This window comes from Carcharodon carcharias, chromosome 19 (assembly GCF_017639515.1).
Source record: "Carcharodon carcharias isolate sCarCar2 chromosome 19, sCarCar2.pri, whole genome shotgun sequence".
In the NCBI taxonomy this organism is placed as follows: Eukaryota; Metazoa; Chordata; class Chondrichthyes; order Lamniformes; family Lamnidae; genus Carcharodon; species Carcharodon carcharias.
This window is the reverse complement of record NC_054485.1, coordinates 72349965-72479165: the sequence shown is the minus strand read 5'-3', so window position 1 is coordinate 72479165 and position 129201 is coordinate 72349965. Positions and strand designations below refer to the sequence as shown.

General features: G+C 50.2%; 3 protein-coding genes across 5 annotated transcripts; 2 read left to right on the top strand and 1 right to left on the bottom strand.

Annotated features, from left to right (window-relative positions):
- Positions 1–18714: 18714 nt before the first annotated feature.
- On the bottom strand, positions 18715–58953 carry LOC121291745 (zinc finger protein 271-like). 3 transcript variants are annotated; one of them, XM_041213262.1, is made up of 3 exons: positions 58784–58953; positions 37937–39306; positions 18715–19071 (listed from the first exon to the last, which is right to left on the bottom strand). In XM_041213262.1, the coding sequence occupies exons 2-3, from the start codon at positions 39030–39032 to the stop codon at positions 19058–19060; spliced, it is 1110 nt and encodes a 369-aa protein (XP_041069196.1). In that variant the 5' UTR covers positions 39033–39306; positions 58784–58953; the 3' UTR covers positions 18715–19057. The 3 variants fall into 3 exon arrangements, with proteins under 3 accessions (XP_041069196.1, XP_041069194.1, XP_041069195.1); XM_041213260.1 differs by lacking the exon at positions 18715–19071 and adding an exon at positions 22815–23141; XM_041213261.1 differs by lacking the exons at positions 18715–19071; positions 58784–58953 and adding exons at positions 22815–23141; positions 41517–41542.
- On the top strand, positions 58942–67396 carry LOC121291746 (zinc finger protein 271-like). Its single transcript, XM_041213263.1, has 2 exons — positions 58942–58980; positions 62885–67396. The coding sequence occupies exon 2, from the start codon at positions 63331–63333 to the stop codon at positions 64321–64323; it is 993 nt and encodes a 330-aa protein (XP_041069197.1). The 5' UTR covers positions 58942–58980; positions 62885–63330; the 3' UTR covers positions 64324–67396.
- Positions 67397–71459: 4063 nt separating this feature from the next.
- On the top strand, positions 71460–77236 carry LOC121291102 (zinc finger protein 239-like). The gene is made up of 2 exons (XM_041212158.1): positions 71460–71716; positions 74123–77236. The coding sequence occupies exon 2, from the start codon at positions 74576–74578 to the stop codon at positions 75365–75367; it is 792 nt and encodes a 263-aa protein (XP_041068092.1). The 5' UTR covers positions 71460–71716; positions 74123–74575; the 3' UTR covers positions 75368–77236.
- The last annotated feature ends 51965 nt before the right edge of the window (positions 77237–129201 follow it).

The window sequence follows — 129201 nt, the reverse complement described above, 5'->3', positions numbered from 1 at the left end:
ATCGCACGGTTTGACCCATCCAGTTAATGGGCCTTCATTTTGATTAAACAGAGCTTGGGTTTCATTTTGGTGACAAGTACTTATTGTGCTCGAATACAACCCAGAGAACAGGGTGCACAGGCGATGGACAGGGATGGGATTGTCTGTTTCTTAACAATGATGTTACATTGTTGTATATATTTACAGCAACAGGAGGAGGCCATTCAGCCCCTTTATCCCAGTCCCAATTTAGTTCCCCAATGGCTGATCTGCATTGAAAATCCATTTCCCTGCCTTTTGATCCTGATCTCCTAATAAATTTAGAAACATTAGAATAGGAGGAGGCCATTCAGCCCCTCAAGTCTGTTCACCATTCAATTCAATTATAGCTGATTTGTATATCAACCCATCCACCCCACTTGGCCCCCTGTTCCTTAATACCCTTCCTGACATAAATCTCTCACTCTAATTTTACATATTATCAACTTTAATTTTAAAGTAGTACCTGTGTTTGGGATGTTGGGTAAACTGAAGACAGGAGTTAAAGGAGTTCCAGTATTTGCTTGGAAAGTGGAGGTGACATTGTTCCCTGAGTGTTGGGATGGTGCACGGCTTGGGAGAAACATTGCGTTGGTTTATGTCAGTGGAAAGCCAGTGTCAGAGTGAGAAGAGGACTGAACAGGAACTGCTCAGATTGGTTGAAAAGTTGAAATGAAAGTTCCCTGACTGTCACAGAATGTGACACTGTTTAGAGAAGGAGCTTTAACATTTGTTTCTGGACTGAACTTTACTCCACTCCAGATGGGACTTGAACCCACAATTGCTGACTTAGGAAGCCAGTGCCTTATCCATTAGGCCACTGGGGATGGACAAAATGGTGTTCGGTATTGTAACTTTGACCCTTTGTCTCGATGTACTCGCTGCCAAATTTGATGCCTTTTTATGCGCCGGCCCTTTCTTTTCATCCACAACCAGATTGAATCAATTCCAAACATTCCAGTAATGAGCTGACAGGATCGGGATTTGCTTTTTGTATGTCAGTAATTAATGCTGGCAAAGTGTAGATTGTATGTGAGAAGCAATTGTCTTTCCAGAAGTTTCCTTGCTTGTCCTGTCTTGAAGTTTCAGTGATTTCCCCAACCCAGATTCCTGACTGCCTCCTTGACCTCGCTGTCTCACCCGGTCTCACTACTCTCATCGTATTAATCACAGAGAAGGCCATCTCTGATCACTTCCATGTGCTACTCAGCACCCACATCCCCCTCCCACATTCCAGCTCTACATCCTTCTGTATTTGACCCTGAAAAAACTATCCCCCAATTCACTAGCAACTGCACTCTCCAAATCCCAACTGTCTTGGCCTTTGGACCTCCGTTCACCACAACATTTCTGCAGCTCCTGATTTACTCATCCCCACCCTCACCTCCACCTGAGATGCCCGATTCCCCAATAAAACCATTCCCCTCTCTCACCCTGGCCCTTTCCCCGGGTACAGACTTCATATCCACTCCCTTAAGTCCAAGATTTGAAAGTTTATGGTGGACAACTGGTTAACTATTCACTGCCAGTGAGCATCCAGGGATAGTTTAGATGGAGCTTGACTCTGTATCTAACCCACGCTGTACCTTCTTTATGAGTGTTTGATGGGACAGAGTCAACATGGAGAAGTTATTCCATCCCCATTTTAAATGTGGAGAAATTATTCCTTCAAGTTCATATCCCAGTGTTTTTTAAATGTGATGAGGGTTTCTGCCTCTATCACCCTTTCAGACAGTGAGTTCCAGACCCTGGGTGAAAAAATTACTCCTCAACTCCCCTCTAATCCTTCCATCAATTACTTGAAATCTCTGCTCCCTGGTTATTGACCTCTCTGCTCAGGGAAATAAGATTGAAACAATCCCATCAGCTGCCTCTGCCACTTCCCTCCCTTCCACGAGCCCGCCTGGACAAAATTCCAGTAATGCTCGCTCCTGCACTAGCCCTGAGCTCACATCTTTCTCTAGTTTCTCTCCTATCTCTCCTTATGCCCTCTCTGAGCTCATCTTGTCCATGAGATCCACCCCTTGTTCCCTCGACCCTATTCTCACTAAACTGCTCATCACCCAATTTCCCCTCCTGGTCCCCATGTTAACCGATATTGTTCACAGTGCTCTCTCTTTAGATGTTAACCCTCTCTCCTTTAAATCTGCCGTTTTCACCCTCTCCTCAAAAAAAACCAACCCTTGACCCCTCCATCCTTGCAAACTACCAACCCATCTCCAACCTCCCTTTCCTCTCCAAAATCCTCTTGTGGTGTTGCCTCCCAAATCCTGGACAGGGACATGAGGTCAGACGAGAGGTTAGGGGCAGAGCGATAGGGGGCATCAGGCGACAGGCGAGAGGCTGGTAGAGAGATCTGGCAAGGGTTGAGGGATCACTCTCCAGGCAGACATAGAGTCAATCTCCAAGTCACAGCAGTTACTCCCAAAGTAGGAGCTGCCAGATTGGCCAGTCCCCCCTTTCTCGCTGACCTGTGCAGTGATCTGATTGGGTGATGTCTGCTGCTTTCTCCACTCTTCTTCAGAGCTGGCTAGAGGCTGCTGGAGAGCAAGTCAGGTAAAGCCCCCAGTGCCTGTATGTTTAGCTTACCCTCACAAGGCCCTTCCCTTCCTGACATCTACACCCAGTTCGCCCTCTGTCAATGGTGTCTCTGGCCCTCATTCCTTCCCTTCCTTACCTCTCCATGGAGTCTGCCCTTAGTTATTGGTGACTGTAGCCGCGGTTTCCCCTGTGCCAGCGAAAGAATGAAGGAGTGATCGAGGGTGTGTAAGTGAGATAGAAAGTGTGAGTGAGATAGAGAGTGTGAGTGAGTTAGTGTGTGTGAGTAAAGACAGTGAGAGTGTGTTCGCGGGTGTGGGAGAGAATGAGTGTGTGGGAAAGAGTGCATGTGTGTGTAGGTGACAGGTAGTGTGTGAGTGAGCAAGAGAACCCTGAGACCGGGAATAAACCAGACACACACAAGTCTGCTCAGTGTGGGGACACACACCAACCCCCTCCTCTTCCTCCTCCCTCCCCAAAAACCTATCCACAGACCAGGCCGGGAGAGGAGGAACATCCAGACTGAAAGGCAACTCGCTTCTGACCCCCACTTTCATATGAATTCTGCCAAGGCCAGCTCAGTGTGTGGGCCACCAGAGACAAGCACAAGGTCAATGTTAGTTAAACCCAACTCCTTAGCTCAGCCCTGGTCCTCTCCCCCTTCCCTGTGACCAGGACTCGGGACCTAGTCTGACTTTCTCTCTCTCTATCTCTCTATCTCGCTCTCTATCTCTGTCTCTCTCTCTCTCCAACTCTACTTCTTAAGTGAGAAAGCAAAAAAGATTTTATTAGTTCACCCTGCTGCTTGGCAGTTTTTAAATGGTCATTTTTACAGATTACTCATTTTTAAAAATGATCAACTTATTGCTTTGACATTGATTTTGTTTTTGCCCAGCAGGTTATTATGTTTTCTTCACATCTTAATGTATTTTGTAATTGATGTTTAATGTTGCTCCAAACCAGATCTCAGGCAGCTGCTGCTGGGGGTCTTGCTGAAGGGGAATGAGAGCCTCACAGGAATCTGATTGCTTTTTGGAGAGCTGGTGAAAGGGGTTATTTTTTGCTCCTTAGAAATGGGAGGTGTTTGGAAATGTTCAGCATGTCTGGTGGCATCTGTGTAGACAGAAAGAGGTCAGTGACTTTGTTTCTCTCTCCACAGATGCTGCCTGGCCTGCTGAGTATTTCCAGTATTTTCTGTTTATGTTTCAGATTTATAGCTTTCTGCAGTACTTTTCTCTCCTATTATATTCTCCATTCTGGGCATTTGAGTGTGGTTAGCTTCAACTTAAAATTAGAAATTATTTATCACTCAATGTAAAGTGTAATTTTTCTTGTTAGTAAAAGCCCACTTGTGTGGATGGAAATAGCACATTATTACAGGTGGATTGGTTGGTGCTAATTTATGAGGAGTTTTTTGCAATTTTTAAACTTGGAAGTGAAAGCAGGAATCATTCACCAATAGAATATGTCAGCGTTAGTTCAGATATTCTCACTGCACATGGGATTGTTGTTTGCGGTGCTTGTTAGGTCCAAGTCTTTTGGATATTGCTGTCTGGATATTGCATAGGACCAGGATCAAAGAAGTGGAGCAGGTTGCCTGGTATGAATGACCAAGTTGTGTGTAATTGTCTGACAAAGCTGTGGTTTAAGGTCTATCATACTGAAACCTGAGCTTTCCATGGGCTTTATAAATAGATGCATAGAGTACAAAAGCTAAGAGGTTTTTCTAAAGCTATATAAACAGTTTGACCCCACTGTGACTATGGTCCACAGTTCTGGGTGCCTGAAGGATGTGAGGGATGGTTAATGGGGGTGGGGGTGATGGAGATAAGAGGCCTGGAAACAGGAGAAGCACCAGGGCCTATGATTTCTCTCTGTGGCCTTGGCTGCACTTACACCACATGGCCTGCAGTAATTCAAGAAAGTGGCTCACCACCACCATCTCGAAGGCATTTAGGGATGGGCAGCAAATGCCCACATCCTGTCAAAGTATAAATAAAAACAAACTGAGGAGTCAGCCCTTTCAGCAAAGGAAGAGAGGGAGTTGGAGGAAATCATGTTTCCTTTTCCTGTTTTACAGAAGGATTGCACCGTACTACACCAGAGAATACAGAGAGGATAGACACGACAGATGGATCCTGACGATTACCCAAGGAACAACTGCACAACAGTGGGAAGACATCCAGTCCCTTCACAGCATTGCTCAACACAGAGAAGGTTGGGCAGTGAAACCATCATCTGGAAATCGATCAGGTCAGGGGAGCTTTGACATATCATCAGATCTGAAACTGGTCAGTGGTGTGGAACCTTCCATCAGAACCAAGCTTTCTGAAGGTTCAGCTGTTGGCGATCGGTCAGGGTGAGGCTGAGAAGAGTGTGAGTGGCTCCAAGTGTGTTGAGAGCTTCCATCATTCATCGAGCCTCATGAACCACTGACTCATTCCTACAGGTGAGAGGCTGTCATGTGTGAGGAGGACTCCACAGGCTCATAAGGTTTCCTAACACACAAGGTGCATTTGTTGTAGAGCTGGTAACATAGGGGCAGCTTCATGGAAGAGCAACCGTTCAAGTGTGAGGTGTGTGATCGAGCTTTCACACATCCATCGACATTCGAGAATCACCGATGCAGCCACATTGGAGAGAAGCCTTTTGAATGTGAGGTGTGTAACAAGGGCTTTGTACATTCAGGGCTGGTGAATCACCAGCCAATTCACACAGGGGAAAAACCATTCACGTGTGACGTGTGCAACAAATCCTTCTCGCAGTCATGAAAGCTGGTCCATCAGACAATCCACACAGGGGAGAAACCCTTCAAATATGAGGTTTGTGACAAAGGTTTTCCAATATCTATGAGGCCTCTGAGACACCAACGCATTCACACAGGGGAGAAACTCTTCAGATGTGAGGTGTGCGACAAATCATTCTCGAGACTGTCAAACCTCCTGCTCCATCAGAGAATCCACACAAGGGAGAAACCCTTCAATTGTGAGGTTTGTGATGAAGTTTTCTTTGACCCTCCTGGAACATCAGAGGGTTCATACGGGGAGAAACTCTTCAGGTGTGATGTTTGTGATAAAGTGGATAACCTCACATTTTTCCACATTATATTCCATCTGCCATGTTCTTGCCCACTCACTAATTCTGTCCAAATCCCCCTGTAGCTGCTTTACATCTTCCTCACAACACACATTCCCACCTAGCTTTGTATCATCCATGAACTTGGAAATATTACATTTGGTCCTCACATCCAAATCATTGATATATTTTGTGACCTGCTGGGGCCCAAGTACTGATGCTTGCTATACCCCATGAGTCACAGCCTTCCAATGTGAGAATGACCCGTTTATTCCTACTGTCTGTTTTCTGCCTGTTAGCCAATTCTTAATCCATGCCAGTATATTGCTGTCTATCCCATGTGCTTTTATTTTGCTAATCAACCTCCTGTGGGGGATTTTATAAAAAGCCTTCTGAAAATCCAATTATACTACATCCATCAACTTTCCTTTATCAATTTTGTTAGTAACATCCAACAAGTCCGTTAAACATGCTTTCCCATTCACAAATCCATGCTGACTATGCTCAATCAGATCATGATTGTCCAAGTATCCATTTATCACATCCTTTATCATAGATTCTAGCATTTTCCCTACTACCTGTAAGGCTAACAGGTATGTAGTTCCCTGTTTTGTCTCTCCCTCCCTTCTTAAATAGTGGAGTGACATTTGCTACCTTCCAATCTTCAGGAACCATTCCAGAATCTATAGAATTTTGGGAAATGATCACCAATGCATTCTCTATCTCTATAGTAACCTCTTTCAACACTCTGGGATGCAGAATTTCAGGTCCTGAGGACTTATCAACTTTCAGTCCCATTAATTTCTCCAATACAACCTTCTTACTTATACTAATTTCCTTTAACTCCTCATTCTCCCTAGCCCCTTGGATCTCTAAATCTGGGAGATTTCCTGTATCTTGCTCAGTGAAAACAGACACAAAGTAAATATTTAGCTTCTCTGCCATTTCTCTATTCCCCATTATGAATTCTCCTCATTCTGCCTGCAATAGACCCACATTTGTCTTATCCAAACGCTTCTTTTTTACATACCTATAGAAGCTTTTACAGTCCGTTTTTATGTTTTTTGCTAGATTGTATTCATATTCTACTCTCCCTTTCTTCACCAGCTTCTTGGTCTTCCTTTGATATTTTCTAAAAACCTCCCAATCCTCAGGTTTACTGCTACTTCTAGGAACTTTATAAGCCTTTTTTACAATCCCTTTATTATACTGAGGAGCTGTTATAATCCCACTTTAGCCAAGTTTGGAAATGGCCAATTGTTTACAATGTCCATAATGTGCTAAGAATTAACTCCGTTGGTTCTAGCTAATTACACACATTGTCTTAAACTTAAACAACACCTTCCTTTAAGCTATGTCTCTTATTGTGATGTCTTTACAGGAGTCTCATTCATTAAGAAAGACTCAACCATTAAGGACAGTGTATGTTCCTGATAGGGAGCGAGTCCAAGGCTTATGGCTTTTCTCTCCCAGCTGTTACAGCACTTTAATTCTCTCATAAGAAATGGAGAAATAACATAAAACGACTTCTAGTTAACTACCGATTATTAATTACTTATCCTCCAATTACCTGAGTAATTGAGGCACTTCCTTCTAACGAAATCATCTGTTGCTGGTCAGTGACTGCTTTGTAACATTGTTTTGGGTTAGTTTGTTGGAAAATGTTAACAGCAATAACATGGTTTCTTTTTCCCTTGGCGGGGGTTCTCAGCGGGGGCGGTCAGGAAGCCGACCACTGCCCACAATCAGCACCGTACCGCAATTTTACAGATCTGCCTGAAGAAGATGAAGCGCCATTTAAAAAAACTAATGAAGGAAGTAAAAATGTAATAAAACATGTCCCCTCATGTGACTGTGTCACTTGAGCAGGGCCATGTTTTTAATTCAAGTGTAAAATTTTAATATTATTTTTATTTGCTTCAGGATGAGGTTTCCTAAAAAATGAAAAGGCCGCTTGTTTGCCTGCCCGACAACCATTAGGTGAATGGACAGTGAAAAATTCAGCACAGTTGTTAACTTAATGGCCTTAATAGGTCTTTAATTGTCGGTGGGCGCATTGCTGGCTCCGGCGCCCGCCCGCTGACTGAACTTTCGCAAGAGTGCACGGTGACATCGGCAGGCTTGGCCAACGTCAATGCTATTTATTTCATGCTCAGGCGTGTCAGGCACGTGCCCACACACTGAGCAAAAAGTCCTGCCCTTGATGTTAGTATAAAATGGCCGAGTTAAATAAGGACACTAAAACTGACAAAAATGAAATATAAAACCTAGGCCAGCTTACAAATTTCCCAGAAAGTTTTCTCTGAAATGACCCTTGGATTTGAATCTGTTTTCTGGTCTCTCCCAGGAGGTAACACAGCCTTGGTTGGGCTGGAGAAGTCGATATATTTCGCTGCATTTGTGTGGGACAGACTGGATGGACCAGAGTATCTTTTCCTGTCTGTAATTTTTCATATGCTCATATGTTTTATTTCAGTGACTTAAATGTGAGAAGTTTAAGATCGGGAATTAAACATGGAAGGAAAATTAATGAACAGTGTGTGTCATCTGATTTGTACACGGATCCTAGTGAGGAACAGATGGAGGAAGGGCTGAATTCTCTAATGGGGGAATTACAGCCTGGAGATTGTCACTAGGCTCAGCTACTGACTGGGTGAAATCTCTGAACCACACACCAGGCAGGGCTCAGATACAATGCACATTCTCCACATACTCTTCATTTACCCATCATTTTGTACATTTCTATCAGATCCATTAAGCTTGTCTCATCCGGCAGTCAGCATCAACTCACGCTGCTGTCCCACCACCTGGGAATGCTGTCTCTTGGAATGTGACCATTTCAGGAAAACTCACGGCAATTCCTCCCCTACTCCCTGAGGCTCCAGGAGAGTTACATTCCAATGGAACCAAACTTCAAACTCCCTGGAATTGACAATGTTCTCTCAGGAAATGGTCACATTTCCATTGAAGACACTGGAGTGACCCCACTCTCATTTCATGTTGCCGACGTCTCTACCAGAACATGACGACTCTGTGACAAGTCGTCCCATCTTGTGTCTATCAGCCAGGCTGTCAAAACTCAGATAGCCGGGCAGTGAATGACAGAACACTGAAGTAAAGTCTTTCTTCATTTCTCAGCTTTTATTTACTGATTCCACACCAAGGACGTCAACACTTTGTCAGTCTGCTCCTACATCTGGATAGAAGACACCAGCTGTTGCTGCTTATATCCTGAAAGCTTCAATCAAATCACCAGCTGACATTCTAAACCCCTGGCAATACAGCCCGAGCTGAAAGTTTTAATCTTGTCCTATTATCTGAGGTTTCACATCCTTCCTGTCATGAAAAGATTAATGTCTATAATGTTTTTGGAAATTATTTTTAAATTGGAATTGTAGTAGGGCCTATGTCTATGTGTGTGTATGTGTGTGTGTGTGTGTGTGTGTGTGTGTGTGTGTGTGTGTGTGTCTTAATTAGATTAAAGCCAGCTAGTCTGGGTGCTTTGATGTATTGTAGTTTGAGATGTTAATTGGGTAAACAGCAAGTAGGGAGAGAAGGTTAAAAAGTGCATTTGCATTTCTTGAATAAACGATTCAAAACAATGGGTGAAATCTTGCACCTATCCAGAAGACAGAAACCACACAATGTGTTTAATTTTTTTACCCTACTAATAAAATTGGGGGAATGAAAGGGTTTATTGTTAGGAGTGGTAAAATTTAAAAACCTAGTAATACAATGGAAAATTTACATTCAAAGGGGAAGTTAGATATAAACAGAAAAGAGTTTGTGTGTGTAAGGCAGAGGCATTTAAGATCTAACCAGCCTGTAAGCCCTACAACTCTGTCTGCAAAGGAACCAATTTGCAAGGAACCTCACTCTGAATTTGTGAGGTCAAATCTGCTTTGTCTGTGTTTAAAGTCCATGAGTTATTGTTGCCTTGGTGAAGATTTACCTGGGAATTTGGGAAAATTTGGGAATTTGTTTAAATATTATTATGGTAGTAATTTGTAGACCTGTATATGTGTTTAAATTTGTTGTCAAATTAATATATGTTCAATTTAGTTTTATATTAAAAAAACTTTTGAGGCTTGGTGGTTTTATTCCTGAATTCAGAGCTGCATCTCAAACATACCAGTTGAAAATATAGGTTCTGACAATTGTTCAAGTTTCCCTCTGGGAATTAAACAACTCAGCCTTTACCAACTGCTGTGTCATAACAAATGGGGGCTGCTGGTGGGATAATATTTATAATTCCTTGATTAGTTTGGAATAGGTGAATCTTAAGGTTCCGGGTACGAGAGGCACTTCGAATTCAGGAGTTAGTGAGGTATTTTAGAAGCGATGAGACTGCAAGATGGCTTTAGCAATTGCTAGAGCCTGTCTGGGAGCAGAAAATATAACTCTGAATGGGTTACAACAAATAACCAAGGGGACAATTTTCTCCCCGTCGTGTGGGCCGGTCGGGAGCAGACGCAGGCGGACGGGCGCAGAGCTGATTAATTGGCCTGCGTTCGGCTGCGCACTGCCATTTTACTTGGGCAGGCCAATTAAGCTATCTGTATGGGCAGGGGAGGAGGGAGAGTCAGGGCCTGTGCTCTTTCACATATGTGAGTGAAAGAGCACAGAGATCTCCCTGAGGCATGAAGTGGCCTCAGGAAGATTAATTTCATCATGAGAATTTTAAATAAAGAAGATAAGAAATCATTTACACTTGTCCCCTCATGTGACAGTGTCACATGAGCTGGGATGTGTTTTTGAAATGTTCGAAAAATATTTATTTAATGAAACCTTCATGAAACCTCATCCCGCCCGTGGATGAGGTTTCATGAAAAATGTGAAGGCAACTCAGGCTCTTTGCCTGCCCGCTAACCTTAAGGTTGGACAGGCAGCCCTGTCAATATCTTGAATTGGTTTGTTAATGGCCTTAACAGGCCTTTGACAGTTCAGCAGGTGCACAGCCGACTCCGGTGTGCGCCCGCCGAACGGAAGATCGGAATGACACGTGATGACGTTGGGACGCAGGCCTGATGTCACCACATATCGTTTTACGTGTCGGCGTGCAGGGCCCACCCCCACAGGCCAAACAGAAAATTCTCCTCCAAGAGTAAGTTAACAGAGTTGGCGGATAAGTTAAAATTAGGGTTACCTGTAGGGGTGAAGAAAGCAGACATAATTAAAAGTATAGCACAGCACCTACAGTTGGAAGTACTACCTGACCAGTAGTGAGTCACAGCTGGAAATAGTGAGACTTCAGTTACAAATGAAGACGCTTGAACTTGAACAAACAAAGGAACTAAAAAAAAACGAATTAGAAGCAAAGGACAGAGAAAAGACAGTTCAAAGGGAGCAAGCAGAAAGGCAGGAGAAAGAAAGGATGCTGGAACTGGAATTTCAGGCAAGAGAGAAGGATCAAGGAAGAGAGGCAAGGGAAAGAGAGAAAGAAAGAGAAATAGAATACCTGCTTAAAAGGCTGGAAGTTAAAAAAAGAAATCTCAGGTTCTGAGGAGAGATCTAATGATGATAAAATCTTTAACCTAAAACCCAGTGTTTAAATTCATACAAACTCTTCCAAACTTTGAGGAAAAAGATGTTGAAGCATTCTTTGTTTCATTTGAGAAGGTGGCTAAACAGATGAAATGGCCGCAGGAGGACTGGACATTGTTGTTGCAGCCGAAGTTGGTAGGTAGAGCACATGAGGTAAATGCTTCGCTATCTGCAGAGGCATCGGTAAATTATGATGTGGTGAAAAAGGCAATTTTGAGTGCTTGTGAGTTGGTTCCTGAAATATAGACAGAAATTTAGGAATATAGGAAAACAGCCTGGACAAACTTATATTGAGTTTGAAAGAGTAAAACAAAGTAATTTTGACTGGTGGATATGGGCATTAAAAATAGAGACAACATATGCAGCTCTTAGGGAAGTTATTCTTTTGGAAGAATTTAAAGATTCAATCCCTTCGGTAGTGAGAACTCATGTGGAGGAACAGAGGGTTGATTCTGTAAGACAAGCAGCAGAGGTAGCTGATGATTATGAGTTAGTTCATGGAGCTAAACCTTTTTTTTGTCACCTTTTTAAATCTAAAAAGGATAGAAAGTGGGAAGGCGAAAGGAAGGTAGGTAACCGGAGAAGAGAAGGTGTAGCTGGAAATTCCCAGGAAGTTTTCTTCTCAAAATAAAAAGGAAGGTGCTGAGGGTAGGAGTGACTTTCGAAAATTGAGGTGTTTTCATTGTAATAAAGTGGGGCACACGAAGTCAGTTTGTTGGAAATTACAGGGAAAATCTGTTGGAATTATTGGGGTGCAGAAGAATTTTGGAAATAAAAGTACTGTGGATTCTGAGGTTCAGGTAAAGGAGAAACCAGTGGTTTGTGTACAGGTGAAACAGGGAGAATCAGTGATAGGCTAAAGAAGGGAAAATATATTCACAGTTTACCCAAGATTCTGAGGGGCAAGTTGCAGAAATGTTTAAAGACTTTGTGTGTGAAAGTAAAGTCTTTCCATGTGTGCAGGGTGGGGTAGGTTAAAATGTTAAAATTTTAAGAGACACAAATGCTAGTCAATCCTTACTATTGTGGGATAGTGACATTTGTTGTTCAGAGGGAGTATTACAGGAGCAGGTGATAATAAGTGGGGTTCATGGAGATGCTAAACCTATTCCATTGTGGAAGATAAGTTTAAAGAGCAAATGGAAGACAGGTGAAGTTATTGTTGGAGTGGTGGAAAAATTGCCCATTGCAAGGGTTCAATTTATTCTGGGTAATGATATAGCTGGATCACAAATGTGGATGATGCCAACGGTGGTTGAGCAGCCTTTAGAAGTGTTTTCAACAGAGGTAATACAGAAGGAACATTCTGGATTGTTTCCAGATTGTGTAATAATGAGATCAATGGCACACCGGTTGAAACAAGAAAAATAAGCGTAGGCAGTTCAAAGGTAAGAAGAAGGTGTCGAAATCCAATTAGCTGGCACTGCGTTTGATAACATTGTTCAGGAGGAAGGACTACAGGACAATTCAGCTGAAGTGTTTAACTCAAGGAGGTTAGTGGATTTACAGAAAAATGATATGCAATTAAATCAGTTATATCAGGCAGCTTACTCAGAAACAGGAGCAAATTGTATCCCAGTATGTTATTACCTTAAGGGTGATATTTTAATGAGAAAATGGAAGCCAGATCATGTCTCAGCAAATGAAAGCTGGAGGGATGTGTATCAGATTGTTATCCCATTATGGTACAGAAATGAGATTCTGAGAATTGTTCATGAAATTTCAATGGTGGGGGAGCGGGGGTGGGGGGGCACATTTAGGAAACAGGAAAACATAGGAAAAGATACAGGGGTATTTTTTGGCTGTAGGATGTAGTAAAATTCTGTGGAACATGTCACAGATGTCAGGTAACAGGGAAACCACAAGCAGTGATTAAGCCGGTGCCCTTAATCCTAATACCAGCATTTGAAGAACCTTTTACCAGGGTCACGATTGATTGTGTAGGACCCCTCCCTAAGACTAAAAACACATATTGACAATAATGGATGCGTCTACCAGGTTTCCTGAAGCTATCCCTCTAAGAAATATTACAACTAAGAAGGTTGTGGAGGAGTTAACTAAATTTTTTAACTTGATATGGTTTACCTAAGGAAATACAATCAGATCAGGGTTCAAATTTTATTTCACAACTGTTTATGGAAGTAATCAACAGTTTGGGGATACATTAGTTTAAGTCAACAGTTTAACTTACAATAGTTTAAGTCAACATGGCTGCAAGGGGATCAGGACTGGGAGCTAAATATCCAAGGATATACATCCTATCGAAAAGATAGGCAGGTTAGCAGAGGGGGTGGGGTTGCTTTGTTAGTAAGAAATGGAATTAAATCGATAGCAAGAAATGACGTAGGGTCAGATGATGTAGAATCTGTGTCGGTAGAGTTGAGGAACTGCAAGGGTACAAATACCATAATGGGAGTTATGTACAGGCCTCCGAACAGTAGTCAGGATGTGGGGCACAAGATACACCAGGAGATAGAAAAGACGTGTAAGAAAGGCAAGGTTACAGTGATCATGGGGGGTTTCAATATGCAGGTAGACTGGGAAAATCAGGTTGCTAGTGGATCCCAAGAAAAGGAATTTGTGGAATGTCTACGATATGGCTTTTTGGAGCAGCTTGTGGTGGAGCCCACTAGGGAACAGGCAATTCTAGATTTAGTGATGTGTAATGAGGCAAATTTGATAAGGGACCTTAGGAGGAAGTGACCATAATATGATAGAATTTACTCTGCAATTTGAGAGGAAAAAGCCGGAATCAGATGTAACGGTATTACAGTTGAATAAAAGCAACTACAGAGGCATGAGGGAGGAGCTGGCCAAAATTGACTGGGAGATGAGCCTAGCAGGAAAGACAGTGGAACAGCAATGGCAGGAGTTTCTGGGAGTAATTTGGGAGACACAGCAAAAATTCATCCCAAGGAAGAAGAAGCATGCTAAAGGGAGGACGAGGCAACCATGGCTGACAAGGGAAGTCAGGGACAGCATAAAAGCTAAAGAAAAAGCATACAATGCGGCGAAGAGCAGTGGGAAACGAGGGGATTGGAAAGCCTACAAAGACCAACAGAGGACAACTAAAAAAGAAATAAGGAGGGAGAAGATTAAATATGAGGGTAAACTAGCCAGTAATATAAAAGAAGATTGCAAGAGTTTTTTTAGATATATAAAAGGTAAGAGAGAGGCAAAAGTGGACATTGGGCCGCTGGAAAATGACACTGGAGAAGTAGTAATGGGGAACAAAGAAATGGCGGAGGAACTGAATAGGTACTTTGCATCAGCCTTCATGGTAGAAGACACGAGTAACATCCCCAAAGTTCAAGAGAGTCAGGGGGCAGAGGTGAGTATGGTGGCTATTACCAAGGAGAAGGTGCTAGGAAAACTGAAAGGTCTTAAGTTGGATAAATCACCTGGGCCAGGTGGATTACACCCCAGAGTTCTGAAGGAGATAGCTGAAGAGATAGTAGAGGCGTTAGTGGTGATCTTTCAGGAATCACTGGAGTCAGGGAGGGTCCCAGAGGACTGGAAAATCACTAATGTAACCCCCCTGTTTAAGAAGGGAGTGAGGCAAAAGACGGAAAATTACAGGCCGATTAGCCTGACCTTGCTCATTGGTAAAATTTTAGAGTCCATTATTAAGGATGAGATTTCAGAATATTTGGAAGTGCATGATAAAATAGGGCAAAGTCAGCATGGTTTCATCAAGGGGAGGTCATGCCTGACAAATCTGTTAGAATTCTTTGAGGAGGTAACGAGTAGGTTAGACAAAGGAGAGTCAATGGATGCTATCTACTTGGACTTCCAGAAGGCCTTTGACAAGGCGCCGCACAGGAGGCTGCTCAGTAAGATAAGAGCCCATGGTTTTAGAGGCAAGATACTAGCATGGATAGAAGATTGGCTGTCTGGCAGGAGGCAGAGAGTGAGGATAAGGGGGTCATTCTCAGGATGGCGGCCGGTGACTAGTGGAGTTCCGCAGGGGTCAGTGTTGAGACCACAACTTTTCACTTTATACATTAATGATCTAGATGAAGGAACTGAGGGCATCCTGGCTAAGTTTGCAGATGACACAAAGTTAGGTGGAGGGACAGGTAGTGTTGAAGAGGCGGGGAGATTGCAGAAGGATTTGGACAGGTTAGGAGAATGGGCGAAGAAGTGGCAGATGGAATACAACATGGGGAAGTGTGAGGTCATGCACTTTGGTAAGAAGAATAGAGGCATGGACTATTTTCTAAATGGGGAGAGAATTCAGAAACCTGGAGTGTAAAGGGACTTGGGAGTCCTAGTCCAGGATTCTCTTAAGGTTAACTTGCAGGTTGAGTCGGTAGTTAGGAAGACAAATGCAATGTTGGCATTTATTTCGAGAGGACTAGAATATAAAAGCAGGGATGTGATGCTGAGACTTTATAAGGATCTGGTCAGACCACATTTAGAATATCGTGAGCAATTTTGGGCCCCGTATCTCAGGAAGGATGTGCTGGCCCTGGAGAGGGTCCAGAGGAGGTTCACAAGAACAATCCCAGGAATGAAAGGCTTAACATATGAGGAATGTTTGAGGGCTCTGGGTCTATACTTGATGGAGTTTAGAAAGATGAGGGGGATCTGATTGAAACTTACAGAATACTGAAAGGCCTGGATAGAGTGGACATGGGGAAGATGTTTCCATTAGTAGGAGAGACTAGGACTGAGGGCACAGCCTCAGAGTAAAGGGAAGACCTTTTAGAACAAAGATGAGAAGAAACTTCTTTAGCCAGTGAGTGGTGAATCTATGGAATTCATTGCCACAGAAGGCTGTGGAGGCCAGGTCATTGAGTGTATTTAAGACCGAGATAGATGGGTTCTTGATTGGTAAGGGGATCAAAGGTTACGGGGAGAAGGCGAGAATGGGGTTGAGAAACTTATCAGCCATGATTGAATGGTGGAGCAGACTCGATGGGCCGAATGGCCTAATTTCTGCTTCTATGTCTTATGGTCTAACAGCTTATCATCCAGAGTCACAAGGAGCTTTGGAAAGATGGCATCAAACTTTAAAAACTATGATGAGAGCAAACTGTTAGGAATATCCACAGGATTCAGATACAGGAATTCCATTCTTCTTATTTGCTATTAGAGGCGCTCCTAATGCATAGACTGGTTTTAGTCCTTTTGAACTAATTTATGGTCATATGAGGTAAGGAGACCACTGAAATTGATCAATAAGAAATTGGTGGATCAAAATTCAGAAGCTATTCTCCTGGATCATGTATCAAATTTCAGGGAAAGATTGAACAGAGCATGTGAGTTGGCTAGGGAACATTTAAAGATATCACAGCAAGTGATGAAAGTGAAGGCAGGTAAGAAAGCTAAAACTCGCAGTTTTGTTTCTGGAGAGAAAGTATTACATTTGTTACCTGTACTAGGTGATTCATTAAATGCAAGGTTTAGTGGGCCTTACAGGATTGAAAATAAATTGAGTGAAGTAAATGATTTAATATATACTCCAGGTAAAGAAAGAAGCAGAGGGTGTGTCATGTAATATGCTTAAAAAGTACTTTGACAGGGAAGAGGAACAAAAAGAGGCGTTAGTGATGGTGGATGATGAGAAAGAGGTACATGTGCAACAACTCAAGCCCCAGGAGTGGAGCTGAGTTAAGCCACGAGACTGACACCTTGTGCTGCATTTTCCCGGCCCGGTGTTAGCGGGGTTGGAGATGGGGATGCTGGGAATATTGAAGGGGGGATGCACCTCAAACTGGCTCCCTAACACATTCCCGCTGTCAGGGAAATTTCCCTGGGCTAACTGGGAATCACCCCTGATTCTGCCGTTCTCTCCCTCAACAGGGAAATGAAAGCCAGCATTTGCCCATCTGCACTGCAGCAGCAGCTGTGGGAAAGATTGTCTGGGTTTCCCAGGCCAATGAATTGAATCCATGAGGTGATTGTCTTTACAGCACTGCTTGTGGGTCAGGAGGAATGATTGCTCCAGGCTCAAAAAAACTACTTTGTGTAACTGAACCCCCCACTGCCCACCCCCTCCCTCCCCCCACAATCAGTGATCTGTCTTCCTTCATCCAACCACCATCTCCTCCCCCATACACTATTTCCCTCCCCAGTCACACCTCCAGAAATCATGAACCAACTGCCCCTGCCCCAAGTATTGGGATTCATTCGCACGATCTCTGTCTCTCCCTCAGTACACCTACCTGCTCTCTCAGGCTTCAGCTTGGTGAGCTTCCCCACCTGTAAGGTCTCCATTGTGCCATACAAGTGCCTGTGGGCAAGAACACGATAGAAAATATTTCCAGATTGCTGAAAAGAGAGACATGTTGTGAAGCTTTTCATCTTACACTCAGCAGGACAAATGCAAGAATTCCAAATTTCAAATGATCACAACAATTCAAACTACAGGTGAAAAGTGTATTGATTGGTTGGCAAGTTGACTCTGATTAGCCAAGGCGTTGCCATGGAGAATGCATGGGGAATTATTGGTTCCCTAACATTCTGGATAATCCAAAAAAAGCACAAGATTTGGAAAAATTCCTTCTGTTTGCAGAGAACGGGTCCCTGTGGATGAATGTCTCTCACTTCAAGCAAGTGTAAATGAGCCACATTAAGAGCTTGACTGATTATCTTCAATTAGCTATTAGTGTAGTGTCACGGCCCCTGTCCCTTTTTCAAACTGCCTGTGATCAGTGAATTTAAAGAATAGGAATGGTGTATGTGTTTGTCTTAACCCCCTAAGTGTGTCAGCAAGAAATTGTACAACAGCAGACTTTCTTCTTAAGAAAAGGAAGATTATTGTTTATTTTTAAACAATAAAAACTAAATAATGAACATGACTTCACTCACTCACACATTCACTCACTAACACACTCTAGAAAAATTACAGGGGTAAAAGATAGTGCACTGTTACAATTTATATAAAAAAGGAAATGTTGATATGTCACTTGCCTGAAGTAACCTGATGATCAAAGTTGCAGGCCTGATAAGAGGTCTTCTTCAGTCGAGGGATCAGTTAAGGGATTTCACAAGCCGGGGTAGAAGAGATTTGTAGGAATCCCCTTGAAGGGTTGATGTTGGTTTATGGGTGTTCCTTCAATTGATGAACAGTCAGTTCTTGTGTGTGTTGATGTTCAGATAGAGAGTCATCTGCTCCTTGGTTTGTCTGCAGAATGTGTGGCTCCTTCTTACTGTGTCCTGAGATTTCGGAGACTGTGGTCAGAACGGCAATTTAATGTTTTTTTTAACTGACATTGATTCTGCTCCGATTGTTCTAGAAGCTGCTGCTTCACTCAGGCTGCCACTGTCAACAGTCACAATCCTTTCTCTTTGTGAGACAGTGAGTCTGTTCCCTGACTGGGTTCTGGAATCCACACAGCAGTGTCACCTGATGGTCAGTGGACATTTTGTGGAAACAGTGACCTTCTTTCTAACCCAATATTTGAACAGCTTTTCTGTTCAATGTCCATATTGAATAAGGTCCATATTTTAAATTATGAGTATGCCATACCTCACATGACAGTAGCTATTAGCGCACTCAGGATTGTTCAGCAAGTGCTGTTTAATCAGAATCACATCTGACAGTAAACATTTTCTTTTGGGTTTTGTAAGCCCTGGCTGGTTGAATCCAGTCTGCCTATTATGAACTGCCGAAGGAGCATGTTGTTTGATTCGATCAGCCAGTCGCTGGGATGTACCGCCTACGTACCTGGCATCACATCGACACTGAAATCCAAATTCCCAGAGTGACATCACAGTGATGGGGCGTAACCAGGTGACATCACAAAGGAGCCAGCAGCCAATCACACAGTGGCCAGGAATGATGTCACAGCAGCTTCAATGGCCAGTTTTAATGGTCAGGGAGATTGCGTCCGGTCCCAGCTCTAGGCACCGGACTATTCAGCCTTGATTGTCTTCACGGTAATAACTCTGTAATTGTACCACAGAACCATAGTTTCACACATAGGCCTGGACAATGTGGCATGTTATACCTGTTAGATAGGAATACAGCTACAGCTATATCTTCATACACTAAGATGCAGTCACGTGGAAACAGTGTGCGACACTGATTACAATTAAATAGAATATAATATTAGGTTAATAGATTAATGTAATTCGATTACTTGATTATCAAACATAACTGGGTTACAGACTAATTATTAAACATGAATTTTACTACAAAGTACAGGATAGAAGTTCAGAACAGATGGTTCTAGTTTTTCTGGAACATTCTTTCCTCTTCTGTACACCCAATACTGTGAATCCCTATCCCACACACTCTCCCTCTTCCTTGTGCTGAAATCCAAACCCATCACAGCATCTCCAAGATATTTCCTGCTCACATTCACTGCTCTGAAGAAGAGTCATATGGACTTGAAACGTTAACTTTGTTTCTATCTCCACAGATGCTGCCAGACCTGCTGAGTTTTTCCTGCGTTTTCTGATTTTAATCCAAAATGTTTCCTTTTGGTTAACTTTTCTCCCACCCCAGAAGGTGCTGACTCTGACTGGGTTGAGTTTTACACTCACTGGTTACCGTCCCTCTCCTCCCCAGAAGGTGCTGATTCTGGGTTGAGTTTTACACTCACTGGTTACCATCCCTCTCCTCCCCAGGAGGTGCTGATTCTGGGTTGAGTTTTACACTCACTGGTTACCGTCCATCTCCTCCCCAGAAGGTGCTGATTCTGGGTTGAGTTTTACACTCACTGGTTACCATCCCTCTCCTCCCCAGGAGGTGCTGATTCTGGGTTGAGTTTTACACTCACTGGTTACCGTCCCTCTCCTCCCCAAAAGGTGCTGATTCTGGGTTGAGTTTTACACTCACTGGTTACTGTCCCTCTCCTCCCCAGAAGGTGCTGATTCTGGGTTGAGTTTTACACTCACTGGTTACCGTCCCTCTCCTCCCCAGAAGGTGCTGATTCTGACTGGGTTGAGTTTTACACTCACTGGTTACCGTCCCTCTCCTCCCCAGGAGGTGCTGATTCTGGCTGGGTTAAGTTGTACACTCAACAATTTTGCTTCAATATGAGACTCATGTACCCAATCTACCTGTGTGACAATAGCAACAGGAGGAGCCCCTCCAGAAATAACTCTGTTTTTCTCTCCACAGATGCCATCAGACCTGCTGAATTTTTCCAGCATTTTCTGTTTTTATTTCAGCAACAGCGAGTGTGGCTCTCAGAGGCTGAATCAGAGCTGCCTGGGGAGCATTCGCACTTCCAGCGCCTGGGGAAAATGATGGAGCAGTTTCTGGATCTCTCAGGATTTTGGGAACACCAATTGCCATTAGTCAGCTCCTGTCAGTCAGTGTGTTTTATTGCAGACTGACGGAAGATCAGCCACTTTCAATGTTAACTTTGTTTCTCTCTCCACAGATGCTGCCTAATCTGCTGAGTATTCCAATATTTCCTCTTTCATTTCAGATTTCCAGCATCCACAGTGTTTTGGTTTTGTATTTTTTGCAGGTGTAACTCTCAGAACCTAGTCTAGAAACACAGAGGGACCCATTCAGTGCTGGTTTGCACTGGGGTGGCTGTTAAATGTGGAAGTTGCTCCTTGGTCTCTGGTGTAAGTTTGCATCAGTTTGAGCTGGAGTGGCGATGGGGGTGGAGCTGCTGGTTTAACCCTGGGTGCTTTTGAGTACAGTCGGGCCCAACAACGTCTGATGTGTGATGGTCAAGGGAGGTAGATTCTAGTAGAGATTAGGTTGCTGAACAGAAATAACCCCAAAAATGAAAAGCAATGTTTTTAGGAACTACTTTTGCAGAAGCTTGTGGGAACTGGAGCCACCATAAGAATTGTGCAGAATTGGACTCTGTTTTCATTGGTAATGTGAATTATAGACAGAAACTCTTCACCTGACGGGTGTTTGACTAATACCATGGGTAATGTTGGTACTCTCCTGTCTGGGAGGACTACTATCCTGAGTATGGTGAGGTAGTGGGGATGAGTCTCTACAGATCTGAGTTCCCTCAGCCCATCATACCTCAATGTAATAAGTGTTATATGTTCACCTTACTCTTCCAAGATTCTTTTCATGTTCTGGGAAATATCTTGCATTTGGTTTATGCTGAATATTGTGTTGTTTGTCTGCTGTTTTTATCAATCTTTTGTGTAGACTTATAACTCACAATAAATCACTTTTGAGCTAATACGAACTCCCTGATTTGTCAGCTTTTGTTCCTATTCAATGAAACACTCAGAGCCTATAGTAAGAGCCCTGTACACAATTTACTAGTCAATGTCACTGTGGACTGGTATACTTTCTCCATCAAAGGGTTTATAATTTCCAGTTCACAGGAAGTGTAACATTTCCAGAGGAAACAAACACTTGCAGTTATGCATCAATTTCATGAACTCAGGCGACTGAAAGCTCTTTACAGCCAATGAAGTGCTGTGGAAGTGTGCTCACTGTTGTAATATAGGAAATGTGGCAGCCAATGTGAGCACAGCAAGATCCCACAAACAGCAATGTGATAATGAGCAGATAATCTGTTTTTCTGATGTCAATTGCAGGATCCATTTGACCAGGACATTACCCCTGCTCTTCTATGAAATAGTGTCATGGGATCTTTTCCAGTCACCTGTGAGGGAACTCGCTAAAAGATGGTACCTCTGACAGTGCAGCGCTCCCTCAGTACTGCACTGGAGTGTCAGCCTCAGTGCTCAAGTCTCTGGAGTGAGACTTGAACCCACAACCTTCTGACTCAGACAAGAGTGCTAATTAAGCCACGACTGAAAATAATTTACAGTACTTCTGTTGCATTAGATACAGTTCCTATAGGGTTAAGTAACAAGGCTGTGCACAGAATCGTTTCCACTGAAATGCTTCCCATCAGCCCGACCCCTTCCCCACCCCTGAAACTCTTCCCCTCCCCGATTCCCTTTCCCACCCACTGAAACCCTTCACCACCCGCTTCCCCACTCACTGAAACTCTTCTGTCATCTCCCGATCCCCTCCCCCATTTCCCCTCCCCTCTGCACCCACTAAACATCTTGACACTCTGTTAACCCTTTTGACACACAAAACCCCTTCCCCTGCAAATGGAACATCTGTCCCTCCCCTGAACTCCTTCCCCATCCACTGAAACCCTTCCCAAAACACTGGAACATCTCTCCACCCAATAGAATCTTTCCTCACATATGTTCACTCTTCCCCTCCTACTGAATCACTTCCCAGCCATTGAACCCTTTCCCCACCCTCTGATATCCCTTCATCCCCACCTCCCCCTCCCCCCTGCACCCCGAATTACTTTCTCAGCCCCTGAAGCAGTTCATGAGCCACTGAAATCTTTGCTCTGGCCCAGAGCCCTTGTCTGCCTGCTGAACCTCTTACCCTCCCTCTGAAACCCTTCCCCAGCCCCTGAATCAACTCCCCAGCTCCTGAACCAGTTTCCCCGTAATCTTAAACCACTTCCAGACCCTCACCTCCTTCTACACATCCCAGTATTTGAGATATATCTTGAACCGTGAATGGTCAGAGTGCTGACACTGTGGGACTCCTGTCTTATCTCAGTCCATTTCTGAATGGGTTATTTTGAACTTCGTGTTTCCCTGCACTGGCCTCCCCTTCCCATTTCCCGGAATTCCCACATCTGCTCACAGTGTCATTCTACCTTGTTTACAGACACACTGATCCTAAAGAGAAACAAGATAGGGATATGAAGCAGTGATCAATGCAGTCAGTTTTATTTCTGGTTACAGCTCATTATTCAGACAGCAGGAATACAGGGTCAGGGCTTAGGGGAGTGAAGCAATCAAACAGAGCCTGTTTCCCAGGAACGAAGGTTTCATTCAGTGAGAACATGGAGAGCTCGGGCTGTTGGCAATTCATCACGAGATCTCCAATCTTGGCTTCTTGGATCATGGCAATAAGAAGTTGTTAGCTTCATGAGTACCACGTCAGTACTTTGACAGACGGAATGACAGGTTCCTTCAAATTCTCTGCACTTGTCTTTGGGCACCGAAATTTAAAATGAAGAATGAATTGAGTGAGATATCTATACACGGAAGAAGAGAGAAAGCAATGAGAAAACATGAAGCTGAGTCTGTCATTGTTACTGTGACTGACTCTGGGACAGACATTAACCTTAATTCTTACCTAAGTAAAGAATTGGGAGCTGGAGCAGACTGGGGAGGAATTGGGAGTATTGTAGAGCATTGGTTACAGTTTGGCAGGGCTGAATGAAGCCTTTGTAGTCTTTAAAAGGTTAAATGTAAGTCTTTATTAATTAGAACAAAAATACAGTAAAGGGTTCAAGCTAGGAGCTGTCTCCATGCTTGCTTCTACACACAGCTCTGCCCAACACTACACTGACCTCTAGCTGTGGGTCATGTGTTCTCTTACATCATTGTGTGGGCGGTACTTCACTCAGTCCCCCATTTACCCTTTATGTGCCCTTTATACTACAATCTGCTTACGGCAAAGTCCCACAAATTGCCAATGACTTTTGACAGAATGGAGAGTTTCTCGTCATGTTGGTGGAGACAGTGATGTTGGTCCAGGGCACTGGGAGAACTCCCAGCGCTTCCATAATATATCAGATATTCCCTGCCCTATGAACAAGTCAACAGGGTCTCTGTTTAGTGTTTCAGCCAAAACATGACACCCCCAACAGTGCAGAACTCCCATAGTGCTGGGCTGTGTGTACTGGAGCAGGACATTAATCCCCAACAGTGCAGCACTCCTGCAGTGCTGGGCTGTGTGTACTGGAGTGGAACATCAACCCCCAACAGTGCAGCACTCCTGCAGTGCTAGGCTGTGTGTATTGGAGTGGGACATCAACCCCCAACAGTGCAGCACTCCCGCAGTGCTGGGCTGTCTGCACTGGAGTCGGGCATATCAACCCCCAACAGTGCAGCACTCCCACAGTGCTGGGCTGTGTGTACTGGAGTGGGACATCAACCCCCAACAGTGCAGCACTCCCACAGTGTTGGGCTGTGTGTACTGGAGTGGGACATCAACCCCAACAGTGCAGCACTCCCACAATGCTGGTCTATGTGTACAGGAGCGGGACATCAACCCCAACAGTGCAGCACTCCCACAGTGCTGGGCTATGTATACTGGAGTGGGACATCAAACCCCAACAGTGCAGCACTCCCACAGTGTTGGGCTGTGTGTACTGGAGTGGGACATCAACCCCAACAGTGCAGCACTCCCACAGTGCTGGTCTATGTGTACAGGAGCGGGACATCAACCCCAACAGTGCAGCACTCCCACAGTGCTGGTCTATGTGTACAGGAGCGGGACATCAACCCCAACAGAGCAACACTCCCACAGTGCTGGGCTATGTGTACAGGAGCGGGACATCAACCTCAATAGTGCAGCACTCCCACAGTGCTGGGCTATATGTATAGGAGCGGGACATCAACCTCAACAGTGCAGCACTCCCACAGTGCTGGGCTGTGTGTACTGGAGTGGGACATCAACGTCCAACAGTGCAGCATTCCCGCAGTGCTGGGCTGTGTGTACTGGAGTGGGACATCAACCCTCAACATGTGCCTCCTGCTCCCTCTGTGCCTGAGACAGAGACTGACATCAGTTACTGACAATGAATCATTTCACCTCTTCTCATATCTACTTAATCCGTCTTCTCACATCCCCATCTCTATGAAAGCTGCAGTGTTAATCCATTTAAATAAACCTGTGTGGAACCATTTTATTCTCATTTCCCCTCCCCTCATAGACTGAAAAGTTGACCTCCAATTCCCCATTCTTCACCTGGGTGACTGGACAGTGAGTGTGGGGGGAAGGGACTGACGGAGCTCCCGATCCTGTCCTCACACACAGCCCACACGCTCACTCTGCAGCAGGTAGCAGTGATCGGAAGCAGCAACTGTGAATCCACCCCCTCTGTAATACCTGGGTACTGGGGCCAAGACATATTCTTCCATCTGGGTCAATGTTCTGCCTAAAGTTCAACAACCACCATCCCCTTGACCCACTCAGATACTGACTAAACCATCAGGGCGTTTACCTGTGGAACTGGTTTACATAAAATTCTTCAATCTTTTTTATCTCACAATCACCTTTACAAAACCAATCAACTCATTACATTGAACAACAATAATAAAATAATTTAAAAATGAAACTATTTGAACAATGGCCGCTGAGAAATCAGAAAAATTTACAGAACTGTACCTATGGGGACCCGCCACCCTCCAGTAGGACTGGGCTGAGTCAGTACCAGAAGTCCAAGCACCAAGAGCAGTTCCTTCATCATCTTCAGAGGAGTTCCTCAGAGTCAGGATCAGAATGTTGGTATAGAAATGTTCTGTATCTAATCTCGGAGTGTTTGCTGCTTTTATAATCACACACACGGGGACTGTCTCTGCTTTCTGGTGATATCTTTGGAAAAAGGTGTTTCCCTTTCTGTTGCCTCCTCAGTTCCATGATTGTAACATCCAGCCAAGCACGACCTGCACAGCTGGTTTAGTGAACACTCGGAATGGGCCCCAGCAGAGCCTGCGTGGCTAGTGTTCCAGCTAATGGGATCAATTTATCTTTGTCTACCTTGTCTAAACCTGTCATAATCTTGTATCAAATCTCCCCTCAATCCCTTTTGATACAAGGAGAACAGCTTCACAAAACAAATCTTGTAACTGCAACCTCTCAAGGACCCTCATCCTTCATAAAATGGGGAGACCAGAACTGGGCGCAATATTCTATTTGTAGCCTAATCACTGCTGTGTATAGGTTGACCATAACCTAACTGCTTTTGTACTCAATACCTCTAAATATGAAGCTCAAAATCTCATATGCTTTGCAAATTACACTCTCTATATGCTGCCACTTTCAAAGATCTGTGTACATGCGTCTCCTGCTCCCTCTGTGCCTGTACACTGCTCAGAACGGTGCCATTCTGTCTCGATTCTCCTTATCGCTTCTGACAAAATGCATCACCTCACACATCCCTGTATTAAATTGTATCTGCTCCCTGTCTGTCCATTCCACTAGTCAATCTTTATCCTCTTGTCTGATCATTCCACTAGTCTATCTATATCCTCTTGTCTATCCATTCCACTAGTGGATCTCTATCCTCTTCTCTGTCCATTCCACTAGTCAATCTCTAGCCTGTCTGTCCATTCCACTAGTTTATCTCTATTCTCTTTTTTGTCTATTCCACTGGTCCATTCCTATCCTGTTACAATTGTTTTGTAACATCCTCTATATTTTCAACATCCCCAAGGTAGATTCACATGAGACCTCCTACTCATCAACCTCTCACACTGCTCCGTATATTACACTCCCGTACCCACCAACCTCTCACACTGTTCCGTACATCACACTCCCGTATTCACCAACCTCTCACACTGCTCCGTACATCACACTCCCCTATTCACCAACCTCTCACACTGCTCCGTACATCACACTCCTGTACTCACCAGATTCTCACACTGCTCCATACATCACACTCCCGTACCCACCAACCTCTCACACTGCTCCGTACATCACACTCCCGTACTCACCAACCTCTCACACTGCTCCATACATCACACTCCCGTACTCACCAACCACTCACACTGCTCCGTACATCACACTCCCGTACTCACCAACCTCTCACACTGCTCCATACATCACACTCCCGTATTCACCAACCTCTCACGCTGCTCCGTACATCACATTCCCGTATTCACCAACCTCTCACACTGCTCCGTACATCACACTCCCGTACTCACCAACCTCTCACACTGCTCCGTATATTACACTTCCATACTCACCAACCTCTCACACTGCTCCCTACCCACCAATTTCTCACACTGCCTGGTAGATCACACACGAGGTGCCGCAAGCTGCTACAGATCTGAGGAAGAAACACAGTCACTTGGTCTAAAACTTGTAGTCTCCAATTCAGATCCTGGCACAACATGTCCCAGACTGGGTGAACAGAGATGGGATCTGTAAACATTGAGTCCACTAGACTACCAATGTCAAACGCTACAAAGCACTGATGGAGCCTGACACACCCACGACAGTGAGAGAGTGAGAGAGAAAGACATTTTTAACAACAGACTGAAAAATGAGGGAGTGGGAATCTAGTGTATAAAGAGAGGAGAGAGAAAGATAGTGACAGAGAAGGTGGGGGTGGGGGAGGAAGAAAGAATGCAGAAGAGAGAGATAATAGACTCAGGAAGAAGTGGTAAAGAGTAAGGAACTGAGAGCTAGAGAGAGGAGGAGAGAGAGAGAGGCGCAGAAAGAGTGAGAGGTAATAATGTGAGAGAGAGACACAATCAGAAAGGGAGAAATTACACGTGTACAGAGATGAGAGGCCTAACTCTAATTTTAAGGGATATTCAATCTTCTGGACTCGCCCACCAGAAGCATTATCTTCTCTTTATCTAATCTGTCTATTCCTTCAACCAGCTGAAACACTTCAAAATATAGTCCCTTAACCTGCTATAGTGAAGGGGATACAAGGCTGGTCTATGCATCAATCCTCATAATTTAAATCTTTTAGCAACTCATCCAGTTTCAATAATTTATCATCTCTAAGTTTAGTGACATCCCCTCCTTAATTTTTAAATGTCTTGATATCTACTCAAGTCCACCTTGTTAGGTTACCTGGTAAAGTCAAGGAAAAATCTTTTCAGCTAGAGGGTGGTTGGAATCTGGAACACTGCCTGAGGGGGTGGTAGAGGCGAGAACCCTCACGACATTTTAAGTATTTAGATGAGCATTTGAAATGCCATAGCATATAGGACTACTGACCAAGTGCTGGAAAATGGGTTTAGAGTACAGAGATGCTTAATGGCCAGCACAGACACGATGGGCCGAAGGGCCTGTTTCTGTACTGTATAACTCTATGATTCTAAAGTCATTATCCAATATTTCTGATAGAATGCTTTCATTATTTGTGAGTGTTTTCTTGTGGATAATTTCAGTGACTCGTCTCGAAAGTATGAAATGCTCCATTTTAGCAGAAAGAAGAAAACAGAAGCATATTATCTAAATGGTGAGAGATTGCAGAGCTCTGAGGTGGAGAGGGATCTGGGTGTCCTGGTGCATGAATCACAAAAGGTTAGTATGCAAGTACAGCAAGTAATTAGGAAAGTGAATAGAATGTCATCATTTATTGTGAGGGGAGTTGAATACAAAAGTAGGGAGGTTATGCTTCAGTTGTACAGGGCACTAGTGAATCTGCATCTGGAGTACTGTGTACAGTATTGGTCACCTTATTTAAGGAAGGATGGAAATGTGTTGGAAGCAGTTCAGAGAAAGTTTACCAGACTAATACCTGGAATCGGCGCGTTGTCTTATGGAAGGGTTGGACAGGCTAGGCTTGTATCTGCTGGAGTTTAGAAGATTAAGAGGTAACTTGATTGAAATATATAAGATCCTGAGGGGTCTTGACAGGGTGGATGTGGAGAGGATGTTTCCTCTTGTGGAAGAATCTAGAACTAGGGGGTCACTGTTTAAAAATAAGGGGTCGCCCATTTAAAATAGAGGTGAGGCAAAATTTTTTTACTCAGCAGGTCGTGAGCCTTTAAAACTCTTCCTGAAAAGGTGGTGGAATATCTTAAAGGCAGAGGTGGATAGATTCTTGGTAAGTAAGGGGGTGATAAGTTATCGGTGGCAGGTGGGATGCAGATTTCTGGTTACTATCAGATCAACCATGATCTTATTAAATGATGGAGCAGGCTCAAAGGGCTGAATGGCCTATTGCTGCTCCTTGTTTGCATGATTCTTACTTACCTTTTGTTATTTATGGGTCTGTTGGATACTTTATTTTTATTTTATATTCCTTCCTAATTTAAATGTGAAGTTTCTCTTTCCCTTCCTTACTGAACTTCTTCCCTCACCTCTTGATTTTTTTGTCCTCATTCTCTCCTTTATCGTCAATGTACTTTAGTCACTGCCTTTTAAGGTCTCCCATGATTACTATCCTATCAATATTCCTCATTTCAGAGCTTTGCAGACACATTTCCCTTGAATTCCCTTCCGCTATTTGGTGCTCGGTAGAATGGCCTCTGTCGTGTTCTGTAACCTGACTGGGATCAACACTCATCACGAAACCTGTTGTTATTTAATCCCCTCACCCTCCGCCCTCTCACGGAGCTTCCCTTTTGTTCTTCCTGTCTCCCCACCCCCTGCCCCACACCCCAACCCCACCCCTTCCACTGGCTTAAAAACTCTTCCATTTCACTGTTCCTTCAGTCCTGAGCTGAGATGTTAACTCTGTTTCTCTCCACAGATGCTGCCTGACCTGCTGAGCGTGTCCACCACAGAATCATAGAATTGTTATGGGGCAGGAGGAAGCCATTCGGCCCATTATCTGTTTTTATTTTAAATTCACCTTGCTGGGAAATACTGAGGGAAAAATATTATCCAATATTTGTTCCATTTCTCCCACATTACTTGGAAGGAGGATTATTTTGAATCGTTCATTCATTCTGTCCATATTCGGAGTTACCTTTTGTTATTTATGTGCCTGAGGGATATTTCACTATTTCTTTTTATTTTATGATTTAATTTCATAAGTTTCTCTTTACTTTCCTTTTTTAAAATTCCACTACATTCTTGATTTTATTATTTTATCATTCTCTCCTTTATTTTCAATCCACTTTAGTCAATTTCTTTTACTGAATTTCAGTTTAACCCTCATCACTTTGTTCACCCATGGGGCTTCATTATTGGCCAATTGGTTCTTGTTTTATGGAATATATTCACCCTGATCTACATTGATAGCGTCTCGAAGTGTTTCCCACAACTGTTCAATTTCTTTGTTTGACGATATTTCACTCTCTCTTCTCCTTCACTGCTGCTGGGATCTCCAGCCTGGTCCATGCTCTTCACAGCTTCAGGAACCCAGACCAAAGACAACACTGACACCTGCAGCTCCAACTAGTTACCACTTAAAATCAAATCAAACTTTCAGGTTGCCAGTTTACAGTGGGAGCTTTCTGCACACAGCCTTGGGACTTAACCCCTTAGAAACTGAATTGAACGCAACAGAAATATTATAAGTTATTGTTAGTTGTGTCTTGGTTAAGCTTTCTTATCTGAGTCCAAAGGTCGTGGGTTCAAGTCTCACTCCAGAGACTTAAATACTGAGGCTGACATTCCAGTGCAGTACTGAGGGAGTGCTGCACTGTCAGAGGGGCCATCTTCAGATTAGTTAAACCAAGCGAATATAAACAATCCCATGACACTAAGTTGGAGAAGAGCAGGGGAGTTATTGCTGATGTCCTGGTCAATGCGGATCTCGCAATCAACATCACAAAAATGGATGATCTGGTCATTATCACATTGCTGGAACTGGAAATTATAAACTCATTGATGGAGAAAGTATAACTGTCCACAGTGACATTGACCAATATATTGTGTACAGGATTCTTAGTGTAAGATCCTGAGCGTTTCAGTGAATAGGGACACACCGTGCTGTCAGAACAGGTAGTTTGGAATTTTTAAAAGTTTTAAAAAGTGAATTTATTAAGAGTTATAAATCTATACAGAAGATTAATAAAACATACAAACAACACAATAATCAGCATAAACCAAACTTTGAATGAACCAAAACAACAGCATTTGAAAATGACTCAAGATCTTTCCCAGAACATGAAACGAATCTTGGAAGAGTGTAAGGTGAACATATCACACCGTTATTACACTGAGATATGATGGGCTGAGGGAACTCAGGTCTGTAGAGACTCACCCCTACTCCCTCACCATACTCAGGATAGTAGTCCTCCTAGACAGGAGAGTACAAACATTCCCCACGGTATTAGTCAAACATCCATCACCTGAAGAGGATCTGTCCATAATTCACATCACCAACTAAAGCAGGGTCTGATTCTACCCCATACCCATTCCTGAGAGCTGGCTCACTTTACTAATATACACGTATGGACACACATGCATGCATATACCTAATTCCCAGCTCTCTGCCCTTTGGCCCTCAATTCACCACAATGCTTCTGTAGTCATCAATCTAGTTTAATCACTCCTCCATATCCTTCTACACCCTTGTTCCCACAGTTACCTTTACTCTCGTTCTTTCTGGTCGATCCCCCTGCTTCTTAAGCGGTGAATATTTGAACATATCTGTACACAACTGGTTTAGCCATCCATCCCCAGATCTGACTGGACCACATCAAGAACTAGTGGTTCCTCTGCTTTCCTCTGTCGAAACTGCTCATTACTCCAGGACCATCCTGAAGAGAAAAGATAACCCACAACTTCTCCTCCCCAAAACCAACTGTGTCCTTGCGGAAGTTATGTTCCAGCTGTACAGAGCTTTGTTTAGACCCTATCTGGTGAACTGCGTTCAGTCCTGGGCACCGCATCTCAGGAAGGATATATTGGCCTTGGAGGGAGTGCAGCGTAGATTCACCAGGATGTTCCTGGGGCTAAAGGGGTTAAACTATGAGGATAGGTTGCACAGACTGAGCTTACATTCCCTTGAATGTAGAACATTAAGGGGTAACTTAGTTGAGGTGATTAAGATGACAAAACAAGTTGATGAGTAGTTAGAGAGAAGCTATTCCTCTGATGTGAAAGTCCAGAACAATAGCATTAAAATTCGAGCTGGGCTGTTCAGGGGTGATGTCAGCAAATACTTCTTCACATAAAGGGGGCTGGAAATCTGGAACTCTCTCCCCATAAGAAATTGTTTAGGCTGTGGGGTGAATTGAAAATATCAAAACTGAGAATGATAGGTTTACTGATAGACAAGGGGATTAAGGTTTACAGAGCCAAGGCAGGTAGATAAAGTTAAGATACGAATCAGCTATGATCTGATTGAATGGTGTAACAGGCTCAAGGGATTACTTCAGCTCCTACATTCCTTAAATTCCTCTTGATTGTCCTCTCCACTCTCATCTCCAAAAACAATTGGTCAGTGTCATCCTCTTCAACCTCCAGCTGAGCTTCCAATCCCAAACCCTCTCCATCACAAAGATCACCTGCTTCCACATCTGTAACATTGCCCATTTCCAACACCCCCACCTTCATCCATCTGCTGTTGAAATCCCCATCCCTGCTGTTGTTGCTTCTAGTCTAGACTAGACCATTCCAATGCTCTCCTGTCCAGCTTCCCATCTTCCACCCTCCATAAACTTCAGGTCAGCTAAAACTCTGTGGTCTCTATCCTAACTCACACATCTATCACCTCTGTGCTCGCTGACCCTCACTGGTTCCCAGTCTCCCAGTGCCTCCAATTTAAAATTCTCACTATTAGTGATTTATAATTTGGTTTAATTGTATAAATGTGGAGTGTGATCTCTACTTTTGTTCATACAGGAATCTAAGGAATGTAGGAACTGGAGTGCCTTGTGCCTGTTTGTTCATTGGCAAAACAGGAACCTTTGGATAGTAAATTTTAGAAAGTTTATGAAAGAAACAATGTTGTTAACAAAGTGAGGAGAATGATTGCAGCTTCAGCTGGTTACACAGTCTGTTCAAGTGTAAGTCAAATTCACCCTCTCAGCTCTTGGTCTCAATCTCAAACCCACTTGTGGACATTGACAGGTGGTTCACACTCTGGAGCCTCCACAATCTGACTCACAACAAAACCTCACGGAACCCTCTTTTTAACGCCTGGATGACCATCAGCCCATTTCAGAGCCAGGCTATTATTGTTCTGAGTGGCTCTAGCTGTTGCTGGGTAAACTTGATTGCCTCTTATTTACATCTTTCCACTAGAATCAATCTGGTCTCAGTATCTCAGTCAGGAATACAATGGGATAAAAACTAAAAAACTGCGGATGCTGGAAATCCAAAACAAAAACAGAATTACCTGGAAAAACTCAGCAGGTCTGGCAGCATCGGCGGAGAAGAAAAGAGTTGATGTTTCGAGTCCTCATGACCCTTCGACAGAACTTGAGTTCGAGTCCAAGAAAGAGTTGAAATATAAGCTGGTTTAAAGTGTGTGTGTGGGGGGCGGAGAGATAGAGAGACAGAGAGGTGGGGGGGGTGGTGTGGTTGTAGGGACAAACAAGCAGTGATAGAAGCAGATCATCAAAAGATGTCAACGACAATAGTACAATAGAACACATAGGTGTTAAAGTTAAAGTTGGTGATATTATCTAAACGAATGTGCTAATTAAGAATAGATGGTAGGGCACTCAAGGTATAGCTCTAGTGGGGGTTTTTTAAATTTTTTTATAATGGAAATAGGTGGGAAAAGGAAAATCTTTATAATTTATTGGAAAAAAAAGGGAAGGGGGAAACAGAAAGGGGGTGGGGATGGGGGAGGGAGCTCATGACCTAAAGTTGTTGAATTCAATATTCAGTCCGGATGGCTGTAAAGTGCCTAGTCGGAAGATGAGGTGTTGTTCCTCCAGTTTGCGTTGGGCTTCACTGGAACAATGCAGCAAGCCAAGGACAGACATGTGGGCAAGAGAGCAGGGTGGAGTGTTAAAATGGCAAGCGACAGGGAGGTTTGGGTCATTCTTGCGGACAGACCGCAGGTGTTCTGCAAAGCGGTCGCCCAGTTTACGTTTGGTCTCTCCAATGTAGAGGAGACCACATTGGGAGCAACGAATGCAGTAGACTAAGTTGGGGGAAATGCAAGTGAAATGCTGCTTCACTTGAAAGGAGTGTTTGGGTCCTTGGACGGTGAGGAGAGAGGAAGTGAAGGGGCAGGTGTTGCATCTTTTGCGTGGGAATGGGGTGGTGCCATAGGAGGGGGTTGAGGAGTAGGGGGTGATGGAGGAGTGGACCAGGGTGTCCCGGAGGGAGCGATCCCTACGGAATGCCGATAAGGGGGGTGAAGGGAAGATGTGTTTGGTGGTGGCATCATGCTGGAGTTGGCGGAAATGGCGGAGGATGATCCTTTGAATGCGGAGGCTGGTGGGGTGATAAGTGAGGACAAGGGGGACCCTATCATGTTTCTGGGAGGGAGGAGAAGGCGTGAGGGCGGATGCGCGGGAGATGGGCCGGACACGGTTGAGGGCCCTGTCAACGACCGTGGGTGGAAAACCTCGGTTAAGGAAGAAGGAGGACATGTCAGAGGAACTGTTTTTGAATGTAGCATCATCGGAACAGATGCGACGGAGGCGAAGGAACTGAGAGAATGGGATGGAGTCCTTACAGGAAGCGGGGTGTGAGGAGCTGTAGTCGAGATAGCTGTGGGAGTCGGTGGGTTTGTAATGGATATTGGTGGACAGTCTATCACCAGAGATTGAGACTGAGAGGTCAAGGAAGGGAAGTGTCAGAGATGGACCACGTGAAAATGATGGAGGGGTGGAGATTGGAAGCAAAATTAATAAATTTTTCCAAGTCCTGACGAGCGCATGAAGCAGCACCGAAGTAATCATCGATGTACCGGAGAAAGAGTTGTGGAAGGGGGCCGGAGTAGGACTGCAACAAGGAATGTTCCACATACCCCATAAAGAGACAGGCATAGCTGGGGCCCACGCAGGTACCCATAGCCACACCTTTTATTTGGAGGAAGTGAGAGGAGTTGAAGGAGAAATTGTTCAGCGTGAGAACAAGTTCAGCCAGACGGAGGAGAGTAGTGGTGGATGGGGATTGTTCGGGCCTCTGTTCGAGGAAGAAGCTAAGGGCCCTTAGACCATCCTGGTGGGGGATGGAGGTGTAGAGGGATTGGACGTCCATGGTGAAGAGGAAGCGGTTGGGGCCAGGGAACTGGAAATTGTTGATGTGACGTAAGGTGTCAGAGGAATCACGGATGTAGGTGGGAAGGGACTGGACAAGGGGAGAGAGAAGGGAGTCAAGATAACGAGAAATGAGTTCTGTGGGGCAGGAGCAAGCTGAGACGATCGGTCTACCAGGGCAGTTCTGTTTGTGGATTTTGGGTAGGAGTTAGAAGCGGGCCGTCCGAGGTTGGGCGACTATCAGGTTGGAAGCTGTGGGAGGGAGATCCCCAGAGGAGATGAGGTCAGTGACAGTCCTGGAAACAATGGCTTGATGTTCAGTGGTGGGGTCATGGTCCAGGGAGAGGTAGGAGGAAGTGTCTGCGAGTTACTGCACTCCATTCTCTCAGGGCCAACCCTGACATTGTCATCAAACCCGCTGACAAGGGTGGTACTGTTGTTGTCTGGCACACTGACCTCTACCTCGCGGAGGCTGAGCGTCAACTCGCAGACACTTCCTCCTACCTCTCCCTGGACCATGACCCCACCACTGAACATCAAGCCATTGTTTCCAGGACTGTCACTGACCTCATCTCCTCTGGGGATCTCCCTCCCACAGCTTCCAACCTGATAGTCGCCCAACCTCGGACGGCCCGCTTCTAACTCCTACCCAAAATCCACAAACAGAACTGCCCTGGTAGACCGATCGTCTCAGCTTGCTCTCAACTTGTTCTCACGCTGAACAATTTCTCCTTCAACTCCTCTCACTTCCTCCAAATAAAAGGTGTGGCTATGGGTACCTGCATGGGCCCCAGCTATGCCTGTCTCTTTATGGGGTATGTGGAACATTCCTTGTTGCAGTCCTACTCCGGCCCCCTTCCACAACTCTTTCTCCGGTACATCGATGATTACTTCGGTGCCGCTTCATGCGCTCGTCAGGACTTGGAAAAATTTATTAATTTTGCTTCCAATCTCCACCCCTCCATCACTTTCACGTGGTCCATCTCTGACACTTCCCTTCCCTTCCTTGACCTCTCAGTCTCAATCTCTGGTGATAGACTGTCCACCAATATCCATTACAAACCCACCGACTCCCACAGCTATCTCGACTACAGCTCCTCACACCCCGCTTCCTGTAAGGACTCCATCCCATTCTCTCAGTTCCTTCGCCTCCGTCGCATCTGTTCCGATGATGCTACATTCAAAAACAGTTCCTCTGACATGTCCTCCTTGTTCCTTAACCGAGGTTTTCCACCCACGGTCGTTGACAGGGCCCTCAACCGTGTCCGGCCCATCTCCCGCGCATCCGCCCTCACGCCTTCTCCTCCCTCCCAGAAACATGATAGGGTCCCCCTTGTCCTCACTTATCACCCCACCAGCCTCCGCATTCAAAGGATCATCCTCCGCCATTTCCGCCAACTCCAGCATGATGCCACCACCAAACACATCTTTCCTTCACCCCCCTTATCGGCATTCCGTAGGGATCGCTCCCTCCGGGACACCCTGGTCCACTCCTCCATCACCCCCTACTCCTCAATCCCCTCCTATGGCACCACCTCATGCCCACGCAAAAGATACAACACCTGCCCCTTCACTTCCTCTCTCCTCACCGTCCAAGGACCCAAACACTCCTTTCAAGTGAAGCAGCATTTCACTTGCATTTCCCCCAACTTAGTCTACTGCATTCGTTGCTCCCAATGTGGTCTCCGCTACATTGGAGAGACCAAACGTAAACTGGGTGACCGCTTTGCAGAACACCTGCGGTCTGTCCGCAAGAATGACCCAAACCTCCCTGTCGCTTGCCATTTTAACACTCCACCCTGCTCTCTTGCCCACATGTCTGTCCTTGGCTTGCTGCATTGTTCCAGTGAAGCCCAACGCAAACTGGAGGAACAACACCTCATCTTCCGACTAGGCACTTTACAGCCATCCGGACTGAATATTGAATTCAACAACTTTAGGTCGTGAGCTCCCTCCCCCATCCCCACCCCCTTTCTGTTTCCCCCTTCCCTTTTTTTTCCAATAAATTATAAAGATTTTCCTTTTCCCACCTATTTCCATTATAAAAAAATTTTAAAAAACCCCCACTAGAGCTATACCTTGAGTGCCCTACCATCTATTCTTAATTAGCACATTCGTTTAGATAATATCACCAACTTTAACTTTAACACCTATGTGTTCTATTGTACTATTGTCGTTGACATCTTTTGATGATCTGCTTCTATCACTGCTTGTTTGTCCCTACAACCACACCACCCCCCCCCACCTCTCTGTCTCTCTATCTCTCCGCCCCCCACACACACACTTTAAACCAGCTTATATTTCAACTCTTTCTTGGACTCGAACTCAAGTTCTGTCGAAGGGTCATGAGGACTCGAAACGTCAACTCTTTTCTTCTCCGCCGATGCTGCCAGACCTGCTGAGTTTTTCCAGGTAAGTCTGTTTTTGTTTAGGAATACAATGGGGCTGCTTCACACTGTTCCTTTATCTGATTTGGAACAACTCTCTGTTCATTCAGCCAGATTCTACAATGCCATGATGTGCTGTCCCAGGGACCTTGTTTGAATAGTTTTGGCTGAAACTGCACTTTCTCAGACACATATACATTGATTATACATTAACATATAAATGAAAATGGAATCTTTCTGATATGATTTTTGATTACGCCAAGTCATAAATTATAACTGAATGAAGGTTCACTCATTACTGTTACAAACACCTGTTCCATGACTGGCTGCGACTGAATACGGTAATTTGTTGAATAGTTAATATGGGATACAAAATGGCTTCCTGTCACGTTAGTGTTAAAATGGCTTCCTTGACTTTCTGGTTACTAAAGTGATTTTATTATAAAAACTGTGAAGTTGGACTAAAATCTAACTACTCCAGGCCGACCTACGCATGCCACACTGGAAGGGTTTGTCTCCCATGTGGGTTCACAGATGTTCCAGGAGGCCCGACATCTGTGTGAAGGCTTTACTACAGAACTCACACCGAGAGGAATTCCCCCCGCCGTGTGAGTGTATTGATCATTCAAGAGATAACTGACTTTGTGACTGTGTCACACACATCACATCTAAATGGTTTCTCACCACTTTGGACCCTCTGGTACATCAGATATCAGAGGAGTGGGTGAAAGGCTTGTCACAAACATTGCACATGAAGAGTTTGTCTCCTGTGTAAATCCTTTGGTGACCCAGGAAGGTTGAAGATGTAAGTGAAACTTCATCACAGGCCTCACACCTGAAGCTTTACTCACCTTTATGGATCCTCTGATGGAGCAGGAGTTGGGAAGTCCTCAAGAAGGATTTGTCACACATCTCACACTTTAATAGTTTCTCGTTCGTGTGAACCCTCTGATGTCTCAGGAGGCTCGAAGACGTCCTGAAAGCTTTACTGCAAACCAGACACTTGAAGAGTTTCTCCCCTGTGTGGATCTTGTGATGAAGCAGGAGGTTTGATGACCTTGAGAAACACTTGTTGCACACCTCGCATGTGAATGGTTTCTCCCCTGTGTGAATGCGTTGGTGTACGCGGAGGTGCGATGACTGTGAAAATGATTTGTCACACACCTCGCAGGTAAATGGCTTCTCCCCTGTGTGAACTCTCTGATGGAGGAGGAGTTTCGATAACTCTGAGAATGACTTATCACAAACCTCGCACGTGAAGGGTTTTTCCCCCGTGTGAATGCGTTGATGAGTGTGGAGGTTCGATGACTGCGAGAATGATTTGTCACACACCTCACACGTGAACGGTTTCTCCCCGGTGTGAATACGTTGGTGTACACGGAGTGCCGCGGAATCTAAGAACGATTTGTTGCACACCTCACACGTGAATGGCTTAGCCCCTGTATGGCCTGTCTGATGGACCAGAAGCCTTGAGAAATTTATGAAGGCTTTATCACACAGCTCACACTTGAACAACTTCTCCCCAGTGTGAATGTGCCGGTGTCGTACGAGCGTTGATGACTGCGAAAATGAACTGTCACACATCTCGCACCTGAATGGTTTCTCCCCTGTGTGAATGCGTTGGTGTCTACGGAAGGTCGATAAGTCAGAGAATGATTTATCACACACATCGCAGGTGAATGGTTTCTCCCCTGTGTGAATGCGTCGGTGTCTGCAGAGGGCGGATGAGTCCGAGAAGGATTTGTCACACACCTCACATGCGAATGGTTTCTCCCCTGTGTGAATCCTCTGGTGTGTCAGGAGACTGAAGGATTGAGCGAAAGCCATCTCACAAAACTCACACCTGAATGGTTTCTCCCCTGTGTGAATCATCTGGTGTCTCAGGAGACTTGTCGATGTCATGAAACTTTTATCACACATCTCACACTTGAAGGGTTTTTCTTCCATGTAGCTGTTCGTGTGTTAACAGTAATCGTAAATGATGCACCTTGCTTGTTAGGAGGTGTTACTATCCTATGGAGCCCTCCTCACACTTGAGCAGCCTCTCACCTGTAGGAATGAGTCAGTGGTTCATGAGGCCCAACCTTCTCTGTGTTGAGCAATGCTGTAAAGGGACTGGATGTCATCACACAGTCGTGCAGTTGTTCCTTGGAAGATGGTCAGGATCTATCTGCGGTGTCTATCCTCTCTGTATTCTCTGGTATATTACGGTACAATCCTTCTGTAAAACAGGAAAAGGAAACATGATTTCCTCCAACTCCCTCTCCTCCTTTGCTGAAGGGGCTGTCTCCTCAGTTAGAGACTGTTCCAGTGAGTGCCAGTCTGCTATTCCCCTGTGTGGGGGATCAGATGCAAGTCCTTTCTTTTCTCTCACTTGACTGTCACACACCCTCTGTTTCCAGCAGTGACACTGGATAGTGACCAGGACCAGACAAGGTGGCCACTTTCTTTCCTCCGCCCAGCCCCCCCATCTTCCCAGGCACCGTGAGGACAATGGAAAAGACAGTCGGGCGGAGTGTAAAATGGGCTATCAATTCACTATGAACTTGTATTGTGTTGGAGGACCAGTTTTACCCTTGGAGTATGTGTGTAATATATTAAAAAATACTCGGGCGAAATGTTAAAACAATGGAGATTTTAAAATGTCGCCCCATGTATCTATGTGAAGAAAATTATTTGAAGAAAACACACTGAGCAGGAAGTGCTAGAAGCTAAGGAAAATATTGCTTCAGTGTAGCTGATTGACGGGTTCTGGTTTATCCTGGGAAATTAGATACACTGCGCTCGCTCAGACTGCACATCCCAAATTCAGTGATGAGCCACAGCACTGGGTAAAACTATCAAATCCAAGCCCAGGCTTTTGGGAAAGGCAGAGGCCTTCAGGTAAAATCTTTAAAGAAGGCATTAAAAGACATTTCAATAAATGTGTCTCCAGATATAGCAGCCGAATTGCTATGGTGCTGGATTAACAATCCAGAGATTGAGAGTTCAAATCCAACCACGGAAAGTTATATGCATAGAATTACAGTGCAGAAACAGGCCATTCGGCCCAATTGGTCCATGCTGGTGTTTATTAAAATAAAAACATGAAAACTTTCAGGTTGTCCTAAAAGCCCAAATATTCTCCTTCAGGGAAGTGAACCTGCTACAACTGCCTGGTCTGGTCTACATGTGATCCAGTCCCACACAACATGGTTGACTCTGAACTACCCTCTGAAGTGGCCTCGCAAACAATGATAAACAATCACTACAAAGTCCAAAAATAAGAGGAAAATCAGATAGATCTGGACAATCTTAGCATTGTGTCAGAATAAGATTAAAGTGAGGAGAGCTGCCCCACAGACTGTTCAAGTAGCAGTGATACTCACTGAATCGTATCAGTCTGGAAACATCCCAGACTCCTCCGTCCTCTTCCCTGTGTATGTCCCAGCAGCATTGGGTATAGTTTACAGTACAGGCTAAACACTAAGAGCTGCAGGTAATAATGAGCTAAACAGCCTCCCAACCAACAGATCAGAACAAAGCTCTGTCGTCCTGTCACATCTTGTCGAGAATTGTGAACAACCAATCCAGTAACAGGACGAGTTGGCTCCATTCTCAACCATGTTGGAGTCCGGCTCATGAGTGCAGGGCACATGTTAATATATCTTCAGCTAAAAATAGTGAGTGGCTGATCAAACCCAGCCTCCTCCTGAGGTGCTGGGAGAACTCCCCTCCAGACCACTCAAATCCTCCCCACTGTCGAGAAATCTCAAGTCAGGAGTGTGATGGAATATTCACCACTCACATGGATGGGAACATCTACAACACTGAAGAGTCCGGACAGGATCAGGAACACAGTCAGTCCCCTAATCAGAGCCACTATCATGAGACTCTGCACAAGGACACCCAGATCCCTCTGCACTGAAGAGTTCTGAAGTTTCTCTCCACTGAAATAAGACGCCTTTTTATTATTCCGGCCAAAATGGATAACCTCACACTTATCCACATTAAACTCCAACTGCCAAATTTTGGCCCATTCACCTAACCTGTCCATATCCATTTGTAAATTTCTTATTTCTTCATTGCAACTTACTTTCCCACCTATTTTGGGTGTTAAAAGGTTATGAGGAGAGGGCGGAAAATTGGGCTAGGGCCGAAACGAGATCAGCCATGATCGTATTGAATGGCGGGGCAGGCTCAGGGGCTGAATTGCCTACTCCTAGTTCGTGTTCTTGTGTGTGTGACTCAATACCCACTCCCTCCACCACCAGGACACTATCCAGGGACGATACATCACAAGAATCTTCCATCACCCTGGATATTCAACCCTGAACATTAGTGTGGATATTATGGGATGTAATCTGTATAAACTCTGCTCCTTCACTCACTGGATATTTAATCCTGAACATTACATGATGTAATTATTATAAATTCTCTTCCTTCACTCACCATCTCCTCACTTGGTTTTCAATCCCTACAGGAAGTGAACCAGCTGTGGAAGAGGAGAGAATGGGTAGAGTGGGTGGGCTCTCTGATTGACGTCTCTCACAGCCAATTGGGGACAGAAAAATTAATTAATATCCCGTCCACAATGTATGTGTCAATCATACAAAACAGCCAGTCATAGACGAGAGACAGGACTTGTCCCAGACCCTGCGCCTTCGGTTCTGCGCAGGCGCTTTGGAGACGCACTCCGAACTGCATTACCCATAGTGCATGGAGCGACTGTAATGGAATCTGTCTGCAGATCAGCCCGCGGTACCCGATGGGGGTTGTAGTTCTGACGCGCGCTTGGCGTCCAGCGTTCGGGAGCTCGAATGAGAAAGCGTGAGCCCGAGTGGCTGTCACGAGGGCGGGGCTGGAATTGGAGGTGCTGCACCTGTAAATCCCAACCCAGGGCGGCGGGAACCAGGATCTCAGCCGTTTAACCCCCTTCACCCCTCCCCCCCCATCCCCCTTCTTCTCTTCACCCCCGTCTCCCCCCATCCTTCATCATCACCACCCCCCTTCATCATGGGACTTTGCCTTTGAATTGCCTGCTTATCTAATTTGTCTTGCTCTTCCCTCTGAGCCTTTGATCTCGTTACCACATAATCAGGAAACAATCCAGGATGTTCCTTCTGCAATAACTCTGTTGAAAACACTCAACTACAATAGGCACCACCTACATTTGCGATCCAGCTATATCATTAACCAGAATAAATTGAACCCCTGCAATGGGCAAATTTTCCACCACTGCAACTGTAACTTCACCTGTTATTTAAATCTACCTTCCACAACGGAATAGGTTTAGCATCTCCATGAAATTTCTCTGCTCCTCTCACCCACTCTAACCTATCTCTCTCTGAACTTACTGCACTCCGTTCTCTCAGGTCCAACCCTAACATTGTCATCAAACCCGCTGACAAGGGTGGTGCTGTTGTTGTCTGGCGCCCTGACCTCTACCTCGCAGAGGCTGAGCGTCAACTCGCAGACACTTCCTCCTACCTCTCCCTGGACCATGATCCCACCACTGAACATCAAGCCATTGTTTCCAGGACTGTCACTGACCTCATCTCCTCTGGAGATCTTCCTTCCACAGCTTCCAACCTGATAGTCGCCCAACCTCGGACGTCAACCTTCTACCTCCTACCCAAAATCCACAAACAGATCTGTCCCGGCAGACCGATCGTGTCAGCCTGTCCCTGCCTCACGGAACTCATTTTTTGCTATCTTGACTCCCTTCTCTCTCCCCTTGTCCAGTCCCTTCCCACCTACATCTGTGATTCCTCTGACACCTTACGTCACATCAACAATTTCCAGTTCCCTGGCCCCAACCACCTCCTCTTCACCATGGACGTCCAATCCCTCTACACCTCCATCCCCCACCAGGATGGTCTGGCGGCTCTCCGCTTCTTCCTCGAACAGAGGCCCGAACAATCCCCATCCACCACTACTCTCCTCCGTCTGGCTGAACTTGTTCTCACACTGAACAATTTCTCCTTTAACTCCTCTCACTTCCTCCAAATAAAAATTGTGGCTATGGGTACCTACATGGGCCCCAGTTATGCTTGTCTCTTTATGGGGTATGTGGAACATTCCTTGTTCCAGTCCTACTCCGGCCCCCTCCCCCAACTCTTTATCCAGTACATCGATGATTACTTCGATGCTGCTTCATGGTCTCGTCAGGACTTGGAAAAATTTATTAATTTTGCTTCCAATCTCCACCCCTCCATCATTTTCACATGGTCCATCTCTGACACTTCCCTTCCCTTCTTTGACCTGTCTCAATTTCTGGTGATAGACTGTCCACCAATATCCATTACAAGCCTACCGACTCCCACAGCTACCTCGACTACAGCTCCTCACTCCCTGCTTTCTGTAAGGACTCCATCCCATTCTCTTAGTTCCTTCGCCTCCGTCGCATCTGTACTGATGATGCCACTTTCAAAAACAGTTCCTCTGACATGTCCTCCTTCCTTAACCGAGGTTTTCCACCCACGGTGGTTGACAGGGCCCTCAACCGTGTCCAGCCCATCTCCAGCACATCCGCCCTCACGCCTTCTTCTCTCTCCCAGAAAGGATCCCCCTTGTCCTCACTTATCACCCCACCAGCCTCCGCATTCAAAGGATTATCGTCCACCATTTCCGCCAACTCCAGCATGATGCCACCACCAAACATATCTTCCCTTCACCCCCCCTGTCGGCCTTCCGTGGGGATCGTTCCCTCCGGGACACCCTGGTCCACTCCTCCATCACCCACTACTCCTCAACACCCTCCCACAGCACCTTCCCATGCAACCGCAGAAGATGCAACACCTGCCCCTTTAGTTCCTCTCTCCTCACCGTCCAAGGGCCCAAACACTCCTTTCAAGTGAAGCAGCATTTCACTTGCACTTCCCTCAATTTAGTCTACTGCATTCGTTGCTCCCAATGCGGTTTCCTCTACATTGGAGAGACCAAACACAGATTGGGTGACCGCTTTGCAGAACGCCTTCAGTTTGTCCGCAAGCATTGCCCAGACCTCCCTGTCGCTTGCCATTTTAACACTCCACCCTGCTCTCAAGCCCACATGTCTGTCATTGGCTTGCTGCATTGTTCCAGTGAAGCTCAACGCAAACTGGAGGAACAGCACCTCATCTTCCAACTAGGCACTTTACAGCCTTCCAGACTGAATATTGAGTTCAATAATTTTAGATCTTGAACTCTCTCCTTCATCCCCACCCCCTTTCCGTTTCTTCCCCCTCCTTTTTGTTTTTTCCAATAATTTATATCGATTTTTTCTTTTCCCACCTATTTCCATTATTTTTAAATGTATTTCCACCCATTGTTTATCTCTACCTTTTAGCCCTTTTAGTATTCCTTCACCCCATCCCCACTAGAGCTATCTGTACCTTGTCTGTCCTGCTTTCTACTCTTAATTAGCACATTCCTTTAGATAATATCACCACCTTCAACACCTCTTTGTCCTTTTTGTCTGTGACATCTTTTGGTTATCTCCACCTATTACTGGCTGCTTGTCCCAACAAACCACCCCCCCCCCACCCCCAAACCAGCTTATATTTTTCCCTTTTCCTATTTTTACTTAGTTCTGTTGAAGGGTCATGAGGACTCGAAACGTCAACTATGCTCTTCTCCACCGATGCTGCTAGACCTGCTGAGTTTTTCCAGGTATTTCTGTTTCTGTTTTTGTTATTACTTCCCGTTCCTGCAATACTCCCTTTGAACAACAAATATGACTATCCCACAACATTAAGGACAGTCTACCCCCGTGTCTCTTAAAATTTTAACATATTTACCTACTCCACCCTGTACACATGGAAAGACTTTCCCTTCACATACAAAATCTTTAAACATTTCTGCAACCTGCTCCTCAGAATTCCCTTGAGCAAACTATGAACACATTCCCACTTCTTTACCTTTCACTGATTCTCCCTGTTTTACCTGTACTGGTTTCTCCTGTGCCTGAACTTCAGAACCCACAGTACTTTTACTTCCAGAGCTTTTCTGTACCCCAACAAATCCAACAGATTTTTCCTGCAATCTCCAACATTCTGACTTTGCCCCACTTTATTACAATGAAAACACCTCAGTTTTCGAATGTCACTTCTACCTTCAGCATCTTCCTTTTTGTTCTGAGAAAAAACTTACTGGGAACTTCCAGCTACTCCTCTTCCCTGACTACCTGCCTTCCTTTCGCCTTCCTATGTTTTACCCTTTTCCAATTTGAGAGGTAAATGAAAAAACGGTTTAGCTCTATGAACTAACTCATAACCATCAGCTATCTCTGCTGCTTGTCTTGCAGAATCAACCCTCTGTTCCTCCACATGGGTTCTCACTACTGAAGGGATTGAATCTTTAAATTCTTTCAGAAGAATGACTTTCCGAAGAGCTCCATATGTTGTCCCTATTTTTAATGCCTATATCTACCAGTCAAAATTACTTTGTTTTACTCTTTCAAACTCAATATAAATTTGCCTAGGCTGTTTTCTCATTTTCCTAAATATCTGCCCGAATGCTTCAGGAACCAACTCATATGCACTCAAAGTAGCTTTTTTCACCACATCATAATTCACCGACATTTGTTCTGACAGCTAAGCATATACCTCAAGTGCCCTAACTCACAACTTAGACAGTAATAATAAGGTCCAGTTTTCCTGTGACCATTTCATCTGTTTAGCTAGCTTCTCAAATTAAATAAAGAATGCTTCAATATCTTTTTCCTCAAACTTTGGAAGAGCTTGTACAAATTTAAACATCTCCCCACTGGGTTCTACTCTGGAGATAAATCCTTCCTCACCTACTGGCATCTATTTTTAATTGCCAACATTTTCAGTTGGAATTTTCTCTCTCTTTTTCTCTTTCCTCCTTCTCTATCTTCACAATTTCTAATTCCCTTTTAAAAGCCATTTCTCTGTCCTTTGCTTCTAATTCAAGCTTTTTCATTTGTAACTGAAGTCTCACTACCTCCAGCTGTGGCTCACTAGTGTCAGGTTTCACTTCTGACTGTAGATGCTGTGCTATACTTTTAATTATATCTGATTTCCTAGCACCCTCGGTAACCCCAGTTTTAACTTATCTGCCAACTCTGTTAACTTACTTTTGGTTATTTTTCCCAACCCAATCAGAGTTATCTCTTCTATTCCCAGACAAGTCTTAGCAATTGCCAAAGCCATCTTGCAGTCTCACTACTTCTAAACTACCTCACCAACTCATGAATTCAAAATGCTTCTCGTACTCATAACCTTAAGATTCACCAATTCTAAACCATTCAAGGGATTTGAAATATTTTTATTCCAGCAAGCGCCCCCAGTTGTTATGAAACAGCCTTTCGGTAAAGATGAGTTATTTAAAAATCCCAGAGGGAAACTTTAAACAACTGTCATAACCTACAAGTTTAAGTGTTATGTTTGAAATGCAACTCTAAATTCAGGAATCAGACCGCCAGTTCTCGAGAGGTTTTATATTAAACTAAGTGACACATTTTATTAATTTACAAATATATATATATATACAAATAAATATATTCACAAATTACCACGATCATAACTTTTAACAAATTCCCAAACTAATCTCTATTAAGGCAACAGCAATACATAGACTTAACCAGACACCAGGCAAAGTATTTTCACCTTACAAATTCAAAATGAGTTTCCTATCACTTTGGTTCCTGTGGAGACAGTTGTAGGCTTACAGCTACTTCGATCTTTCATTGTCTCTGCTCTGAACGCACAAAAGTACCCTCTGATATACCTAGCATATCTCATTGAATGTAAATTCTCAATGTATCATTAGCCTCTTTGAACTCTACCTCTTTTAACAATAAAACCCCTTTCATAGTACCAATTTTATTAGTAAGATAAACATATTGCTTGGTCTCTGCTAGCAAGGTGCTAGATTTCACCCCATTTCTTGCTCTATTCAAAAGATGTATCTCTCACATCTCCAAACTATTACACATCCAGACTAGCTGGTTTTCATCCGATTAAGACACACCCACAGACTAAATCTATTTTAAAATAAAAATATTTTCCAATAATATATATATTAATAGCTTCATGACACTCCCATTTCCCTTCTTCACCCCCATCCCCCCTCTTTCACCCCCAACCCCCCTCCTTCACCCCCAACCACCCCCCCCTCACTCCCCCATCCCCCCTCCTTCACCCTCCTTTTCAGGCACCCATCAACATGGTTAAATGGATAACATGGGACTACGTTCGACATTGGTTTTCTGTGACTGGTGAGAGACTGTTTTTTCCAGACTGTGGAGTAAAAGTATAAAAGTTTGACTCTCCCAGTTTTGACTCCATCTCCCTTACTGGTGCTGAAGGGCCTGTCCTCCATTTAGACCCTGCCCCAGTTAAAATTGTAGATCTAAGGTGCTCCGCTCCATGGCCCGGTCCTCAAATCATTTCTCTCCCTCTTGAAGCTGTCTGCTTGCCATTCCTTTACTACTAGATTTCTGTTTTGTCTGGTGGTGAGGGGCATTTCTTTCTGACTCGAGGTAAAATGGGACAGATTGTAAGAGACCCTCTGTGAATCTGACATCAGGTCATCAGATGGTTACACGGGGCAGCGTGTGGATGAGAAATAGGTGGGGACTGAGGATAGACCCTTGGTCGGACTCCATAGCGATGGGGGTGGGAAGATTAACCATCACAGGAAATTCTCTGGCTACAGCTGAAGAGGCAAAAGTGGGCTAAGCGATATCAGTCCTACTCACTGGACACAAGCCCTGGGAGAAAGCAGATGGTCTGAATGATCTGTTTCTATGCTTTTAAAACTAGAATAAAAAGAAAAGATTCTGGAAATACTCAGCAGGTTAGGCAGCATTTGTGGAGAGAAACAGAGTTAATGTTTTAGCTCGAGATGAGCTTTCACTAGAAACTCGGCTGGACGTTGGGTGGCTCTTCCTATTGTCAGAGAGCACCACCCCACCCCCGGTTTTTACCAGCACTACTCTGTCTACCCTGTCTCTCTCTCACCAGCACTTGCCCACATCCCCTCATGATCTAACTGTCCCTTAGTTAATTTCCTCAGAGTTGGAGTCAACATCCAAATGACACTCCCCAAGTCACAGTGCTGCTGTCCAAGCACAGACTGACTGCCAAATTCACTCCCCTAGTCGCATTCACCGAGTAACAGAGTCACTCTCTAAGCACTGGCTCAGTCTCCCCTCCCACTATCTTCCCTGCTCCTCCTTCCCATGCCCCTTTCTCCCCCATGCCTTCTGTCTCCAGCTGCCTGGGCCTGAAGCTCTGGAATTCCCACCCTAAACCCCTCCATCTCTCTAACTCTCTTTCCTCCTGTAAGACACTCCTTAAAATCTTCCTCTTTAACCATGTTTTTGGTCATATGTATGAATATTGCTTTATGTGCCTCAGTGTCAAATATTGTTAACACTTGCAAAGCACCTTAGGATATTGAACTATGCGAAAGGTGCTATATAAATGCAAGTTGTTATTGTCTATTATTGTTGTGTAAAAAGTCAGAAAGTGAGCAGGCGTTCAGTAGGAGCAGCGTAATTCCTCTCATGGTTCACTATCCTACTGACCCTCACTGTGAAGCAGTCTCCCAGTGAGGGGGCAGCCTGATTGTAAAGGGAGATTGGGTTATAACCTTTAACTGGCAGCAGAGCAGGGTAGGAATGGCTGTACACTAGTTCAAACTCAGTGTGTTAAGAAGCACTGAAGGATGCACCTTTCAGGCTGCAGTCCCCCTCCCTGCATGGGTGGGTTGGGGGTGTGGGGTTAAGGGCAATTCCTGATCTCAGACCAGATAGAGAGGAAGGCAGAGGTGGGCAGAGAGGCAAGCGACAGAAAGGGAGCCAATGCTGCTCCTGACATGTCTATTTACTGGTTTGATGATAATCATGGAATGAGGGTCGTTACAATCCCAGCTGAGGTTACCCCTGGAGGAGCCTGATCCCAGAGTGGAACCCAGCTTGATAGATCCTAACTTTCATTTATATGTGGAGTGTGGCTTCTGAACAGAGGCACAGGGGTCAGCTGATGAACTTTTAACAAAAGAATAAAACATTTATTCAACAAGAAAATATTAACTATATTACAATACTTCTTCACCCACAACTATACCTTTACAGATGCATACAGATTTGTAAGGATAACACAACTCACAAAAGCTATATTATACTCTAATGTACACAGTAAGGACAGAGTCCACGTAAACCTATGGCACCCTGTGGTCAGACACACCACACTCTGATCTCACGTAACAGATTCCTCCTCAACCAGGTGCAATGGATCTCTCCTTAACTCCCCTTCAGACGCTTGTCACACCCTGAACCAACCAGTCTCTCTGAATTCCATCCTTTACATGAGGGTTTCCAATCTCCACTCTCCAAGACCTCATCTTGGAATCTTCTCCCAAACCGACATTTTCTCTCAGACGCCTTCCACAAGGGTTCACCTCCAGGGTTTCAAACTCTTCTTCTGATGTTCCCCTTCCCTGGGTCACCACATGTACTCAAGCTGTCTTCTTTGCACACTCTCACTGTCTCAGCTGTCAACAGTACACCACTGTTTCACATACCCATAGCAAAGAATTACAGATCTTCAGTTGTCTCTTTGAACCTTCTTGCTTCTTGCAAGCTGTCCTCACTTTAAATCTGAAACTTGTAGCCTTTCTCTCTGTCCCTCACTCTTAACTTCACTTAACAGGACCTTTTCTCAGGTTCCTGTCTTTCCTTTAACTAGAAGGTCTTCTTTGGACTTTCCCCTCTTTCACCCCCCTGGACTTTTGGGGTTTTCCTTAGCTTGGGACTGGCTATCCCTTTGCTCAGTCTCCCTCCAGCAGCTACATTCAAAAACCAGCTGAACTCCACAGCTTTCAAATCAAAACTACTGTCTTTCTTCTGTGTATCTATGGGAGGAACCTGCCTATCTGGCTGCCTGTTGCTAGACAACAGCAGTGTTCTTTCTACTCTAGTGTGTTTATTTTACTTTATAGGGGTCGTACATGTCTCACTAGAAATGCAAGCAGCCTTTTAAAGCGAAACTAAAAATCCATTTGACCTCTCTTAACACACAGGTACAGAAATACAAATCAAACTTAAGCTTTAAAGCTAAAATTCATTCCTAACACCCACAAATATAAATATAACTTACTTAAACTATCTCTATTTCCTAACAGAACTATGCTGAACTGTGAGCTTGTGGTGGAATACAATCTGCTGCTGCTGATGGCTCACTGCACCTCATGGATGCCCAGTTTTGGAATCTGTCCTTTGTCTACTTCCCTACTGATGATTAACATGTTGAAATACCCATTCATCAGGGGAGTGGCAGTTTTCCTTGAACTTGTTTGATCTGAAGCCACAAGACTCCATGGAGTCAATATTGTGACTTCCCCATCTGCCAGTGGGATGGGACATACCCAGGGATGGTGACGGAGGAGTCTGGGATGTTTCCAGATTGATACGATTCAGTGAGTATCACTGCTACTTGACCAGTCTGTGGGGCAGCTCTCCTCACTTGGGTATTCGTCCTCAGACCTTGGTAAGAGAGACTTTACAGATTTCACTGGGCTGAGATCACCTTAATCTTATTCTGACACAATGCCAGGATTGTCCAGATCTATCTGATTTTCCTCCTATAATTGGACTTTGTAGTGATTTTTTATCATCGTTTGCTTGGCTACTTCAGAGGACAGTTGTGAGTCAACCACATTGTGTGGGACTGAAGTTACACAGAGACCAGACCAGGTAGTTGTAGCAGGTTCCCTTCCCTGAAGGACAATATTTGGGATTTCAGTTCAATCGTAAAGTTTTCATGTTTTTATTTTTATACTATTTTACAAATTCCAAAATGTATTAAATTCATTTTCACAACATTAAGTGGTTGAGGTGATTAACATAGATGCCTTTAAATGGAAACTAGATAAACACATGAGTGAGAAAGGAACAGAAGGATATGCTGATAGGGTGAGATGAAGAGGGGTGAGAGGAAGCTCATGTGGAGCATTAACACCAGCATGGACCAATTGGGCCAAATGCCCTGTTTCTGCACTGTAATTCTATGTATGTAACTTTTTGTGGTTTGATTTGAACTTATAATCTTTGGGTTATTAATCTAGCACCATAGCAATTCGGCTGTCATACCTGAAAACACATTTATTGAAATGTCTTTTAATGCCTTCTTTAAAGATTTTACCTGAAGGTCTCATCCTTTCCCAAAAGCCTGGGCTTGGATTTGATAGTTTTGCCCAGTGCTGTGGCTGATAGCTGAATTTGGGATGTGCAGTCTGAGCGAGTGCAGTGTATCTAATTTCCCAGGATAAACCAGAATCCTTCAGTCAGCTACACTGAAGCAATATTTTCTTTAGCTTCTAGCACTTACTGCCCAGTGTGTTTTCTTCAAATAATTGTGGAAAACAAGGGCAGAAATTTCAAAACCTCCATTGAATTAACATTTCTCCTGGTAGTTGCCAGCACGACTTGAGCTCATAGCGAATTGATAGCCTGCTTTACATTCCGCCCGACTGTCTTTTCCATTGTCCTCACGGTGCCTGGGAAGATGGGGGGCTGGGCGAAGAAAGTATTCACATTGTCTGCTCCTGGTCACTATCCAGTGTCCCTGCTGGAAACAGAGGATGTGTGACAGTCAAGTGAGGAAAAAGAAAGGACTTGCATCTGATCCCCACACAGGGGAATAGCAGACTGGCACTCATTGCGGAACAGTGTCTAACTGAGGAGTCAGCTCTTCAGCAAAGGAGGAGAGGGAGTTTGAGGAAATCATGTTTCCTTTTCCTGTTTTACAGAAGGATTGCACCATACTACACCAGAGAATACAGAGAGGATAGACACTGCAGATAGATCCTTACCATCACCCAAGGAACAACTGCACAACTGTGGGGAGACATCCAGTCACTCACAGCAAAAAGAAAAAGTGCTGGAAAGACTCAGGAGGTCTGACAGCATCCGAGGAGATAAAGACAGAGTTAACGTTTTGAGTATGACTCTTCTTCAGAACTAAAGAGAAGTAAAAATATGGTGAAATATATACTGTTTAAGGGGGGTAGGACAGATGAAGCTGGATTGCCAGTCCCTTCACAGCATTGCTCAACACAGAGAAGGTTGGGCAGTCAAACATCATCTGGAAATTGGTTGGGTCAGGGGAGCTTTGACATATCATCAGATCTGAAACTGGTCAGTGGTGTGGAACCTTCCATCAGAACCAACCTTTCCGAAGGTTCGGCTGTGGTGATCAGTCAGGGTGAGGCTGGGAAGAAGTGTGAGTGGCTCCAAGTGTGGTGAGAGCTTCAATCATTCATTGAGTCTCATGAACTACTGACTCATTCCTACAGGTGAGAGGCTGTTCAAGTGTGAGGAGGGCTCCACAGGTTCATAAGATCTCCTAAAATGCAAGATGTATCTATTGTACAACTGTTAAATAAATACAACCACATGGAAGAGAAACCATTCAAGTGTGAGGTGTGTGGCAAAGCCTTCACCCAGTCATCAAGCCTCCTGGTCCATCAGAAAATCCACACAGGTGAGAAACCCTTCAAGTGTGAAATTTGTGAGAAGGCTTTCACGCAATCCTCTGATCTCCTGATGCACCAGAGGATTCACACAGGGGAGAGACCCTTCAAGTGTAACGTGTGTGACCGAGCGTTCACACAGTCATCGACCCTCGTGGAACACTGACGCATTCACACGAGGGAGAAACCACTCGTGTGTGAAGTGTGCGACAAATCATTCTCTTGGTCATGGACCCTCCGCCAACACCAACGCCTTCACACTGGGGAAAAACCATTTACCTGTGAGGTGTGTAAAATAGGCTTTGCGCAATTATCAGGTCTGTTATATCACCGGCGCATTCACCCAAGGGAAAATCAATTCAAACATGAGGTATGTGACCAAGAGTTAACACAGTAAACGACGCTGATGAAACACTAATGCATTCACTTGAAGTTAAAGCTGTTTAAGTGTGAAAGCTGTTCACAGATTGACATCCTGTCTGATAAACAAGACAATTCACCCAGGGGAGAAACCATTCAAACATGAGGTGTTATACCGAGCCTTCAGTCAGCGACAGCAAATCACCACACATTGGCACTAGGGAGAAGCTGTTTATGTGCGAGGTGTGTCACAAAGCCTTCACAAGCTTGTCGAAATTCCTGCTCCATCAGGGGATCCACAAAGGCGAGTAACCCTTCAATGGTGAGATTTACGATTAAGTTTTCCTGAAGACTTCAAAACTCCTGGGACATGAGTGGATCCACACTGCAGAGAAACCATTCGGGTGCGAGGTGTGTGAAAAGGTTTTCACACAGTCAGTGTATCTCCTGATCCATCAATGCACTCACACAGGGGAGAAGGCCCATCAGTGTGAATTCTGCAATCAAGCCTTCACACAATTGTCGTACCTCCTGGGATATCAGCTGAACTGCACGGGAGACAAACCCTTCCAGTGTGATGTGTGCCAGGATTGTTTCACCCACTCCTCCTCTCGCCATACACAAACGTCTCCACATGGGACAGACACCCTCCCAGAGAGAAGCCTGGCACAGCGGATTTCCTTGCTCCTCCTCCTCTCTCTCAAACAGCAACATTGTACGGGCTAAGAGCCATTACGTGTGCTCCATGTAGACACAGAGTTTCAGACAGCTGTCTGAGATTCGGCAGTGAATCATCTCTCTCTCTCAAATGTCAGTAAGCTCTCCATCCTCCAACCAGAGACACTTTGTAGATTCCACCTCATTCCCAACACACTGCCAGGTTATCCCTCTGTGGGTACTATATGGTTAACCTTTCTGACCTGCCAGTACAGCCCTGTGTAAGCAGTTAGATCAGTAACCACCTCTGTATCTCTTTCTGTTTTCAGGAATGGTGAGAATCTGTAACCTTTCAGTTGAGGTGTTATCAGATCTGAGCATCTCACCAAACCTCACCAATCCACATGAGAAGGGAGCTAATAAAAGCTGACAGGCTCTGGTAACACAGGCCGTGTACACATAAACTGCACACTGTCCAGTGTAGGACTACCACAAGTGATTGACAGACTGTAACTCTGGCATGGAGCAGTTCAATTCCTCCACGTGTTGGACGGGCAGTTTGATCCTCAGCTACAATTGGGAGAAGTGAATGGTTCCTGCACTACAATCATTGAACATGGAATGATACAGCACAGGAGGCCATTCAGGCTATCATGTGTGTGTTTGCACTCTGAAGAGAAATCCAATTAGTCTCACTCTTTCCCAAAGCCATGCAAATGTTTCCTCTTCAAGTGTTTATCCAACTCTCTTTTGAAAGTTCCTACTGAATCCTTTTCAGGCAGTGTATTCCTGACCACAATAGCTCTCTGTGTAAAAATTTCCTTATCTCACCTCTGGTCCTTTTGCTAAGTACCTTAATCTGTCCCCTTTGGTTACTGATCCTTCTGTCTCTGGAAATGGTCTCTCCTTATTTACACCAGGACTCAAAGTCATTTCTTTTTGAGGGCTCTTTTTGGGATTTTCTCAGGGGCTATATTTTGATTAGAGTGTGGCGGTGCGGCAGGGGGAGTACATATTGGCTTTCAGGGGCTCCTCCCTGGTAAAGCAAATCGAAAGATTTAATTTTAAAACCAAACTGTTTTCGATGCAGGGATTTGTAAACTCGTTCTACACGTCCATTCAAGGATATGAAAGAAATGAGAAAGTCAGTGCTGGACAGGCGGCCAAGAATCCAACAACTAAGTAGTTTTCCTTCATTTACCTTCTCACTGCGCACCCCCCCCGCCCCCGCCACACACACACACACACACACACACTACCCTCCCTCCCCACCACCCCATCGTCCTCCTCCAGTGGCTGATATTAAAGCAAACTCAAGGCCTGGAAGCTCTGACTCTTCTGGATCGACTGGACTCCCAACTTTTTTTGCACATCAAAACTTTTTATTAAAACAAGAAAGTACGCACACAATGACAGCCAATAAAAGCTTATATACAGACAGACACTTCTGTAGCAGAGACAGTTAAAGAAAAATCTAAGAGGAATAGAAAAAACTGGATTTCACCCACAATATTTTTTCTTCCTCTTATTCACAAACTAATTTATTGGACCAAATATAAAAGAGGAAGAAAGTCATGGAAAGGTTTTAACTTTTTTTTTGGTTATTGTTCTTCCAGCAGTGTGAGAGGGAGAGAGACAATGTGAGAGTGAGGGGAAGAGACAAAGAGAGTGAGGGAGTGTGAGAGGGAAGGGGAGAGAGAGAGCCCTTGAAAGCCAGGCCCAGGAGAGGAGCTTTAGAAGGAAAAATAAAAAACTTTTTATAAAAAAGGAGTTGGGAAATAAATACACAGAGAAATAAAATAAACTGTATGTGTGAAAGTGAAAAATGTTGTCTGTTTTCCACACCCTCCCTCTCCTTCTCCTCCCATCAATCTCCCTCTCCTTCCTCAGTGTCTCTCTCTCTCTCTCTCTCTCTCCCCTTCCCTCTCACTTTCCTTCACTCTCTTTCTCTCTTCCCCTTCCCTCTCACGTTCCCTCTCTCTCTCTCACACACCTACCCCGAGGCCTCCTTCTCCCGCCAATCCCCTTCTCCTTCCTCAGTCTCTCTCTCTCTCTCTCTCCTTTCCCTCCACATTCCTTCTCTCTCTCTCTCTCTCCTCTTCCCTCTCACATTCCTTCACTCTCTTTCTCTCTTCCCCTCCCTCTCACATTCTCTCTCTCCCTGTCACACTCCCTCTCTCTCAGGGGAGGTGGTGGTATTGTCACTGGACCAATATCCCAGAGACTCAGGGTAATGCTCTGGCAATCTGGGTTCAAATCCCATCATGGTAGATGGTGGAATTTGAAATCAATAAAAATCTGGATTTACAAGTCTGATGATGACCATGAAACCATTGCCGATTGTTGTAAAAACCCAACTGGTTCACTAATGTCCTTTAGGGAAGGAAATCTGCCATCCTTACCTGGTCTGGCCTGCATGTGACTCCAGACCCACAGCAATGTGGTTAAAATGCCCTCTTACAAAGGCAATTAGGGATGGTCAATAAATGCTGGCCTAGCCACTGATGCCTATATCCCATGAGCGAATAAAATAAAATCACAGCTGCAGCTGCACTGTATCCTCCACCATCTTGTCCTCCTCCCTGTCTCCTCCAGATGTGCCGATGGTGGGATCTAGATCCCAATTCTTTTTTCTTTTTCTTTTCTATTGAAAAGGAGGGTTGTTGCAACTGGGAGAGGGGTCGGGGGTGGGGAGGGGACTGTTTATTTATAAATAATTTTTAAAAATGACCCACCTCAGTGCATCTTAGCCGGAGTCTGCCAAAAATTGGCACATCTCCCCCTCAATAAAAAAACACACAACTCGAAAAAGGATTTTAAAAAATAAATAATTCCAAAAGGAGGGAAAAAAGTGTCAACTATCCATTGACTCCCTGAGTCTGAGGTTCTGTTCTAAAGAGAATTGTTTACATCTCTATCTTTCTCTCTAACTCTCCCCTAATCACAAATTCTGTCTCTCCCGAGCTCCAGTTCCTCCAATCACAGATTCTGTCTCTCCCATGCTCCAGCTCCTCCAATCACAGACTCTGACTCTTCCATGCTCCAGTTCCTCCAATCACAGACTCTGACTCTTCCATGCTCCAGCTCCTCCAACCACAGACTCTGACTCTTCCATGCTCCAGCTCCTCCAATCACAGATTCTGTCTCTCCCATGCTCCAGCTCCTCCAACCACAGACTCTGACTCTTCAATGCTCCAGCTCCTCCAATCACAGATTCTGTCTCTCCCGTGCTCCAGCTCCTCCAACCACAGACTCTGACTCTTCCATGCTCCAGCTCCTCCAATCACAGATTCTGACTCTTCCATGCTCCAGCTCCTCCAATCACAGATTCTGTCTCTCCCGTGCTCCAGCTCCTCCAACCATAGACTCTGACTCTTCCGTGCTCCAGCTCCTCCAATCACAGATTCTGTCTCTCCCGTGCTCCAGCTCCCTAATCATCGATATTGTAACCTAACTCCTTAGTGAATTCTTTGCCACTGTTTATGGCTCTTTGAAATTATCTGTGATATTTCGAGGGCAAAAACACCACTGCCCTCATGTGCTTTTAACCTTACTCCCCATATCAAGCAAAAACCCAAACATTCTCAATCCCACTGATTCAAGTACAACCGTTGACCATCTGAAAATCCCCAGTGTTCCTCAGTGATAATTGTCAGGAGTGCGCCCTCCCACCATTAGATGCAATTTTTTTTATTCATTCACAGGATGTGGGCTTTGCTGGCTGGGCCAGCATTTATTATCCATCCCTTGTTGCCCTTGAGAAGGTGGTGGTGAGCTGTGTTCGTGAACTGTTGCAGTCCATGTGATGTAGGTACACCCACAGTGCTGTTAGGAAGGGAGTTCCAGGATTTTGACCCAGCGACAGTGAAGGAATGGTGATATATTTCCAAGTCAGGATGGCAAGTGACTTGGTGGGGAACATCTAGGTGGTGGTATCCCCATGAATCTGCTGCCCTTGTCCTTCTAGATCGTAAGTGGTCATGCCTTTATTACAAACCCTGGTTATTGACCTCTCTGCTCAGGCAAATAAGATTGAAACAATCCCATCAGCTGCCTCTGTCACTTCACTCCCTTCCACTAGCCCGCATGGACAAACTTCCATTAATGCTCCCCTTGCCCTAGCCCTGAACTCACATCTTTCTCTGCTTTCTCTCCTATCTCCCCTCATGCCCTCTCTGAGCTCATCTTGTCCATGAGACCCACCTCCTGTTCACTCGATCCTATTCTCACTAAACTGCTGATCACTCAACTTCCCCACCTGGTTGCGATGTTAGTCGATATTGTTCACGGTTCTCTCTCTTCAGATGTTGTCCCTCTCTCCTTTAAATCGGATGTTATCACCCTCTCCCCAAGAAAATAACCTTTGACCCCTCTGTCCTTGCACATGACTGTCCCATCTCCAACCTCCCTTTCCTCTCCAAAGTCCCAGAATCCTGGAGCGGGACATGGGTTTAGGTGAGAGGTGAGGAGTGAGGGGCAGAGAAAGGGTTTAGGCAAGAGATGTGGCATCAGCTGGCAGTTCGGTCTGGGGAGGGATCATTTCCCAAATCACTCACCCAGTAACAGAGTCAATCTCTGAGTCAGAGTCATTCGCGAATCACAGTGTCACTCACCACGTCAATGTTACTCCCAGGGTCACTCACTGAATCACAGTGTCACTCCCATATACCCGACCCAAGTCAGTCAGTCATTCCCCAAGTCACAGAGACAAATTTTCCTCCCCTCTCTGTTCCTTCTTCCTGTGCCAGTCTAATATGTGCCCTTTCTCCCATGTCCCACCCTTCTGTACATGTGCTGATCCCACCACTGCACATCATCACTGCCTTGGAGGCTGTAGGTCTTCCTCTTCTGAAAGTATTTAAAGAGTTAGATAGATTTTTGAAATATCGGGGAGTTGAGGGCTATGAGGAGCTAGCACAAAAGAGGAATTGAGGCCTGGAGCAGATCAATCATGATCTTATTGAATGGCGGGGCAGGCTGGAGGGGACAAATGGCCTACTCCTGCTCCTATTTCTTATATTCTTCTGATCTGCTGTCAAACACATCCGAGGCTACACATCCCACATTGATGTTGTCAGTTTGAAAACCTCCAAGGATGAAGAATGCTATTCCCACACTAAAAATCTCTGTCAAACATTTAACTGGAGAAACTGAGACAGCAGCTGCAATAAGTGAGGTTTTATTCAGATGGGACAATGACAAGTTTAAATCCCCACCTGATCTGCTGGTCAAAGTTGCCTCCATTTCACTGGTCAGTTTCCCAAGCTTCAGGAAACTCATGTTGCTCCAGAAATATTTGGATTGGCTGTGAGAGACGTCAGTCAGAGAGCTCACCCACTCTGCTCATTCTCTCCTCTTCCTCTTCCACAGCTGGTTCACTTCCTGTAGGGACTGAAAACCAAGTGAGGAGATGGTGAGTGAAGGAACAGAATTTATAATAATTACATCACATAATATCCACACTAATGTTCAGGCAGTCTGACTATCCTGTGGGGAATCAGGTGTGGAAATGCCCCTTATGCTGTGTGAGAAGATCCAGCTGAGAGAACTGTTTACTTGGTGCTTTGTGCTGAACTGTTTGACTGGAGCTGTGTGTTGGATATTGAGTGTGTTTATTGGAAGCATTTCCCTTCTGATTTACAGGCTGAGTTTTGTTGCTGGGTCATTACTGAATATGAGAAGGTGAGGTGTAATAATCTGGGAGGTGCAGAGTGTCTGAGGATGCTTACTGATTTCCTCTTGTTGAGTTCTGTATGTGTGGGAGCTGGTTATTATCCTGTGGACTGTGAATGGTCAGTTCTGTGTGTGTGTTGGGACCTGGATGTTTTCTGTCTTTTCAAATCCCTTCAAGACCTCCCACCCTCCCTATCTCTGTAACCTCCTCAAAACAAACAAAAAGAAAGATCTGCATTTATATTGAGCCTTTCATGACTACCAGATGTCTCAAAGCACTTTACAGAAATAAATTTCTTTTGAAGTGTGGACACTGTTGTAATGTAGGAAATGTGGCAGTCAATGTGAGCACAGCAAGCTCCCACAAACAGCAACGTGATCCTGACCAGATAATCTGTTTTTTGGTGAGGGATCAGCGTTCGTCAGGACATTAGGGATAACTCCCCTGTTCTTCAAAACAGTGCCATGGGATCTTCTACACACACCTTAGAGAGAGCAGAAAGGAACTTGTTTTATCATCAGATCTGAAACACGGCATCTCTGACAGTGCAGCACTCCCTCACGACTGCCCTGGAGTGTCAGCCTCAGTGCTCAAGTCCTGGACTGGGACTTGAACCCACAACCTTCTGACTCAGAGGTGAGAGTGCTACCTCCTGAATCAAAGTTGACAATCAACTTTTAAGAGCCTCCAATCAGCTCTCACCCTCTAAGACCTCTGCACTCCTCCAATTTTGAGCATCCCCAATTTTAATCATTTCACCATTGGTGGCCGTGCCTTCAGCTGCCTGGGCCCTAAGCTCTGGAATTCCCTCCTTAAACCTCTCCATCTCTCTATCTCTCTTTCCTCCTGTAAGACACTCCTTAAAATCTACCTCTGGACTGAGATCAGGAACTACCCTCACCCCCTCCCCGTCCATGCAGGAAGGGGACTGCAGCCTGAAGGTGCATCCTTCAGTGCTCCTTGACACACTGAGTTTGAACTAGTGTGCAGCCATTCCTACCCTTCTCTGCTGCCAGTTATAGGTTACAACCCAATCTCCCTTTGCAATGAGTCTGCCCCCTTACTGGGAGACTGCTTCACAGCGAGGGTCAGTAGGATAGTGAGCCATGAGGGGAATCACGCTGCTCCTACTGAACACCCAGTCACTTTCTGACTTTTTACATAAGAACAATAAACAACAACTTGCATTTAGAACCACAGAACCATAGCAAAATTACATTGCTGAAAGAGGCCATTCAGCCCATTGTGTCTGCACCATCCAAAAAAGAGGAAAAAGAAACTAGCTGCTCATTTTAATCCCACTTTCCAGCACCTGGTCCATAGCCTTGCAGGTTACAGTATTTCAGATGCAGATCCAAGTACCTTTTAAATGAGTTGAGCGTTTCAGCCTCAACCACCCAGCTTAGGCAGTGAACTCCAGACATCCCCCACCCTCTGGGTGGAAACGTTTTTCCTCATGTCTCCTCTGGTCCTTCCACCAATCACCTTAAACCTATGCCCCCCACCCCCCAACTCAGTAATTGACCCCTCAGCTAGGGGAAATCTTATCTAGGCCCCTTATAATTTTGTACGCCTCAATTAGGTCACCCCTTAGCCTCCTCTGTTCTAAGGAAAACAACCCTAGTCTTTCCGATCTCTGCTCATGGCTGCAATTTTCAAGCCCATGCAACATTCTTGTAAATCTCCTCTGCACTCTCTCCAGAGCGATTATGTCCTTCCTGTAATGTGGTGACCAGAACTGTACACAAAATTTCAGCTGTGGCCTAACTAGTGTTTTATACAGTTCCAGCATCACACCCCTGCTTTTGTATTGAATATCTCATCCAATAAAGCAAAACATTCCATATGCATTCTTGACCACCTTGTCCATCTGTCCTGCCACCTGCAAGGACCTGTGCTCCAAGGTCTTGCACTTCGTCAACTCCTCTCAATAACTTCCTGTTTTTAAAGTATTCCCTTGCTTTGTTTGCCCTCCACAATTTTTTTTTTATTCATCCATGGGATGTGGGCTTCGCTGGCTGGGCCAGCATTTATTGCCCATCCCTAGTTGCCCTTGAGAAGGTGGTGGTGAACTGCTTTCTTGAACCCCTGCAGTCCATATGGTGTACGTATACCCACAGTGCTGTTAGGAAGGAAGTTCCAGGATTTTAACCCAGTGACAGTGAAGGAACAGCGATATATTTCCAAGTCAGGATGGTGAGTGACTTGGAGGGGAACCTCCAGGTGGTGGTGTTCTCATGAATCTGCTGCCCTTGTCCTTCTAGATGGCAGTGGTCATAGGTTTGGAAGGTGCTGCCTCAGGAGCCTTGGTGAGTTCCTGCAGTGCATCTTGTAGATGGTACACACTGCTGCTACTGTGCGTTGGTGGTGGATGGAGTGAATGTTTGTGGGTGTGGTGCCAATCAAGTGGGCTGCTTTGTCCTGGACGGTGTCAAACTTCTTGAGTGTTGTTGGAGCTGCACCTTTAACATAGTTCCATGTCCCAAGGTGCTTAGCAAGATTGATAACAATATTTGACACAGAGGCACATAATGTAATATTATTACAGATGACCGAAAACTTGCTTAGAGAGGTAGATTTTAAAGATTGCCTTACAGGAAGAAAGAGAGGTAGAGTGACCAGATTTTTAATTGAATTGCAATTCCACCAGCTGCCATAGTGAGATTTGAGCTCATGTCCCCAGAGCATTAGCCTGGACCTCTGGATTACTAGTCCAGTGACAATACACTATTCTACCTTCTCCCACTGGTGGTGGAGGGAGTGAGTTTTGAGTCCAGTGATAGTGGCTCTGATTAGGGGTACTGCTGTGTTCTCGGTACCGTCGAGACTCTTCAGTGTTGTTGCAGATGTTCCCAGTGCTGCTTCTGACACACACTATAATCCTATATATGTAACTTTCCGTGGTTGGATTTGAACTCTCAATCTCTGGGTTATTAATCCAGCACCAGAGCAATTCGGCTGTCATACCTGGAGATATATTGATTGAAATCTCTTTTAATGCCTTCTTTAAAGATTTTACCTGAAGGTCTCAGCCTTTCCCAAAAGCCTGGGCTTGGATTTGATAGTTTTACCCAGTGCTGTGGCTGATAGCTGAATTTGGGATGTGCAGTCTGAGCGAGTGCAGTGTATCTAATTTCCCAGGATAATCCAGAACCCTTCAAACAGCTATACTGAAGAAATATCTTCTTTAGTTTCTTCAAATAATTTTGGAAAACTAGGGAAGAAATTTCAAAATCTCCATTGAATTAACATTTCTCCTGAGTGTTTTTTTATTTTAAACACATACTCTAAGTGTAAAACTCGACCAGCTCGACCTGAGCTCATAGTGAATTGATAGCCCGTTTTACTCTCTGCCCGACTGTCTTTTCCATTGTCCTCATGGTGCCTGGGAAGATGGGGGCTGAGCAGAGGAAAGAAAGTAGCCACCTTGTCTGCTCCTGGTCACTATGCAGTGTCCCTGCTGGAAACAGAGGGTGTGTGACAGTCAAGTGAGGAAAAAGAAAAGACATGTATCTGATCCCCCACACAGGGGAATAGCAGACTGGCACTCACTGTGGAACAATCTCTAACTGAGGAGTCAGCCCCTTCAGCAAAGGAGGAGAGGGAGTTGGAGGAAATCATGTTTCCTTTTCCTGTTTTACAGAAGGATTGCACCGTACTACACCAGAGAATACAGAGAGGATAGATCCTGATCATCATCCAAGGAACAACTGTGGGAAGATATCCAGTCCCTTCACAGCATTGCTCAACACAGAGAAGTTTGGGCATTGAAACTGTCATCTGGAAATTGGTCGGGTCAGGGGAGTTTTGACATATCGTCAGATCTGAAACTGGTCAGTGGTGTGGAACCTTCCATCAGAACCGACCTTTCCGAAGGTTCGGCTGTGGGTGATCGGTCAGGGTGAGACTGGGAAGAAGTGTGAGTGGGCTCCAAGTGTGGTGGGAGCTTCCATCATTCATCGAGTCTCATAAGCCACTGACTCATTCGTACAGGTGAGAGGCTGTTTGAATGTGAGGTGTGTGAGGAGGGCTCCACAGGCTCATAAGATCTCCTAACACAGAAGGTGCATCTGTCACAAGAGTAGCTACATGGATGAAAACCTATTCAAGTGTGAGGTGTGTGACAAATCATTCTCATGTTCATCTCAATTCTGTATGCACCAACACATTCACACATGGGAGAAACCATTCAAGTGCGACGTTTGCGATAAAGCTTACTTGACATCTTCAAGCCTCCTTAGACACCAGAAGAACCACACAGGGGAGAAACCAGTCAAGTGTATGGTGTGTGACAAAGCCTTCACACGAATTTCAAACCTCCTGGACCACCAAACAATCCACACAGGACAGAAAGCTTTCAAATGTGATGTTTGTGATAAAGCTTTTGTGGCATCTTCGAGTCTCCTTAGACACCGGAGGAATCACACAGGGGAAAAACCCTTCAGGTGTGAGGTTTGTGAGGTGGCTTTCACCCAGTCCTCTGATCTTCTGATGCACCAGAGGATTCATACAGGGGAGAAACCCTTCAAGTGTGAGGTGTGCAACCGAGCCTTCACATGGTCATCGACGCTTGTACAACACCAACGCATTCACACAGGGGAGAAACCCTTCAAGTGTGAGGTGTGTGACAAATCATTCTCACACTCATCAAACCTCCGCAGTCACCAACGCATTCACACAGGTGAGAAACCATTCACTTGTGAGGTATGTGACAAATCATTCTCTGAGTCTTCGAACCTCCGCGCACATCAACGCATTCACACAGGAGAGAAACCATTCAGGTGTGAGGTTTGTGACAAGGCTTTTACCCACTCCTCCGATCTCCTGAAGCACCAGCGGATCCACACAGGTGAGAAACCATTCACGTGTGAAGTGTGTGACAAATCATTCTCTGAGTCATCAAACCTCCGTGCACATCAACGCATTCACACAGGAGAGAAGCCATTCAGGTGTGAGGTTTGTGAGAAGGCTTTCACCCATCCCTCTGATGTCCTGAAGCACCAGCAGAGGCACACTGATGAGAAACCACTCCAGTCTGAGGTGTGCAACCAAACCTTTGAACAGTCATTGATACTTGTGTAACAGTAACACAGTCACACTGGGGAGAGCCCGTTAAGTGTGAGGTGTGTAACAAAGTCTTTGTATGATTCTTGTGCCTGGTGAAACAGTCATGCTCACACAGGTGGGAAACTATTGAAGAGTATGATATGCAACCGAACCTTCAGACAATCTTCAATGCTCCTGAGATACTGACGCACTCACACAGGGAGAAGCCATTCACATCGGAGCAGTGTGACAAAATATTCTTGCAGTCATCAAACCTCCATGTTGACCAGTGTAGTCACACAGAAGGGGATCTCTTCAAGTGTGAGCTCTGTGACAAAGCATCACAAACTGATCAAATCAGCCAGTCCATCAGATGACACACACATGGCAGTAAGTATGAGATTCACAATACAAGTTATCTGACATCATCAAAACTCCTGGGACATGAGCAGATCCACACTGGAGAGAAACCATCCATGTGTGAGGTGTGTGACAAGGCTTTTGCACAATCAGCGTATCTCCTGATCCATCAACGCACTCACAAGGGGAGAAACCCGATCAGTTTGGGTTCTGTAGTAAAGACTTCACACAGTTGTTGAACCTCTTGGTACATCAGTGAAGCCAAACAGGAGACAAACCCTTCCAGTATAATGTGTGCCTGGATTGTTTCACTTATCCTCTCTCACCATACACCGACGTCTCCACACGGACTTGGAGCCAGGTCACCCGCTTCTGTTACACTGAGAGTTGTCTGTGTTGTTTACCCTCCAGTGCTCACACAGGGAAACTGTTGTTCCAAAGCACTGTCTGTCTCAGCAATGTCTGTCTCAAACCTCTCCCACCATCAGTCCAATCGTTTCAAGAAGACCAACTTAACCTTTGTCCAGATCACCAAACATCACCAAAAGAAAATATCAATATGTATAGAAGCTCCTGCTTGTGCACAGATGCCACTGTGTCTCTGGGAGGAATTACTCAGCCACACGAGGTTCACGATTCAGGAGAATGTGTGTCAGGATGTTCCCTGCTCTAGACAAGAGGGAAATACCTCAATAGTTTCCATAGCATGATTTATCTCCCTTATAAAATATACCTTCCTTATAATTGTCACATTCCTGAAGTCCAGTGGAGTTCTCTTTCCTCCCAAATCCATAGGATGAATGAATGGAATCTTGATGTGAGCAGAAGTCCACCAGCTTTGAAGACCTCAGCTGGAATACAATCGGGGCCACAGGCTTTGTTGTTTTTCATCTGTTTGATTGCTCTCCCATTGATGGTGACTCACCCATGGATTCTACCACAGGCACTGGGGAATAGACTGGAGGGTATCAGCTGTCACTGTGGATTCATGGTGGAGGAGTTATTCAAAATCTTCTTTTCACGTTAACAGATGGCATTGTCATCCTTAAGAATAGAAACATCATCCTGTGAATGAAGGAGATTTTGTCCATTTGATCTTGGTGTGTAGGTGGGCCTGAAGACTTTAAAAGCTTTGCATGTCATGATGATCAGATTGATGATCAGGATTTCTCCTCCCACCAGATGTCCTTTATCTTCCAGATTTGTCTTTGGGTGTCAGCCTTGAGCTGTTGAAATACTGTCTTCTTGAGTTGTGACCTTGGGTTGCTCTGCCAGGCAATGAAGGCTGATCGTTTTGTTCCAGGAGGTCACATATTTGAACATCATGTTCGTCGAGCCAGTCCTGGTGACGATAATGCTCGAATCCAATGGTCTGGGCACAGGAGTTTAGTACAGCTGACTTTATTTGATCCCACTGCTCAGGAATTGAGTTGGATGTGTGAAGATTTTCCAGATTGGTCATGAGCTGCACCTGGAATTCCTCTGTTTTAGGGCTGAGATATTGATCTTCTTCCTCTTGGTCTTTTGGGCCTTGTGATGTCTTGGTGCTGGGTGGATGTTCATCACCGATCGAACAAGTCGATGATCTGTCCAGCAGGCATCAGCCCCCCACATCGATCGAGTGATAGAGGCATCACTTAGAACTTTGACTTGGCTTTAGACCTTCCAGAGGAGCCTCTGACATGGTCTTTGTTCCCAGAGAAATCCAAGAAAAATGTCGAGAAAACACCAGGAACTCTTCATTACATTTATCATCGTGACCAAAGCATTTGACTCAGTAAATCTTGAGACTCTGTGGATTGTGCTCCAATGATTTGGCTGTCCAAGAAACTTCATCACAATCCTGCAATTGCTTCATGATGATATGACTGCAACTGTCTTGAGTGAGAGATCTGAAACAGAAGCCTTCAAAATCCAGACTGGTGTCAAGCAAGGCTGTGAGATAGCCCCCATTCTATTTACAATCTACCTGACAGTGACTATTCACCTCATCAAAGATCAACTGCCCTCTGGTGTCAGTATTAAATACCATCCAGATGGGAAACTCATTTACCTTGGTCACCTCTGTGCCAAAACTAAACTGACCACCATAGATACACATGATCTACAGTTTGCAGATGACTGCAGTGTCATTGTCCACTCTGCAACAGATTTGTAAACCTCTCTCAATCTCTTCAATTCTGCATGTGTCTGTATGATGGAAACGAGCTCCATCCTGTGTCACTAAAGTTCGGTGCCATTTCTGACCATCAGAATTGGGAACCAGGCTAAAGCGCAGAGATTTTAAAGAAACTTGTCTGTAGTATTCTGAGAGAGTTTCCCCTGATGTGAGTGTGTGTGTGTGTGTTAGTAAAGTGAGTCAGGAGTGGGTATGGGGTAGAATCGGACCCTGTTTGAGATGATGATGTGAATTATACTCAGATGCTCCTCAGGTGGTGGATGTTTGTCCTGCCTAGGAGGATTACTATCCTGAGTATGGTGAGGGAGTGGGAATGATTCGCTATATACCCGAGTTCCCTTAACCCATCATATCTCAATGTCCTAACGGTGTGTTATGTTCACCTTACAATCTTCCAAGATTCATTTCATTTCTGGGAAAGATTTTGAGTTGTTTTCAAATGCTTTGTTATTTTGGTTGATTCAAAGTTTGTGTAAGCTGAATATTGTGTTGTTGTTTGTCTGCTGTTTTATCAATCTTCTGTATAGATTTATAAATCACAATAAATTCATTCTTTTAGCTTAACCCAAACTTGCTGTTTTGTCAGCATGGTGTGTTCCTATTCATGAAACACTCAGGAGCTTACTGTATGAGTCCTGTACACAATAAATTGGTCAATGCCACTGTGGGCTTGTTATGACACAGCAGCTGGTAAAGGCTGGGTTATTTAGAAGGAAATTTTAAACAACCTATATTAACCTATATTTTCAATTGGTATGTTTTAGATGTAGCTCTGAATTCAGGAATAATATCCACCAAGCCTCAAGACTTTTTTTTATATAAATTAAATATTTATTAATTGAATAAGGTATTAAACACATACACCTGTTAACAATTTACTACCATAATAACTATTAAAGAAATCCATAAATTAATCACTCCCAAGTAATCTTCCCCAAGGCAACAATAACCCATAGACTTAAACAGGCAAAGTACATTTTATCTTACGAATTCAAAGTGAGGTTCCTTTCAATTTGGTTCCTTCGCAGACAGTTGCAGACTTATAAGTGGCTTAGATCTTCCATGCTTCTGACTTACACACAAAACTATTTTCTGTATACCCTTTGAATGCAAATTCTCATTGTTTCACCAGGCCCTTTGAACTCCACCTCTTCTAACAATAAAACCCATTTCATAGTACCAATTTTATTAGTAATATAAGCATATTGCTTGCTGTCTCCTAGCTAGGTGCAAGATTTCACCCCTTAGTCTTTGAATGGTGTATTCAACAAAATGCAAATGTACCCTATATCTTAACTTACTCACTGTTTAACATCTCAAAACTAACTGTACATCAAAGCATCCAGACTAGCTGACTTTAATCCAATGAAGACACACACTCAGACACAGACCCCACTACAAGTCCAATTTAAAATATTTCCCAATAACATTATATATATTAATATCTTCATGACAGGGCTGATATACATTCTCCATCAATGTGTTTATAATTTCCACTTCACAAGGAACATGATGTTTCCCTGAGAAAGAAAGACTAGCATTTATATATCAACTTGCATGAACTCAGGGCGTTCAAGAGTACTTTCCAGCCAATGAAGTGCTTTTTGAAGAGTTGCAATTGTTCGAAGGTTAGAAACAACTTGTGCACAGCAAGCTCCCACAAACAGCAATGTCATATTGATCCGTTGATATGTTTCTGTGACAATGATTGCAGGATCCACATTGGCCAGGACATCAGGGATAACTCCCCTGCTCTTCTATACATAGTGTCATGGGATCTTTTACATTCACGTGAGAGGGAAGACAGGGCCTTGGTTGACCTCATCGGAAAGATGGTATCTCTGACAGTGCAGCATTCCCTCAGTACTGCACTGGAGTATCAGCCTCAGTGCTCAAGTCACTGGAGTAAGACTTGAAACCACAATCTTCTGACTCAGAGACAGGAGTGCGAACTAAGCCATGGCTGACAATAGCTTATAATATTTCTATTGTATTAGATTCAGTTTCCAAGGAGTTAAGTCCCAAGGTTGTGTACAGAATCCTTTTCCTCCTGTAAACTGGTAGCCTGAAAGTTTGATTTGATTTAAAGTGGTAACTAGTTAGAGCTGCAGGTGTCAATGTTGTCTTTGTGTCTGGTTTCCTGAAGCTGTGAAAGATGGTAAAGTTCCTGGTGTCAATTGGAATGGACATCTTAAGGGATTGTCTTCAATCAGTACAGCTGATTAACCATTCTGCTTTCATTCACTCATGAAAGTTCTATTGTTTAGGCACAGTTCTAACAGTCTGTCAGGAATAAAACTCAAGGAATAACCCACTCTTCCCAGGAAAGCTGGGAAGGATATTTTCAATTGGTATGTTTTAGATGTAGCTCTGAATTCAGGAATAATATCCACCAAGCCTCAAGACTTTTTTTTATATAAAATAAATATCCCGGGAGAGGTGAATGGACCGAGACATCCCAGGAGAGGTGACTGGACCGGGACATCCCGGAGAGGTGAATGGACCGAGACATCCCGGGAGGGGTTAGTTTTAGTGAGGTTTTTGAGCTTGTTTTCAAATCCCTCCATGGCCTCTCCCCTCCCTATCTCTGTAATCTCTTCCACCCCTCAGTACTACACTGGAGTGTCAGCCATGATTTTTTGTGCTCAAATCCTGGAGAGGGACTTGTACACACAACCTTCTGACTCAGAGAACAAGGTTGTGGGTTCAAGTCCAACTCCAGATGGATTATTCCATGAACATGGATTAAAGTTGTTGTCAGGGCCACACGAATAATTCCTCAGGCTCTGGGCTCCCTGTACAAACCCCACCCACCATTTATTGCAACACAAATATGTTGTAAAGTGAATGAAGAAATTATCCTGTAGATGTTTACACACTGCATTGATCATGAAGCCAATCAGAACACAATGTGCCAGCCTTAAATAAAATTGCTTCAATTGGTCACACAACATTTTTTTTAATGTCTGTTTTGGTAAAACTCCTTGGCAAATATGCAGCTGCCACAAGCACACAGGTTGTAGCTGAGAGTTTATGCTAGTTTATGTCAGTTTTATCAATGCAATGCGGCTGAAATTGACCATATTGAATTTTAAATGTAAGTTATGTCACGTTTAAATTGAATTTTAACTCTGGTTTATCAAACATCACCCAGGAAGCTGGTACCAGCCACAGAAATGGCCACGGCCCCAGATGGGAATAATGAGAGTGGTGAGTTTCTGCCGATTGTGCCTGTTTGAGGCGGCTCTTCAAATTAAACTCAGAGTTTTTGGGCGTTCAGGCACCAATAGTCAGTCATGTTCATGACTCCAGTCTATATGTTGTGGTCAGCAATTATTTCAGCAAACTACAGGCCCACAGATAATAGTTTATTTCAGTTGTGTCACTTCAACAGGAGAAATAGTTAAACATCATCCTCGTGTATTGCACACTGAACAATATCACTCTCAAACAAGGTCTAGCCTGGGACAGCCTAGGAGAGGAACCAGGAGAGGTGAATGGACCGAGACATCCTGGGAGAGGTGAATGGACCAGGACATCCCAGGAGAGGTGAATGAACCGAGACATCCCGGGAGAGGTGAATGGACTGGGACATCTCGGGAGAGGTGAATGGACTGGGACATCCCGGGAGAGGTGAATGGACTGGGACATCCCGGGAGAGGTGAATGGACTGGGACATCCCGGGAGAGGTGAATGGACTGGGACATCCCGGGAGAGGTGAATGGACTGGGACATCTCGGGAGAGGTGAATGGACTGGGACATCCCGGGAGAGGTGAATGGACTGGGACATCCCGGGAGAGGTGAATGGACTGGGACATCCCGGGAGAGGTGAATGGACCAAGACATCCCGGGAGAGGTGAATGGACATGGACATCCCGGGAGAGGTGAATGGACATGGACATCCCGGGAGAGGTGAATGGACATGGACATCCCGGGAGAGGTGAATGGACATGGACATCCGGGAGAGGTGAATGGACAAGGACATCCCGGGAGAGGTGAATGGACAAGGACATCCCGGGAGAGGTGAATGGACATGGACATCCCGGGAGAGGTGAATGGACATGGACATCCCGGGAGAGGTGAATGGACATGGACATCCGGGAGAGGTGAATGGACAAGGACATCCCGGGAGAGGTGAATGGACATGGACATCCCGGGAGAGGTGAATGGACTGGGACATCCCAGGAGAGGAATCAGATGAGGTGAATGTTGAGCCTCAGAAATTGGAGCTGAACCTCCACAGGAGGCGACCCTGGACAGGGCAGGGCTGTCAGATATCACCTCATGGGGCATCTACTCACACATTGAGCCCCATCCCACTTCCCGAGCCGGTCACTCCCTGAATACCAGGTCAATTTCCTCTCTCCCTGCTGTGTGTTTCTCTCTCCTGTGTCCCTCTCACTCCTGTGCCTCTCTCTCTCCTGTTTCCCTCCCTCCTGTGCATGTGCTGATCCCACCACTGCACGTCATTGCTGCCTTGGATGCTGTGGGTCTTTCTCTTCTGATCTGCTGTCAAACACATCCAAGGCTACACATCCCACACTGATGTTGTCAGTTTGAAAGCCTCTGAGGATGAAGAATGCTATTCTCAGATTAGAAATCTCTGTCAAATGTTTACCAGAAGGAACTGAGACAGCAGCTGCAATAACTGAGGTTTTATTCAGATGGGACAATGACAAGTTTAAATTCCCACCTGATCTACTGCTCAAAGTCGCCTCCATTTCACTGGTCAGTTTCCCAAGCTTCAGGAAACTCATGTTGCCCAAAAATATTAGGATTGGCTGTGAGAGACGTCAATCAGAGAGCCCACCCACTCTGCCCATTCTCTCCTCTTCCTCCTCCACAGCTGGTTCACTTCCTGTAAGGACTGAAAACCAAGTGAGGAGATGGTGAGTGAAGGAACATAATTTATAATAATCACATCACATAATATCCACATTAATGTTCAGGCAGTCTGACCATCCTGTGGGGAATCAGGTGTGGAAATGCCCCTTATGCTGTGTGAGAAGATCCAGCTGAGAGAGCTGTTTACTCGGTGCTTTGTGCTGAACTGTTTGACTGGAGCTGTGTGTTGGATGTTGAGTGTGTTTATTGGAAGCATTTCCCTTCTGATTTACAGGCTGAGTTTTGTTGAAGGGTCATTACTGAATATGAGAAGGTGAGGTGTCATTATCTGGGAGGTGCAGAGTGTCTGAGGATTCTTACTGATTTCCTATTGTTGAGTTCTGTCTGTGTGTTGGGAGCTGGATGTTTCCTGTCTTTTCAAATCCCTTCAAGACCTTCCACTGCCTTGACTCTGTAACCTCCTCAGAAAAGGTAAAAAAGGAAGACTTCAGAGCCTTTCATGACCACCAGATATCCCAAAGCTTTTTACAGCCACTGAAGTGCTTTTTGAAGTGAGATCACTGTTGTAATGTAGAAAACGTGGCAGCCAATGTGCGCACAGCAAGCTCCCACAAACAGCAATGTGATCATCTTTTTTAGCGGTGTTGTTACAATCTCTGTCGAGACTTAATTTTTAAAGAGATTGAAGTCCTCGTGACAACTTAAAGGAATAGCACAAGATTTCAAATTTTAAGACTTTTACTAACAAGATAACTAAAAAGTTATATTTAACATCTCGCTATCTGCAGAATCACAGTTTTTACAGGAACCAGTCCAACATCACCCCCAACTTCCAATGGGTTCACTCCTCTCCATTTCGTTGAATTGTGACTTTGAGTGACCATCAAAAGGCACTTTTCGGAGTTTCCACAGAGGTTCTGAACCAACTGCAAAATACTGAGGCCTCCTCCAGCGATTCCCTCCCTGGACACAATAGGACAAACTTCTGGAATCTTTAGATTGTCACAGGATGCATCTATTAGACCAGAGACCGTGTTCCCTCCCACATTCTGCCTGGTAGCCCACAGAAAGAACACCCTCTCCTCTCTGCTGACTGGTCTCTCTGTGAGACCTGTTTCACTCCCTCTCTCCCTTTCTGCTTCAAATCTTGGAGACAGAAAATCTGTCTAGTCAGCCCCAGCTGCTCTTGCCTTTGGTTTCAGGTGTGATAACTTTGCATCTTGCTCAGAAAATCCCAACATATCTCCATGGTAAACAAATCACCTGAGCTGTTGCCAGGCAGAGTTATATAGCCTCCTACCAACTGCTCCACCTATTCTCCACCTTTTCCACAGTATTCTCTTTTACCATACATCACAAAGATGGTTTAAAACATAACAATCTTACAAACTTCACGTTTATAACACACTCTTGACATGAGCCTTCTCAACACTGGGGAGGATTGAGTGGTCTGAAGGGGAGTTCTCCCAGCACTTCAGGACGAGGCCAGGTTTGATCATCTCCTCACTATTTATGGCTGAAGACACATTAATCTTGTGTTTTGCACCTGACCCCAACATGGTTAAGAATGGAGGTGTTTATGGAGACGTCTTCTTCTGTTACTTGACTAGTTGTCCACAATTCTCGACAAGATGTGATAGGACTACAGAGTTTTGCTCTGATCTGTTGATTGTAGGGCTGTTTAGTTCTTTATTACCTGCTACCCTTGGTGTTTAGCTTGCATGCAGCTTGTGTATGTTCACTAAACCTGGACTATAAAGTATACCCAACGCTGCTCCTGACATGAATATACTGGTATGATGATAATCATGGAATGAGGGCTGTGTCAGGCTGTGAGATTGTGGTGGAATACAATCCTGCTGCTGCTGATGGCTCACTGCACCTCATGCATACCCAGTTTGGGGATCTGACCTCCACTCCCCTAGTGATGATTAACATGGTGAAGTTCTCATTCATCAGTTGGGAGGGGAGTGGTAGTTTTCCTTGAACTTGTTTGACCTGAAGCCATGAGACTCCATGGAGTCAATATTGAGACTTCCCCACCTGCCAGTGGGATGGGACATACCCAGGGATGGTGACGGAGGAGCCTGGGATGTTTCCAGATTGATACGATTCAGTGATGTGAGTGCATGGTGAATTGAGAGCCCATTTTACACTCCGCCCGAATGTCTTTTCCATCGTCCTCACGGTGCCTGGGAAGATGGGGTTTGGGCGGAGGAAAGAAAGTAGCCACATTGTCTGCTCCTGGTCACTATCCAGTGTCCCTGCTGGAAACAGAGGGTGTGTGACAGTCAAGTGAGAAAAAAGAAGGGACTTGTATCTGGTCCCCCACACAGGGGAATAGCAGACTGACACTCACTGTGGACCAGTCTCTAACTGAGGAGTCAGTCCCTTCAGTAAAGGAGGAGAGGGAGTTGGGGGAAATCATGTTTCCTTTTCCTGTTTTACAGAAGGATTGCACCGTACTACACCAGAGAATACAGAGAGGATAAACACCGCAGATAGATCCTGACCATCACCCAAGCAACAACTGCACAACTGTGGGAAGACATCCAGTCCCTTCACAGCATTGCTCAACACAGAGAAGCTTGGGCAGTGAAACTATCATCTGGAAATCGGTCAGGTCAGGGGAGCTTTGACATATCATCAGATCTGAATCTGGTCAGTGGTGTGGAGCCTTCCATCAGAACCAACCTTTCTGAAGGTTCGGCTGTGGGTGGTCAGTCAGGGTGAGGCTGGGAAGAAGTGTGAGTGGGTTCCAAGTGTGGTGAGAGTTTCAATCATTCATCGAACTTCATGAACCACTGACTCATTCCTACAGGTGAGAGGCTGTTCAGGTGTGAGGTGTGTGAGGAGGGCTCCACGGGATGCATCTGTTGTACAATGTGTAACATGAGAGCTAAATGGAAGAGAAGCCATTCAAATGTGTGATGTGTGGCAAATCGTTCTCGTGCTCAACTCAATTCCTCAGACACCAACACGTTCACACGGGGGAGAAACCATTTACATGCATTGTTTGTGACAAATCATTCTCATCGTCATCCACCCTCCACATACATCAACGCATTCACACAGGGGAGAAACCAGTCAAATGTGAGGTGTGTGGCAAAGCCTTCACACAGTTATCACATCTCCTGGTCCATCAGACAATCCACACAGGGGAAAGGCCCTTCAAGTGTGAGGTTTGCGATAAAGCTTTTGCGACATCCACGAGGCTCCTGGAACACCATAGCATTCACACCGGGGAGAAACCCTTCAGTTGTGAGTTGTGCAACCGAGCCTTCGCACAGTCATCAGCACTCTCACAACACCGACGCATTCACACAGGGGAGAAACCCTTCACTTGTGAAGTGTGCAACAAATCGTTCTCAGGCTCATCAACCCTCCGCATTCACCAACGCATCCACACTGGGGAGAAACCATTCACGTGTGAAGTGTGTAACAAATCATTCTCGCATTCATCGACCCTCCGCACACACCAACGCCTCCACACTGGGGAGAAGCCATTCAAGTGTGAGCTGTGTAATAAGGGTTTTGCACAGTTGCCAGGCCTGGTGAGTCACCGGCGCATTCACAAACGGGAGAAGAAAAGATTCACGTGTGAGGTGTGTAAAATGGACTTTGAACAACTATGGGGCCTGTTGGATCACCATCGTGTTCACACAGTGGGGAATCCAAGTGAGGTGTGTGATTGAGCCTCACATAGTCAGCAGCGTTCACGAATCATTGACGTATCCACACAGAGGAAAATATGTTTCAGTGTGTGGTGTGAGACAACTGTGAGTGATACTTGTGAAACACTGACACATTCACACAGTGGAGAAGCCATTAAGTATGAAGCATTTAATGAGGGCTTTGCACAGTCATCAGGCCTGATGTATGACTGATGTATTGACATTGGAGAGAAACTATTCACATGCGAAGTGTGTGGCAAAGCCTTCACAAACTCATCAGAACTCCTTGTCCTTGCTGGAAGCCACACAAGGAAGTAACCATTCAAGAATGAGTTGATGAAGTTGCTTCAAAGTCTTCAGCCCGCCTGGAACACAACCAGATTCACACAGTGCAGAAACTCTTCAATTGCAATGTTTCTGACAAGGCTTTCACCCACTCATCTGATATCCTGCAGCATCAACAGTTCCACATAGGAGATATACTCTCCAGGTGTGAGGTGTGTGACAAGGCTTTCACACAGTCAGTGTATCTCCTGGTCCATCAACACACTCATACAGGGGAGAAACCCTTTCGGTGTGAGTTCTGTAATAAAGCCTTCTAGAGTTGTTGGACCTCCGGGAGCATCAGTGAAACCAAATGGGAGACAAACCCTTCCAGCGTGATGTGTGAATGGGTTGTTTCACCTACTCCTCCTCTCTCACCATACACCAACACCTCCACACGGACCTGGAGCTGGGTCACCTGCTTCCATTACTCTGAGAGTTGTCTGTGTTGTTTACCCTCCAGTACTCACACAGGGGAGCTGGCGTTCCAAATCATTGTCTGTCTCAGCAGTGTCTGCTCGAAGCTCTCCCACCATCAGTCCAGTCGTTTCAAGAAGGTCAATTTAACCTTTGACCAGTTCACCAAACGTCACCAAATGAAGACATCAACATGTATAGAACTCCTGCTAATGCACAGATGCCACTGTGTCTCTGGGAAGATTTCCTCAGCCACAGGAAATAGGCAATTAAAGAGAATGCGTGTCAGGATTTACCCTGTTATGAACAAGTTAATGATCTGTCCAGCAGACATCAGTCCTTGTTCCTCATCCACATAGCAAAGGTAATTTTGGGAAACGGGTCTTGAAGGTGGATATGAGGGAGTGGTTAAACCAGATTGACAGCTACAGAAGCATTGTGGTGAATGAAGGGCCAGAGTAAAGTTGCGAATTAGAAAGCACTGTCTACCTCAACTAGGGGAAGAGCGTCTTCCAGAAATGGAAACTGATTGGTCTATGGATCACTGGATTCCTGTAACCATTGGTGGGTTTGTATGATGGAAACAAGCTTCATCCTGTGCCACTAAAGTTTGGTGTCATTTCTGACCATCAGAATTGGAAGCCAGACTAAAGCGCAGAGATTTTAAAGAAACTTCTGTCTGTCGTATTCTGAGAGAGTTTCCCCTGATGTGAGTGTGTTAGTAAAGTGAGCCAGCTCTCAGGAGTGGATACGGGGTAGAATCAGACCCTGCTTTAGTTGGTGGTTTGAACTATAGATGGATTATGTCAGGTGACGGGTGTTTGACTAATACCATGGGTAATGTTTGTACTCTCCTGTCTGGGAGGACTACGATCCTGAGCATGGTGAGGGAGTGGGTGTACTACAGTCCTGAGTTTCCTCAGCCCATTATACCTCAATGTAATAACGGTGTGATATGTTCACCTTACACTCTTCCAAGATTCATTTCATGTTCAAGGAAGGCTCTTGTGTCATTTTGAAATGCTTATGTCATTTTAGTTGATTCAATGTTTACTATAGGCTGAATATTATGTTTTTATTTGTCTGATGTTTTACTAACCTTCTGTATAGATTAATAACTCACAATAAATTCTTTTTGCTTAACGCAAACTATCTGCTTTGTGGTGTGTTCCTATTCACTGAAACACTCAGGAGCCTACAGTAAGAGTCCTGTACACAATATATTGCTCAGTGTCACTATGGGCTGGTATACTTATTCCATCAATGGGTTTATAATTTCCAGTTCACAGGAAGCATAATATTTCCCAAAGAAAGAAAGGCTTGCATTTATATATCAATTTTCATGAAATAGACATCTGAAAGCAATTTACAGCCAATGGAATACTTTTTGATGTGTAGTCAGTGTTATAAGAAATATGGCAGCCAATTTGCCCAGTGTGACAATCCTGTTAGGGATCATTCATGATTGAAGAGAAATCCAATCATCCAGAACTCTGTGATTCGATTTCACATTTTCAACAAAGACAAACTTTATATAAAAGAAATAAACAAAGCAAGCACTATGAACTTATCACAATAGTTTATCATTACCGATACTATAGACTCAGTTCTACTTCTTACTTCCACCAAAGAGTTCCCTTATACATTACAAGAATCTTGATTCTTCACTTCTTTAGGGACTAAGCCAAAGGTATGCCACAACCCTCCAGAATTCACTTTAATTCTCATCAGTGTTTCAGCTATTCTCAACCCATAGCTTTTTAGCTGAGCGACCCTCCAATTTTTCTTTAACACCCCATAACTAGGGATACCTCAGATCCTTGTTTGGTTTGCTGGTAGATACCCAACTGCCTTCGCACAGATTCCAAGCTAACTTCACTGACTGTTTTCCTTACAGGCTCTGTGAGGACCACTGTAGATATCTTGGTCTAATTTCAAACTAGGAAAATCTTCCAGCTGCTTTTCCATCATAAACATTCCAACTGAACCTGACCTCCACCCACATTTCATACAGTAAACAATAAAGTTAGTATTTTCTCTGTTCAAAGTACAGGCCTGATGAGTAATCATCTCCTGTTGGCTCTCTCAATCTAGTGAGATTCCATCTACATAAAAGCAAAACTGCAACTGCCTTCTATGAGCAAACACCCAGCTAAATTAAACAAAATAAACTTCTACCCAACTCTTTGATTTCATACGCCATATGATGAATAGTACTAATGAATGCAAATGCCCTCTCTCCAGACTTCCTGGGCCCATGAACAAATACCCACCATGTTTACTCGGCTGACCCCCTATTTATTCCTTTCACACCTCTACCCCTGACCTCGGAAGATCAACATAGGTTAGTTTTTACTGTAATAAACTCAAAGCCTGTTTGAATTGCATTTACATCAGAGTTATTACCAGTTTCTTAAACAGATTACCTCATTTATGTACAGTGAAAACTTTAATTTCTAAAAGTCATATTCTAAAATACATAAATTATAAATTGGATTTTCACAACAACATCAAATTCCCACAAACAGCAATGTGATAATGACCAACTAATCTGTTTTTGTCACATTGATTGTGGGATCCACACTGGCCAGGAGATCAGGGGAGATAACTCCCCTGCTCTTTTACGACCTAGTGTCATGGGATCTTTTACGATCGACTCTGGAAGGATTATTCTGTGAACGTGGATTAAAGTTGTTGTCAAGGCCACACTAAAAGTTCTTGAGGGTCTGCACTACCTGCACAAACATTCCCCCCTTACCCCCACCATCATGGTTTATTGAAACAGAAATGTATTGTAAAATGAGTGAAGAAATTATCCTGTTTACACACTGTGCTGATCATGAAACAAATCAGATCACAATCCTTAAACAAAACTGCTTCAATTGGTTGCACATCATTTTTAAAATATACTTTAGTAATATTCTTCTTTAATTTTATTGGTGTAATCTGGCTGTTATTTAAAGGATCAGGAATTTCAAATATAAGTCATGTCAAAAGTAAATTGAACTTTTGAAATCTTTAACACTGGTTTATGAAACATCACCCAGGAAGCTGGTACCAGCCACAGAAATACCACGGCCCCAGATGGGAATAATGAGAGTGGTGAGTTTCTGCCGATTGCGCCAGTTTGAGGCAGCTCTTCAAATTACACTCAGAGTTTTTGGGCGTTCAGGCACCAACAGTCAGTCATGTTCATGACTCCAGTCACCATGCTGTGGTGACCAATTATTTCAGCAAACTACAGGCCCACAGATAATAGTTTATTTCAGTTATGTCACATAAACAGGAGAAATAGTTAAAATAGTTTAATATAATCATAATTACATTATTACCTCAATAATATTGTATGGAGTTTCTGCTTTATTCTTCTTTCTTTATTCATTTAAGGATGTGGGCAATGCTGGCTGGCCAGTGTTTATTTCCCATCCTTAATTGCCCTTGAGAAGGTTGTGGTGAGCTGCCTTCTTGAACTGCTGTAGTCCATGTGGAGTAGGTACACCCACAGTGCAGTTAGGGAGGGAGTTCCAGGATTTTGATCCAGTGACCGTGGGGGAACGGCGATATATTTCCAAGTCAGGATGGTGAGCGGCTTGGGGGAAACTTCTAGGATGTGGTGTTCCCATGTAACTGCTGCCCTTGTCCTAGGTGGTAGCGTTGTGGGTTTGGAAGGTGCTGCCTAAGGAGCCTTGGTGAGTTTCTGCAGTGCATCTTGTAGATGCACACTGCTGCCACTGTTCGTCGGTGGTGGAGGGAGTGAATGTTTGTGGATGTGGTGCCAATCAAGTGGGCTGCTTTATCCTGGACGGTGTCAAGCTTCTTGAGTGTAATGGGAGCTGCACTCATCCAGGCAAGTGGGGAGTATTCCATCACACTCCTGACTTGTGCCTTGTAGGTGGTGGACAGACTTTGGGGAGTCAGGAGGTGAATTACTTGCTGCAGGATTCCCAGTCTCTGACCCGCTCCTGCAGCCACAGCATTTACATGGCAATTCAATTTCTGGTCAATGGTAACTCCCAGAATTTGATAGTGGGGGATTCGGCGATGGTATTGCCATTGAATGTCAAGGGGCGATGGTTAGATTCTCTCTTGTTGGAGATGGTCATTCCCTGGCACTTGTGTGGTCAATGTTACTTGTCACTTGTCAGCCCAAGCCTGGATATCATCCAGATCTTGCTGCATTTAGGCATGGATTGCTTCAGTATCCGAGGAGTCGCGAATGTTTGCTGAACATTGTGCAATCATCAGCGAACATTCCCACTTCTGACCTTATGATGGAAGGGAGGTCATTGGTGAAGCCGCTGAAGATGGTTGGGCCCAGAACACTACCCAGAGGAACTGGTGAACTTTCCCTGTATCCCTCTCATCTTTATAATACTGAAAGATGGGAAAGAGAAAGAGAGAGAAATGGGAGTAGAGACAGATAGAAGAGAGGTAAGAAGGCGAGAGCCAGGCTAGAAGAGGAGGGTATTGAGGAGTAGGAGAGAAAGGTGAGAGAAAGGAAGAGGTTAAGAAAAGGTGGAGGTGAGATAGGAGAGAGAAAGAGAGAGAAATAGGAGGATAATGCAAGAGAAGGAAAATAAAGGGATGGGGGGAAGAGACACAGGAATGAGGAGAACAGAGAGGTAGGAAAGAGGACCAGGAGGAAAGAAGGGGTGATAGGGAGAGAGCAGAGAAGAGTAAATTTTTCTCTCCCTACTGTAGCTCTACCCCTGCCCCCTTCCTCCTGTCTCACTCCCTCCAGTGCTGCTCTCCTGTTCCTCTCCCTCCTGTGCCTCTCTCTCCTGTCCCCCTCCCTCCTGTGCTGCTTTCTCCTGTCCCCCTCCCTCTTGTCCCCCTCCCTCCTGTGCCGCTTTCTCCTGTCCCCCTCCTTCTTGTCCCCCTCCCTCCTGTGCCGCTTTCTCCTGTCCCCCTCCCTCCTGTGCCGCTTTTTCCTGTCTCTCTCCCTCTTGTGCTGCTCTCCTGTTCCCCTCCCTCCTGTGCCTCTCTCTCTCCTGTCCCCCTCCCTCCTATGCCGCTTTCTCCTGTTCCCCTCCCTCCTGTGCCTCTCTCTCTTGTCCCTCTCCCTCACGTGCCTCTCTCTCCTGTCCCCCTCCCTCCCGTGCCTCTCTCTCTCCTGTCCCCCTCCCTCCCGTGCCTCTCTCTCTCCTGTCCCCCTCCCTCCCGTGCCTCTCTCTCTCCTGTCCCCCTCCCTCCTGTGCCACTTTCTCCTGTCCCTCTCCCTCCCGTGCCTCTCTTTCCTGTCCCCCTCCCTCCCGTGCCTCTCCTGTCCCCCTCCCTCCCGTGCCTCTCTCTCCTGTCCCCCTCCCTTCTGTGCCATTCTCTCCTGTCCCTCTCCCTCCCGTGCCTCTCTCTTCTGTCCCCCTCCCTCCTGTGCCTCTCTCTCCTGTCCCCCTCCCTCCTGTGCCTCTCTCTCCTGTCCCCCTCCTTCTGTGCCACTTTCTCCTGTCCCTTTTCCTCCTGTGCCACCTTCTCCTGTCCCCCTCCCTTCTGTGCCACTTTCTCCTGTCCCTCTTCCTCCTGTGCCACTTTCTGCTGTCCCTCTTCCTCCTGTGCCACTTTCTCCTGTCCCTTTCCCTCTTGTGCCGCTTTCTCCTGTCCCCCTCCCTCCTGTCTCATCAGGTGATGGAGTGGCTTCTCCAGGTGCACATAGATGTCTGTGGTTGTAATGATAGTTCTGGTTGTTCAAGTGAGCTGACTTTTGTTGAGTGTGTTGAATGTTTTCACTCTGAGCAGGTCTCCAACTCTCACCTCTGGCAACGATGCGGCAGCTTTATCAAAGTGAAATTTATCTCAGTCATTTTACTTTGATCTTGTCGCTCACTCCCTGTTACTACTTCTGGCCTCAGTGGTTTTTTAGCTGTTGAAAGAGTGGTCTGGGTGCAGAGTGACATTAGTCACTGGACTGGGCAACTTTCCATGCCTTCAGTAGGTGTGTTTCTCCACTCTAAGATTGCCTTGTACACTTCTGTGCTGGATCTAGTCAATTTTTTGATGATCCCTTTGGCAGTTTTCACCGCTGCCTCAGCCTTTCCATCTGACTGGGGATAATGTGGAGATGATGTGTGGTGCCGAATTTCCCAATCATTCATCAAGTGCCTGAATTCAACTGGTCTAACTCCCAGTAGTCTGAATAGTAGCCGACTATGATGGGATAATCAGTTCCAGTGAGAGTGAAGAGGTCTACTCCAAGCTTCATCTATGGTCTGTCTGGGATGTCATGAGTCATGAACAGCTCTTTAACTTGCTTAGCTTGATGCTCATTACAAACACTGCACTGGCTGACGTGGTCCTTAATCTCATTGCTCATGTTTGGCCAGTAGAGCACTTCTATTACCTCCTTCAGACTAGACTCATTGATGGTTTGTGTATGGATGTGCTTCAGCATCTCTTTTCTCATCTCTTTAGAGATAGTGACCCTAGTCCCTTTGTACAAGATGCCATCTTGGACGATCACTTCATCTCTGACTGTCCAATTCTCTCTTACAGCAACAGGTGTGTCCTTGATGGTTTCAGGCCATCTTTTTATCACAACTTCCTGTAACATTTGAAGAGTTGTTTCTTATTGTGTAGTTTTCCTGATCTGAGCAAGACGCTTGTCTGTCAGATTCAGTGTCTCTGCTGGGTTGTTGACTTCCAGAGCATGTTGTGCTGTTGCTTCTTGTTGAATCTGGAAGATTTCACACTCTGTACTAGCATCATCAACTTCCTTCAAAGAGAGTGCAGCTCTCGACAGCATGTCGGTGATGTACATCCGCTTCTCTTGCTTGTACTTCACTTCCAAATGATACCTCTGCAAAGTAACATCCTTTGTAAACGCTCTGGAGCAGATAGAAGTGATTTGACTAAGATGTCTTTGATGTAGCTTGTAGTCAGACTCTAAGATCACTTTCTCTCTCCCAAACAGGAACTGGTTGAAATGCTCACAAGCAAAGACAATAGCCAGGCTCTCTTTCTCAATCTGTGCATAGCGTCATTCAGTTTGTATTAAGGCTCTGAATACAAACACAACTGGTTGTCCTTGCTGCATGAGGGTTGCTCCAAGTCCTGTTTCACTGGCATCTCACTGCAGGGTGACTTCATCGTTGACATCATCGTACCTCAGCACTGGCATTGTCATCACTATTCCCACGGGTGAGAGGCTGTTCAAATGTGAGGAGGACTCCACAGGCTCATAAGATGTCCTAATTTTGTTAGACATGACCTCCTTCCGACAAAGCCATGCTGACTATCCCTGATCAAACCTTGCCTCTCCAAGTAGAGATAGATTCTCTCCTTCAGAACTTTCTCCAATAGTTTCCCTACCACTGATGTGAGACTCACTGGTCTGTAGTTCCCCGGCTTATCTCTACAACCCTTCCGAAATAGCGGAATCACATTAGCTGTTCTCCAGTCTTCTGGCACCTCCCCATTGGCCAGAGAGGAATTAAAAATTTGGGTCAGAGCCCCTGCGACCTCCTCCCTTGCCTCCCTCTGCAGTCTGGGACACAAATCATCTGGACCTGGAGATTTGTCCACTTTTAAGCCTGCCAACACCTCCATTACCTTGTCACTCCCTATTTCAATTTGCTTAAGAACCTCGCGGTCTCTCTCCCCAAGTTCGATACCTTCATCCTCATTCTTTTGGGTGAAGATGGATGTGAAGTATTCATTCAACACTCTAGTGATGTCCTCTGGCTTCACCCATAGATTGCCCCCTTGGTCCCTTATGGGCCTTATTCTTTCCCTGATTATCCTCTTCCCATTGATATACTTATAGAATATCTTGGGATTTTCCTGTCTTTTACCAGCCAGAGCTTTCTCATACCCTCTCTTTGCTCTCCTAATTGCTTTCTTAAGCTCCACCCTGCACTGTCTGTGCTCCACTAATGCTTCTGCTGATTTGCTTCCCTTGTACCTACTAAAAGCCTCTCTTTTCCTTCTCATCATAACCTGAATACTCTGGTCATCCATGGTTCTCTGGGCTTGTTACTCCTTCCTATCTCCCGAGAGGGAACATGTTGAGCCTGTACCCTCCCCATTTCCTTTTTGAACACCCCCCCACTGCTCCTCTGTAGATTTCCCCACAAGTAACTGTTCCCAGTCTACCTTGGCCAGATCCTGCCTTATTTTACTAAAATCCACTCTCCCCCAATCCAAAATATTTTTTTGCAACTTGTCGATTTCTTTGTCCATAACAAACTTAAACTGTACCATGTTGTGGTCACTATCACTAAAATGCTCGCCCACCACCACCTCAGCCACCTGTCTAGCTTCATCCCCCAGAATTAGGCCCAGCACTGCGCTGTCCTTTGTTGAACCCTCTAGATATTGACCTAAAAAGTTCTCCTGTACATATTTCAAGAAATCCACTCCATCCAAGCCCTTAACACTATGTCTATCCCAATTAATGTTGGGAAAGTTGAAATCACCTAATATAATTACCCTATTGTTATTGTTTTTACACACCACCGCAAATTGTGCACATATTTGCTCCTCAATTTCCCGCTGACTATCTGGGGGTCTATAATAAACATCTGGACAATCCTGTCATTGTGTCAGAATAATATTAAGGTGATCTCAGCCCAGTGAAATCTGTAAAGTCTCTCACCAAGGTCAGAATCCAGGTTTGAACCTAGTGAAGATTATTATTCAATCTACATCTAATGCCCTATCAGACAGTGCAATTCAAATCCTAACCACACATTGTGTAAAAAATAAGTTTTTCTTCTGTTCTACCATTGGAAACAGTTTCTCTGTATTTATTCTGTTTCAAACCTTCATCATTTTAAAATCTCTAAGAAATCTCCTCTTAGCCTTCTCTGCTCTAAGGGAGACAATCCCAGCTTTTCTGGTCTATCCATATAACTGTAATCCCTCAATCCTGGAACATTCCTGTAAATCTCTTCTGTACCTTCTTCAAGATTCAGAGATAGGGTGGTGTGTGATGTCAATTACTGAGCGGGGTGGGGGGGTGTGCGGCATAGGTTTAAGGTGATTGGTAGAAGGACTAGAGGAGACATGAGGAAAAACGTTTCCACCCAGAGGGTGGGGGATGTCTGGAGTTCACTGCCTAAGCTGGTGGTTGAGGCTGAAACGCTCAACTCATTTTAAAGGTACTTGGAACTGCATCTGAAATATTGTAACCTGCAAGGCTATGGACCAGGTGCTGGAAAGTGGGATTAAAATGAGCAGCTAATTTCTTTTTTCTCTTTTTTGGTTGGTGCAGACACGATGGGCTGAATGGCTTCTTTCAGCAATGTAATTTTGCTATGGTTCTGTGGTTCTAAATGCAAGTTGTTGTTTATTGTTCTTCTGTAAAAAGTCAGAAAGTGACTGGATGTTCAGTAGGAGCAGCGTGATTCCCCTCATGGTTCACTATCCTACTGACCCTCGCTGTGAAGCAGTCTCCCAGTGAGGGGGCAGACTCATTGCAAAGGGAGATCGGGTTATAACCTATAACTTGCAGCAGAGCAGGGTAGGAATGGCTGCACACTAGTTCAAACTCAGTGTGTCAAGGAGCATGAAGGATGCACCTTCAGGCTGCAGTCCCCCTCCCTTCATGGACAGGGTGGGGCTGGGGGTAGTTCCTGATCTCAGCCCAGAAGTATATTTTAAGAAGTGTCTTACAGGAGGAAAGAGAGGGAGAGAGATGGAGAGGTTTAAGGAGGGAATTCCAGACAGCTGAAGGCACGGCCTCCAATGGTGAAATGATTAAAATTGGGGATGCTCAAATTGGAGGAGTGCAGAGGTCTTAGAGGGTGAGAGCTGATTAGAGGCTCTTAAGAGTTGATTGTCAACCTTGGCTTAGGAGGTAGCACTCTCACCTCTGAGTCAGAAGGTTGTGGGTTCAAGTCCCACTCCAGGACTTGAGCCCTGAGGCTGACGCTCCAGGGCAGTCGTGAGGGAGTGCTGCACTGTCAGAGGTGCCGTGTTTCAGATCTGATGTTAAAACGAGGCCCTTTCTGCTCTCTGTAAGGTGTGTGTAGAAGATCCATGGCTGGTCAGGATCACATTGACTGCCACATTTCCTACATTACAACAGTGACCACACTTCAAAAGAAATTTATTTCTGTAAAGTGCTTTGAGACATCTGGTGGTCATGAAAGGCTGGATGTAAATGCAGGTCTTTCTTTTTGTTTTTTTTTAGGAGGTTACAGAGATAGGGAGGGTGGGAGGTCTTGAAGGGATTTGAAAAGACAGAAAACATCCAGATCCCAACACACAGACAGAATTGACCATTCACAGCCCACAGGATAATAACCAGCTCCCACACATACAGAACTCAACAATAGGAAATCAGTAAGAATCCTCAGACACTCTGCACCTCCCAGATAATTACACCTCACCTTCTCATATTCAGTAATGACCCATCAACAAAACTCAGCCTGTAAATCAGAAGGGAAATGCTTCCAATAAACACACTCAATATCCAACACACAGCTCTAGTCAAACAGTTCAGCACAAAGCACCCAGTAAACAGCTCTCTCAGCTGGATCTTCTCACACAGCATAAGGGGCATTTCCACACCTGATTCCCCACAGGATAGTCAGACTGCCTGAACATTAGTGTGGATATTATGTGATGTAATTATTATAAATTCTGTTCCTTCAGTGACTGTAGTAATTATGGTGTTATTTAGTGTGTTTTGTATCTTTAAGAATAATACTTGTTAGGAAAGATCACATGATCTGTAGTAACCAATAGGAGAGCAGTACAGACTACCTCAGCAGACAGTGCAGAGATAGAGTTGGAGTTGAAAGCCCATATGTAGTTGTTGCTGAGTATATTGTAAATAAATTTAATGTTTCCACTTAAGAAGTGTCTGCAGTTCAACTCTATTACAAATGATACAACTCGGCCACCCTACAACACTCATCATCTCCTCACTTGGTTTTCAGTCCCTACAGGAAGTGAACCAGCTGTGGAAGAGGAGAGAATGGGCAGAGTGGGTGGGCTCTCTGATTGACATCTCTCACAGCCAATCCAAATATTTCTGGAGCAACATGGGTTTCCTGAAGCTTGGGAAACTGACCAGTGAAATGGAGGTGACTTTGAGCAGCAGATCAGGTGGGGATTTAAATTTGTCATTGCTCCATCTGGATAAAACCTCACTTATTGCAGCTGCTGTCTCAGTTCCTCCTGGTAAACGTTTGACAGAGATTTCTAGTGTGAGAATAACATTATTCATCCTCGGAGGCTTTCAAACTGACAACATCAGTGTGGGATGTGTAGCCTCAGATGTGTTTCACAGCAGATCAGTAGAAGAACCACAACATCCAAGGCAGCGATGATGGTGGGATCAGCACATGTACAGGGGAGAGGGGCACAGGAGGTTGAGCATGGGAAAGAGGAACATGGAAGGGAGTGGGAGAGGAGGTTGCACCAGTCTTTGGAGAGGGAGACTGTGTATCAGGGAGTGACTCTGACTTGGGTATTAAGAGAATGACATGGGTGGGTGGGGGAGGGGTGACACTCAGAGTTGGGAAATGACTTTTGGAGTGACTGTGCTAGGAGCATTACACCGTGAATTCGGGAGTTACACTGTCATTGGGGAGTGACTGTGACTTGGAAATAGCCTCCAAGATGACCAATTCGGAGGAAATCAAATAAGGGACACTTCGACCATGGAATCTGGGGATGGGAGGAGCGGGGATGGCATTGAGAATGGTGAGGGCCACTGCTGGTGAGAGCAGGCGGAGTGGTGGGAGTGGTGCAGGGCAGTGCGAGAGTGGGGGATGGTGTTGGTGTGATTGGTGTAGTGAAGGTTAGAGTGGGCAAGGTGGCGAGAGTGGGGCAGGGCAGTGAGAGCATGGGGGATGGTGTTGGTGCCACTGGTGTAGTTCTGGTGACAGTTGGCAGGGGGAGGGTGTGATGCTGGTGAGAGTGGGGTTTTTCTCTGACAAAACATTCAACCAAGTTTCTGATGAAAGATCATCTCGAGCTGAAATGTTAACTCTGTTTCTCTCCACAGATGCTGCCTGACCAGCTGAGTATTTCCAGCATTTCCTTTTTGATTCCAGTCTTTGAAGCACCATTCAGCCCATCTGCTTTCTACTGGTTCTTATGCTCCACATGAGCTTAATCCCTCGCTATTTTATCTCACTCTATCAGCAGATCCGTTTATTGATTTCTCCCTCATGTATTTATCTGGGGGGGAAGGATGGAGGGGAGATGGGGGGAGTGAAGGAGGGGGGATGGGGGAGTGAAGGAGGGGGGATGGGGGAGGGAAGGAGGGGGTATGGGGGAGGGAAGGAGGGGGTATGGGGGGAGTAAAGGAGGGGGGATGGGGGAGGGAAGGAGGGGGGATGGGGGAGTGAAGGAGGGGGGATGGGGGAGTGAAGGAGGGGGGATGGGGGGAGTGAAGGAGGGGGGATGGGGGGAGTGAAGGAGGGGGGATGGGGGAGTGAAGGAGGGGGGATGGGGGAGTGAAGGAGGGGGGATGGGGGAGTGAAGGAGGGGGAATGGGGGAAGTGAAGGAGGGGGGAGTGAAGGAGGGGGAGTGAAGGAGGGGGGAGTGAAGGAGGGGGAGTGAAGGAGGGGGGAGTGAAGGAGGGGGGAGTGAAGGAGGGGGGAGTGAAGGAGGGGGGAGTGATGGAGGGAGGAGTGAAGGGGGGGGTGAAGGAGGGGGGAGTGAAGGAGGGGGAGTGAAGGAGGGGGAGTGAAGGAGGGAGTGAAGGAGGGGGAGGGGGAGTGAAGGAGGGGGGAATGGGGGGGGTGAAGGAGGGGGGGGTGATAGAGGGAGGAGTGAAGGGGGGGTGAAGGAGGGGGGAGTGAAGGAGGGGGAGTGAAGGAGGGGGGATGGGGGAGAGAGGAGGGGGGATTGGAGAGAGGAGGAGGGGGGATGGGGGAGTGTAGGAGAGGGGTTGGGGGAGTGAAGGAGGGGGGGATGGGGGAGAGAAGGAGGGGTGGGGGATGGGGGGAGTGAAGGACGGGGGATGGGGGGAGTGAAGGCGGGTGCATGGGGCTGTGAAGGAGGGGGGAGTGATAAAGGGAGGAGTGAAGGGGGTGTGAAGGTGGGAGTGAAGAAGGGGGGATGGGGGTAAACTGCCGGGAGTGGAGGAGCGGGGATCGAGGGAGTGAAGATGGGGGGAGTGAAAGAGGGGGGGATGGGGGCAGTAAGGAGGGGGGGTGGGGGCAGTGAAGAGGGGGGTGGGGGAGAGAGGAGTGGGGATTGGAGAGAGGAGGAGGGGGGATGGGGGAGAGAGAAGAGGGGGATGGGGGAGTGTAGGAGAGGGGTTGGGGGAGTGAAGGAGGGGGAATGGGGGGAGTGAAAGAGGGCGTATGGGGGCAGTGAAGGAGGGGGGATGGGGGAGTGAAGGAGGGAGGATGGGGGGAGAGGGGGAGGGGCAGGGGGATGGGGGGAGTGAAGGAGGCTGCATGGGGGAGTGGAGAGGGGATGTGGGGAGTGAAGGAGGGAGGATTGGGGGCGGGATTGAAAGGGGGGAATGGGGGGAGTGAAGAAGGGGATATGAGGGGGTGAAGGAGGGGGGATGGGGGAGTGAAGGAATGGGCGATGGGGGAGTGAAGGAGGGGGGATGGGCTGGAGTGAAGGAGGGGGGATGGGCTGGAGTGAAGGAGGGGGGATGAAGGGAGTGAAGGAGGGGGAGATGGGGGGAGTGAAGGAGGGGGGATGTGGGGAGTGAAGGAGGGGGGATGGTGGGAGTGAAGGAGGGGGGATGGTGGGAGTGAAGGAGGGGGGATGGTGGGAGTGAAGATGGGGGGATGGGGGGAGTGAAGATGGGGGGATGGGGGGAGTGAAGATGGGGGGATGGGGGGAGTGAAGATGGGGGGATGGGGGCAGTGAAGATGGGGGGCTGGGGGGATTGAAGGAGGTGGGATGGGAGGTGAGAACGAGGGGGGATGGGGGAGTGAACGAGGGAGGATGGGAGTGGAGTGAAGGAGGGGGAGATTGGGGGGGAGTGAAGGAGAGGGGATGGGGGAGTGAAGGAGGGGGGATGGGGGAGTGAAGGAGGGGGGATGGGGTAGTGAAAGAGGGGTGATGTAGGGAGTGAAGGAGGTGGTATGGGGGCAGTGAAGGAGGGGGGATGGAGGGAGTGAAGGAGGGGGATGGGGGAGTGAAGGAGGGGGGGATGGGGGGAGTGAAGGAGGGGGGATGGAGGAGTGAAGGAGGGGGGATGGGGGAGTGAAGGAGGGGGGATGGAGGGAGTGAAGGAGGGGCGATGGGGGAGTGAAGGAGGGGGCGATGGGGGTAGTGAAGGAGGGGGGATGGGGAAGTGAAGGAATGGGCGATGGGGGAGTGAATGAGGGGGGATGGGGGAGTGAAGGAGGGGGGATGGGGGGAGTGAAGGAGGGGGGATGGGGGGGTGAAGGAGGGGGGAGTGTTGGAGGGAGGAGTGAAGGGGGGATGAAGGAGGGGGGAGTGAAGGAGGGGGATGGAGGAGTGAAGAAGGGGGGATGGGGGGTAAACTGCCAGGAGTGGAGGATCGGGGATTGAGGGAGTGAAGATGGGGGGAGTGAAGGAGGGGGGATGGGGGGAGTGAAGGAGGGGGGAATGGGGGGGGGTGAAAGAGGGGGTGAGTGTTGGAGGGAGGAATGAAGGGGGGTGAAGGAGGGGGATGGACGGGAGGGAAGGGGGGGATAGGGGGAGTGAAGGAGACGGGTGGGGGAGTGAAAGAGGGGGTGGGGGAGTGAAGGAGGGCATGGAGGGTGAAGGAGGGTGTATGGGGGTGTGAAGGAGGGGGGAGTGATAGAGGGAGGAGTGAAGGGGGTGTGAAGGAGGGGGGAGTGAAGGAGGGGGAGGGGGGAGTGAAGAAGGGGGGATGGGGGTAAACTGCCGGGAGTGGAGGAGTGGGGAATCGAGGGAGTGAAGATGGGGGGAGTGAAGGAGGGGGGATGGGGGCAGTAAGGAGGGGGGTTGGGGGCAGTGAAGAGAGGGGTGGGGTAGAGAGGAGGGGGGATTGGAGAGAGGAGGAGGGGGGATGGGGGAGAGAGAAGAGGGGAGGGGATGGGCGAGTGTAGGAGAGGGGTTGGGGGAATGATGGAGGGGGGATGGGGGGAGTGAAGGATGAGGGGAGAGGGGGAGGGGGGAGTGAAGGAGGGTGCATGGGGGAGTGAAGGAGAGGGGATGTGGGGAGTGAAGGAGGGAGGATTGGGGGCGGGATTGAAAGGGGGGATGGGGGGAGTGAAGAAGGGGATATGAGGGGGTGAAGGAGGGGGGATGGGGGAGTGAAGGAGGGGGGATGGGGGAGTGAAGGAGGGGGGATGGGGGAGTGAAGGAGGGGGGATGGGGGAGTGAAGGAGTGCAGGATGGGCTGGAGTGAAGGAGTGGGGGATGGAGGGAGTGAAGGAGGGGGGTGGGGGAGTGAAGAGGGAGGTGGGGGAGAGAGGAGGGAACTGGGGAAGAGTGAAGGAGGGGGGATGGGGGGATTGAATGAGGGGCAATGGGGGGAGTGAATGAGGAGGAATGAGGGGAGTGAAGGAGGGGGGATGGGGGAGTGAAGGAGGGGGGATGGGGAATGGGGGAGTGAAGGAGGGGGGATGGGGGGAGTGAAGGAGGGGGAATGGGGTGGGAGTAAAGGAGGGGGGAATGGGGGGAGTGAAGCACGGGGCATGGGGGGAGTGAAGGAGGGGGGGAGTGATGGAGGGAGGAGTGAAGGGGTGTGAAGGAGGGGGGAGTGAAGGAGGGGATGGGGGAGTGAAGGAGGGGGCATGGCAGGAGTGAAGGATGGGGGATGGGGTGAGTGAAAGAGAGGGGTTGGGGCAAATGAAAGAGAGGGGATGGGGGGATGAAAGAGAGGGGATGGGGGGATGAAGGAGGGGGGATGGGGGAGTGGAGGAGGGGGGATGGGGGGAGTGGAGGAGGGGGGATGGGGGGAGTGAAGGAGGGGATATGGGGGAGTGATGGAGGGAGGAGTGAAGAGGTTGAAGGAGGGGGGTGTGAAGGAGGGGGATGGAGGCAGGAGTGATGTAGGGGGGATGGGGGGATGAAGGAAGGGGTATGGTGGGATGAAGGAGGTGGTGGGGGAGTGAAAGTGGGTTCGGGAGTGAAGGAGGGGGCAGGTGTGTGAATGAGGGGGTGGGCGGTGAAAGGGGGTATGGGGGTGTGAAGGAGGAGGAGAGTGATGGAGGGAGGATTGTAGGGGGGTGAAGGAGGGGGATGGGGAGTGAAGGTGGGGGGATCGGGGGAGACAAGGGGTGGGGCGGGGGAGTGAAAGAGTGGGTGGGGGAGTGAAGGAGGGGATATGTGGGGGGGGGGGAAGGAGGGGGGAGTGATGGAGGGAGGAGTGTAGGAGGGGGGAATAAAGGAGGGGGGATGGGGGAGTGAAGGAGGGGGATGGGGGAGTGAAGTGGGGGATGGAGGGAGTGAAGGAGGAGGGTGGCGGAGTGAAGGAGTGGGTGGGGGCGTGAAGGAGGGAGGTGGGGGATAGAAGGGCGGGTGGGGGAGTGAAGGAGGGGGCAGGGGAATGAATGAGGGGGTGGGGGTGAACGAGGGGGTATGGGGGTGTGATGGAGGGGCGGAGTGATTGAGGGTGGATTTAAGTGGGCTGAAGTAGGGGGATGGGGGATTGAAGGAGGGGGGATGGGGTGTGAAGTGGGGGGAGTGTAGGAGGGGGGATCGGTGGAGTGAAGATGGGGGAATGGGGGAGTAAAGGATTGGGGATGGGGGCAGTGAAGGAGGGGGGATGGGGGGTGTGAAGGAGGGGGGATGGGGGGGAGTGAAGGAGGGGATATGGGGGAGTGATGGTGGGAGGAGTGAAGGGGTTGAAGGAGGGAGGAGTGAAGGAGGGGGATGGAGGCAGGAGTGAAGTAGGGGGGATGGGGGGAGTGAAGTAAGGGATATGGTGGGTAGAAGGAGGGTGTGGGGGAGTGAAGGAGGGAGGTGGGGGAGTGAAGGGGTGGTGGGGGTGTGAGCAGGGGAGCAGGGGAGTGAAGGAGGGAGAATGGGGTGGGAGTGAAGGAGGGGGGATGGGGGGTGTGAAGCAAGAGGTATGGAGGTGTGTAGGTGGGGGGGAGTGATGGAGGGAGGAGTGAAGGGGGGTGAAGGAGTGGGGTGTGAAGGAGGGGATGGGGAGTGAAGGAGGGGGGATGGGGAAGTGAAGGAGGTGATATGGGGGAGTGATGGAGGGGGCTGGAGGCGGGCGCGAAGCAGGTGGGATGGGGGAGTGAAGGAAAGGGTGAGGGAGTGAAGGAGGGAGGTAGGGGAGTGAAGGAGGGAGGTGGGGGAGTGAAGAGGAGGTGGGGGAGTGAAGAGGAGTTGGAGGAGTGAAGTGGGGTGGGGAAGTGAAGGAGGGGGGCAGGGGAGTGAAGGAATGGGTGGTGGAGTGAAGGAGGAAGGTGGGGGAGTGAAGAGGAGATGGGGGAATGAAGGGGGGTGGGGGAGTGAAGGAGGGGGGCAGGGGAGTGAAGGAATGGGTGGTGGAGTGAACGAGAGAGGTGGGGGAGTGAAGAGGAGATGGGGGAGTGAAGGGGGGTGGGGGATTGAAGGAGGGGGGGATGGGGTGTGAAGTGAGGGGAGTGTAGGAGGGGGGATCGGTGGAGTGAACATGGGATGGGGTAGTAAAGGATTGGGGATGGGGGCAGTGAAGCAGAGGGGATGGGGGAGTGAAGAGGGGGGATGGGGGAGTGAAGGAGGGGATATGGGGGAGTGATGGAGGGAGGAGTGAAGGAGGGGAATGGAGGCGGGAATGAAGTAGGGGGGATGGGGGTAGTGAAGGAGGGGATATGGGGGAGTGATGGCGGGAGGAGTGAAGGGGTTGAAGGAGGGGGGAGTGAAGGAGGGGGATGGAGGCGGGAGTGAAGTAGGGGGGATGGGGGGAGAGAAGGAAGGGATATGGGGTGAAGGAGGGTGTGGGGTAGTGAAGGAGGGAGGTGCGGGAGTGAAGGGGAGGTGCGGGAGTGAAGGGGAGGTGGGGGAGTGAAGGGGAGGTGGGGGAGTGAAGGGGTGGTGGGGGAGTGAAGGAGGGGGGCAGGGGAGTGAATGAGGGGGTAGGGGGTGGGGGTGAGGGCGGTAGGGGGTGTGAAGGAGGGGGGCAGTGATGGAGGTAGGATTGTATGGGGGTGAAGGAGGGGGGAGTGAAGGAGGGGGATGGGGGATTGAAGGAGGGGGGATGGGGGGGTGAAGTGGGGGGAGTGAAGGAGGGGGGATCGGGGCAGAGAAGGGAGGGTGGGGGAGTGAAGGATGGGGCGGTGGGGGAGTGAAGGAGTGCGGATGGAGGGAGTGAAAGAGAGGGGATGTAGGGAGTGTAGGAGGGAGGATGGGGGGGGGGGCGAGATTGAAAGGGGGGATGGGGGAGTGAAGAAGGGGGGATGGGGTGGGAGTGAAGAAGGGCAGATGGTGGGAGTGAAGGAGGGGGGATGGGGGGTGTGAAGCAAGAGGTATGGAGGTGTGTAGGTGGTGGGTAGTGATGGAGGGAGGAGTGAAGGGGAGTGAAGGAGTGGGGTGTGAAGGAGGGGATAGGGAGTGAAGGAGGGGGGATGGGGAAGTGAAGGAGGTGATATGGGGGAGTGATGGAGGGGGCTGGAGGCGGGCGCGAAGCAGGTGGGATGGGGGAGTGAAGGAAATGGTGAGGGAGTGAAGGAGGGAGGTAGGGGAGTGAAGGAGGGAGGTGGGGGAGTGAAGAGGAGTTGGAGGAGTGAAGTGGGGTGGGGAAGTGAAGGAGGGGGGCAGGGGAGTGAAGGAATGGGTGGTGGAGTGAAGGAGGAAGGTGGGGGAGTGAAGAGGAGATGGGGGAATGAAGGGGGGTGGGGGAGTGAAGGAGGGGGGCAGGGGAGTGAAGGAATGGGTGGTGGAGTGAACGAGAGAGGTGGGGGAGTGAAGAGGAGATGGGGGAGTGAAGGGGGGTGGGGGATTGAAGGAGGGGGGGATGGGGGGTGAAGTGAGGGGAGTGTAGGAGGGGGGATCGGTGGAGTGAACATGGGATGGGGTAGTAAAGGATTGGGGATGGGGGCAGTGAAGCAGAGGGGATGGGGGAGTGAAGAGGGGGGATGGGGGAGTGAAGGAGGGGATATGGGGGAGTGATGGAGGGAGGAGTGAAGGGGTTGAAGGAGGGGGATGGAGGCGGGAATGAAGTAGGGGGGATGGGGGTAGTGAATGAGGGGATATTGGGGAGTGATGGCGGGAGGAGTGAAGGGGTTGAAGGAGGGGGGAGTGAAGGAGGGGGATGGAGGCGGGAGTGAAGTGGGGGGGATGGGGGGAGAGAAGGAAGGGATATGGGGTGAAGGAGGGTGTGGGGTAGTGAAGGAGGGAGGTGCGGGAGTGAAGGGGAGGTGCGGGAGTGAAGGGGAGGTGGGGGAGTGAAGGGGAGGTGGGGGAGTGAAGGGGTGGTGGGGGAGTGAAGGAGGGGGGCAGGGGAGTGAATGAGGGGGTAGGGGGTGGGGGTGAGGGCGGTAGGGGGTGTGAAGGAGGGGGGCAGTGATGGAGGTAGGATTGTATGGGGGTGAAGGAGGGGGGAGTGAAGGAGGGGGATGGGGGATTGAAGGAGGGGGGATGGGGGGTGAAGTGGGGGGAGTGAAGGAGGGGGGATCGGGGCAGAGAAGGGAGGGTGGGGGAGTGAAGGATGGGGCGGTGGGGGAGTGAAGGAGTGCGGATGGAGGGAGTGAAAGAGAGGGGATGTAGGGAGTGTAGGAGGGAGGATGGGGGGGGGCGAGATTGAAAGGGGGGATGGGGGGAGTGAAGAAGGGGGTATGAGAGGGTGAAGGAGGAGGGGAGTGATGGAGGGAGGAGTGAAGGAGGGGTGAGTAAAGGAGGGGAATGGGGTGGGAGTAAAGGAGGGGGAATGGGGTGGGAGTAAAGGAGGGGGAATGGGGTAGGAGTGAAGGAGGGGGGATGGGGTGGGAGTGAAGAAGGGCAGATGGTGGGAGTGAAGGAGAGGGGATGTGGGGAGTGAAGGAGGGAGAATGGGGGGCGGGATTGAAAGGGGGGGATGGGGGGAGTGAAAGAGAGGGGATGGGGGGAATGAAGGAGAGGGGGTGCGGGGGAAGGTAGGAGGGGATATGGGGGGAGTGAATGAGGGGGCAATGGGGGAGTGAAGGTGTGGGGATGGGAGTAATGAAGGAGAGGGTGTGCAGGGGAGTGTAGGAGGTGGGATGGGGGCAGTGAATGAGGGCGGAATGGGGGAGTGAAGGAGTGGGAATGGGGGGAGTGAAGAAGGGGGGATGGGCGGGAGCGAAGGAGGGGGGATAGGGGGAGTGAAGGAGGGGGGATGGGGAGAGAGGAGGTGGGGTGGGGGGGATTGAATGAGGGGGAATGGGGTGGGAGTGAAGGGGGGATGGGGAGTGAAGCAGGGGGCATGGGGGGGTTGAAGGAGGGGGGGAGTGATGGAGGGAGGAGTGAAGGGCGGTGAAGGAGGGGGGAGTGAAGGAGGGGATGGGGGAGTGAATGAGGGGGGATGGCGGGAGTGAAGGAGGGGGGATGGGGTGAGTGAAAGAGAGGGGATGGGGGATTGAAGGAGAAGGGATGGGGGGGTGAAGGAGGGGGGGATGGGGGAGTGAAGAAGGGGATATAGGGGAGTGATGGAGGGAGGAGTGAAGGGGTTGAAGGAGGGGGGAGTGAAGGAAGGGGTTGGAGGCAGGAGTGAAGTAAGGGGGATGGGGGGGATGAAGGAAGGGGTATGGTGGGATGAAGGAGGTGGTGGGGGAGTGAAAGAGTGGGTGGGGAGTGAAGGAGGGAGGTGGGGGGGTGAAGAGGAGGTAGGGGAGTGAAGATGAGGTGGGCGATGAAGGGGGAATGGGGGTGTGAAGGAGAAGAGTGATGGAGGGAGGATTGTAGGGGGGTGAAGGAGGGGGATGGGGGATTGAAGGAGGGGGGCTGGGGAGTGAAGGAGGGGGAATCAGGGGAGACAAGGTGTGGGGTGGGGGAGTGAAGGAGGGGATGGGGGAGTGAAGGAGGGGATATGAGGGGGGGAAGGAGGGGGGAGTGATGGAGGGAGGAGTGAAGGAGGGGGGAATAATGGAGGGGGGATGGGGGAGTAAAAGAGAGGGGATGGGGGAAATGAAGGAGAGGGGATGCGGGGGAGTGTAGGAGGGGGGAGGGGAATGGGGGAGTGAAAGAGGGGGGATGGGATGAGTGAATGAGGGGGGATGGGATGAGTGAATGAGGGGGGATGGGGAGTGAAGGAGGAGGGTGGGGGAGTGAAGGAGGGGGGCAGGGGACAGAATGAGGGGGTGGGGGTGAACGAGGGGGTGTGATGGAGGAGGGGAATGATTGAGGGAGGATTTAAGGGGGGTGAAGTAGGGGGGGAGTGAAGGAGGGGGATGGGGGATTGAAGGAGGGGGGATCGGTGGAGTGAAGGAAGGGATATGGTGGGCTGAAGGAGGGGGTAGGGGGTGAAGGAGGGTGTGGGGGAGTGAAGGAGTGGGTGGGGTAGTGAAGGAGGGAGGCGGGGGAGTGAAGGGGAGGTGGGGGAGTGAAGGGGTGGTGGGGGTATGAGGAGGGGCAGTGGAGTGAAGGAGGGGGAATGGGGTGGGAGAGAAGGAGGGGGGATGGGGGGTGTGAAGCAAGGGGTATGGGGGGGTGAAGGAGGGGGGGAGTGATGGAGGGAGGATTGAAGGGGTGAAGGGGTGAGTGAAGGAGGGGATGGGGGAGTGAAGGAGGGGGATGGCGGGAGTGAATGAGGGGGGATGGCGGGGAGTGAAGGAGTGGGGTTGGGGGCAGTGAAAGAGGGGGGATGGGGGAGTGAAGGAGGGGGGATGGGGGAGTGATGGAGGGAGGAGTGAAGGGGTTGAAGGAGAGGGGAGTGAAGGAGGGGGATGGAGGCGGGTGTGAAGTAGGTGGGATGGGGGAGTGAAGGAAGGGGTGGGGGAGTGAAGGAGGGGGCAGGGGAGTGAAGGAATGGGTGGTGGAGTGAAGGAGGGAGGTGGGTGAGTGAAGAGGAGGTGGGGGAGTGAAGGGGGGTGGGGGATTGAAGGAGGGGGGATGGGGGGTGAAGTGGGGGGAGTGTAGGAGGGGGGATCGGTGGAGTGAACATGGGATGGGGTAGTAAAGGATTGGGGATGGGGGCAGTGAAGCAGAGGGGATGGGGGAGTGAAGAGGGGGGATGGGGGAGTGAAGGAGGGGATATGGGGGAGTGATGGAGGGAGGAGTGAAGGGGTTGAAGTAGGGGGATGGAGGCGGGAATGAAGTAGGGGGGATGGGGGTAGTGAAGGAGGGGATATGGGGGAGTGATGGCGGGAGGAGTGAAGGGGTTGAAGGAGGGGGGAGTGAAGGAGGGGGATGGAGGCGGGAGTGAAGTAGGGGGGATGGGGGGAGAGAAGGAAGGGATATGGGGTGAAGGAGGGTGTGGGGTGAAGGAGGAGTGAAGGGGGGTGGGGGAGTGAAGGACGGGGCAGGGGAGTGAAGGAATGGATGGTGGAGTGAAGGAGGGAGGTGGGTGAGTGAAGGGGGTGGGGGATTGAAGGAGGGGGGATGGGGGGTGAAGTGAGGGGAGTGTAGGAGGGGGGATTGGTGGAGTGAAGATGGGGTGATAGGGTAGTAAAGGATTGGGGATGGGGGCAGTGAAGCGGGGGGATGGGGGAGTGAAAAGAGGGTATGGGGAGAGTGAAGGAGGGGATATGGGGGAGTGATTGAGGGAGGAATGAAGGGGTTGAAAGAGGGGGATGGAGGCCGGAGTGAAGTAGGGGGGATGGGGGGAGTGAAGGAAGGGATATGGTGGGGTGAAGGAGGGGGTGGGGGAATGAAGGAGTGGATGGGGTAGTGAAGGAGGGAGGTGGGGGAGTGAAGGGGAGGTGGGGGAGTGAAGGGGTGGTGGGGGAGTGAAGGAGGGGGGCAGGGGAGTGAATGAGGGGGTGGGGGTTGGGGGTGAGGGCGGTAGGGGGTGTGAAGGAGGGGGAGAGTGATGGAGGTAGGATTGTATGGGGGTGAAGTGGGGGGAGTGAAGGAGGGGGGATTGGGGGAGAGAAGGGAGGGTGAGGGAGTGAAGGATGGGGCGGTGGGGGAGTGAATGAGGGGCGATGGGGTGGGAGTGAAGGAGGGCGGATGGGGGGAGTGAAGGAGAGGGGATGTGGGGAGTGCAGCAGGCAGGATGGGGGTGAGATTGAAAGGGGGGATGGGGGGAGTGAAGGAGGGGGGATGGGGTGGGAGTAAAGGAGGGGGAATGGGGTAGGAGTGAAGGAGGGGGAATGGGGTGGGAGTGAGGAAGGCCGGATGGCGGGAGTGAAGGGGATATGGGGGAGTGATGGAGGGAGGAGTGAAGGGGTTGAAGGAAGGGGGAGTGAAGGAGGGGGTTGGAGGCAGGACTGAAGTAGGGGGGATGGGGGATGAAGGAAGGGGTATGGTGGGATGAAGGAGGTGGGGCGGGAGTGAAGGAGTGGGTGGGGCAGTGAAGGAGGAGGTAGGGGAGTAAAGGAGGAGGTGGGTGGTGAAGGGTATGGGGGTGTGAAGGAGAAGAGTGATGGAGGGAGGATTGTAGGGGGGTGAAGGAGGGGGATGGGGGATTGAAGGAGGGGGGATGGGGAGTGAAGGAGGCGGGATCGGGGGAGACAAGGTGTGGGGTGGGGGAGTGAAGGAGGGGATGGGGGAGTGAAAGAGTGGGTGGGGGAGTGAAGGAGGGGGGGAGTGATGGAGGGAGGAGTGAAGGAGGGGGGAATAAAGGAGGGGGGATGGGGGAGTGAAAGAGAGGGGATGGGGGAAATGAAGGAAAGGGATGTGGGGGAGTGTGGGAGGGGGGATGGGAGAGTGAATGAGGGGGGATGGGATGAGTGAATGAGGGGGGATGGGGAGTGAAGGAGGAGGGTGGGGGAGTGAAGGAGGGTGATGGGGGATTGAAGGAGGGGGGATGGTGGGTGAAGTGGGGGGAGTGAAGGAGGGGGGATCGGTGGAGTGAACATGGGATGGGGTAGTAAAGGATTGGGGATGGGGGCAGTGAAGCAGAGGGGATGGGGGGAGTGAAGAGGGGGGATGGGGGAGTGAAGGAGGGGATATGGGGGAGTGATGGAGGGAGGAGTGAAGGGGTTGAAGGAGGGGGATGGAGGCGGGAATGAAGTAAGGGGGATGGGGGTAGTGAAGGAGGGGATATGGGGGAGTGATGGCGGGAGGATTGAAGGTGTTGAAGGAGGGGCGAGTGAAGGAGGGGGATGGAGGGGGGAGTGAAGGAGGGGGATGGAGGCGGGAGTGAAGTAGGGGGGATGGGGGAGAGAAGGAAGGGATATGAGGTGAAGGAGGGTGTGGGGTAGTGAAGGAGGGAGGTGCGGGAGTGAAGGGGAGGTGGGGGAGTGAAGGGGTGGTGGGGGAGTGAAGGGGTGGTGGGGGAGTGAAGGAGGGGGGCAGGGGAGTGAATGAGCGGGTAGGGGGTGGGGATGAGGGCGGTAGGGGGTGTGAAGGAGGGGGAGAGTGATGGAGGTAGGATTGTATGGGGGTGAAGGAGGGGGGAGTGAAGGAGGGGGATGGGGGATTGAAGGAGGGGGGATGGGGGGTGAAGTGGGGGGAGTGAAGGAGGGGGGATTGGGGCAGAGAAGGGAGGTTGGGGGAGTGAAGGATGGGGCGGTGGGGGAGTGAAGGAGGGGCGATGGGGTGGGAGTGAAGGAGTGCGGATGGGGAGAGTGAAAGAGAGGGGATGTAGGGAGTGTAGGAGGGAGGATGGGGGGGGTGCGAGATTGAAAGAGGGGATGGGGGGAGTGAAGAAGGGGGTATGAGAGGGTGAAGGAGGAGGGGAGTGATGGAGGGAGGAGTGAAGGAGGGGGGAGTAAAGGAGGGGGATGGGGGGAGTGAAGGAGGGGGGATGGGGTGGGAGTAAAGGAGGGGGAATGGGTAGGAGTGAAGGAGGGGGGATGGGGTGGGAGTGAAGAAGGGCAGATGGTGGGAGTGAAGGAGAGGGGATGTGGGGAGTGAAGGAGGGAGAATGGGGGGCGGGATTGAAAGGGGGGGATGGGGGGAGTGAAGGAGGGGGATGGGGGCAGTGAAAGAGAGGGGATGGGGGGAATGAAGGAGAGGGGGTGCGGGGGAAGGTAGGAGGGGATATGGGGGGAGTGAATGAGGGGGCAATGGGGGAGTGAAGGTGTGGGGATGGGAGTAATGAAGGAGAGGGTGTGCAGGGGAGTGTAGGAGGTGGGATGGGGGCAGTGAATGAGGGCGGAATGGGGGAGTGAAGAAGGGGGGATGGGCGGGAGAGAAGGAGGGGGGATAGGGGGAGTGAAGGAGGGGGGATAGGGGAGTGAAGGAGGGGGATGGGGGGAGTGAAGGAGGGGGGATGGGTGGGAGTGAAGGAGGGGATATGGGGGAGTGATGGCGGGAGGAGTGAAGGGGTTGAAGGAGGGGGGAGTGAAGGAGGGGGATGGAGGCGGGAGTGAAGTAGGAGGGATGGGGGAGTGAAGGAAGGGATATGGTGGGGTGAAGGAGGGTGTGGGGGAGTGAAGAGGGGGGATGGGGGGAGTGAAGAAGGGGGTATGAGAGGGTGAAGGAGGAGGGGAGTGATGGAGGGAGGAGTGAAGGAGGGGGGAGTAAAGGAGGGGGATGGGGAGAGTGAAGGAGGGGGGATGGGGTGGGAGTAAAGGAGGGGGAATGGGTAGGAGTGAAGGAGGGGGGATGGGGTGGGAGTGAAGAAGGGCAGATGGTGGGAGTGAAGGAGAGGGGATATGGGGAGTGAAGGAGGGAGAATGGGGGGCGGGATTGAAAGGGGGGGATGGGGGGAGTGAAGGAGGGGGATGGGGGCAGTGAAAGAGAGGGGATGGGGGGAATGAAGGAGAGGGGGTGCGGGGGAAGGTAGGAGGGGATATGGGGGGAGTGAATGAGGGGGCAATGGGGGAGTGAAGGTGTGGGGATGGGAGTAATGAAGGAGAGGGTGTGCAGGGGAGTGTAGGAGGTGGGATGGGGGCAGTGAATGAGAGCTGAATGGGGGAGTGAAGGAGTGGGAATGGGGGGAGTGAAGAAGGGGGGATGGGCGGGAGTGAAGGAGGGAGGATAGGGGGAGTGAAGGAGGGGGGATAGGGGAGTGAAGGAAGGGGGATGGGGGGAGTGAAGGAGGGGGGATGGGGGGGAGTGAAGGAGGGGATATGGGGGAGTGATGGCGGGAGGAGTGAAGGGGTTGAAGGAGGGGGGAGTGAAGGAGGGGGATGGAGGCGGGAGTGAAGTAGGAGGGATGGGGGAGTGAAGGAAGGGATATGGTGGGGTGAAGGAGGGTGTGGGGGAGTGAAGAGGGAGGTGGGGGAGAGAGGAGGGGGGATGGGGGAGAGTGAAGGAGGGTGGATGGGGAGAGAGGAGGTGGGGTGGGGGGGATTGAATGAGGGGGGATGGGGGTAGTGAAGGAGGGGGAATGGGGTGGGAGTGAAGGGGGGATGGGGAGTGAAGCAGGGGGCATGGGGGGGTGAAGGAGGGGGGGAGTGATGGAGGGAGGAGTGAAGGGCGGTGAAGGAGGGGGGAGTGAAGGAGGGGATGGGGGAGTGAATGAGGGGGGATGGCGGGAGTGAAGGAGGGGGGAATGGGGTGAGTGAAAGAGAGGGGATGGGGGATTGAAGGAGAAGGGATGGGGGGGGGTGAAGGAGGGGGCATGGGGGAGTGAAGAAGGGGATATAGGGGAGTGATGGAGGGAGGAGTGAAGGGGTTGAAGGAGGGGGGAGTGAAGGAAGGGGTTGGAGGCAGGAGTGAAGTAAAGGGGATGGGGGGGAAGAAGGAAGGGGTATGGTGGGATGAAGGAGGTGGTGGGTGAGTGAAGGAGTGGGTGGGGGAGTGAAGGAGGGAGGTGGGGGGGTGAAGAGGAGGTAGGGGAGTGAAGATGAGGTGGGCGATGAAGGGGGAATGGGGGTGTGAAGGAGAAGAGTGATGGAGGGAGGATTGTAGGGGGGTGAAGGAGGGGGATGGGGGATTGAAGGAGGGGGGCTGGGGAGTGAAGGGTGAAGGAGGGGGAATCGGGGGAGACAAGGTGTGGGGTGGGGGAGTGAAGGAGGGGATGGGGGAGTGAAGGAGGGGATATGAGGGGGGGAAGGAGGGGGGAGTGATGGAGGGAGGAGTGAAGGAGGGGGGAATAAAGGAGGGGGGATGGGGGAGTAAAAGAGAGGGGATGGGGGAAATGAAGGAGAGGGGATGCGGGGGAGTGTAGGAGGGGGGAGGGGGGATGGGGGAGTGAAAGAGGGGGGATGGGATGAGTGAATGAGGGGGGATGGGATGAGTGAATGAGGGGGATGGGGAGTGAAGGAGGAGGGTGGGGGAGCGAAGGAGGGGGGCAGGGGACAGAATGAGGGGGTGGGGGTGAACGAGGGGGTATGGGGGTGTGATGGAGGAGGGGAATGATTGAGGGAGGATTTAAGGGGGGTGAAGTAGGGGGGGAGTGAAGGAGGGGGATGGGGGATTGAAGGAGGGGGGATCGGTGGAGTGAAGGAAGGGATATGGTGGGCTGAAGGAGGGGGTAGGGGGTGAAGGAGGGTGTGGGGGAGTGAAGGAGTGGGTGGGGTAGTGAAGGAGGGAGGTGGGGGAGTGAAGGGGAGGTGGGGGAGTGAAGGGGTGGTGGGGGTATGAGGAGGGGGCAGTGGAGTGAAGGAGGGGGAATGGGGTGGGAGTGAAGGAGGGGGGATGGGGGGTGTGAAGCAAGGGGTATGGGGGGGTGAAGGAGGGGGTGAGTGATGGAGGGAGGAGTGAAGGGGTGAAGGGGGGAGTGAAGGAGGGGGATGGCGGGAGTGAAGGAGGGGGGATGGCGGGGAGTGAAGGAGTGGGGTTGGGGGGAGTGAAAGAGGGGGGATGGGGGAGTGAAGGAGGGGGGATGGGGGAGTGATGGAGGGAGGAGTGAAGGGGTTGAAGGAGAGGGGAGTGAAGGAGGGGGATGGAGGCGGGTGTGAAGTAGGTGGGATGGGGGAGTGAAGGAGGGAGGTAGGGGAGTGAAGGAGAGAGGTGGGGGAGTGAAGAGGAGGTGGGGGAGTGAAGAGGAGTTGGAGGAGTGAAGGGGGGTGGGGGAGTGAAGGACGGGGCAGGGGAGTGAATGAGGGGGTGGGGGTTGGGGGTGAGGGCGGTAGGGGGTGTGAAGGAGGGGGAGAGTGATGGAGGTAGGATTGTATGGGGGTGAAGGAGGGGGGAGTGAAGGAGGGGGATGGAGGCGGGTGTGAAGTAGGTGGGATGGGGGAGTGAAGGAGGGAGGTAGGGGAGTGAAGGAGAGAGGTGGGGGAGTGAAGAGGAGGTGGGGGAGTGAAGAGGAGTTGGAGGAGTGAAGGGGGGTGGGGGAGTGAAGGACGGGGCAGGGGAGTGAAGGAATGGATGGTGGAGTGAAGGAGGGAGGTGGGTGAGTGAAGGGGGTGGGGGATTGAAGGAGGGGGGATGGGGGGTGAAGTGAGGGGAGTGTAGGAGGGGGGATTGGTGGAGTGAAGATGGGGTGATAGGGGAGTAAAGGATTGGGGATGGGGGCAGTGAAGCGGGGGGATGGGGGAGTGAAAAGAGGGTATGGGGAGCGTGAAGGAGGGGATATGGGGGAGTGATGGAGGGAGGAATAAAGGGGTTGAAAGAGGGGGATGGAGGCCGGAGTGAAGTAGGGGGGATGGGGGGAGTGAAGGAAGGGATATGGTGGGGTGAAGGAGGGGGTGCGGGAATGAAGGAGTGGGTGGGGTAGTGAAGGAGGGAGGTCGGGGAGTGAAGGGGAGGTGGGGGAGTGAAGGGGTGGTGGGGGAATGTAGGAGGGGGCAGGGGAGTGAATGAGGGGGTGGGGGTTGGGGGTGAGGGCGGTAGGGGGTGTGAAGGAGGGGTAGAGTGATGGAGGTAGGATTGTATGGGGGTGAAGGAGGGGGGAGTGAAGGAGGGGGATGGGGGATTGAAGGAGGGGGGATGGGGGGTGAAGTGGGGGGAGTGAAGGAGGGGGGATTGGGGGAGAGAAGGGAGGGTGGGGGAGTGAAGGATGGGGCGGTGGGGGAGTGAATGAGGGGCGATGGGGTGGGAGTGAAGGAGGGCGGATGGGGGGAGTGAAGGAGAGGGGATGTGGGGAGTGCAGGAGGCAGGATGGGGGTGAGATTGAAAGGGGGGATGGGGGGAGTGAAGAAGGGGGTATGAGAGGGTGAAGGAGGAGGGGAATGATGGAGGGAGGAGTGAAGGAGGGGAGAGTAAAGGAGGGGGATGGGGGGAGTGAAGGAGGGGGGATGGGGTGGGAGTAAAGGAGGAGGAATGGGGTGGGAGTGAGGAAGGGCGGATGGTGGGAGTGAAGAAGGGGATATGGGGGAGTGATGGAGGGAGGAGTGAAGGGGTTGAAGGAAGGGGGAGTGAAGGAGGGGGTTGGAGGCAGGACTGAAGTAGGGGGGATGGGGGGATGAAGGAAGGGGTATGGTGGGATGAAGGAGGTGGTGCGGGAGTGAAGGAGTGGGTGGGGTAGTGAAGGAGGGAGGTCGGGGAGTGAAGGGGAGGTGGGGGAGTGAAGGGGTGGTGGGTGGTGAAGGGTATGGGGGTGTGAAGGAGAAGAGTGATGGAGGGAGTATTGTAGGGGGGTGAAGGAGGGGGATGGGGGATTGAAGGAGGGGGGATGGGGAGTGAAGGAGGCGGGATCGGGGGAGACAAGGTGTGGGGTGGGGGAGTGAAGGAGGGGATGGGGGAGTGAAAGAGTGGGTGGGGGAGTGAAGGAGGGGGGGAATGATGGAGGGAGGAGTGAAGGAGGGGGGAATAAAGGAGGGGTGATGGGGGAGTGAAAGAGAGGGGATGGGGGAAATGAAGGAAAGGGATGCGGGGGAGTGTGGGAGGGGGGAGGGGGGAGGGGGGATGGGAGAGTGAATGAGGGGGGATGGGATGAGTGAATGAGGGGGGATGGGGAGTGAAGGAGGAGGGTGGGGGAGTGAAGGAGTGGGTGGGGGAGTGAAGGACGGAGGTGGGGGATAGAAGGGCAGGTGGGGGAGTGAAGAAGGGGGGCAGGGGAGTGAATGAGGGGGTGGGGGGTGAACGATGGGGTATGGGGGTGTGATGGAGGGGGGGATGATTGAGGGTGAAGTAGGGGGGGAGTGAAGGAGGGCGATGGGGGATTGAAGGAGGGGGGGATGGGGTGTGAAGTCGGGGGAGTGAAGGAGGGGAGATCGGTGGAGTGAAGATGGGGGAATGGGGGAGTAAAGGATTGGGGATGGGGGCAGTGAAGGAGCGGGTATGGGGGGAGTGAAGGAAGGGATATGGTGGGGTGAAGGAGGGGGTGGGGGAGTGAAGGAGTGGGTGGGGTAGTGAAGGAGGGAGGTGGGGGAGTGAAGGGGAAGTGGGGGAGTGAAGGGGTGGTGGGGGTGTGAGGAGGGGGCAGTGGAGTGAAGGAGGGGGGATCGGTGAAGTGAAGATGGGGTGACGGGGGAGTAAAGGATTGGCGATGGGGGCAGTGAAGCGGGGGGATGGGGGAGTGAAGGGGGGATGGGGGAGTGAAGGAGGGGATATGGGGGAGTGATGGAGGGAGGAATGAAGGGGTTGGAAGAGGGGGATGGAGGCGGGAGTGAAGTAGGGGGGATGGGGGTGTGAAGGAAGGGATATGGTGGGATGAAGGAGGGGGTGGGGGAGTGAACAAGTGGGTGGGGTAGTGAAAGAGGGAGGTGGGGGAGTGAAGGGGAGGTGGAGAAGTGAAGGGATGGTGGGGGAATGAAGGAGAGGGGCAGGGGAGTGAATGAGGGGGTGGGGGTGAGAGGGGTATGGGTGTGAAGGAGGGGGAGAGTGATGGAGGTAGGATTGTATGGGGGTGAAGGAGGGGGGAGTGAAGGAGGGGGATAGGGGATTGAAGGAGGGGGGATGGGGGGTGAAGTGGGGGAAGTGAAGGAATGGGGATCGGGGGAGAGAAGGGAGGGTGGGGGAGTGAAGGATGGGGCGGTGGGGGAGTGAAGGAGGGGGGATGGGGGGAGTGAAGGAGCGGCGATGGGGTGGGAGTGAAGGAGGAGGAATGGGGTAGGAGTGAAGGAGGGGGACTGGGGTGTGAGTGAAGGAGGGGGAATGGGGTGTGAGTGAAGGAGGGCGGATGGAGGGAGTGAAGGAGAGGGGATTTGGGGATCAAAGGAGGGAGAATGGGGGGGGCGGGACTGAAAGGGGGGATGGGGCGAGTGAAGGAAGGGGGAGTGAAGGAGGGGGGATGGGGGGAGTGAAGAAGGGGGGATGAGAGGGTGATGGAGGGAGCAGTGAAGGAGGGGGGTGTAAAGGAAGGGGATGGGGGAGTGAAGGAGGGGGGATGGGGTGGGAGTAAAGGAGGGGGAAATGGGGTAGGAGTGAAGGAGGGGGAATAGGGTGGGAGTGAAGGAGGGCGGATGGAGGGAGTGAAGTAGAGGGGATTTGGGGATTAAAGGAGGGAGAATGGGGGGGCGGGATTGAAAGGGGGGATGGGGGGAGTGAAGGAAGGGGGAGTGAAGAAGGGGGGATGGGGGGAGTGAAAGAGAGGGGATGGGGGAGTGAAGGAGAGGGGATGGGGGGTGAAGGAGGGGGATGGGGGGAGTGGAGGAGGGGGAATGGGGGAGTGAAGGAGGGGGGATGGGGGAGTGAAGAAGGGGATATGGGGGAGTGATGGAGGGAGGAGTGAAGGGGTTGAAGGAGGGGGGAGTGAAGGAGGGGGATGGAGGCAGGTGTGAAGTAGGGGGGATGGGGGGATGAAGGAAGGGGTATGGTGGGATGAAGGAGGTGGTGGGGGAATGAAGTAGTGAGGTGTGGGAGTGAAGGGGAGGTAGGGGAGTGAAGAGGAGGTGGGGGAGTGAAGGGGAGGGTGGTGGAGTGAACGAGGGGGCAGGGGTGTGAATGAGGGGGTGGGCGGTGAAAGGGGGTATGGGGGTGTGAAGGAGGAGGAGAGTGATGGAGGGAGGATTGTAGGGAGGTGGATGGATTGAAGGAGGGGGGATGGGCAGTGAAGGAGGGGGGATCAGGGAGGTCAAGGGGTGGGGTGGGGGAGTGAAGGAGGGGATGGGGGAGTGAAGGAGGGGATATGGGGGGGGAAGGAGGGGGGAGTGATGGAGGGAGGAGTCAAGGAGGGTGGAATAAAGGAGGGGGGATGGGGGGAGTGAAGGAGGGGGGATGGGGGGAGTGAAGGAGAGGGGATGGGGGGAGTGAAGGAGAGGGGATGCGGGGGAGTGTAGGAGGGGGAGGGGGGACGTGGGAGTGAATGAGGGGGGATGGGGGGAGTAATGAGGGGGCATGGGGAGTGAAGGAGGAGGTTGGGGGAATGAAGGAGTGGGTGGGGGAGTGAAGGAGGGAGGTGGGGGATAGGAGGGCGGGTGGGGGAGTGAAGGAGGGGGGCAGGGGAGTGAATGAGGGGGCGGGGGTGAACGAGGGGGTATGGGGGTGTGATGGAGGGGGGGAGTGATTGAGGGAGGATTTAAGGAGGGTGAAGAAGGGGGGAGTGAAGGAGGGGGATGGGGGATTGAAGGAGGGGGGAATCGGTGGAGTGAAGATGGGGGAATGCGGGAGTAAAGGATTGGGGATGGGGGCAGTGAAGGAGGGGGGGATGGGGGCAGTAAAGGAGGCGGGATGGGGGGAGTGAAGGAGTGGATATGGGGGAGTGATGGCAGGAGGAGTGAAGGGGTTGAAGGAGAGGGGAGTGAAGGAGGGCGATGGAGGCAGGAGTGAAGTAGGGGGGTTGGGGGAGTGAAGGAAGGGATATGGTAGGGTGAAGGAGGGGGTGGGGGCGTAAAGGAGTGGTTGGGATAGTGAAGGAGGGAGGTGGGGGAGTGAAGGGGAGGTGGTGGAGTGAAGGGGTGGTGGGGGAATGAAGGACGGTGGTGGGGGAATGAAGGAGGGTGGCCAGGGAGTGAATGAGGGGGTGGGGGGTGAACGAGGGGGTATGGGGGTGTGATGGAGGGGGGAATGATTGGGGGTGAAGTGGGGGGGAGTGAAGGAGGGCGACGGGGGATTGAAGGAGGGGGGATGGGGTGTGAAGTCGGGGGAGTGAAGGAGGGGAGATCGGTGGAGTGAAGATGGGGGAATGGGGGAGTAAAGAATTGGGGATGGGGGCAGTGAAGGACGGGGATGGTGGGAGTGAAGGAAGGGATATGGTGGGGTGAAGGAGGGGGTGGGGGAGTGAAGGAGTGGGTGGGGTAGTGAAGGTGGGAGGTGGGGGAGTGAAGGGGAAGTGGGGGAGTGAAGGGGTGGTGGGGGTGTGAGGAGGGGGCAGTGGAGTGAAGGAGGGGGAATGGAGTGGGAGTGAAGGAGGGGGGATGGGGGGTGTGAAGCAAGGGGTATGGGGGGGTGAAGGAAGGGGGGAGTGATGGAGGGAGGAGTGGAGGTGGGTGGAGGGGGGAGTGAAGGAGGGGATGGGGAGTGAAGGAGGGGGATGGCGGGAGTGAAGGAGGGGTGATGGGGGGGAGTGAAGGAGTGGGGTTGGGGGGGGAGTGAAACAGGGGGGATGGGGGAGTGAAGGAGGGAGGATGGGGGAGTGATGGAGGGAGCAGTGAAGGGGTTGAAGGAGAGGGAAGTGAAGGAGGGGGATGGAGGCGGGATTGAAGTAGGTGGGATGGGGGGAGTGAAGGAAGGGATGGGGGGAGTGAAGGAAGGGGTGGGGGAGTGAAGGTGGGAGTTAGGGGAGTGAAGGAGGGAGGTGGGGGAGTGAAGAGGAGGTGGGGGAGTGAAGAGGAGTTGGAGGAGTGAAGGGGGGGTGGGGGAGTGAAGGAGGGGTCAGGTAGTGAAGGAATGGGTGGTGGAGTGAAGGAGGGAGGTGGGTGAGTGAAGAGGAGGTGGGTGAGTGAAGAGGAGGTGGGGGAGTGAAGGGGGGGGTGGGGGATTGAAGGAGGGGGGATGGGGGGTGAAGTGGGGGGAGTGTAGGAGGGGGGATCGGTGGAGTGAAGATGGGGTGATGGAGGAGTAAAGGATTGGGGATGGGGGCAGTGAAGCAGGGGGATGGGGGAGTGAAGGGGGGGATGGGGGGAGTGAAGGAGGGGATATGGGGGAGTGATGGAGGGAGGAATGAAGGGGTTGGAAGAGGGGGATGGAGGCGGGAGTGAAGTAGGGAGGGATGGGGGGGAGTGAAGGAAGGGATATGGTGGGGTGAAGGAGGGGGTGGGGGAGTGAACGAGTGAGTGGGATAGTGAAGGAGGGAGGTGGGGGAGTGAAGGGGAGGTGGAGGAGTGAAGGGGTGGTGGGGGAATGAAGGAGGGGGGCAGAGGAGTGAATGAGGGGGTGGGGGTGAGGGGAGTATGGGGTGTGAAGGAGGGGGAGAGTGATGGAGGTAGGATTGTATGGGGGTGAAGGAGGGGGGAGTGAAGGAGGGGGATGGGGGATTGAAGGAGGGGTGATGGGAGGTGAAGTGGGGGAAATGAAGGAATGGGGATCGGGGGAGAGAAGGGAGGGTGGGGGAGTGAAGGATGGGGCGGTGGGGGAGTGAAGGAGGGGGGATGGGGGGAGTGAAGGAGCGGCGATGGGGTGGGAGTGAAGGAGGGGGAATGGGGTTGGAGTGAAGGAGGGGGAATGGGGTGTGAGTGAAGAAGAGTGGATGGAGGGAGTGAAGGAGAGGGAATTTGGGGATCAAAGGAGGGAGAATGGGGGGGCGGGATTGAAAGGGGGGATGGGGGGAGTGAAGGAAGAGGGAGTGAAGGAGGGGGGTGTAAAGGAGGGGGGTGGGGGAGTGAAGGAGGGGGGATGGGGTGGGAGTAAAGGAGGGGGAAATGGGGTAGGAGTGAAGGAGGGGGAATATGGTGGGAGTGAAGGAGGGCAGATGGAGGGAGTGCAGTAGAGGGGATTTGGGGATTAAAGGAGGGAAAATGGGGGGGCGGGATTGAAAGGGGGGATGGGGGGAGTGAAGGAAGGGGGAGTGAAGGAGGGGGGATGGGGGGAGTTAAAGAGCGGGGATGGGGGAGTGAAGGAAAGGGGATGGGGGGTGAAGGAGGGGGATGGGGGAGTGATGGAGGGAGGAGTGAAGAGGTTGAAGGAGGGGGGAGTGAAGGAGGGGGATGTGGGGGATGAATGAAGGGGTATGGTGGGATGAAGGAGGTGGTGGGGAATGAAGGTGTGGGTGGGGGGAGTGAAGGAGGGAGGTGGGGGAGTGAAGGGGAGGTAGGGGAGTGAAGAGGAGGTGGGGGAGTGAAGGGGAGGGTGGTGGTGAAGGAGGGGGCAGGGGTGTGAATGAGGGGGTGGGCGGTGAAGTGGGGAATGGGTGTGTGAAGGAGGAGGAGAGTGATGGAGGGACGATTGTAGGGAGGTGGATTGAAGGAGGGGGGATGGGCAGTGAAGGAGGGGGGATCAGGGAGGTCAAGGGGTGGGGTGGGGGAGTGAAGGAGGGGATGGGGGAGTGAAAGAGTGGGTGGGGAGTGAAGGAGGGGGATGGGGGAGTGAAGGAGGGGATATGAGGGGGGGAAGGAGGGGGGAGTGATGGAGGGAGGAGTCAAGGAGGATGGAATAAAGGAGGGGGAATGGGGGGAGTGAAGGAGGGGGAATGGGGGAGTGAAGGAGGGGAGATGGGGGAGTGAAAGAGTGGGGATAGGGGGAATGAAGGAGGAGGTTGGGGGAATGAAGGAGTGGGTGGGGGAGTGAAGGAGGGAGGTGGGGGATAGAAGGGCGGGTGGGGGAGTGAATGAGGGGGCGGGGGGTGAACGAGGGGGTGGGGGGTGTGATGGAGGGGGAGAGTGATTGAGGGAGGATTTAAGGAGGGTGAAGAAGGGCGGAGTGAAGGAGGGGGGTGGGGGATTGAAGGAGGGGGGATGGGTTGTGAAGATGGGGGAATGGGGGAGTAAAGGATTGGGGATGGGGGCAGTGGAGGGGGGATGGGGGCAGTGAAGGAGGCGGGATGGGGGGAGTGAAGGAGTGGATATGGGGGAGTGATGGCGGGAGGAGTGAAGGGGTTGAAGGAGAGGGGAGTGAAGGAGGGGGATGGAGGCAGGAGTGAAGTAGGGGGGTTGGGGGAGTGAAGGAAGGGATATGGTAGGGTGAAGGAGGGGGTGGGGGAGTGAAGGAGTGGGTGGGGTAGTGAAGGAGGGAGGTGGGGGAGTGAAGGGGAGGTGGGGGAGTGAAGGGGAGGTGGGGGAGTGAGGAGGGGGGCAGGGGAGTGAAGGAGGGGGAATGGGGTGGGAGTGAAGGAGGGGGGATGGGGGGGTGTGAAGGAGGGGGGGATTGATGGAGGGAGGAGTGGAGGGAGTGAAGGAGGGGGGATGGAGGGAGTGAAGGAGGGGGGATGAGGCCGAGTGAAAGAGAGCGGATGGGGGGGAGTGAAGGAGAGGGGATGGGGGGTGAAGGAGGGGGGATGGGGGGAGTGGAGGAATGGGTGGAGCGAAGGAGTGGGGTTGGAGGGAGTGAAGGAGGGAGGACTGAAGGGGTTGAAGGAGAGGGGAGTGAAGGAGGGGGATGGAAGCGGGAGTGAAGTAGGTGGGATGGGGGGAGTGAAGGAAGGGTTCGGGGAGTGAAGGAGGGAGGTAGGGGAGTGAAGGAGGGAGGTGGGGGAGTGAAGAGGAGGTGGGGGAATGAAGAGGAAGTGGGGGAGTGAAGAGAAGGTGGAGGAGTGAAGAGGGGGTGGGAGAGTGAAGAAGGGGTCAGGGGAGTGAAGGAATGGGCAGTGGGGTGAAGGAGGGAGGTGGGGGAGTGAAGAGAAGGTGGGGGAGTGAAGGGGGGGTGGGGGACTGAAGGAGAGGGGAGGTGGGTGAAGTGGGGGGAGTGTAGGAGGGGGGATCGGTGGACTGAAGATGGGGGGATGGGGGAGTAAAGGATTGGGGATGGGGGCAGTGAAGCAGGGGGGATGGGAGGAGTGAAGAGGGGGGATGGCGGGAGTGAAGGAGGGGATATGGGGGAGTGATGGAGGGAGGAGTTAAGGGGTTGAAGGAGGGGGATGGAGGCAGGAGTGAAGTAGGGGGGATGGGGGCAGTGAAGGAAGGGATATGGTGGCATGAAGGAGGGGGTGGGGGAGTGCAGGAGTGGGTGGGGTAGTGAAGGAGGGAGGTGTGGGAGTGAAGGGGAGGTGGGGGAGTGAAGGAGGGGGGCAGGGGAGTGAATGAGGGGCTGGGGGTGAGGGGGGAATAGGGGTGTGGAGGGGGAGAGTGATGGAGGTAGGATTGTATGGGGGTGAAGGAGGGGGGAGTGAAGGAGGGGGATGGGGGATTGAAGGAGGGGGGATGGGGGGTGAAGTGTGGGAAATGAAGGAAGGGGGATCGGGGGAGAGAAGGGAGGGTGGGGGAGTGAAGGAGGGTGGATGGGGGGAGTGAAGGAGAGGGGATGTGGGGAGTGAAGGAGGGAGGATGAGGTGCGAGATTGAAAGGGAGGATGGGGGGAATGAAGAAGGGGGTATGAGAGGGTGAAGGAGGCGGGGAGTGATGGAGGGAGGAGTGAAGGAGGGGGGAGTAAAGGAGGGGGATGGGGGAGTGAACGAGGGGAGATGGGGTGGGAGTAAAGGAGGGGGAATGGGGTAGGAGTGAAGGAGGGCGGATGGGGGAAGTGAAGGAGAGGGGATGTGGGGAGTGAAGGAGGGAGAATTGGTGGCGGGATTGAAAGGGGGGGATGGGGGGAGTGAAGGAAGGGGAAGTGAAGGAGGAGGAATGAGGGGAGTGAAAGAGAGGGGATGGGGGGAATAAAGGAGGGGGGATGGGAGGAGTGAATGAGGCGGGAATGAAGGAGTGGGAATGGGGGGAGTGAAGAAGGAGGGATGGGCGGGCGAGAAGGAGGGGGGATAGGGGGAGTGAAGGAGGGGGGATGGAGGGAGTGAAGGAGGGGGGATGGAGGGTGTGAAGGAGGGGGGATGGAGGGAGTGAAGGAGTGGGTGGGGGAGTGAAGGAGTGGGTGGGGGAGTGAAGGAGGGAGGTGGGGAATTGGAGGGCGGGTTGGGGAGTGAAGGAGGGGGGCAGGGGAGTGAATGAGGGGGTGGGTGTGTGAAGTGGGGGGAGTGTAGGAGGGAGGATCGGTGGAGTGAAGATGGGGGGATGGGCGTGTAAAGGATGGGGGATGGGGGTGTGAAGAGGGCTGATGGGGGTAGTGAAGGAGGGGATATGGGGGAGTGATGGAGGGAGGAGTGAAGGGGTTAAAGGAGGGGGGAGTGGAGGAGGGGGATGGAGGCGGAAGTGAAGTAGGGGGGATGGTAGGAGTGAAGGAAAGGGTATGGTGGGGTGAAGGAGGGGGTGCGGGAGTGAAGGAATGGGTGGGGTAGTGAAGGAGGGAGGTGGGGGGAGTGAAGGGGTGGTGGGGGAGTGAAGGAGGGGGGCAGGGGTGTGAATGAAGGGGTGGGGGGTGAAGGGGGGGTATGGGTGTGTGAAGGAGGGTAAGTGTGATGGAGGGAGGATTGTAGGGAGGTGAGGGGGTATGGGGGTGTGGTGGAGGGGGAGTGATGGAGGGAGGATTTAAAGGAGGGGTGAAGGGGGGAGAGTGAAGAAGGGGATGGGGGATTGAAGGAGGGGGGATGGGGTGTGAAGTGGGGGGAGTGTAGGAGGGAGGATCGGTGGAGTGAAGATGGGGGGATGGGCGTGTAAAGGATGGGGGATGGGGGTGTGAAGAGGGCTGATGGGGGTAGTGAAGGAGGGGATATGGGGGAGTGATGGAGGGAGGAGTGAAGGGGTTAAAGGAGGGGGGAGTGGAGGAGGGGGATGGAGGCGGGAGTGAAGTAGGGGGGATGGTAGGAGTGAAGGAAAGGGTATGGTGGGGTGAAGGAGGGGGTGCGGGAGTGAAGGAATGGGTGGGGTAGTGAAGGAGGGAGGTGGGGGAGTGAAGGGGTGGTGGGGGAGTGAAGGAGGGGGGCAGGGGTGTGAATGAGGGGGTGGGGGGTGAAGGGGGGGTATGGGTGTGTGAAGGAGGGTAACTGTGATGGAGGGAGGATTGTAGGGAGGTGAAGGAGGGGGAAGTGAAGGAGGGGGCTGGGTAATTGAAGGAGGGGGGATGGGGGGTGAAGTGGGGGGGTGTGAAGGAGGGGGGGGTGGGGGCAGTGAAGGAGGGGGGATGGGGGAGTGAAGGAGGGGATAGGGAGGAGTGAAGCGGTTTAAGGAGGGGGGAGTGAAGGAAGGGGATGGAGGCGGGAGTGAAGTAGGGGGGATGGGGGAAGTGAAGGAAGGGGTGGAGGATTGAAGAGGAGGTGGAGGAGTGAAGTGGTGGGGGAGTGAAGGGGTGGGGGAGTGAAGGAGGGGGGCAGGGGAGTGAAGGAATGGGTGGGGGAGTGAAGGAGGGAGTTCGGGGAGTGAGGAGGAGGTGGGGGAGTGAAGGAGGTGGAGGATTGAAGGAGGGGGGATGGGGGGTGAAGTGGGGGGAGTGTAGGAGGGGGGATCGGTGGCGTGAAGATGGGATGGGGGGGAGTGAAGGAGGGGATTATGGGGGAGTGATGGAGGGAGGAGTGAAGGGGTTGAAGGAGGGGGATGGAGGCAGGAGTGAAGGAGGGGGTTGGGGCAGTGAAGGAAGGGATATGGTGGGGTGAAGGAGGAGGTGGGGGAGTGAAGGAGGGAGGTGGGGTAGTGAAGGTGGGAGGTGGGGGAGTGAAGGGGCGGTGGGGGAGTGAAGGAGGGGGGCAGGGGAGTGAATGAGGGGGTGGGGGTGTGAAGGAGGGGAAGAGTGATGGAGGGAGGATTGTATGGGGGTGAAGGAGGGGGGAGTGGAGGAGGGGGGATGGGGGTGAAGTGGGGGGAGTAAAGGAGGGGTGATCGGGGAAGAGAAGGGGGGGTGGGGGAGTGAAGGAGGGGGGATGGGGGGGAGTGAAGGAGGGGGGATGTGGGGAGTGAAGGAGGAAGGATGGGGGCGGGAATGAAAGGGGAGATGGGGGGAGTGAAGAAGGGGATATGAGGTGGTGAAGGGGGGAGTGATGGAGGGAGGAGTGAAGGAGGGGGGAGTAAAGGAGGGGAATGTGGGGAATGAAGGAGGGAGGATGGGGGTCGGGATTGAAAGGGGGGGATGGGGGGAGTGAAGGAGGGGGCATGGGGAAGTGAAGGAGTGGGAATGGGGGGAGTGAAGAAAGGGGTATGAGCGGGAGTGAAGGAGGGGGGATGGAGGAAGTGAAGGAGGGGGAATGGAGGGAGTGAAGGAGGGGGGATGGAGGGAGTGAAGGAGCGGGGATGGAGGGAGTGAAGGAGGAGTGTGGGGGACTGAAGGAGAAAAGTTGGGGAGTGAAGAAGGAGGGTGGGGGAGTGAAGGATGGGGTGGGGTTGAACGAGGGGTTATGGGGGTGTGATGGAGGGGGGGAGTGCTGGAGGGAGGATTTAAGGGGGGATGAAGAAGGGGGGAGTGAAGGAGGGGATGGGGGATTGGAGGAGAGGGGATGGGGAGTGAAGTGGGTGGAGTGCAGGAGGGGGGAATCGGTGGAGTAAAGATGGGGGGATGGTGGAGTAAAGGATGGGGGATGGGGAGAGTGCAGGAGGGGGGATGGGGGGAGTGAAGGAGGGGTTATGGGGAAGTGATGGAGGGAGGAGTGAAGGGGTTGAAGGAGGGGGAGTGGAGGAGGGGGATGGAGGCGAGACTGAAGTAGGGGGAATGGGGGGAGTGAAGGAAGGGATATGGTGGGGTGAAGGAGGGGGTGGGGGAGTGAAAGAGTGGGTGGGGTAGTGAAAGAGGGAGGTGGGGGAGTGAAGGGGTGGTGGGGGAGTGAAGGAGGGGGGCAGGGGTATGAATGAGGGGGTGGGGCGTGAAGGGGGGTGTGGGGCTGTGAAGGAGGGGGAAAGTGAAGGAGGGAGGATTGTAGGGGGGTGAAGGAGGGGGGAGTGAAGAAGGGGGCTGGGGGATTGAAAGAGGGGGGTTGGGGGGTGAAGTGGAGGGAGTGAAGCAGGGGAGATGGGGGCAGTGAAGGAGGGGGGATGGGGGGAGTGAAGGAGGGGATTATGGGGGAGTGATGGAGGGAGGAGTGAAGGGGTTGAAGGGGGGGGGAGAGAGGAGGGGGGTTGGGGGGGATTGAATGAGGGGTAATGGGGGGAGAGTGAATGAGGGGGAATGGGGGGGAGTGAAGGAGGAGGGATGGGGGGTAGTGAAGGAGGGGGGATGGGGGGGAGTGAAGCAGTGGGGTTGGGGGGAGTGAAGGAGGGGGGATGGGGGAGTGAAGGAGGGGGGATGGGGGAGTGAAGGAGGGGGGATGGGGGAGTGATGGAGGGAGGAGTGAAGGTGGTGAAGGAGCGGGGAGTGAAGGAGGGGGATGGGGGAGTGAAGGAGGGGAGATGGCAGGGGTGGAGGGGGGGATGGGGGGTGAAGGAGGGGGGATGGGGGAATGGAGGAGGGCGGCTGGGGGGGGAGTGAAGGAGTGGGGTTCGGGGATTGAAGGAGGGGGGATGGGGGGAGTGAAGGAGGAGATATGGGGGAGTGATGGAGGGAGGAGTGAAGGGGTTGAAGGAGGGGGATGGAGGCAGGAGTGAAGTAGGGGGAATGGGGGGAGTGAAAGAAGGGGTGGGACTGAAGGAATGGATGGGGGAGTGAAGGAGGGAGGTGGGGGAGTGAAGGGGGTGGGGGAGTGAAGGAGGGGGGCAGGGTAGTGAATGAGGGGGTGGAGGGGTGAAGGGGGGTGAGAGTGATGGAGGGAGGATTGTAGGTGGTTGAAGGATGGGCGCGTGAAGGAGGGAGGATGGGGGATGAAGTGGGGGAAATGTAGGAGGGCGGATCGGGGGAGTGAAGATTGGGGGATGGGGGAGTTGGGGATGGGGGAGTAAAGGATGGGTGATGGGGCAGTGAAGGGGAGGGGATGGGGGAATTAAGAGGGGGGTGGGGGAGAGAGGAGGGGGGATGGGGAGTGTGAAGGATGGGGGATGGGGGAGAGTGAAGGAGGTGGGATGGGCAGAGAGGAGGGGGGATGGAATGAGGGGCAATGTGGGGAGTGAATGAGGGGGAATGGGGGAGTGAAGGAGGAGGGATGGGGGAGTGGAGGAGGGGGGATTGGGCAGTGATGGGGAGGGGATGGGCGGAGTGAAGAGGGGGGTGGGGGAGAGAGGAGGGGGGATGGGGGAGAGTGGATGAGGGGGAATGGGGGAGTGAAGGAGGAGGGATGGGAAGTGAAGGAGGGGGGATGGGGGAGTGAAGGAGGAGGAATGGGGTGGGAGGGAAGGGGGATGAGGGGAGTGAAGCAGGGGGTATGGGGGTTGAAGGGGGGGAGTGATGGAAGGAGGAGTGAATGGGGGTGAAGGATGGGGATGGGGTGAGTGAAAGAGAGGGAATGGGGGGAGTGAAGGAGGGGGGATGGGCGGAGTGGAGGATGGGGGATGGGGTGGGTGGAGGAGGGGGGATGGGGGGAGTGAAGGAGGGGGATGGGGGAGTGAAGGAGGTGATATGGGGGAGTGATGGAGGGAGGAGTGAAGAGGTTGAAGGCGGGGGGGAGTGATGGAGGCGGGAGTGAAGTAGGGGAGATGGGGGGAGTGAAGCAAGGGATATGGTGGGGTGAAGGAGTGGGTGGGGGAGTGAAGGAGGGAGGTGGGGGAGTGAAGGAGAGGGGAGGGGGGTGAAGGAGGGGGTGGGGGAGTGAAGGAGGGGTGATGGGGTGAGCAAAAGAGAGGGGATGGGGGAGTGAAGGAGAGGGGATGGGGGAAGTGAAGGAGGGGGGGATGGGGGAGTGAAGCAGAGGGGGATGGGGGAATGGAGGAGGGGGGATAGGGGAATGAAGGAGGGTGATTTGGGGAATGAAGGGGGGATGGGGAGTGAAGGGGGGGATGGGGGAAGTGGATGGGGGGAGTGAAGGAGGTGGGATGGGGGAGACAAGGCGGGGGGGGTGGGGGAGTGAAGGAGGGGGGATGGGGGAGTGAAGGAGAGGGGGTGGAGGGGTGGAGGAGTGAAGGAGGGGTTGGGGGAGTGAAGGAGGGGGTCGGGGAGTGAATGAGGAGGTGGGGGTTGAAGGAGCGGGTATGGGGGTGTGAAGGAGGGGGTAGTGATGGAGGGAGGGGTGAAGGAGGGGGATGTGGGAGGGAAGGAGGGGGGATGGGGGCTGGAGTGGGGGTGTGAAGGAGGGGGGATTGGGGAGTGAAGATGGGGGGATGGGGGGAGTAAAGGAGGGGGGAATGGGGGCAGTGAAGGAGGGGTGATGGGAGGAGTGAAGGGGGGGCTGAGGGAGAGAGGAGGGGGGATGGGGTAAGTGAAGGAGAGGGGATAGGGGGAGTGAAGGAGGGGAGATGGGGAGTGAATGAGGGGTAATGGGGGAGTGAAGGAGGTGGGATGGGGAAGTGGAGGGGGGATGGGGGAGTGAAGGAGGGGGATCGGGGGATGCAGGAGGGGCTGATGGGGGTGAAGGGGGGGGTGTTGAAGCAGGCGGATGGGGTGAGTGAAGGAGGTGGGATGGGGGAAGTGGAGGGAGGGATGAGGGGTTGAAGGAGGGAGGGATGAGGGGTTGAAGGAGGGGGATGAGGGGTTGAAGGAGGGGGGATGAGGGGTTGAAGGAGGGGGGATGGGGGGTTGAAGGAGGGGTGTTGAGGGGTTGAAGGAGGGGGGATGAGGGGTTGAAGGAGGGCGGATGAGGGGTTGAAGGAGGGGGGATGAGGGGTTGAAGGGGGGGGATGAGGGGTTGAAGGATGGGGGGATGAGGGGCTGAAGGAGGGAGGATGAGGGGTTGAAGGAGGGGGATGAGAGTTTGAAGGAGCGGTTGAAGGATGGGGGAATGGGGTGAAGGAGGGTGGATGAGGGGGTGAAGGAGGGAGGTTGGGGGTGTGAAGGAGTGGGGGATGCGGGGGTGAAGGATGGGGGATGCGGGGTTGAAGGAGGGAGGGAATGGGGGCAGTCAAGGATGGGGGTATGGGGGGGATGTAGGAGAGGAGAACGGGGGTGAAGGAGGGGAGAAAGGGGAGTTGAAGGGGGAATGGGGGTTGAAAGGGGGATGGGGGGTGAACGAGTGGGTGTGAAGGACGGGGGAATGAAGCGGGGAGGGGAGAGTGGGGAGTGAAGGGGGAGGCGGTGTGGGGAGGGGAGGAGGAGGGAGGTGAAAGAGAGGGAGGTTCAGTGAAGGAAAGGAGGGGGAATGAAAAGGAGGAGGGGGAGTGGAAGAGGGCGGTGTGAAGGAGAGGGGGAGTGAAGGAGGGGGAGAGTGAAGAAGGGGGTGTGCGAAGCACGGGGGTTTATGAAGGAGGGGGTAGTGAAGGAGAGGGGGAGTGAAGGAGGGGGAGTGAAGGGCGCGGGGGGGGGGGTTGTGGGGAGAGGTGTTGTGGTGGGAGGGGTGTGGGAAGGGGAGAGGTTGTGGAGGGAGGTGCGTGTGGGGATGGAAGGGGGGTATGGAGATGGGGGGAGGGGGATGGAGGGGTGATGGGGAGGCGGGGCGATAGGGGGGCGATGGGGGGAGGAGGATATGGGGACGGGGGATGGGGGGGATGAAGGAGGTGGGAAGTGGCAAAGGAGATGGGATGGGTGGGACAAAGGAAGAGGAATGGGGGGTGAAGGAGGGGGAATGGGGGGGTGAAGGAGGGGGGTTAGTGGGGGTGAAGATCAGGGGTGAAGGATGGGGTGTGGGGGTTGAAGGAGGGGGGTGTGAAGGAGGGAGGGTGTGAAGGAGGTGGCAGTGAAGGAGGGGGGATGTGGGAGGGAAGGAGGTGTGATGGGTGGCGTGAAGGAGGGGGATGGGGGGAGTGAAAGGGCGATGGGGGGAGTGAAGGGGGGATGGGGGGAGGTGAAGGATCGGGGGAGTTATGGAGGGGGGATGGGGGAGTGAATGAGGGGGGATGTTTGGGAGTGAAGGGGGGGTGGGATGTGGGCGGAATGAAGGAGGGGGGATTGGGGGAGGTGAAGGAGGTGGTGGTGAAGGAGGGGGGAAGTGAAGGAGGGGGGTTTGAAGGGGGGAGGGGTGGAGGGGTGAATGAAGAGGGAGAGGCAAGTGAAGGGGGAAGGGAGGAGCGAAAGGGGGACGGGGCAGGGAGGGGAGTGGGAGTGGGGTGAAGGAGTGGGAGTGGGGTGAAGGAGGGGGAGTGGGGTGAAGGAGGGGGAGGGGGGTGAAGGGGGAGTGAAAGTGGGGGGAGTGAAGGAGGGGAGAGAGAAGGTGAGGGGTAGGTGAAGGGGGGAGTGAAGGAGCAGGGGAGTGAAGGGGAGGAGGGGAGAGTGGGTGTGGTGGGGAGGGTATGTGGGGAGGGGAGGGGGAGGTGGTTGAAGGGTGGATGGAGGAGTGAAGGGGGGGTGAAGTAGGGGGCATTGGGGTGAGGGGGGTGTGGGGGGAGGGGTGAAGGAGGGGGATCGGGGGATGAAGGAGGAGGTGATGGGGGTGAAGGGGGGTTGAATGAGCGGGATGGGGTGAGTGAAGGAGGTGGGATGGTGGAAGTGAAGAGAGGGGATGAGGGGTTGAAGGAAGGAGGGATGAGGGGTTGAAGGAGGGGTGTTGAGGGGTTGAAGGAAGGGGGATGAGGGGTTGAAGGAGGGGGGATGAGGGGGTGAAGGAGGGGGGATGAGGGGGTGAAGGAGGAGGGATGGGGGGGTGAAGGAGGAGGGATGGGGGGTGAAGGAGGGGGGATGTAGCTTTGATGGAGGGAGGGAATGGGGGTGAAGGAGGGGGGAATGAGGGGCTGAAGGGGGAATGGGAGTTGAAAGGGGGATAGGGGTTTGAACGAGGGGGTGTGAAGGATGGGGGAATGAAGGGGGGAGGGGGGACTGAAGGAGGGAGGGGAGGAGGAGGGAGGTGAAAGAGGGGGAGAGTGAAGGAGGTGAGGGGGAGTGAAAAAGGAGGGGGGAGTGAAAGAGGGCGGTGTGAAGGATGGGGGAGTGAAGGAGAGGGGGAGTGAAGGAGAGGGGGAGTGAAGGAGGGGGAAGAGTGAAGGAGGGGCAAGAGTGAAGGAGGGGGAGAATGAAGGAGGGGGAGAGTGAAGGAGGGGGAGAGTGAAGGAGGGGGAGAGTGAAGGTGGGGGTCAGTGAAGGAGGGGCAGTGAAGGTGGGGGAGAGTGAAGGAGGGGGTCAGTGAAGGAGGGGCAGTGAAGGTGGGGGAGAGTGAAGGAGGGGGTCAGTGAAGGAGGGGCAGTGAAGGTGGGGGAGAGTGAAGGAGGGGGGGTTGTGAAGGAGGGGGGAGTGAAGGAGGGGAGAGTGAAGGAGAGGGGGAGTGAAGGAGGGGGAGTGAAGGGGGCAGGGGGGTTGTGGGGAGAGGTGGTGTGGTGGGAGGGGTGTGGGGAGGGGAGGAGGAGGGAGATGAAAGAGAGGGAGGTTGAGTGAAGGAGAGGAGGGGGAATGAAAAGGAGGAGGGGGAGTGGAAGAGGGCCGTGTGAAGGAGAGGGGGAGTGAAGGAGAGGCGGAGTGAAGGAGGGGGAGAGTAAAGGAGGGGGAGAGTGAAGGAGGGGGAGAGTGAAGGAGGGGGGGAGTGAAGTAGGGGGAGAGTGAAGTAGGGGGAGAGTGAAGTAAGGGGAGAGTGAAGTAGGGGGAGAGTGAAGGAGGGGGAGAGTGAAGGAAGGGGGGAATGAAGGAGGGGGAGAGTGAAGAAGGGGGAGAGTGAAGAAGGGGGGTGTGAAGCACGGGGTGTTATGAAGGAGGGGGGAGTGAAGGAGAGGGGGAGTGAAAGAGGGGGAGTGAAGGGGGCGGGGGGGTTGTGGGTAGAGGTGGTGTGGTGGGAGGGCTGTGGGAAGGGGAGAGGGTGTGGAGGGAGGTGCGTGTGGGGATGGTAGGGGGGTGGAGATGGGTGGAGGGGTGATAGGGAGGTGGGGCGATAGGGGGGCGATGGGGGTAGGAGGATATGGGGGAGGGCGGATTGGGGGGATGAAGGAGGTGGGAGGTGGCAAAGGAGATGGGATGGGTGAGACGAAGGAAGAGGAATGGGTGGGACGAAGGAAGAGGATTGGGGGGTTGAAGGAGGGGGGATAGTGGGGGTGAAGATGAGGGGTGAAGGATGGGGTGTGGGGATTGAAGGAGGGGGGTGTGAAGGAGGGAGGGCGTGAAGGAGGTGGCAGTGAAGGAGGGGGGAATGGGGGAGGGAAGGAGGTGGGATGGGTGGCGTGAAGGAGGGGGATGGGGGGGAGTGAAAGGGCGATGGGGGGAGTGAAGGGGGGATGGGGGGAGGTGAAGGATCGGGGGAGTTATGGAGGGGGGATGGGGGAGTTATGGAGGGGGAATGGGGGAGTGAATGAGGGGGGATGTTTGGGAGTGAAGGGGGCGGGATGTGGGCGGAGTGAAGGAGGGGGGATTGGGGGAGATGAAGGAGGGGGTGGTGAAGGAGGGGGGAAGTGAAGGAGGGCGGTTTGAAGGGGGGGGGTGGAGGGTGACTGAAGAGGGAGGGGCAAGTGAAGGGGGGAGGGAGGAGCGAAAGGGGGAGGGGCAGGGAGGGGAGTGGGAGGGGGTGAAGGAGGGGGAGGGGGGTGAAGAGGGAGTGAAAGTGGGGGGAGTGAAGGAGGGGGGAGAGAAGGAGAAAGGTACGTGAAGGGGGGGAGTGAAGGAGCAGGGGAGTGAAGGGGAGGAGGGGAGAGTGGGTGTGGTGGGGAGGGTATGTGGGGAGGGGAGGGGGAGGTGGTTGAAGGGTGGATGGAGGAGTGAAGGGGGGGTGATGTAGGGGGCATTGGGGTGAGGGGGGTGTGGGGGAGGGGTGAAGGAGGGGGATTGGGGGATGAAGGAGGAGGTGATGGGGGTGAAGGGGGGTTGAAGGAGCGGGATGGGGTGAGTGAAGGAGGTGGGATGGGGGAAGTGAAGAGAGGGGGATGAGGGGTTGAAGGAGGGAGGGATGGGGGTAGAAGGAGGGGTGTTCAGGGGTTGAAGAAGGGATGTTGAGGGGTTGAAGGAGGGGGGATGAGGGGTTGAAGGAGGGGGATGTGGCTTTGATGGAGGGAGGGAATGGGGGGGGTCAAGGATGGGGGATGAAGGAGAGGAGAATGGGGGTGAAGGAGGGGGGAATGAGGGGCTGAAGGGGGAATGGGGGTTGAAAGGGGGATGGGGGTTTGAACAAGGGGGTGTGAAGGATGGGGCAATAAAGGGGGAGGGGGTGTGGGGAGGGGAGGAGGAGGGAGGTGAAAGAGGGGGAGGGGGAGTGAAGGAGGCGAGGGGGAGTGAAAAGGAGGAGGGGGGAGTGAAAGAGGGCAGTGTGAAGGATGGGGGAGTGAAGGAGAGGGGGAGTGAAGGAGGGGGAGAGTGAAGGAGGGGGAGAGTGAAGGAGGGGGTCAGTGAAGGAGGAGGTCAGTGAAGGAGGGGGTCAGTGAAGGAGGGGGTCAGTGAAGGAGGGGGTCAGTGAAGGAGGGTGCAGTGAAGGTGGGGGAGAGTGAAGGAGGGGGAGTGAAGGAGGGGGAGTGAAGGGGGCAGGGGTGTTGTGGGGAGAGGTGGTGTGGTGGGAGGGGTGTGGGGAGGGGAGAGGGTGTGGGGGGAGGTGGGTGTGGGGATGGAAGGGGGTGGAGATGGGGGGAGGGGGATGGAGGGGGGGATGGGGAGGCGGGGCAATAGGGGCGATGGGGGGAGATGAGGGTATGGGGGAGGGGGGATGAAGGTGGTGGGAGATAGGGGGTTGAAGGAGGTGGGAGGTGGCAAAGGAGATGTGATGGGGGGCGAAGGAAGAGGAATGGGGGGGTGGAGGGGGGATAGCGGGGTTGAAGATGAGGGGTGAAGGAGAGGGTGTGGGGGTGAAGGAGGGGGTAGTGAAGGAGGGACGGCGTGAAGGAGGTAGCAGTGAAGGCGGGGGGATGGGGGGGAGGGCTGATGTGGGGGGGGAAGGGGGTTGGGGGTGAAGGAGCGTGGATGGGGAGGTGAAGGAGGGGGGGAATGGGGGTTGAAGGAAGGGGGTAAAGGAGGGGTAGGGGGAGTGAAGGAGGGGGAGGGGGAGTGAAGGAGGGGGGCTGTGACCAAGGGGGGAAGTGAAGGGCAGGGGAGACAATGAGGGGGGAGTGCAGCGGGGGGGGGGCAGTGTAGGAGGGGGGAATGAAGGGAGGGGTGTGTGGGATAGGAGGGGTTGTGGGGGGAGGAGGGTGTGTGAGCGGAGGTGGCTGTGGGGGCGGAGGAGGGTGTGGGGGGGAAGGGGTTGTTGGGGGGAAGTGGGAGTGTCGGGGGGGAATGGGGGTGTGAAGGAGGGGGATGGGGGTGAGGGAGGAGGGGAGGGGAGTGTAGGAGGGGGAATGCAGGAGTAAAGGGGGGAATGAATAAGGGGGGAGTGAATAAGTGGGGGGGGGTGAAAGAGGGGGGAGTGACGGAGGATGGGGAATTACGGAGGGGAGAGTGAAGTGGGGGAGAGAAGGAGGGGTAGGGGGTGTGTGGGGGACAGGGGTGTGGGGCAAAGGGGGGATTTGTGGGGGAAAGGGGGTTTTGTGGGGATATGGGTGAAAGTGGAGGGAGGGAGGATGGAGTGGGGGGATGGGGGATAAGGGGTGGGTGGAGAGGGGAGGTGGAGGGGAGAGGGGTGAAGGAGGGGGGATGGAGTTGAAGGAGTGAGGAATGGGGGGTGAAGCAGGGGGGATGGGGGTGAAGGAGGGGGGATGGGGTGAAGGGGGGGATCGGGGGGGTGAAGGAGGGGGATTGGGGGTGAAAGAGGGGGGAGAGGGGGGTGAAGGAGAGGGGATGTGGGGGTGAAGGAAGGGGAATGGGGGGGGTGGAGGGGGAATGGGGGGGTGAAGGGGGATGAAGGAGGGGGAATGGGGGGGTGAAGGGGGATGAAGGAGGGGGGATGGGGGTGGAGGGTGGATGGGAGGGGTAAATGGGGTTAAACGGCTGGGATCCTGGTTCCCACCGCCCGGGGCTGGGATTTACAGGTGCTCGGTCTCGCACTTTCTCAGATTCGAACTCCGAAATGTTGGGCGCCAACTGCTGCTGTGAGTCAGAACTACAACTCCCATCAGGCACCCCGGGCTTGGCCAATTCAGAGGGCAGTTCAGAGTCAACCATATTGTGTGGGACTGGTGTCACATGTAGACCAAACCAGGCAGTTGTAGCAGGTTCCCCTCCCTGATGGACAATATTTGGATTTTTAGGACAATCTGAAAGTTTTCATGCTTTTAGTTAATTCTATTGCATAAATTCCAAAATTTCTTAAATTTAGTTTCACAACATGGAGTGGTTGAGGTGAATAACAAAGATGTCTTTAAGGGGAAACTAGATAAGCACATGAGACAGAAAGGAACAGAAGAATATGCTGATAAGGTGAGATGAAGAGGGGTGAGAGGAGGCTCGTGTGAAGCATGGACCAATTGGGCCGAATCGCCTGTTTCTGCACTGTAATTCTATGTATGTAACTTTCAGTGGTTGGATTTGAACTCTCAATCTCTGGATTGTTAATCCAGCACCAGAGCAATTTGGCTGTCATACCTGAAGACACATTTATTGAAATGTCTTTTAATGCCTTCTTTAAAGATTTTACCTGAAGGCATCGGCCTTTCCCAAAAGCCTGGGCTTGGATTTGATAGTTTTGCCCAGTGCTGTGGCTGATAGCTGAATTTGGGATGTGCAGTCTGAGCGAGTGCAGTGTATCTAATTTCCCAGGATAAACCAGAACCCTTCAATCAGCTACACTGAAGCAACATTTTCCTTAGCTTCTAGCACTTCCTGTCCAGTGTGTTTTCTTCAAAAAATTTTGGAAAACAAGGGAAAAAATTTCAAAACCTCCATTGAATGAACATTTCTCCTGAGCGCTTTTTATACTCAACACATACTCTTAGGGTAAAACTGGTCTTCGCCAACACAACACAAGCTCACCGTGAATTGAGAGCCCATTTTACACTCCGCCCGACTGTCTTTTCCATTGTCCTCACGGTGCCTGGGAAATGGGGTCTGGGGGGAGGAAAGAAAGTAGCCACGTTGTTTGCCCCTGGTCACTATCCAGTGTCCCTGCTGGAAACAGAGGGTGTTGACAGTCAAATGAGGAAAAAGAAAGGATTTGCATCTGATTCTCCACACGGGAATAGCAGACTGGAACTCACTGTGGTACCAATGACATAGGTAGGAAGAAGGATTAGGTCCTGAAAGCAGATTTTACGGAGTTAGGAAGGAAACTAAAAAGCAGGACGTCAGGAGCAGTCATCTCAGGATTCCTCCGAGTGTCACGTGCGAGCGAGCATAGCAATAGGAGGATTGAGCAATTGAACATGTAGCTGGAAAATTGGTGTAGCAGAGAGGGCATCAGATTTCTGAGGCATTGGGACCGGTCTTGTTGCAGGTGGGACCCATACAAGCCAGGCGGATTACACCTTAATTGGACTAATATACTCACACAGAGATTTGCTTGTGCTGTTGGGGAGGGTTTAAACTGGCTTGTCAAGGGGTGGGAACCTGAGGGGTAGCTCAGAGAATAGTAAGTTAATAGGCAGAGTCAGAGTAAGGGAGAAGGTAATGAAGTCTAAATCAGGGCCATATGGCATGTATGTGAATGCACAGAGTATAGTAAATAAGATTGGTGAGTTCCAGGTACAGATTGCCATGCGGTATTATATTGTAGTGATAACAGAGACCTGGTTCAAGGAAGGACAGGATTGGGTGTTAAATTTTCCTGGGTACAAGGTGTTCCAAAAAGATAGGAAAGGAAGGAAAGGAGGAGGGGTGGTAGTATTGGTTAAGGAGAGCATTGCAGTGCTGGAGAAAGAGGATGTCCCAGAGGGTCAAGAACAGAATCAATTTGGCTCGAGGTAAGGAACAAAAAATGTACAATTAAATTTCTTGGTGTAGTCCATGGACCGCCAACTAGTGGGAAGGACGTAGAGGAACAAGTCTGCAGGGAAATTACAGAGAGGTGCAAATATTATAGTTATAATGGGGGACCTTAATTACCTGAGTGTAGACTGGGACAGTGGTAGTGTAAAGGGCAGAGAGGGGCAAACGTTCCTAGCTTGTGTTCAGGAGAATTTTCTACAGCAGTATGTGTCCAAAAGGGGATTTACACATGAGGCAGGGGGCATGGCTGAGATGCTAAAGGAATACTTTGCATCTGTCTTTACGAAGGAAGCAGATGCTACCCAGGCCATGGTGACAGAGGAGGAAACTGTCACGAGAAGGGTTCAAAATTGATGAGGAGGAGATATTGGATAAACTGTCAGTACTTAAAAGTTGACAAGGCACCATGACCAGATGAGATGCATGCAAGGATATTGAAGGAAGTGACAGTGGAACTTGCAGGGTCATTGGCCATAATCTTTCAGTCTTCCCAGTTCGGATGAACCGGGGCATGCGTTAGAAACTGGAAGTGTCTATGGTGAAAAGAAAACTGGGCATGTGGGAGCGACGTTCCCTGTCCATTGCGGATAAGAACCTGGTCATCAGGTGTGAGTCACTCTCACTGTTGCTATACGAGGCGCAGGTCTGGCCCATTCCAGACTCCTGTGTGACAGTGATCACCCGAACCATCTTTCGCTTTATCTGGAGGTCGAAAGTGGATCATGTCCGCAGGGACACGATGTACAAGCCTCTAGATAAAGGGGGAAAAAACGTGCCCAACATCGCCCTCATACTGATGGCCACCTTTGTGTGCGGCTGCATCAAGCTGTGCGTAGACCCTCGTTATGCAAACACCAAGTGTCACTACGTGCTGACGTTCTACCTGTCCCCGGTGTTACGAAGGATGGGTCTGGCCACGCTGCCGCGGAACGCTCCAAGTAGTTGGACCGTGCCGTACCACCTGTCCCTCGTGGGAAAATTTATGCAGAGGAACACCTTTGACCACAGGTCCATCAGGCAGTGGTCGGCACGTAACATCTTAGAGGCCCTTTGGGAAAAGGAGAGGGTGGATCCTGTGGGATGGTTCCCCGAGCAGACTGTCAAAGTCATTTGGCAGAATGTCTCATCGCCAGAACTTTCCAACAAGCACCAAGATGTAGCTTGGCTGGTGGTGAGAAAGGCCCTTTCTGTCAGATCCTTCCAACATGCCAGGAGTCTCACCCCCTCTGCACGTTGCCCTCGAGGTGGCTGTGGTGGGGAAGAGACCGTTGTTCACCTCCTTGTGGTTTGTGCCTTTGCAAAGAAGGTCTGGAGAGAGATGCGGTGGTTTCTGTCGAGGTGCATCCCGAGCAGTTCTGTGACACAGGACTCTGTGCTCTATGGGCTGTTCCCAGGGACACACACCAAGACAAACATCAACTGCAGCTGGAGGATCATCAACTCGGTGAAAGATGCTCTTTGGTCTGCCCGAAACTTGTTGGTCTTCTAGCACAAAGAATTGTCCCCAACCGAGTGTTGCAGACTGGCACATTCCAAGGTCCAGGACTACGGGCTGAGGGGCACACCAAAGCTTGGGGCAGCCGCCGCAACGGTGCAATGGGGAAAGGTCACTGTCTAAGACCTTTCTGCCACAGTGCACCGAGGGGCTGGGAACTGTTGAGAGCCCCTTGGGCTGTACAGCTCAAAATGAATGTAAGCATTGAATACTAGTTGTATTATAATTGTATTGAAGCACCTCAGAGTGCAACATGATGTATGTTGATAACTCCAATACCATTGTCTGATTGTCTGCATTGACCATATTGAAATGATTGTAATATTCATTGATTGTTTTGATGCACCTTGTGATACATGTGTAAAAGTTGAATCTGATTGTACTTTTGTGATGGTGATTTTGAAATGGTTTGGAATGTTCTTCCAGATATTTTATGAATAAAGT

Bases quoted from the DNA above. Each gene is read 5' to 3' on its own strand.
- LOC121291745 (XM_041213260.1), bottom strand. From the start codon at position 39,032: ATGGAAGAAAAACCCTTCAAGTGTGAGATGTGTGATAAAAGTTTCATG. The intron at 23,142-37,936 runs GTGAGTAAAGCT...TTCCGTGTATAG, and splicing joins CCATCAGAGGATCCATAAAG to ATATCTCACTCAATTCATTC.
- LOC121291746 (XM_041213263.1), top strand. From the start codon at position 63,331: ATGGATGAAAACCTATTCAAGTGTGAGGTGTGTGACAAATCATTCTCA.
- LOC121291102 (XM_041212158.1), top strand. From the start codon at position 74,576: ATGGAAGAGAAGCCATTCAAATGTGTGATGTGTGGCAAATCGTTCTCG.